At 43.5% G+C, this 144,179-nt stretch overlaps 2 protein-coding genes and 1 non-coding gene across 3 annotated transcripts; 2 read left to right on the top strand and 1 right to left on the bottom strand.

Moving 5' to 3' along the window:
• Positions 1 to 19,723: 19,723 nt before the first annotated feature.
• LOC127234773 (U6 spliceosomal RNA) lies at positions 19,724 to 19,830 on the top strand. The gene has a single exon (XR_007835597.1). It is a non-coding gene; the product is annotated as a U6 spliceosomal RNA (small nuclear RNA).
• Positions 19,831 to 86,981: 67,151 nt separating this feature from the next.
• Positions 86,982 to 118,746, bottom strand: Cmc2 (C-X9-C motif containing 2). The gene is made up of 4 exons (XM_051201549.1): positions 118,718 to 118,746; positions 100,448 to 100,558; positions 91,001 to 91,072; positions 86,982 to 87,334 (listed from the first exon to the last, which is right to left on the bottom strand). Exons 2-4 carry the CDS (start codon positions 100,526 to 100,528, stop codon positions 87,248 to 87,250), a joined length of 240 nt encoding a protein of 79 aa, XP_051057506.1. The 5' UTR covers positions 100,529 to 100,558; positions 118,718 to 118,746; the 3' UTR covers positions 86,982 to 87,247.
• A 5,606-nt stretch (positions 118,747 to 124,352) lies between these two features.
• Positions 124,353 to 141,594, top strand: Cenpn (centromere protein N). The gene is made up of 10 exons (XM_051201542.1): positions 124,353 to 124,528; positions 126,952 to 126,997; positions 131,469 to 131,528; positions 132,189 to 132,265; positions 134,179 to 134,355; positions 135,830 to 135,931; positions 136,751 to 136,814; positions 137,559 to 137,671; positions 141,105 to 141,231; positions 141,438 to 141,594. The coding sequence occupies exons 1-10, from the start codon at positions 124,358 to 124,360 to the stop codon at positions 141,518 to 141,520; spliced, it is 1,020 nt and encodes a 339-aa protein (XP_051057499.1). The 5' UTR covers positions 124,353 to 124,357; the 3' UTR covers positions 141,521 to 141,594.
• The last annotated feature ends 2,585 nt before the right edge of the window (positions 141,595 to 144,179 follow it).

The raw sequence follows: 144,179 nt of genomic DNA, 5'->3' as shown, positions 1-144,179 counted from the left end.
ATATAGAGATCCACAGCTAAGCACTGGGCTGAGCTCAGGGAGTCCATTTGAAGAGAGGGAGGAGGGATAATATGAGCAATGGGGGGGTCAAGATCATGACAGGGGAAACCCACAGAGACAGCTGATCTGAGCTTGTGGGAGCTCATGGACTCTGGACCAACAACTAGGGAGCCTGCATGGGACCTACCTAGGCCCTCTGCATCTGAGTGACCGCTGTGTAACTTGGTCTTTTGTGGGGCTCCTAGCAGTGGGACCAGGTCTTATGGTGGGACCTATTCCTTATGGTGGAATGCCTTGAGGATGCCTTGCCCAGCCTTGCTACAAGGGGGAGGAGCTTGGTTCTGCTTCAACTTGATATGCATGCTTTGTGGGCTCCCATGGAAGGTCTACCCCTTCTGAATGGAGACACAGGAGGAATGGATGGGGTGAGTGCCAGGGAAGTAGAAGGGAGGTGGGGGAAGGCAAGGGTAAACTGTGGTTGGTATGTAAGATTATTTCTTTAAAAAAAGAACAGTTTGGGACTGCGTAATGTAGTTCAATGGAAGGATTCTCACCTGGCATGTGCCTGGCCCTGGGTTTGAAGCCTAGCACCACACAAAAATTAAACACCTACAGGGTGCAGAGACTATGTCAAATAGACTAAGGATTACAATAAAATAGATCAGAATTCACAGTTTCAAACAAAATTTAAAAGGCTCAAAACAGCAACACACACACACACACACACACACACACACACACACACACACACACACGTGTATAGTAACTGCCCTGTCTCAACACAAGAAGGAAAACATGAATTATTCAACATTTTCTCTGAGGGCACTGACTAGTCATTTGTAAGAAGAAATAGGCTAATTCTATAAATCACACTACACACAAAAATGAATCCCAAGTGGATTAAAGAGTTTAGCTTCTTCCCACATTTAGCAATTATTTACAAAGGAAAACCTGCCATGTACACTCAGCACAGCAAGGCTGCAAAGACATGGCAATGAGGAGAAGCCCAGCTCCTCCGTTCTCAATGGGGCCCACAGTCAGCTGAGACATATAGAAACTTCACAGAAGCTGGAAATACATCCTAGTATGCCACAGCAGGGAGGGACAAGCGGGGTCTTCTCCCACATCTCTACCTTTACTAAAAGCTCAGTAAGTAAACTGAGCTCTTTCTGGGTAAGAAGCCTCAGCAGTCTCCTGCTCACCCTGGAGAAACATTTGACATGAAAGGGAATTGGGCTGAGAAAAGACAAAAGAAAACAAAAGGACAAACAAATAAAATGGTTTCTTTGGTATTCATGGGCATATGCTAAAGATGAAAAAGGCCAAAGGCTCATAAGATGACAAAGGGAGATGGGGAGATGGTCCAGCATCTAAAAGATGCTTTGCCACCAAGTTTGATGACCTGAACTTAATACCTAAAATCAGGGTGGGAAATGAATGAAAAACAACGCCATGTAAATTTTCCCCATATCTCTCTCTCTCTCTCTCTCTCTCTCTCTCTCTCTCTCTCTCTCTCTCTGTCTCTCTCTCTATCTCACACACACACACACACACACACACACAAACACTAAATGAATAAATAAACTAATTTTAGTTTGGTAAATACAGTAGAGAATGATCTCTCAGAACACAGGGCAAAGTTTGCTCTAATGAGTTCTTTTATCCTGCATCCCAATGACATTCTCTCCATCAGTGTCAGAATCAACTAGCAGGAACAAGAGAATCTCAGCCCTCCTCATCCCTCTTCCTCCCTCCCTCCTCCCCCCATCTCGCTCTCTCTCTCTCTCTCTCTCTCTCTCTCTCTCACACACACACACACACACACACACACACACACACACACATACCTCAGACTAGGATGTCACCCCTATACCTATGCAATGAGGTGTGGCAAGCAGACAAGAAAACTGCCTGCAATTCTAATTCTACCTCCCAACTGTTTCCACCTTAATTGACATGACAATCACAGCACAGAGACCAAAGGTTGATTGCACAACCCACCATTTAGCTATAACTGCCTCTGTCACCATGCCAGAGAAGTTCAGGGTGAAGACACACCAGGGGCTCTGACCTTACATCAGGGATGAGATGGAATTTCCCTGAGGGCATCTAAAAGCTCAGGAGGGGGAACAGGAATTAAACAGACTGTGCCCAAAGGACAGTGACAGAACTGAATGAGACTATATGCATGAAGAAGGTAGAGGATCCCTATGTAGGAAGAAATAAATGGAGAGGGAAAGGAAGAGGTAAAACAAAGACTTTGGGAGTTTGTCTTCTGTGGGCCTAAGGCCCTGACAATGGTACCAATGACTTAAGGACTGGCCAATGAAATAGTCTGTAGCTTGTCTGTATAATCACAAACACAGAAAAGGGTCCAAGTTCAGCACAAGGCCAGACAGAGAGACAGCAGGAAAGCCCAAGAAATTAAAAAAAAAATCTGTAAATGTGGTCTCTAGCCATAGGAAGACTCTAGAATGGGAAAGCAAATGTGGGGACATCCACTTATGAATGCCTTCTGAAGCCACTGAGGTGGACCAGGTGTCCCGGAAAGAAGACTGGGGAGGGAAAGAGGCTATACTTGAGTCTTGCAGAGCTCCAGTGCTTGAAGACAAGGTTAGAAAGAGAAGCACAAAAGGAGACCCAGAAGAAAATGTGTCCAGCAAAGGCAACAGGACACTTGATCTGACTGTCAGCTTGATGGGGTTTTGAATCACCACAGACTCACAGAAACACACACCTGAGTGTGTGTGAGGGCTTTTCCAGAGAGGTTTGACTGAAGAGGGGAGATCAACCTGGAACGTGCGCAGCACCATCCATGGGTTGGAGTCCTGGAGTGAATAAAAAGAAGAGTGAGTGAGCAGAGCACCAGAACTGATCTCTGTGTCTCCTGACTGCAGACGGAAGGTAAGCAGCTGCCTCTCACTCCTGCTGTCATGCCTTCCCTGCCATGATGCACTGTTCCCTTAAACTATGAGCTAAAACAGCAACGCATTCAGGTAGCAATAATAACCACAGAGTGGAGTCTGAGAGGCCAAGGCCAAAGCAAAGAGCCCAAGGCTGTCCAGTGTCACAAAGAGACCAGGGGTGCTAAAGACCAGTCAATGGGGTAAGAACATTTTAAATGGGGTGAATATTCTGCAACTTCTGTTACATACTTGTGTACTTGAGTGCATCTGCTTGTGTGCATATATGCATGTATGTATATGTGTGTATGTTGGTATGGGGGACAGGAAGAGAAAATCAGACTGGCAAAGATATGATATTTGTGGAAGCTTCCATGTATTTTTTTTACATTTATGTAATTTTGAAACACTCCATAATAATCAAAAGTATAACTATGGGACAAGAAAAAGCTGATACAATATTCAAAGAAATGAATGTTCCTTTTGACAGTTAAGCCAATTCTTGAAGAAAAATGTTACTTTATGGCTGACAAAGAAAAAAAATACTAGATGCAAAAAGGACTAAAAAAGGAAGCCACAAAAACACATTTAAAAAATAGGAAAGTGGTTGAACATACAAATAGGCTGGTATTATCATCAACAGATGAATATTTATTGAAAGAAGTTATGGGGCCATAAGGATGGCTCAGTGGGTAAAGGTGCTTGCCACAAAGCCTAACAACCTTAGCCCAATCCCCATGATCCACATGGCAAAAAGAAAGAGTTGTCTTTTGACGTCTACCTGTGCACCGTGATACGCTCATGTGCATGCATTCATATGCAGGTGCACTCATGTAAACAGTAATAAATATAATTTAAAATTTTTAATAGAAGTTGCTGTATTCCAGAAAAGCTAAGTGTTTCTCTCCTAACCAATCCCCAAATGTCCTTGTGTGATGATACATTTATACTTGAGTAGGTCTTGGGCAAACATCATTCCAGGGTATGTCATGAAAACATTTCTGGGAAAAGAATAGCATTTGAATTAATGGACTTGGTAGACATCTCTGTCCTACCTTAAATGCATGGGCACCCTCTAATCCTTCCATGTTACTGTTGTCAGCATGACAAAATCCAGAATCACAAGGATCTGGCTCTAGGCATGCCTGTGGTTGACTATCTTAACTGAGTTAATTGAAGTAGGAAGGCCCACTTCCTGTGGGCAGCTCCATTGCCTGGCCTGCATCCTAGCCATCATTCTCTGAACACATTGATTGTGGGTACCATGCCATCAGCTGTTTCAGCCTTGACTTATTTGTTACCTTCATTTCTCCACCATAGTGGATGATACCCTGAACTGTGAGCCAGAACAAACCCATTCTCTCTTAAATTGCATTTATTAAAGTATTTTATCACATCAATGGAAAAAGAAACTAAGGCAAGAGGACTGGATAGAACAGAGCAGCAGAAGCTGAATACACCCTGACTCTTTCCCAACTATTGCAGCTAAAACATCAGGCCTTCGGACATACAATTGACACTCTGCTACTGGTGTGGTGATATTTGTGATTTATAGAAGCTTGCCTGAGGATTCAGAAAGCAAAGTCAGCCACAAGCCACAGAAGCCAGACACACACCTTTAATCCCAGTAGCCAGAAGCTAGAAGGAGGTGGTACACACCTTTAATCCTAGGACTCAGAATTGAGAGGTAGATAGATCTCTGTGAGTCCCAGGCCACCAGATCTACACAAATATGATCTCAGTACCTGGAATCATACGTCTTTAATTCCAGCATTAGTGCCTCAGTATCAGGCACTAATTCTCCAGCCACACTGAGGATAGGAGGCATTCATTCTCCAGCCACATTGAGAACAGGAAGACATTCAGTCTCAGGATTCTCCAGCCACACTAAGGAGAGGCAGCAGGATCCGCCCATTCAGCCTGAGACAGTGATAAAAGCTTTAACCAGCTTCTTTGCTTTTCTGACCTTCAGCTTGAAGTTTGAACCCCAATATTATCAGTCATTATGGGAGAAGAACATTTAAGGTAGCCTCTCCACTATTGCTTAGATTCTTAGTTGGGGTCATCCTTGTAGATTCCTGGGAATTTTCCTACTGCCAGGTTTCTTATTAAGGCCATAATCACTCCCTCTATGTTCACTGCAGCATTATTTATAATAACCAGAACCTGTACACAACCTAGATGCCCCTCAATCAAAGAATGGATAAAGAAAATGTGATACATATACACAATAGAGTACTACTCAGTGGTTTAAAAAAAAAATGACATATTGAAATCTGCAGGCAAATGATGGAACTAGAAGAAACCATCCTAGGTGAGGTAACCCAGAAAAGAAAGACAAACATGGTATGTACTCACTCATCAGTAGATATTAGACATGGAGCAGTCTACAATCCACAACCATAGAGAAGCTAGGAAACAAGGAGGACCCTAAGAAAGACATACATATACCTCCAGAGAAGGGGAAAGGGACAAGAGTCCTGAGTAAATTGGGAACATGGGGGAGGGGAAGGAGTCAAGAGAAAGAGGAGGGGAAAAGGATAGGGGGGAGGAGAACATGAGGGATCAGGAAGGTCAAGTTGGGGGAAGAACAAAGGAGAGCAAGGAAAGAGATATCTTGATAGAGGGTATAAATGAATTTTAAATGCCAGTGGTGATATTGGCCATACCGTGGTACTCATGGAAAAACAGACTGAAAAGTGATTTGGCAAAATGAGCAGGGGTGTTAAAATAATCATAGTCGTGTACTCTATAGATCCTCCATGAGAAGTCTATGTCAAGCATGGAAGTATTAAATCTGCAACCCTGTATATTAGCCAGGGTTCTCTAGAGTAAAACACATAGAAACAGCAGGTCTGCAATGTGGCCAAGTAGTTAGGACCCTGAGTTACACAATCCCGCCATCATCTGTCTTACATGTTGAGTTGACTTAAGAGTAACATTTTTTTTAAGTTGTCAATCTACCCAGGCTGCAATGTAAGATCTATAAAGAGGGTTGGAGAGATGGCTCACTGCTTAAAAATACTTGCTGCTCTGCCAGAGGACCCGAGTCCAGTTTCCAGCACTCAAACTGAGTGTCTCACTACTGCCCGTAACTCCAGTTCCAATGGATCTGATACCTTCTTCTTGCCTCCTCCATCACTGCACCGTGTGTCATGCACATAAATTTACACAGATACACACACACACACACATTTTAAAAGATATGGGAGGAACATATCTAGGGGTCTCAAGGTCTCAAAGCTAAATAGAGTGTTTGGCTCATAGGCACTGTGTATCACAGACTTAAGTATGATTTCCTGGTAAAAATCTGGCTTGGGCCCCCTTCATTCATCTAGCCCTCTACCTAACAGTTTCTCACATGAGTTATTTACAGGAGTGAGTCATAACATCTGGCCTATGCATGTCTGTTTGCAGTAGTATTATGACAAACCTGTGTGCCTGTTCTAGGTTCATGTTGTTGCTGTGATAAAAACACTCTGACCAAAAGCAACTTGGGGCGGGAAAGGGTTTATTTGGCTTACAATTCCAGATCATGAGTCCGTTTCTGAGGGAAGTCAGAGCAGGAACCTGGAGGTGGGAACAGTGAAGCAACACTGCTTGCTTGCTGGACCACTTTCTGCCTTGCTGAGCCTCTCATGCTTATCCAGCATCCTTATGTGCCCAGGAACATGTGTCTAGGGAATGGTACCACCACCAGTGAGCTGGGCACTTCTGCATCATATAAATAATCAAGACAATCACCCTTCCCCAGAGATACCAAACAGCCAATCCTATCTAGGCAATTCCTCAATCAAGGCTCTCCTCTCAGATGGCATCTAGGCTGGGCCAAGTTGACACTGTACGTGAACTAGGACACATATGCATGTATGCTTCCAAGAGCCGGTCGCTGAACATTCACCAGCACTTTCACTGCCTAAAATATTTCTTTGGGTTACTAAAATAAGCATGATTTGCAAAAGTAACCACAGCTGAAGAAATCAAGCAGCTCCTGGGAAGGGGTCACTAGAGTGAAAATATGAAGGCAGACAGAAAAAGTCCCTCTTTCTAAGTAGGGCAAAGAGGAAGTAAGCACTTCTGTGTCTCGGCCTGGTGTGGAGGGAATCCGTGTGAGGCTGCTTCCTCATCTGTCAGGTTCCACCACATGGAGAAAAAGAAAGCCAGAAACCTGAGAGGAGAAAGTTCAAAAGACCAGCTCTATAATTAGCTTAATGAGAGATTTAAATTGCCTGGGCTCCCAGAGGCCACACAGAAAGCAATGAGATCCTGCAATGCCACCTGTCTGAACCTTCTGTGGGTCACCCAGTGCATTATGGTACCTCCCCTAATTACATTATGATTAAAAGTGGTAAGCCAGATTTTCCATGAATGGAAACAACTGCTTTATTATTTTCAAATATGATTATATGATCATCTGATTTGATCTTCACAAAAGTTTTAGAAAGAATAAATAGTTATATCTTAAAGCAGGGGAAAGTCCAGGGGAAATGTAAGGAATTTTGTGTGCCTCATTCAGTTCTAGTTTTAAAACAAAACTTAAGAAAAAAAATAATAAATATGGTCTGTGTGTGTGTGTGTGTGTGTGTGTGTGTGTGTGTGTGTGTGTATACATACCTATGAAGGATAGAAGGATAGAGTACAACCTTGGCTCTGGTGTCATCTACCTTGGCTCAGGTCAGGAACATCATCTACCCCTTTGGGACAGGGTCTCTCACTGGCCTGGGGCTCACTGATTAGGCTAGGCTGGATGGCCAGTGTGCCCTGGAAATCATATCTTTGACTCCCCAGAACTGTGATTACTAGCTCATGCCAACACGCATGGCACTTAGACTGAGTCCCCCAAATGCTTTTTACAAGCTGCTTGTGTTTATTTTTATTGCACTTGGGTCTGGTTCCTTAAACACATTGCCACAGCTTTACTTCCACAGTGTACATACATCCTTTATCATTCTTCCTGGGAAAGAGGACAGAACTACCTGGTTATTATTCAATAAAAGACAGCCTGGCTTTTCATTTGACTCTGGTCTCTCTGCCTTTATTCTGAAAACTTCAGAGAAGAAGTAGATGATCTCTTCACCTTCATGTCTTTCCTCACTATGGAAACTTACACATGGTACCTCTCCAAATACACTACCCAGAAATGGTTTCCTTGGGCTCCAAGTTCTAGTTGTCAGAAATATTTTCCTGTTGCTGAGGATTTTTTTCCTGGCTCTCAGTTTAAGGGGACACATGTTGTGAAATAAAAGTTTAAGATGTGTTGCATTTATTTATGTTGTGAAATATTTGTTTAATGATTCAACGATGTGTTGCATTCTCTCATGTTGCATTTGTTTGACCCCATTACTTTGCCTGCCTAAAACACCTGATTGGTGTAAAAAGCACTGAATGACCAATAGTAGGCAGGAGAGAGAAATAGGTGGGGCTGGTGGGCAGAGAGAATAAATAGAAGGAGAAAAAAGGAAAGACAGAGGAGTGAGAAAAGGAGGAAAGGAGGAGGAGTCCAGGGGCCAGCCACCCAGCCACCCATCGTGATATCGAGTAAGGAAGGAAGGAAGGAGGGAAGGAAGGAAGGAGGGAAGGAAAGAAGAAAGACAGAATAAAGAAAGGTAAAAGTCCAGGAGCAAAACATAAAGAACAACAGCATAATTTAAGTTAGAAGAGCTGGCTTGAAACAAGCCAAGGCTGGGCATTCATGAGTAAGAATAAGGCTCTGTGTATTAATTTTGGAGCTGGGTGGTGAACCCCCAAAAGAGTAAAAAAAAAAAAACCTACAGACACAGTCCCGTCATAGTGGGGAAGGAGGGCAATGAGTGACTCCACAGTGGCAGCAGTGTGCAACAGCTGGGTAGGTCAAGGGGCAGAGAAAGGGGACGACGACCAGACCCAGGCCAGCTTTCACCTCTCTCCTTTTCAGTGAATGTGGGGTGGTGGACACTGCTTTCTAGGCGGGCTTCCTCTCCTCAGTTAATCTTCTCTAGAAACAAGTTTGTAGACACCTACTAATGGCCTAAACACAGCATAATCTAACCCAAGTTAACACTCAAAATTAACCACCTCATGGCCCAGAGAGAAGGTTCAACAGTTGAAAAGCACTTACTAATCCTGCAGAGGACCAAGGTTAAACTCCTTCCTAGCACCCATATGATACCTCATAGCCAGTCGTAACTCCAATTCCAGGGGACTTGACACCCCCTTCTGGGCACCAGTCACGAAAATGATGCGCACACACATATGCAAGCAAAACATGTATGAACATCGGGTAAAATGAATAGATGTTTAATTAACCACCACAAGAGGAGGATCTCCAGTCTGCACACTGCTGTAAACTGCCCCAAGGAAAGCAGTTCTCTGTCACTGCAAAGAGAGTGTCTACAGTTCCTTCTCAGAGAGGCAGGGTGTGAAGGGAACAGGAATATCCCAGAACGTTCAGGGGCTGTATCTATTGATCTTCACTAATTAGACCAGATTGACCTTAAGTCTCGCTTTACAGGTGATTTTTCAAAACTGAGTTAACTTCTAGACTGATATCAATCCCATGGCAGTGGCTTAAATAAGTAATGCCCCCCCATAGGCTCATGTATTTAAATCAGTTGGTTCCCCATTGGTGAGGCTGTCTGCAGAGGCTGTAGAACCCTTTGGAGGTGGAGCCTTGCTGGAGAAAGTAGGTCAGTGGGGCAGGGTGTGGGAGTTTATAGCTTCAACCTGCTTCCTGGTTCCTCTCTTTGCTTCATGTTTGAGAGTGAATATGTGATCTCTCCACTTCCTTCTATAGCAAGCCAGTAAGCAGCATCCATCCACAGCCTCTGCATCAGCTCCTGCCTCCAGGTTCCTGACCTGCTTAAGTTCCTGACCTTAACTTCCTTTGATGATGAACTGTGATATGAAAATGTAAGTAAAATAAGCCCTTTCCTCCCCAAGTTGTGTTTTTGGTCATTGTGCTTTTTCACAGTAACAGAAATCCACTAACACATTCACTAAAGACATATCTATTACTTCAAACACCATGAAATACAGCGTACTGTGTAGCCCAGATCCTGGCCTCAAGCTCATTATATAGTCAAAGATATAACCTTGAACCTCTGATCATTCTGCCTCTACCTCCCATGCATGCTGGGATCACAGTCAGAGACCACCATAACCCATTTCTGAAGCATGTACACACATGTGAGTGAAGGTGCCCTTGAAGGCCAGAAGAGGGTGTTGGATGCTCTAGAGCTGGAGGTACAGTGTTTGTTAGCTGACAACACCCTCTTCCAGACGACACTGATACTGCACTCACATGCGCAGACACAAAGAGAGACAGGTACATATATGCACAAGTTTTAAAATATTAAAAACAAATGTTAAAGAATAACATGTAAGAGACACTCTAAATTCCCACTTCTATGAAAAATATGCCAATTTTTGGAGTTAAAAGTGCTTTGGAAAATAACATCAAGAATGCTTCAGTGCTCCTGAGTACCAGCTAGACTAAAACACCAGGAGATAAATTGTATGACCTCAAGTAACTGCTGTATGCATGAAAATCATTAGTGTTGGTCTGTTCCCCTTCTCTATAGGTTGCATGGTGGGAACAAAGTTCATTATTCCCTATAACACATTTTTCCAGTTGTATGTTTGACTGTGTGAAATATACTCCCAAGCACAGTGCATATAAGAAATAATCCCTTAAAGCCAGTTTCTAGTTTAACAAATAAGCCCCTTCAAGAATGACTTGTTCCCATAATGCTATACACACCAACTTCAAGCACAAGAGACTCCTCGGAGAGTATGGTCAATTTCAGAGTAAACTTTAAATATTTATTTTACTTTATTAGTGTGTGTATATGTCTGTTTGTGGGTATGCACCATATATATGCAGTGCCCTCAGAAACCAGAAAAGGGCATCATATCCCCTTGTGTTAGAACCACAGGTGACTAAGCAGTCTGAGGTGTGTGCAAGAACCCAGACTCTGGTTCTCTGCAAGAGCAGCAACCACTAAGCCATCTCTCCAACTCTTTAGAGGGGGGATTTTGTCCAAGAGAGACATTTTCATTAGGGAAGATTTTATACAATCTATTAAAGGAACTGCTACTTACATGGAATCCAAAAGCAGGAAACTGGTCGAGATAGAAAAGACACAGCAAATTAATCTCCTAATAGATACCAACTTCATACAGCAAAACAGGAAGAAAAAAAAAAAAGCAGGTTCTCAGCCAGAGGGGATGGCTCAGCAGATACAGGAGCTTGTGGCCACACTTGATGATCCAGTTTGATCCCCAGGATTCAAATACTGGGAGGAGGAAACAAAATCCCACAAGTTGCAATCTGATCTTCACACACACACACACACACACACACACACACACACACACACACACACACACACACACACGCACACAAACAAACAAACATAATTTTAAAGTAGAAGCCAGGTTCTGAAGCTGACCTCTCGGGGTTCAGCACCTGCTCTCCCACTCAAACAAGCTATCTAAACCTTGACAAATCACTCATCTCTGAGCCCCCAGGTGTCTCTCACAAGATGAATAGGAGTACAACAGAGAAGAGACAACAGATACAGATGCTGTGCTTGGTAGTCTTTTGTCAACTTGACACAAGCCAGAGGTATCTGGGAGGGAACCTCAATTGAAAAAATGCCTCCATAAGGTCCAGCTGTGAGGCATTTTTTTAATTAGTGATGGATGGGAGAGGAGTCAGCCCATTGTAGGTGGGGCCACCTCTAGACTGGTGGTCCTGGATTCTATAAGAAAGCAGGCTATGCAAGCCATGGGTAGCAAGAGTAAGCCGCATGCCTCCTTGGGCTCTGCATCAATTCCTACCTCCAGGTTCCTGCCCTGACTTCCTTTGAAGATGAACAGTGATATGGAAGTGTAAGCCAAATGAACCCTTTCCTCCACAACTTGCTTTTCTGGTCATGGTGTTCCATCACAGCAACAGAAACCCCAGCTAAGACAATGATGCAAACAAAATAGCTTAGGAGTCAGGTGAAGACTGGGGTGTGAGGCCCCTCTGTCTGTGGATTTGTGATGTACAGAAAGCAGGCTTGGCATACTTAGCTACCATCCCTATATCACTTGCACCCTTCCTTCCAAACAGAATAAACCCATGTACGCTTAAAGCTAAAATTCTCTAAATAGACACGGTATTAAATCAGCTCTTCACAGCTTACCCTCATACCCATAGTCTGGTGGCTCTCTCAAACCTTATCAGAGAAGTTTCTTCTTGCAGAAGAGGGAGATTAACACAGAGACCCACAACTGCTCAATGAGCAGAGACTGAGAGACTCCACAGTGCTACTCCCAAGGTTCACGGGTCACTGCAGAAGAGGAAACAGGCAGAGTTGGTGGAGGACTACAGAAAACAGTATTTTCCAGGCACAGTGGGACCACATGAACTCAAGGCAGCTGTGACAGCTTGCACGAGACCTGCAAAAGATCAAGCCAGACAAAAGCCCAGCATGGAGGAGGAGGACATCAGGAAATCCTGCCTCTAGGTGAGAAGATACTGCAATTAATGGCTGCCTGAACAGAAAGAGCCAATATTTTTCAGGGCTGCAGACTGGAAGAGGCTACCCATGCTCCAGCAGATGGTCCCATGCACACACTGGAAGCACTAAGTGGACTCCATAAGTTCACAAAAAAAAAAAAATGTGTTAGAGAACACATGAAATTTGGAGATAATAGTAGTGAATAAAATGGGGACATATTAGGGAAGAGGGAATTAAGACTAGACTTGATCAAAACATTATATACACGTATGAAATTCTCAGTCAAAACTAATTTTTAAAAAGCTTAAATGATGCCTCTTTTACAGTCATTCTAAATATAGCCCAAGATAACTTGGCTCTGGAAATACAACATTCCAATTCTCCACAATCAGGAAGTTCTCATTAGTCAGCCTTGTAGAAGTCACACCTTTAACATAGGTGTGGCTTTTTTTTTTTTTTCTGAGAACTTCGGTTTATAGCAGAGAGAGTCTGACAACCCAGTGATTAGATTCCATCTGTCATGAGGCCACTTAGGCACCTTGCACTTCCCTCTCCTGAGAACTAACTGCAATCACATCTGTAATTCAACAACTATATCTATAATTCTACCACCCTCTGTGGCATTAGAAGTTTTATTCCAAGATCTTCCTTATCTAGCTCCTGGATTCCTGAAATGATTTGAATGCCATCAATTAAGGTATGAGTAGGACCTTCTCTGAAGGTATGCTGGAACATAGCATTGAACTGTAATTGTGCATGTTCCCACAAGGCATGACTCTAGCCAAATGTTGCCTTGTGGCTCAGTCTTGTTGGCCTTGCAGGAATCACAAAAAAAGCAAAAGCAAAAAGCCCTGTGCTTGTAATGATCAATACTGGTTGTCCACTTGACTGCATCTGGAATTAACCAAAAGGCAGCCTGGACACTCTTGTGGGGGAATTTTCTTCATCATATTATTAGAGGGGAACACCCACCTGAATATGGGTGGCAACTTCCTGAGGTGGCCCAGACAAAAGGGAGAGCGAAAAGGAAAACTTTGGTTTTTGCCTATTTACCTTCATCATCATCATCATTATAGAGATTTATTTTATATGCATGGGTGTTTTGCCTGTTTGTGTGTCTTTGCACCACATTCATGTCTGGTGCCCTCATGCCCTTGGAATCCAGAAGAGAATACTGAATCCCCTTGGAACTGGAGTTAGAGTCCATGAAGGTGACAGGAATCGAACCTGGGTCCCTTGAAAGGGCAGTCAGTGCTCTTAACCTTGAGACATCTCTCCATCTCTGTTATGGGAAGTTCATCCATCCTGTTGCAGCTGTATACCTTCACTGGTATTAGAAGCAGATTCTTCTGGCTTCTAACATAGCCTGAATCCTAGCAGCTCTCCAGGAATCCCCCAGGCCATCAGTGCCAGATGGGGATTGAGAAGATATCCAAACTGAGCCAGAAGCATATTCTTGGCCTCTGCAGTGTGAGACAGCACTGTTAACCTACCCACACCACATTGTGTCAGCCAATTAAAAAAAAAGCTGTTTAATAGTTATCGATTCAGTTCCTCAAGAGAACTTGTGACTACTACTGCACCCCAACACAGACTGGGGGTGCTGGCATTCCAGTATGCAAACCAAGACAGAGAGGCTAGGGCTACAAATCAATGGTAAAATGTCTGCAGAGTAATATGCATGAAGTCTAGGGGATCAACCCACAGCATCCTAAAAAAAAAAAAATAAGAAAAGATCAAACCAATCAATAAAGATAAATAAATGAAACCAATATAGGATCCTTCCTAGAATGTTGAGAGGGGTGCCATCTTGACCTGGTGCATGGTTTCTCTGGAAAGGACCCTAGCAAAGGGAGGCAGATGGAGAGAAGTAAGACTCCTAAAACAACACACTTCCTGATGAGACTTCCTTAACTTCCCTAAAAGAGACCTTCGCCTGGCTCCTCCTCCCGCATGCTCTCTGCAGAGACACAGTCCACACTGAAGGACCCAGATGATGAAGAGCCATTCCATCTTTCAAGATTCAAAGCCACAGGTCAGGTCACAGCACGACACCTCCTTCTCCCCCACTGTGACAGGGCAGCAATGCAGCTTCCAAAGCAACTCTGACACCTTGTTTTACTGACACTGAAGAGAACCGGGTGCATGTACACGCATTACTAATGCTACAGAGAACTCAGGTGTGTGTACACAGGCAAATAAAAAAGGCACACCATCTAGTTCCCACCTGCAGTGGGAACATGGCCTCTTTTACAAAGAAAAGTCAATATATTTCTTACTATGGTCAGGTGAGGCAGCTTCCAAAGCTGTACCGAGCAGGTCTGTATTGCATCATTTCCTGTCTCTTACAGGAGCTTGAAAAGTGACCATCCAGCACTTTGTATACATGCATGGAGTCTGCTGGCCTTGCCCATCTGATATTGCCATGTTAGCTGCAAAGAACAAGAAGGGCATGGATTCTATACAGCATGAGATGCCTGCCCTCCTTCCTCTTAAGCTTTGGTTAGGGACTTGGAATAGACTCTCCATTTCCTGCCATCTCCCCTTCTCCTTTTCTTCCTTCCTCCTTAATCCCCAGTTCTCCCTGAATCTGCTTTCCAGAGAAGTTTGAATCCTGAAAGCCACTCAGGTAAGGACTTGGCTGGGCACCCTTTCCCCAGACTGGGCTTCTGTGAAGCCCCAGCTCCCACAGCCCACCCTCCACAGTCTCTTGTGCTAAGTCCTCAGCCCTCTCCCTAAAGAATCAAGCCAGGGCCTTAAGACCAGCTCAGTTCCATGTGTGAGAAGGCATTGAGCACCAAGGACTTCTTGGGGACTGTGGCATGGTTAGGAGCCTAGGGCTAATGAGAGGCATCCTGGCACCTTGCCCCTGCTTGTTCATCTTCAGACACTAGACAAGTTCTTGAATCTAATATTTCCTATGTTAGTATGTGGCTATGAGGTCATACAGTAAGCACTTAGCACCTGGCATACAATAGGAAGACACTGCCTACATAATTCACTGGAAATAACACAAGTGTAACTAAGTTTTCCAAAGTTTCTGGCTGCTCTGTTTGCATGTACATAAAATAGGAGGTGATGTTTTTCTTGTCTGCCTGCCCATAGCACAGGTTTTTAAGATTTTAAGTGTTTATTGGTGTGTGTGTGTGTGTGTGTGTGTGTTCATGCCATGTGCGTAAAGATGCCCAAAGAAGCTAGAAGAAGACATCAGATTCCTTGAAGATAGAGTTACAGGTGGTTGTTAGCTGCCCAACACTGGTACCAGGAACTGAATTAAGGTCTCTGGATGAGCAATGAACACTCTTAACCACAGAGTCAGCTCTACGGACATTGGTGCAGGTTTCTCAGGCATTTGTCCTCTAAGAAGCTAATTTTGGTGCCTGGAAATTGCAGTTTAGGAATGAGACTGACCTTGGAGGGTTCCATTTGGAGCTTTGCCTTCGGAATAAAAGACTGTCCACGAGTACACTGACTTAAGTATTGACTCTACAGAATCAGAATCAAAGCATAAACTCTTACACAGACGAGTGACGTGGATGCAATTAACTAGAATTCCCTCCACCCCTCACTAGAGTCTCATGTATTCCAGGCTAGCATCAAACTCCCTGCATAGTTGAGATTCTGAATATAGCTAAGGTTCTAATTCCCCTGCCTTTTCCTCTCAAATTCTGAGGCTACAGGACATTATCCATTTGCCTGTTTTTATGGGGTGCTAGGGATCAAAGCCAGGGCCTTGTGCATACTAGACAAGTACTTTACCAGCTTAGCTGTAGCCCATCCCTGGAATCCCATTTTAAGAGTCTGCTGATAATGAGGTATCATACCAAAGAAAGGAAAGGAAAGGCCAGTGGGCATGTCTTTCCTTCTCTCCTTGCGCCTGGTATCATCTACACAATGGGTCCTGACCTATGCCTCGATGACAGATACACATACTGGCTCAAGGTGACTATCAGTGCCACCATCACCTGGCCCTTCCTGCCTGTTTCAGCATTTTTGTAGCTTCTGCTTACAAGTATGTCGTCTGAAACTTCCCCTGGACTCCCAGGTCTACGTGGGAAGTTTCTGTGAGGTGTTGCTTCCCTATCAATGCATGAAGTACATTATTCACTTCTGACCCTGGGAGATCCCAAGGATGACAGGGCCAGATGCATTATTCCCTTAACACCCACTGGGGTCCCTAGCACACGGTAGGTCCACATACTTTTGTAATAAATGAATGACAGCGTTAAAGAGGATGGGTCAAAGTTTTAAGTGGTTTCTAGAAACATATGATCACTGCAATGTGTAAGTAAGAGGGAGCTCTTGGTCCAATTCACACCCTAATCTGGGCAATCAAACAAGCAGTCACTTGCATTCAAACATGAGGAAAGGAGGGGCAGGGGCTCTGGGATTTCTTAAACTGGGTACACAGGATCATAGATCAGACAAACCTATGTGCAAAAGGAATCCTGAATTCTAGTCAACACTCAACATTCCCACGGCCTGTGTCCATGGGACTGAGTATTCAGCACATGAATCCCAGCTGTCTATGAACAGCATTGACCATGAAATCCTTACACACTTGCCTTGGCCAGAGCACACAGAGAAGTCAGAACCAGAAGGCCAGATTAGGCCTGCTGCAGGGGGGCGGGAGGGAAGCCAGTGTGGAGTTAAGCCTCATGCCAACATTCAGAGCTATGATTGGCTGTTCTCTAGCTAAAACCCTATATCTGATAGGCTGAGGTTATTGCCCAGAGACCTGCGGGAGCCTGGGGCAGGAAGGCTCCTAGGAAGAGGCAGTCTCTCAGCAGAGATGGGAGGAAGTGGGAGGCCAATAAACAGGAGGAAGTTTAAACGGCCTCCTTCCCTAGGGTATTAGCCAGTTCTAGGTCAGGAAGAATAAACTGCTAGGAGATCAGAAACTTGGCTGGGCAAAGAGTCAACGAATGTTTTGGAAGTTGCAAAGTCAATCTTGTGACTTTAAATGTAGCCAGTTCCCGTATTAGGGTCTCCAAGTGGCAGCAGGAAGTTTCTGCATTACCTTCAGATCAGCAGGCTCAAGGCCAGGCTACTGGACCCTAGCTCATTCAAGATCTTACTGGAATGTTTTCAGACCATCAAGAAAGATTTGCGAGCACCCCAGTATGCTGAGGATACATACAGCTGCCAGGAAAGGGGCTTCACAACCAGTTGGCAGCTAAGGAATGTCCCAAGGAAATCTATTTGCACACCAAGTCACCTTGTGAGATTCTGTCGCTTGCTGGAGGTGTTCTCTTAGTCAAAGTACTCACTCACTTCCCTCCCCTTCCTTGGTTTCTCTTTTAAAAACCAATATGATGAGCTGGAGAAAGACCTAAGTTTGATCCCCAGAACCCAGGTAAAAACACCTGGTTTGATGGCATGCCTTGTAATCCTGGCATCCTCAAGACTATAATCCCAAGCTTTAAGAACATCCCAACGACTGCAGGCACATGCTTTCTGGGCAGCCAACCTAGTCTAATAGGTGAGCTTCCAGTCAATAAGAGAACTTGGCTCAATAGGTAAACACATTTAATGTCAAGCCTAATGGCCATCCTGTTATCATGCTTACCCACTAAAGAGGCTTGCATACGAATGACCCTCACCCCTGCCACCTCACCAGCTGTGGCACTCAGGAAAGTGGGCTCTGCACCATGCCTGAGCAGCACAGTAGAGCTGACTCTGATGTCTAGGGTACAGGTGAAACTACCTGAGAATGTGAGCTTGGAAGATGTGGCCCTACCTCTCGCCTGCTCTACGGTGATGTGGATGACACCCTCCCACACCTCCCACACCTCCCACTGCCCATGGCATTTTGGAGAGCTGGCCCTGCCCCTCACCAGCTGTAGCACTTGGCAGAACGGCCCCTGCACCTCAGCTGGGAAACACAGTAAAGCTAGCCCTGGAGGTGTGGATGTGAGGGCCAACCCTGAGGGCATGAAAGCAGGCAAACCAGCCCCAGCCCTTGCTCGTTGCTGCATGTGGTGAATTAGCTGCTGGTGAGCTGACCAAACCCTGGCAACCACCCAGGCCAGGACCACAGCCACCACCCCAACATCCATACCCAGGCCAGGACCACAGCCACCACCCCAATATCCACCCATCTATGATCTGCTAGAGCACATACATGAAGGGACTGGTCCTGCAGACGTAAAGCTGCCGGATCTCCACAACACAGGGCAACAACAGGATATCCAAGAGGAGTCCCGGTGAGGGCCCAGCATGAACAGTGCAGCAGAACCCAGAGGCCTCGAACCAGACCAATGACTCTTTACAATGAACACTTGCAAATAAAGCTATATTGACAAAAGGAAGTACTGTGTGGCCCACTGTATCACAATACAGCTTCCATGATGAGGCTTTTCCTTTTTTTAATTTTCTCTGGAACTTTTTTGGTTAATGTTTTTCGAGACAATTTCTCCATGAAGTTTTGGAGCCCATAGCACTCGCTATGTAGAGCAGGCTGGCCTCGAACTCACAGAGATCTGCCTGCCTCTGCCTCCCAAGTGCTAGGATCAAAGGCTTGTGCCACCACCACCAGTATTTTATTTTATTTTGTGGGGGAGACTGCAAGGGCAGAGGACAGATGGAAAGGGATGGAGAGATGAATGGGATCAAGGTGCATGATGTAAAAGACACAGAATAAAAAGAAATGTTTGAAAAAAAGATGTCCCCATAGGCTCATATATTAAAATGTTTAGTAACCAGGAAGTGGGATTCTTTGAAAAGATTAGAAGGATTAGGGTGTTGAGCCTTGTTGGAGAAAGTCTGATGCTGAGGATGAGCTTTGAAATTTCAAAAGCCCATGCCAGATCTAGATCTCTCTCTCTCTCTCTCTCTCTCTCTCTCTCTCTCTCTCTCTCTCTCTGCCTACAGATCAGGATATAGCTCTCAGCTACTACTCCAGTGCTTACCTGCACCCCCCATGCTCCCAGCTGCAATGATAATAGACTAGTTAAATGCCCCTAGTTAAATGCTGTCTTTCATAGATTTGACTTGGTCTTGGTGTCTCTTCACAGCAATAGAACATTGACTGAGACACCCACTCATGTTTTAACTGTTGAGTGTCACCACACATCACTGTCCCCCTACACTTGCTCATCCTTCCATGCCCGTCCTCACTATCATCCATCCTGATGCCTGAGCTGAGAAACTGGAACCATTCTCAGCTCCCTTTCTCTAACTCCAGGGAATCCAACACCCTCTTCTGGGCTGCAAGGGTATTGCACTCTAGAGCACTCGCGTGTGCGCGCGCGCGCACACACACACACACACACACACACACACACACACACACACTTTAAAATAAAATAATCTTTACAAAAGAAATCTCCAGTGCTCGCTTCGGCAGCACATATACTAAAATTGGAACGATACAGAGAAGATTGGCATGGCCCCTGCGCAAGGATGACACGCAAATTTGTGAAGCGTTCCATATTTTTAGCCTATAATTCACACCACCAGAGGAACTAGGATACAAGGTGTATTCTAAGAGATTCATATAAAGTCCCTCACAGAACTGGGAAGGGACAAGTCCCCCCAGAGCTCAGGGGAAGTGGGGGAGGACAGCGAATGGAGAGAGAAGTAGGAGAAAATGAGGGGGAGGAAAGGAAAACCTGTGCGACCAGGAAGATTAAGCCTGGTTAGGAATAGAAGATAGGAGAGAGAGAGAGAGAGAGAGAGAGAGAGAGAGAGAGAGAGAGAGAACATAAAAGAGGGAGCCAGTATTGGTTTGAAGATAAAATTGAACACAAAGAAAGGTCGAGAGAACTACAAGACTGCTCCCAACTAACAATCTCAGCTCCCGTGGAAAGGCTATCTATCATAAATGCCCTTCCCGGAGAGTGAGATCAACAACTAACTTCTCCATGGAGCCCTCAACTAATGCCTGTTGAAAATAGTAGCAAACACCCATACATAAACACTGAGTCGAACTAGAACCCAGAAGCAGATGGAGAGGACAAGACCATGCGGCAGAAGCACATAGAGACAGTTTACCTGAACAAGGAGGAGCTAACGGGCCACTGGACTGATAGCTGGGAAGCCAGCATGGGACTGACTCGGGCCCCCCTGAATATGGGTCTCAGCCAGAAGGACTGAGCAGTCTAAGGGACCTCAGACAGTGGAGCCAGGATGTATCCTTTGCGAACATATCCCCCATGGAGGGATAACTGCCTTAATCTAGAGACAGGAGAGAAGCCCTAGTCCCTACTTCACAGGACCTGTCAGATCTACATGACCTCAACTGGATGGCATTCCCCTACATATGGAATTGGGGTGGGGGGATGGGAGGGGAGGGTGTTTAGAGTGCATATGAGAGGGCAGAGAGGGTAAAAGGGAGGGAAGGAGGAAGGGAGGGCTGGAGGGAGGGAGGGAGAGGGAACTGGGATCGACATGTAAAATAATAAATTAAATTTAAAAAAATGCTTTGACTCCAAAATTTAAGTTGAAGGACAAGTTGCTGGGAAAAAGGATTTCTATTTTTGTTTCCACAGAAAATGAAAAGATGTGGATTCCTTCCAGACTAATGTGGTTTGATCACTCCAGACCGCCTGAAACAGAGTACCAGGTGATCCTACATTCAAAACAGCTGGACAAAACAGCCTTACAGACTACAGCCAGGATATCTGAATCTTCTTCAAATCCCCCAAGACAGCCCCTTACCAGCAGGAAGTAGTTTGGAAAGAACGACGCCCAAATTCCCAAATATTGTGTATAAATGTTTGTTTTCATTTAATTGGACTTTGTTATATAAAATTAAATAAAAAAATAAATAAAATAAAAAAAAAAAAGAAGCCCAGGCATTTTTCTAGGGTGCTTTCATTTCCTTATTGACTGACTTCAGAGATAGAGTTGGATAAGGGCCTTAACGTATCATCAATCAACTTGGTCACTCCAACCTGAACTCTATTCACATGGAAAGAAAGAAAATGCTCCAAGGCCACTTAAAAAGCAGGATCCCAGATTACTTTTACAACTGTAGCATATTATATGATGGGGCAAGTTTGGTTTCTTCTGTCACAAAACACATTTGAACAAACCTGGGCAATATTTCCTCCATGTGAAATTGAAAAGAAGGTAACTTCTTTGAGCCCTTAATCAAGCCTGGGAGAAGCTTAAGAGTTACCATTCTTTACTTCACTTAGGTGGCACAAAGTGGTGGCTTTCTCAGAAAGGGTCTGTCTTTCATCCCTTCATACTGGTCATGTGCAGCAGTGAGCCCAGAGCACATTTGTGATGGTGTCTGAATACAGCATAGATCTCCACAGCAACCAAATGCCAGCATCCTCTTCTGCCCCCTCAGCATCAACTTCCTCAGAAACCTTGCTGGAACCATGTCATCAATGGGCCAACTTTATTAGCCTGTTTCTCAGTGGTTGGACTGTGTATGTTTTCTGTTTTCCTTTGTTTCCCTTTTGACTCCTTTGGGTGTTCCTTATCTATCTATACTCCATCTCTACATATTTCTGCCACATCAGATAACTCACTACAGCCAGCAAAGCAATTTGGACTCCTGCTTTTTAAGATCCTGGGACATCAACAAGTGCCTCTGCTTGATTTGATCTCAGCCATGCCTCTTCCCAGAGTCTCTGGTGAAGAGTCCATCTTCCAATCTCCTCTCTTTGCCTCCAGCATGTTCTATGTCATGAATACTGAGGCTAGTGGATGAGAATTCCCCCTTTCTAGGCCAGCAAGATAGCTCATCGGATAAAGGTGCTTGCTACCAAGCCTAACAACCTGAGTTTGGTTCCTGGGACCCAAATAGATATGGAAGGCGAGAAGTGACACCCTCAAGTTTCCCTCTGATTTCCACATGTGAGCCCCACAATATACATGTGCTAAATAAATAAATAAATAAATCTAATTTTTTAGGGAGAGAGGGATTTATCTTGGCTTATGGTCCTGAAGGATTACAGTGCACAATGGTATGAAAGGCATGGTGAGAATGGATGGTGACAGGAGTATGAAGCCACCATAGCAGGCTGGATTCAGACTCAAGAAATGTAATATTTTTTTAATTAAAAAAAAAAGAATTCCTTCCTTCCTTCCTGAACTTTCTTCACCCATTGATAGGTTGTCTCTATTTTCCTCTAGAGAAGATGCCTAGTTCCAATCCTAGACACCCACACTACTGACACAACATTGAAATGACACCATGCTGTACACTGAGTCACAGACACAGAGCTAGAATATCAGGACAGTGTGCCTTATGTGACCAGAGAACAAGAAGAACAATGATGACACTCCCAATGTCACTTCCCCTCTGCTCTCCATCTCTAATGTCATCAACCTTGAAGACACAAATGGAAAGGCACAGATCCAAGTATGAGGCCTACAAGGGTGTCTCAGGCTAGCCGCAGTTATATGTTCTTCCTGTTCTGTTCTTCTGAATAAAGGGTACCATTGCCCCTGTGTTATTCAAGATTCTTGCTAACAAATGACACACATCTAATGAAAATCAACTTTGGAATAAGAGGATTTTATTGCCCCATAGTAAGAACTGTGGGGGAAGTACGCTTTAAGGAAGGGCACTTGGTTAAACACTTTACCCAGAAAAATACACAGCTACTTGTAAAGTGTGAATGTAACCTTATTCAGAAACAGGATGTTTGACTATGTAGTTAAATAAACATGGGGTGGTATTAGATGTGAGTGTGCTTTGAAGAGAGGGACATTTGTATAAAACCATGTACAGGTCTAGAGAGATGGCTCAATGGTTAAGACAGCTTGCTGCTTGTGAAAAGGACCAGAGTCCAATTCCCAGCATGACATCAGGCAACTCACAACTATATAAAACTTTAGCTGCAAGGAATCTAATGCTGTTTTCTGGCCTCTGCAGGCACCTGCACACAGGTACATGCATGTGCGTGCGTGCACACACACACACACACACACACACACACACACACACACACGTTTAAGAAAGAAAGCCATCTTCCCAGTGCACAAGAAATTAAAAGGTGATAGGGATGGCCATTGGCCATGAAGGAACTAGGAGAGATTTCTAGAACAGATTCTTCCATCCAACCACTGCTGATGCCTTGATTCAGGACTTCTAGTCTTTAGAACTGTGGGAGAATGAAGGCCTGTTATTCTTAAGCCATCTTAATTATAGTTATTTGTCATAGCCCCAGACACTAGTGCAAAAGATGAGAAAACATACACATCAATGTATGCAGTTGTTTGCCTGACATCACACTGCTATAAGAGGGTGCTAGCACAGCTTGAAACTGTTTATTGAGAGATAGTTCAGATACACACAAGACATCCATGTAAGTAATTACTCAATGACTTGGGTACAATCAGGTGTGTCTCTGTTGACATTAGAGTGAGGACTTGAACCCATGCAGCTTGACTCCCAGGCTATAACTTCAGTCTATGTGTTATGCTGCCACAAGTGAAAAATATAGACATCCTAGGTGGGTAAGAATTTATGACTGGAGGCCAGCAACGTAGATCAATGGTTAAAGACACTTGCTGCCAAATCCGATGATCTGAGTTCAATGCCTGGAACCCATGTGATGGAAAGAGAGAACCAATGTCTGCAGGCTGTCCTCTGACATCCGTGTACACACCACAGCATGAGTATTGTCTTAGTCAGTTCCTACTGCTGTAATAAAACACCATGACCAAAAGCAACTTGGTGGGGAGGTTTCTGAACTCAAACAGGGCAGGAGCTGGAAGCAGATGGCGCAGAGAGGCCATAGAGGAGTGCTGCTTACTGGCTTGCTCTCTGTGATCACCTGATGCCTTCAAAACCAATACCATCTGTGAAAACCATTCCCAGACTGGTCTGCCAGCATGCAGTATAGCTTTAGCCTTCTCTGGACCATAGCTTCTAGGTGTCAACCAGAAAAAAATTACTAGGAGATTTTGCTGCAATTATGAAATTATGTTGGTCTCTTTTTCATCATCACTAATTTCTCCCCTCTAGTATCAATTGTCCTAGGGGGAAAAGCCTTACTTTAATGGTTTGTAACTCAAAATATCACTTGGACTAACCTGTTAGAGTCTTCGATTCCCTCTGAAACGTCCCAAGGCAGATCTCCAGAGTCTGTACTTCTCTCAGCCTTATCTTCCAGCCTCCCACAGAACAATCTACTGAGCTCTGAGCATTCAATGACTCTTCCAGACAAAGGTTCAAATGCCACCACAATTCTCCTGAAAACGCATGGTCAGAATCTGTCACCCCACTCCTGTTACAATGTTCTGTCTTAGTTAGAGTTCCTATTGCTGTGATAAAATACCTTGGCCATAAGCAACTTTGGGAGGAAAGCATTTATTTTGTTTATACTTTCACATCACAGTCCATTGCCAAAGGAAGTCGGGGCAGTAACTTAAGCAGGGCAGGAACCTGAAGGCTCACTGGCTTGTTCCTTCATGGCTTGCTTTTGTTAGTGCCCAGGACCTGATATCAGCCCAGTGATGGCAACACTCACTGTGAGCTAGGCCCTCCCACATCACTCATCAGTCAAGAAAATTCAACACAAATTTGCCCACAGGCCAATCTGGTGTAGGTATTTTCTCAATGGATATTTGTTCTTCCCAAATGACACTGGTTTGTAAAACTAGCCATGCACATACACGAATAAATAAAAATCTAATTTCTAAAAGATAATTATAATAAATGTCTCAGTGGATTCTATTAGTAGTGCCTTGTGATAAACCCAGGACTCGTTTCTTTACTGCAGGCATTCCAGACTCCATTTGCAGGGGCAAGCATAGATATATGATTAGGACTGCTGCTTTGCTTTGTCTCTACTTTCTTAGCACCTCCTTTGTGTACTTAGCACATGGAAGAAGGAACTATAGGAAGAATCCCCAGTGGCAAGATAAATAGAAGTCTCAGTAAGTGTGGGATAAGAGTTCTTGAGTTTGTTTCCTAGCACCTATTGTTAGATAGCTCACAACCATTCAGGGGATCCAATGCCCTCTCCAAGAAAGTCCTAGGGTATTGCGTGTGTGTGTGTGCACACACACACACACACACACACACACACACATTTTAAGTTAAAAACAACTCTTAAAAAAAGAAAAGAAAAGAAAGGTTCACAAGGAACAAGTGGCTGGGGCCTATGGAAACTTTGGTGAGACCTGCCCTAACAACTGTGGTGTCCACACCAAGACTGAATTCCAACCACAGGGGCTGGAAAGACAGCTCAGCTATTGAGAGTGCTTGCTGCTCTTTCTGGACCTAAGTATAGTTCCCAACACCTACCTTAGGTGTTTCACAACAACATGTATCTCCAGGTCCAGGGAATCTGACACCCTCTTCTAGTCTCTGCTGAGACCCAAGTACATGATGTATATGCTAACATATAGACACAAACACATACATATATATTAAAATATTACTATTTTTAAAAAGAAAAATAATTAAGCCATAATCCCTTTTACAACTTTGGCATCCAGCAGAATTCAAAGTCTCCATGAGACTGTACCTGTTGATGTCTGCAGACCCCAGTGAGAACATTCATAGAACCCTAATTCACCTTTTCCTTATAGCCTTTCACACTGAGTTTCTGAGAATTGTGTCCCGGAGGGTCATCCTCTACACGGAGCAGCTGAAGTCTGGGAGTGAAGAGGATGGGAGGGGGAGTAAGTGACTCTATCCAAGGCAGCCAGAAGCACTAGGAAGTCACAGCTCTGACCTGCCTCCAGGGGCAGAGCAAGCATCCAGGCTATGTTACCACATTTCCCTGCCAGTCACAAGGAAGCAATTCTTCAGGCTATCAGTCAAAAGCCTCCTTGGAGATGAGAAATGAACCTGAACACCAGACTGTTTAAGAAGACTGTATTGTGAAATGTGGATCCAGGCACTCACTCGGCATAAATCATATCAGATAAGGTTGGAGAGGCAGCAGCCAGCACACCTGTGTATAAATGAGATCCAACCTCAAACACAGACTATAAACCCAGCCCCATGATGAAAGAGCATCCCAAAGAGGGCAAGGAGGAGCATGGGAGGGAACATGTGTGACCCTGAAGCTCAGAGCACACACAGCATTGCAAAGAGTGGGTGAGGAAAAGTGATAGACGCTGCATGACCACGTCAACGGAGAGCGACAGATGACAAGATTTGGAGCTGGATATTTTTCAGAACATTCAGGTAACAAAAGCATCGAGGGTGAGCAAAAGCTGAGACTGCCAAGATTCTGATCACAAGGAGGCTGAGAGGCACAGAGTACAGGCTTCATTCACCCTCGAGTCTTTCCTACTTCTGTGTACTCTTGAAAATTCACTATTTAAACACTTTTGAGGAAAGTAGGTCTTTGTCCATATTTGTGGATCATATCTCTGCAGATATATACTTTGGAGCATGAGCATTTTGAAGGTTGCATTTGAAACTGCAAAATTAGGAACCATAAAGATGATTCAACAGGTAAGGGAGCTTGCTTCAAAGACTAACTGCCTGAGTTCAGTGCCCAAGGACTCACACTGTGAAGGGAGGAAACAGATTCCCAGAATTTCATCTTAAAACCACACGTGCACTGTGGCACACACATACCCAGAGAGAGACAGAGACAAAGAGAGAAAGAATTTTTAATTGTAAATTTTTATAATTAAAATATAATTTGTAATTATATTTTGTATACACAGACACACTATGTATAAGCACAAATATCAATATTAAGTCACTACATGTATGCCATTTAGAGTTTCAGGTACAATAAACACCAGTTTTTGTTCCTTTTATTATTAAATTTTCACGGCAGGCACCTGAGGCAATGGATGTAAGTCAGCCAAGGTCGGAGAGCTAATAAATGCCAGCTCTGGGATTCAGGATCAACCCCTGTCCATTACAAGGCCAGGAACATCACTCCCATCTGTCAATCACTCAAGGTCAGGAGAGCCTCGGCTCAGCCTAGCTGGCTTTATTTGGGAGCACTGCCCATGTCCCACATTTCAGTTCTCACACTCAGTTCTGGGGTCCTACTGTGTAGCCCATGTGAATCAGTGAGAGTGGCAGCCAGACCATGATTCTGTGGGGAACCTGCCACTTGCAGACCCTGTTGGGCAACTTCCCCACATAGACTTGCCTGCAGGGAGGTAAGGAAGGGGTGGTGTTCACACACATGTAGAGATGAAACCACCATGGTGCTTCCTGATGTGTCCACACACTTCTCTTTCTTGTTACCAATGACATATCACACTAGCTCTACACTTTGGCTTTCCAAACTAACCAAATATCAGCCCTTAGGCTGCTGAGATGGCTCAAAGAGTAAAATCACTTGTTGCTTGGGCTTGGTGACCTGAGTTTGTTTCCTGGATCCCACGGTGGAAAAAGGGAATCCACACTCAAAAGTGGTGTTCTGACCTCTATGAATACATTGCAATACATCCACACACACTCACACATGTAACAATAATAAAGAAAATGTTTAAAGACACAAACGTTAGTTCTTGTCTGTCAGATACAATACATGACTATGACTCTACTGTTAATACACAGCTGTGTTATTTATGTCAATGTCAACATCTTTATAACAACAGTTCTGTAGACTAGACCATAAGCCCTGTGGCCTCCATGGTCACCGCTACATGACCACACCTAGCACACAGCCTGCTGCTGGAGAAACACCAATACATTTTAATGGGATGGATGAATTAATGCTTAGCAAATGCCTCAGCCTATGAATCTTTGACTACAATGTTTTCCATAAGGAGGATTTCTAGAAACAAAATTATTAGGTCATCTGACCAAGAATTTAAATACCCTGTTTATAGAAACATCATAATATGCTCACCTTCTTATTGTTGTTGTTGATTTTTTCATTACACTATTTATTTATGTATTTGGAATCAGAGCAGACAAACACGCTAAGGTACACATGTGGACATCAGAGAACAATTTGTAAAAGTAGGTTCTCTCCTTCCACAATGTAGGTCCTGGGAATTGAACTCTGGTCATCAGGTTTGGTGTCAAGTACCTTTACCCATTGAGCCATCTCACTGGCTCTATTTTTTTTTTTTTTTTTTTGATGTTTTGTTGATTGGCATTTTGTTGTGGTGGTGATGGTTGAGTTGGGGGTCTCACTATACATACAGCCCAGGATAACCTTAAACTCATACTCTCCCTAACTCAGTTTCTCAAGCACTAAGATTACAGAAGTATTCCAGCATCAAAATATTGTTTAAATCCTTACAGTCTTTGTTCCCTGCAAATAAGTTGTTTTGTGTTGTTAAAATAGTTACACATAATTTATTATAGGCTTATATATGGATTGAAAAAAAACAATGCATTTATTGCCCTTATTGTGAAAGCCATGGAAGAAATTATCTTGCTTATAGCTACAGCATGAAAATGGCAGAAGTCTTTTAAACCCTTTGACATAAAGCTATACAATTGGTAGCATCCTGGTTTGGTTTGGTCAGAAGAAAAGTCAATATCAAATGTGAAGTTGAGAGACTAAAGAGATGGCTCAGCAGTTAAAACATCTGCTACTCTTCCAGAGGACCTGAGTTCAGTTCCTAGCACCCACATCAAGTGGCTCACAACCACCTGTAACTCTAACTCTAAGAGATCTGGTGACCTCGGATGGCCTCTGAAGGCACTGACACAGATAAACACAAGTAAAATAAGTCTGTTTTTAAAAATTTAAACTAATCACCCATTCTATATAAAAATCTCTCTGAGTTTGATTTTTTTTTAAATTTGTATGTGTATCTTTCCAATTAAAAATCTTTTGTAGAGCAAGACAGAATATAAATAAAATTAAGCTAATAATTTCCCACTCTTCTAGTCAGGAGAATTCCCACTGGGTTTTACAGGGTCCAAAAAAGACTGGCTTTGTCCCCTGCTAGTAGACCTTCAGCTCTCAGCTCTTGAGAGAGGACACACAGAGTAATAAAAATATTGCCGCAGCAGACTCTTCAGAGGGCTAGGCCTAGCCCTCTGATGTCCACCTTTCTCAGCTCTGTGACAAGCCATTGCTGGACATGGCCTCAGGGCTCCTGCTTCCTTCGGTAGGCAGCAAAACAGTCCCCATGGGACTTCACAGAGACTTTTCCAGCTACATAGACATCTGCTTGGGTCAACTTCATAGAGCCTCCCACAGCCCAAATAACTCCTGAGCAAGCTGTGAGTCTCCAATCAGCAACACAAGTGCTCTTGTCTGGTCTTACAATGTGGTGAAACCACTATCATAATGACCAAAGCCAAGCTCACCAAAGAGTGAGCTACTCAGTTCTAAGTGACTCCTTGTTGACTCAGCACACACAGTAACCACCACACTCAAGAGATAAACAGAGGAGCACAGTGAGGCATGCCTTTAATCTCAGCACTTAGGAGGCAAAGGCAGCCAGTGTGAATCTCTGTGAGTCTGAGGCTAGCCTGATCTACATGAGAACACACACACACACACACACACACACACACACACACACACACACACAGAGGGGTGGGGGGAGACGGAGACAGAGATCCCAGTCTCATCTCCTGGCCATTGAGAGACAACTGCACCGGTGTGGGCCCTAGTAACAAACAGTCCAGGCGATCTTGGAACCAAGCAAAGCTAAGGAACATGACACAGCAGAACCGCAGGTCATAAGCATCAAGACATCTAAGTCCTGCAACAGCTGCTTACAGTATCCAGTTCCTATCTGGTCTAGATCAACTCATCCTCCCATTTATCCACACAGCTCACCCATCTGCTATTCCTATCAAGTTAGGCAGGGTTTCTCATGGTCTGATGATTTAAACATGTGTGTTCTTGGGGCTAGGGCTACCCTGAACACTATAGGAAATCACCAGGGTTTGGGATGTGAAATGTTTGACTGGCTCGTGTCTTTGAGTACTTGGCCCTCAGCTGGCAGTGCTTTTTTGGAAGGCTGTGGACCCTTGTGGAGACTCATTGGAAGAAGGGAGTCACTGAGTGGACAGTTAGTTTTATAGACAAGCTCTACTTCCTGCTTCTTAACTTTGGACACTGATCCATCTACCTAATATTCCTGTCATCTGTCACCGTGCCCTCCCTGCCACAGTGGGATATAATCTAATGAGCTATAAGTTAAAAATAAATCCTTCCTCAGGCCAAAGAGATAGCTCCACAGTTAAGAGTGTGCACTGCTCTTGTAGAGGACCAGAGTTCAGACCAGCAGTTAGACTGCTGACTAACAACCACCTATTACTCTAGCTCCAGAGAATCCAACACCCTCTTCTGGCCTCCTCAGGTACCTACACACATACGCTCATACCTGCATACAGACATACACATGCACATGAATAGATTTTTTTAAAAGGGGGGGCTTCTTTTTATAGCTTTGTAGACCAGGCTGACCTCGAACTCACAGAGATTCACCAGCCTCTGCCTCCCAAGTGCTGGAATTAAAGGCATATGCCACCACACCACCAACCGGCTCATAAATAGATAATTTAATGGTGGCAGGGGGGTGAGTCAGGGTTTCTCTGAATAACCCTGCTGTACACAAGGCTAGCCTGGAACTCAGAAATCTGCCTGCCTCTGCCTCCTGGGTTCTGGGATTCAGGGCATGTTGCCACCACCGTCTGGTTGACAATTTAATTTTGCTTCTTGTCAGGTATTTGTCCGCAGCAGTGAGGAAAGAGATTGGATGTGAATGGGGACATGTGTAGCTTAGTTGATAGAGTGTTCACTTAGCATGCAAGAGGCCTTGGGTTCTACACCCAGGACTGCTGAAATGGGCATGATAGCACGTGCCTGTAATCCCAGCATTCAGGAGGTAAAGGTAGGATGTTCAGAACTTCAAGATCATCTTCAGCTATATAGTGGACTATCGTGGGATATGTGAAGCTCTGTCCTGAAAGAGAAGCAGAAAGGAGAAAAGAGAGGAGAGAAAATATTTAGCAGCACTCTTGGCCTCCCCACTAGGTGTCAGAAGCATCCCTTCCACTCCACTCATGTCAATCAAACACATCTACAGCTATTACCACTGTTCCCTGGGGAGTAGACATGTGCAAAATCACCCCCTATGTTTCAAGCCACTGAACTGTGGAGATCAATCATTCTATCTAGTGCTTGAACTAAAAGTTTATAACTTCAAAGGCCTCTGAGTTTCTGAGCCCTGAAAAATATACTCACCCTAGATCACTAATTCCCTTTGGAGGATTCTGGGTAGCTCATATACCACTGCAAAGTCCAAAATTCCCTTGAGTTCTCAGGTCTAGATGGAGGCTAAGAAGAGGACCCTGAAGTGAAACTGTAATAAGTCACTGAGACATCCCATTCAAGGGGTCCAGGAAGCTGTGAGCACCCATCCTATCACAGTATGAACTCCCTGAGAGCAAGCTGATAATGCCTCAGTACCCAGCCTAGTGACATCCATAAGCAACTGCCAAGTGTGTGGTGGAGGTGGACAGATAATTCCATAGGTGAACAGACAGATAAGTGAACAAATGAACAAGCACAGGTAACACTCAAGGGACTACATACAGTAGAGTTACTCAACCTTGCAAAGTTTCAGCACAGGCACACTCAGAGCCCTCTGCACAGGGCTGCTGAGAAGATTAAATGGGAAAGTAAAGTACTGTGTATGGCTTCCAGCATGAAAATACTTAATAAAATGTCTGGCACAGAGTAAACGCTGGCTCCCTTCTGTCTTTTCCAGGGTCCAGAGAACAAATTAAATTTAATTAAATGGTTCTATGATATGGAGAAAGATGGGAAAGGTTCTCACAATGTTCCCAACACAGACAGGCAGGAGCAAGGAAGTGTAAACACTCACATCTTTCTGTCTATCTCACACTCATAACTTCACATTGTCCCTCAGATAATGGATGCAATAAATTGAGATGCCACAGTGCCTTGCCAAGCACTCTCTGTCTGTGTGACCTGGCACCTGACAACCTTTAGTAAGTAGTCCTTTGTACATTAGGCTCTTCTGCCTCTGAGCCATTTAGACTCCCGACAAAGTGGATCTCAGAGTGGCAATGCAAAAACCAGAGGAAGGGGAATACAGCAGGAGACAATCTCAGCTTTTGTCTGGCACTTTAAACCTGGAGAGTCTTTGCTTGACTCACCATGGGTGTCCCTGACCTTGAACAACATCGTCATATGTGGGTGCTGGGAACTGAACTCAGGTTCTTTGCAAGAGCAGCAAATGCTCTTAGCCACAGAGTCATTTCTCTAGCCGTACATATTGCATTAACTTCAACTGTCTACTCTTCCCAGGCCTGGCAGTCCACACCTATAGTCTCAATCCTGGAAGGGGAGGGAGAACTGAGGTAGAAGGATCATGAGTTGGAAGCCAGCCTGGGCTACAAAGCGCTTCTTTAAAACAAAGGGTCTATTTTCAATTTCAAGTGCACAATAAAGTATTATTAACTCTTAATTCACGACAACAAATTGTCATGATGTCATTAGAGCTCCTGAGTTGATCCTTCTACATGGATGAAACCTCACAGGCTTTGATCAACACCCCAGCCCAGAGTCCCCTTCCTCAGAGCAGAGAGGGAGGAGGAGACAGCCTCAGGAGAATATGTATGAAGCTGTCCAACACGAATTTAAAAAGAACTGTGATGAGTCTCAAATCTTAGGACTTAAGGAGATAGGACAAGGCTGTGTCCAGGTGGGTCATCTTCCATGAGAGGTTGGGACAATTTGAGTGGAAGCTTCCCTTCCCATGCATGCAATAGTGTAACCAGTACTTACTGGACAAATGAGTGAATGAGTGAATGAATGAATGTTCATCATTGGCTGATCCACCTCTTCCACACCTGGTTATTACATATTCCACACACCTTTTGCTATCAAGGGAATGTACAGAAATGACTTGTGTACTCCTATTCGGGATTTACTCTATTTTAATGAAAAAGAGGGGGGGAACCCACAAACCCTATGGCCTGCTCAAAGCCATCTGGTGAGATTTCCAAATTTAGACAGAGAAAGATACCTTGCCTTGGGTACCTGTTGCTAAAGGAGGTACTCCATATGTCTGCTCCATATGAATGGCCAGATTCTCTCCTGACATCAGAGTCGTATCCTCTTCTTCTGCCTATTCTTTAAGGTGGGTAGTCACGTGGTAAGGGGGTGGCTGCATACATATGCACATGCCTTGGAGATCAGGCTAAACTCTGGTGTTCTTCAGGAGACCTTGTCACTGCCTGGCATAGCTCACTGAGTAGGCTGCCTGGTGACAAAGCCCTGGGAATCCTCCTGTCTCTGCATCTTCAGGGCTGAGATGAATTTTTGTATGGTTTCTAGTGATCAAGCTCCACTTGCAATCGTTTTATGAACTGAGCCATCTCTCCAGCCCTAGCACCCATTCTTTTAGCACTTTATGAAAACACGTGTCCTTACCAAGGCTGGGGGAAAGGCCATTCAGGGACCGAGAATTCGGTAGCCACAGCACAGCTCTGCTCAGTTCTGTGTGAGAACAGCCAACTGGCATTCGGTGAGGTTGTGCTCACTTCTCTCAGATGCCTCCCCCAAGTGGTTGAGCACAGGCAGGGTAGACAACCAGCAGCCCCTTCCCATGGGCCTTTACTCTTCTACAGAGTGTCTTTAATTTGCAGACTGCTTACACAGCGTGATGTGCTCTGAGGTTTTTCCCTGCACCTTCCCCCCATTTCCCACTCTCCTTCAACAGGCATCAGACTCGTCTTTAAAAATCAGTCTTGTCCCTTCTCTTCCTTCTTTGCCCCCCCATGCCTGGTTTCTGAGGTCAAGTCTCCTAACATGTCATTTGCATGTCTGATCCTATCTGGGTGCCTGCTTCCTGAAGTCCTGACCTGACACAGACAACCCAGCTGTTTAATAAATCAGAAAGGCTGTTGATACTGAGGATCTGCTGTTTGTTTTTATGGGCATGTTAACAATGCAAGCAGGCTTTGGTTTTCTTGTTATTTTTATTTTTGTTGTTGTCAAAAAGAGAGTGGTGGGACTTAGAGTTTGGAAAGCAGAGAAAGCAGGCAGATGGAGTGTTGCCATGGTAACTATCTCCTTGACCAGCAGTAGGAGACAGTATGAAAGTTATATGGGAGATGGAATAATGACCAAAAGTTGAAAGAAGTGGATTCAAAAGAGACAATGTGAGAAATGTGAGAAGTTCTACATGACGGAATGTGACAGGAGAAAAGGTAGTCATCCTCATCACTGGCCACAGAAGCAGCTCTACCCTGTGAGAATCATCTTCTTCACTGGCAATTGTGCCAGTTAGCTACTGCTGTGTAACAAATTGCCTCAAACTCACTGGCCTAGAACATTCTCATTCATCACTGTTCATATGTCTACACATTAGCCTGGGTTTGGCTGGTGTAGGCTGACCTCTTCAGAGGCACCTTTGCTCCACACATCTCTCCCTTCTCTTTGGACCACCTAGTTCTCCTAGGAATGTTCATTTCCTGATGACAGCAGAATAGAGAGAAAAAAAAACAGAAATGTATGAAATCCAATATATATCACTGCCCAAAAGAAATCATATGCTCAAGGGTTAGATTAAAAATCCTCCACCCACAATGAGGCCTTGCAAAGATCATGGGGATGGGAGAAAAGGAAGGTTTTCTCTCTAGAGGAATAGCAATGACAATAAGTATCCATGAGGAAAAATCAACAAAGAGAAAGAACAGGAGCGATTCAATCCTCCACTGATGGGAAACCATGCCTCCCTCTCACTCTGAAGACTTGAGTGAGGACATTAGCTTGAACATAATCTCATAAAGTGGTAAGACTCCCTCTTCCTTGGTTTCTCCATAGTGCTCACTGTGATGCCTTCTTACAACATCAACTCTATCCTCTTGCTATCTTCATGGAGAAAAGATGGCGGCAGGCAGATCAGAAGACACCCCTCAACCATCCAATGAAGGCTTAACATTGCCTTCTGGAAAGACAAACCAAAGGGCCCTGAAGTTAAGAGCACTGGCTGCTCTTCTGGAAGAGCCAGGTTCAATTCCTGATACCCACATGGAAGCTCGCAACCTTCTGTGACTCCAGTTTGAGGATATCTGTCACCCACTTCTGACCTTCAAGGGCACTGCACACGTGGTGCTCAGATTCACATGCAGGCAAACAGTCATGCACATAAAATAAAACAAAAAACTTTTAAACCTCAAAATAAGATACCAACCATATACAGTCAGTCATACAGCATGCAACTGTATTCCACACAGTGCCAGGCCCTATAGCAAGAACAAGATGGCAATGTATCACTTCTGTGATCTACTGTTGGCTACACAACAGGGTGGAATTGATCTCACAAAGGAAAGTATGGCTGCTCTTAGGAAGGAAAGGGGGTGAAAAAATGGGGAAATCAGATAACCAGCATCCACCAGAAGCAGACGACACATGCATCTTCACCCTCATGCAAGGGAGAGAGGCAGGTTCGAGACTGCAGAAGCATGTCATTATACACTGCTATGTTCCACACAGAGAAGGAATAACAATGATGCTGACATGAATAAGTGGAGCTCCTGATACCTACAGAAGTGTGATTTGAAAGAATGGGCATGACAAATTAGGTGAAACGGGTTGTAGGTTGGGGATAGACAAGAGGTATGGTTAGCACATCCCAGGCAGGGGGATAGGCTCTAGAACCAAAGGAATAGCAACACAGGAAGAGTTGAAAAGGGACCAATGTGGCTAGAAGTCAAAGATGAGTAGGAGAGACATGAGTTCTAAGCCTACATAGAGGAAAGAAAAGAGACGCAAGCTATGCGTGGCACCCAGAGCTTTGCAAGGTGTTTGCTTTTTACTCCAAAATGGACGGGATTATTGGAAATTTCTGAGTGAGAATGGGAGTGTGGCTCAATGGTAGAACATTTGCCTAGCATGAACAGGCCTTGCGTTTGACATAGCATTGCCAAAAAGGAAGAGGGTGTGGGAGATAGAAATAAGGAAGGAGGAAGAGAAGACAGGAGGAGGAGGAAGAGGGATGTTAGATACAGGACAGGATCCAGTTTCTATTCACTGCTCCCACACACTGTGAAGAATTGCTGGAGGAACTGAGCATGTGGACCAGTAGCTGGAGAGCTTGTCTGATGTGCACAAAGCCCTGGGTTCTAGCCTCAGCACTGTGTGAGCCAGGTGTGGTAGCTACAAACCCAGCACTCATAGTGGGAGGCAGAAGGATGCTCATCTTTGGCTCTTTAGTGAGTTCAAGGCCACCCAGAGCTACATGAGACACTGTTCCCTCCTCCCTGAATAAATAATGAAAGAATGGATTGCAGTTGGGTAGAATGGCCGCAGAGAGACCTGAGAGGAGATGCCATCTGTGGTTCATGAAAACAAGGATGGGAGTTTGGAGATGAAACAAAAGAGGCAGACCTGGAGGAAAAGATGTAGAATCGACAAGGGTTGCTGAGCCATGAGGGAGAGAAAGTGGTTACCTTTAACTGTTGGCACCAACGTGCATTAAGGGGACTCTGATTTAACTATGGATCCTATTCAGGGGCCCTCAGATGCCCCAGGGATGACCTTGGTAGTGTATAGATTGGACTCTAAGCCAAAGTCCACCTAACATTACTACAAAGAGTCTCATCTGTGAGCATGGTGCCACCATGCTCCAGAGGGTTTTCAGTCACATAAACCCACCAGCTAATGCATGTTCATTTCCACGACATATCCATCTCCAGCTCCATAGAACAAGGGTGACACACACCTCTTATGATGGGCTAACCTGTGCTAATTCAACCACATGATCTGTAGGAAAACCTCATGTCTCCTCCGTGCTCTAGTCCTATTTGGCTGGAGCCTCATCTCTCTCCCTCATTTGGAGAATTGGGCGAAGGTGATAGCTCAGTTGGTGTAAAGTGCTTGCTTGAGTTTGAGTCCCAGAATCCATGTGAAAGTAGAAAGAAAAAAAAAAAGAAAAAACTACCAGCGGGGCATGTAGGTGTGTCAATTTCGCTTCTGTTTCTGTGAAGAAAAAAGAAAAAAAAATACCTGACAAAAGCTGCTTGAGAGAGTTTCCTTTGGCTCACAGTTGTGGAGGGATTCGGTCCATCCTGGTTAAAAGAGGGTGGGTAATCAAAACACCAACTAGTCACATTATATCAGCGACCAGGAGAAGACACAGAGAGAATAGGAGGTGGGCCGGACTATAAAGCCTCAGTCTCCACCCATTTTGCAAAGAGTGTGGATTCTGAAATGCTGATTAGTTTAGTATAACCCTAAGTGAACTCACTGTCTCACAAGCATATTTACCTAGCACGTGGGATTCTAGAAATGACTGTTTTTAGAATTGCTCACTCCTGCCCCCCCCCAAAAAAACAGAAAATTGTTTCACAGGTCTTTGTTTCAATGCTATGCCCCTACTCAGGGGCCAACACCTCTCATTGTGGCTTGACAATGAAGGATTTCAAATGGGAAAACACAAAGTGTGCTATTTTGGGCATAGCTCGGAAAACCTGTTGTCAGTGATCCGTCACCTGTGTCTAAAGTCCTCTTTGATAAATTACACAGGTGTTAAAGCCACAGGCAAGCAAATGTTCAAGGCACAATGGTGTCAAAGAGATCAAGCAAGGGGTTGGGTCAGTCTTCAGCAAAGACCTTAAATCACTTTAGTGAAAAGGGAAAAGAGCCCTTTAATATGAAACAGTAAAGCTCCCAGTCTGCAGCAGACCGAGAGATGATGAATTCTGGGACTTAACAACGCCAACAGCTGCTCTCCACCTCTCGGTTCTCTTGTATCACCTAGCCTTCCATCTTCCCCTTCAAATGTCCCCAGGTCCAAGTCCAACACAAAAAGAGAAATTTCCTCTTTGGTAGCTGTTGAGTAAGTCCTGGGTTTCCTCTGATTAGACCAACTTAAGTGACATTTTCATTCCTGGGGAAGGGAAGGCATGCACCTGCATCTGGGAATGTGAGCCTATGTGAGCACATGTGTGTACAAGATACCATTCCTCAAGTACCATCCACCTTACCTGTCCTTGGGGACAGAGTCTGTCACTGGCCTGGAACTTACAAGGCACACTAGGCTGGCTGGCCAGCAAGTTTCAGGGATCTGCCTGCCTCCATATCCCCATCACTGAGACTATGCACTTGCCCCGGTGCACTCCATGTTGTGGTTTGAAAGAAAATGTGCCCCCATCGACTCATGTTTGAGGAGTTGGTCCCCAGACGGTGGTGATGTTTGGGGAGACTATGGAACCTTTAAAAGGTGGAGGCCTGTTGGAGGAAGTATGTCACTAGAGTGGCTTTTGAGGTTTTGTAGCCTGTTCCCATTTCCTGCTCTAGCTCTCTCACCGTGACAGCTAATGTCTTATGACTAAGCTGGCTTCATGCTCATGCCACGATGCCTTCTCCACCATCACAATGGACTCTTCCCCTCTGGGCCTTTGAGCCAAAGGAAACATTTTATCCCTCCAGCTGCTTTTATCAGGAAATTGTATCACAGTGACAGAAATAAAATGAACACACCTGCATGTCTTTAACTTGGGTCCCTGGGAATCAGCCTCAAGCCAGCACTAGACACCAGCTGAGCCATTGCCGCCGCCCATGTGTTTATTCTCCAGAAGGAGAGAATGGTGCTCACTGGTTCAGAGTGAGCCTGAGTGTAGGGAGTGAGGGATGAGTCTCCAGCCAAAACCTGAGCATGGGAGACAAGGATGAGGCTGCAACAAAACCCAGAGACTACTGCAAGGGAATGATGTGCGAACGCCCATCTGAGATAGGCACGGGCCCCTCAAACAGCCTCACCCTAGCCTCTCCCGTCAGTTTCACTCCAGCTCTGGCCCCATGTCCTTGGACTATGACAAAATCAACTATATCCTGTAATGATAGTTTCACATGGCAGGGCTTCCCCCACCCAGAGCCCCTTTGCAATTAGGGAATGTGGCTTTCTAGAGAAATCTACCCCTGACCTCCGTATGCTAATGGCTGCTCTTATTCAAGACACCCCTCCACTTCATCCCCCATCCCTCAGTCTGGCCAGCCCTGCCCAGTGCACAGCACCCCAGGACTCTCAAGCTGAACCAGTGTCTGGGTGCACATCCTCTGTGGCCACAGCCCCTTTCTGAGTTCAGCAGCCCACTCCTTCCTCTTGACCTTTCAATCCCATGGATGACAATGGCTTCCAGCTGTTCCCTCCAGGATTCTCAAGAACCCTTGTGGGTCTTTTGAACCCTAGCCTTACTTCTAAGTTTGTTGTCCTAATTAAAATGCTTCAACCCATCTAAAGTGGATGTTTCCTGTAGGGCTCTAACTGAAACCCTTAAAACGCTGTTCCTCCAACACCACCCTTTCTCCCCCACATCCATCCTGTGTCTTCATCCCCTGACTCAACTTTCCCCAAACCCAAAGCAACCCTTCAGCCCTCAGGGTCCATCGAGTTTCCTCTCCCCTCCCCTCCCCTCCCCCTGCTCTTCTTCATTTAATAAGTAATCCGGCTGCAGGTGAGCAGGCACAGCTCTCCCACATGCTTGTCTCTTCTGATTGCTTTCTTCTTCCAGGCAGCTTGGGTAGCTCTCCCTCTGAAGGTCACTCAGGACATCTTGTTCCATGCTCCCCAGGTTTCTGTCTCTCTGTGGCTTCTCCTCTACTTCCTGAGTCAGAAATATAGAATTTCCCCTGCAGGTGTCCCATCCCTCTGTCTGTTCCTTGCACACTCAAGACCCATAATAGATGATCCTATTCTGCCTTCCACCTCATTACATCTCACCATCTGCCAATTCCCAACCCCATGAATCTCAAGACTCCTCTCTCCGCTCAGACAGGACCTCTTCACTTGGACAACCCACACGTCCCACCTGAAACCTGCGCTGGGCAGGAACCCCCACCTAAACAGAATTAATAATATCAGGATTATGGAGCTTTCTGCAGGCTGGAAAGCCAGGAAAAGTGGTGATATAATTAAATCTGAGGCCAAAGGCCTAAGAATCAAATGCAAGTTGAGCCTTGAAATCAAAGACCCGAGAACCAGGGCTTCTCACATCCAAGGCAGAGAGAGATGGATGTCCCAGCTCTAGAAGATAGAACTTGCCCTTCCCCTGCCTTTCTGTAGCATTCAGACCTCTGCAGAGTGAACAATGCCTGCCCAGACTGATGAGTGTTATCTGCACTCTGCCCATGGACACAAACTCTAACATTTCCTGGAAAGACCCTCACAAACACCCAAGAAACTTTTACTGTAAAGCTTTTTGGTATCTTTTGTCCAGTTACACGACAGAATTTCTGTCCACCAGCGCCCCATTCCCCTGTGCATGTTGCCAGCTTCCATCTGGGACACTCATGACATCTTATGGGTATGGTTCCATGAGGCCAATATCCAAGGTGACATGGCTTCCCTCTTGCCTTCTCTGCCTGCCCTATGGGTGCGCACTGCCCTGGTAGGGCCTGGACAAAGGGCACACATGTCATTTCCAAACCTAACAGGTCAAATTCACTGAATACTAACAATCACTAGGCCTCACCCAGGCACTGATACGTAGACTGTTCAGGAGTGAAACCTATACATTTGTATTGTTTGATCAATACAATTCTAAATGATGGGTATGCAAATCTACTTGGGAAACCTGTGACCCACAGAGACTGTGTGGATATACTGTTCCACTAAATTGTCTAGTCTATTAAATGAAAAAAAAATAAATTTATTAAAGCAAAGCAGTTTCAAATGTTGCTAAATTTTTTGAAGTATGGTTTTTTTAAGTTTTGTAATAAGTATTAATGGTGCATAATTATGGGTCTCATTAGCACCTTTCCATACACACACGGAACAAACTTTCATTGTATTCACCACCCCTCTCTTCTGTGTATTCCCTTTCTCCTCTCAGCTAACCCCCTTCAACTTCCACAGCTTTCACTTGGGGTTTGCGTTTTGGTTTTTGGTTGACCCAATAACTTTAATTAGGTTTGCTTACAACAGTTTGGGCAATGTACCAGGATATACATTGCTGAAGAAAATGCCTCCCTTTTCCCCAGCAATCACTAACTGACTGCAGATCTTGAGGGGAAAGTAGGGCCTCCCTGCTCCATAATGGAATTTGAACTGCCAGATGTTATGTAGGTAATCACACCCAGAAGACAGTGTTTTCTGGCACTGTTCCCATTCCTATGGCTCTGACATTCTTGCTATGCTTCCTTCTGTGATGGTCCCTGAGCCTTGGTGAAGTGATACAGATGTCCCATTTATGGCTGAGCATTCAACAGTCAGTGACTCATCATCTTGGCTGTGTTAAGAGTCTCCGCAACAACACCATCTAATGCACAAAGCTGCTCCTCTGAAGTTGACAGCACCAACAACCTTTGGGCATAAATATAAATATTTTGAAGGCAATTTGATAGGTATAGCATGTAAATGTAGCAAAACAATAACAGCCACTTCACTTTGAGAGCCCATGACCTCCCCAGCTGCTGACATTTGACCAGGTTTATCAGGGAAGATGAGCATTCTCTCCAATGGAATAGACCCCCATATCTAGCCAGAAAGTGGTTGGTTACCCCGAAACAGTCATGCCACTATTACACTGAAAGCACCTCTAACTTTAAGGCAGAGCTTACATGAGAACATATGTGAGCTACTATGGCATTCTTGACCAACTGCCTGGGTGACAGGAGCAACTTTAAGACTACAGAAAAAAAAAATACAAAGAGGTATGCTATGGGAGAAAAGAAAAAAAATAATGATCATGAAGGATTCACAATATAGAACACTAAACTACTCATTTTTAATCAGGACAAATAACCATAGCACTTGCTAAGATGAAGGGAATTGAAGCCAAGATGTCAAGATATATGAACAAGTTAGTCAGCCACCTCTCTAACTAGACTTTTGTGGCTTTCGATGCTTTTAGCCTACTTTTGTTTTTGTTTCCCCATGATTTACCAGATGTAATTTCCCCTTGTGAGCCACTCAAAGCTCAAAGAGTGTTCTCAGGCTTGCTTACAACAATCTTGGTGCTAACAATCCATCACCCGTTTATTTTTTTTTCTAAGCACTCAATCTAAACTGTTCCCTCTAAAAATAACTCAAGTGGACTTTGGTACCTTTCAGCCTCTCAAAAGGAATATTCCACTTTTCTTCCTAATTTCCATAATGATTCTTCCTTCAGAAAGACAAAGGAGAAGGGGACACCTAAGGCTATTTTACCTACACCCTCTGTTTTGAAATCTATGCAACCATATCCCCTCAGAATGGAAAGTGAGATCAGTGTCCCAAGCTGGTTAGTACATAAACTAGTCCTCCTTCCTCCAAGGCTCTGGACCATGGAAGAACTGTCTACCTATAACCCAAGGGCCCCTGGGCCTGGAAGCTCTGGAGTTTGATGTCTATGCAGTAGCATGCACCCAAGGCAAGAGCACATAAATCTGTATTGCTGTGGAACAATCTTTTTGTACACTATGAAGATGTGTCACTCATACTGGATTAATAAAAGGCTGAATGGCTAGTGGTGAGGCAGGATTTGGGGGCAGAGAGGATGCTGGGAAGAAGGGCAGAGTGGAGACATGGAAGAAGCAGGAAAGCAGAATGGGCAGTACATAGATGAGGTAAATGAACCTCAGAGCAGCGCATAGATTAATAGAAATGAGCTCGTGTGTTATAAGAGCTAGCTAAAAACAAGCCTGAGCTATTGGCCAAGCTCTCATAATTAGTAAGTCCCTGTGTCATGATGTGGGAGCTGGCTGACAGGACAGAGAAAAACCAGTTTATATGCATGTTTCTCAGAGCCTACACCTTCCTGCCCTAGTTGAGACCGGACCCGAAAAGAATTCTGGGTAAGTTGGAACATCTATATCCTCATCAAAGCCTGGGCAGCACCATGCTCCCAGCCAGCTTCCCTGTCATTTTGTTTGCCCTTTGCTTGCAATGGGTAAAAGGCACAGCTCTGTTGGAATCTGACCCATCTCACTAGTAACAGGTAGGAATTACTGCTCATTCAAGGAAGGCCTGCTACCCTGATAAAACCCAACCACTTTTCTCATCATGACTCCTCCCTTTCCATCTGGCACAAGCCAAGAAAGGCCAGTGAGTTTTAGAATTCCAGTATTGGATGGAGCCTTCAACAGAATCCCCAGAAAGGGGCAGAGGCAAGGCCAGAGCTCTCAACGCTCGCCCTAGTACGGAGCGTATTGTATTAGTCCAAGTTCTCCAGAGACTAGATGATGGATAAAATTAGTCATCACAATGGGTTTATCAGGAGTTCTGTTTAGGACAATGTTTCTGTAAAACAGCATCTGGAGAAGGTGCTGCTGACATAGCTGTAGATTCCAGAGCAAAGTTTAAAGGAGGCCTACCTACAAAGGCAGGGTGCCGAATGGGGGGAGAGGCTAGATATCACCTAAGAAGGTACATGCCTTTAATCCCAGTACTCAAGAGGCAGACACTCTACCAAGTGAGTTCCAGGACAGGCTTCAAAACTACACGGAGAAAGCCTGTCTCAAATAAATAAATGAATAAATAAATGATAACTAAAGATCACCCAAGAAGAAAGTACAAATAGAAGAGAGACCTGAGCAAGGAGAGCCTCCAGTACTACAGTGCTAAAGAATGAAAGAGTCCAAGAAGACTGATCCCCCAGAAATGGAAGGAGGCCCAGGGAGGTGGCTATCCCAGAAGCAAAGAAGAGAAAGTGACTGTCAAATACTACAGGCAGGACTTAGCCACAAAGAAGTCGTTGGAACCTGGGCAGGCACACTTGCAGAGGAGTGGGAGCACGGAAGCTTCATGAGGACAGGGTAAGAATAGAAGAGCAGATGAGAGACGTTAGGGACAGCCTGTCCGAACAAGCCTTCCAGACATCCCTCGAACCCATAAGGTTTTAATTTTTCAATAGGCTACTGTGAATTAACTTTCCTTTAATTTTTTCAGACTTTTTTATTTTATGTAAGTGTTTTGCCTAAATGCATAAACATGTACTATGTGCCTTCCTGGTGCCTGTGGGGATCAGAAGAGGACACCAGGTGCCCTGGAGCTAGAATTAAAAATAGTTGTGAGCCACCATGACGCTGGGAACTGAACTTGAGTCCTCTGCAAGATCAACCAGTGCTCTTAACTCCTGAGCTGTCCCTCCAGTCCCTGAATTAACATTATGATATTCACAACCTGACCCCTCACCCCAAGGTCCAGACTCAGCAGAGGAGGAAGGCAAGGGGATTAAGGATGCTACTCAGTATCTCCCGTGTGCCAGGGACTTCTTAAACACCGTCTCATTTAATTTTAGCTTAATTATAATCATGCTCCACAGCAGCTATGAACAATTTTTTTTTTAAACTTACATCCCAACTCAGAAGTAACTAAATTCTACAGCATAACCACCAAAAACTGAGTATGACTAAGAGAACCAGGGGGTCACCAGGCCCCTATTTCTATACAGACTCACAACAGCTACTCTCAAACCTCAAATACCTGGAGGGCTTGTAAAACACAGGCTGTGGCTGAGGAGATAGATCCAAAGTTGAAGTGCTTACCACATGACCTAGCTAGGGTCTCAATTGCTGCAATAAACACCATAACCAAAAGCAACTTGGGAATGTAAGGGCTTATTTCAGCTTACAGATCTTAAGTCATGCTCCATCACTGAGAGAAGTCAGGGCAGGAACCTGGAGGCAGGGACTAAAGCAGAACTACGGAAGAATGCTGCTTCCTGGCTTGCTCATCATAGCTATCTCAGCCTGCTCAGGGGTGGAGCCACCCATAGTGGGATGGACTGTTCATATTCATCATTACTCAAGCCAGTCTGGTGGGGGCGTTTCTCAATCGAAGCTCCCTCTTCTCAACTGTGTCAAGTCAACAAAAAGCTTAACAGGTCTTTACATAAGCTTGACTGCCAGAGTTTGGATTCCCTGAACCCATGTAAGTGGCAGGTGGGGTAGCTGCCCACCTGTGATTCTAGTCTTTGAAGGTGGAGCAGAAGAACCTCTGAGCAAGGTGGCCATTGAGATGAGGCCTATCAGTGAGCGCAGGGTTTGACTGAGAGTCACAGTGAAGTAGGTGGAAGAGAGGTTGAGGACCATTCCTGACTTCAACCTCAGGCCTCCATGTGCAAACCCACACAGTCAAACAACCAGCCAAAAACAGTAACTACTATTGCATTAGTCAATGTGAACTAAGGTTCTGGAGGGTTATAGGCTTGTCCTGGGGGCAATGTTGCACTTTTAGGTAGAAAGACCAGGGCAGGACTCACAAGGATGAGCAAAGACTGGAAGATGAGGAAGTAAACTGTGAAGACTCAAAGCAAGTGCCCTTGGGGCGGCAGCTACAGTGCGTGCAAAGTCCTGAAGGGAGGGCCTTTGAAGACTGGCAAAGCAGTCACAGGACTCAGTGAAGGAAAGACAGTTCACAGTGAAGTCAGAGCATGATTAAGTGGTTTTAATTCCTGGAAGTCAGAAGCCAAAGACAGGTCACAGATGCTATATTAGCTATTTTTCTGTTTCTGTGGTAAAACATCACCTCCAGAAGAGGTTGCAGAAGGAAGAGTTTAGTGCGGCCAGGGGGGGTCCAGAGAAATTAAAGGCCATCATGATGAGGAGGGTAGTAGCAATAGCGGGCACGGCAGGAACAGGAAGCTGAGAGCTCCCCGTCTCAACCATAGGGCGCAAAGCAGAGGTGTGGCTATAAGCCCCCAAAGCCCACTTTCTCGTGCCTCTCAAAAGGCCACCAACTGATGACCCAGTGTCCAAGTACCTGAGCCAAGGAGGGACACTTCTCATTTAAACCATCAACAGTGTTTAAGTCAATTTTCTTGAGAACAGCAACCAAGTCACAATCTTAATATTTGCAACATTTTTACATGATACAGAAATCTTGGCAAACATGGTTTCGTAGAGTCTGGCCCTCTGATTAATTAAAAAAAAAAGAGCAGCCTTCACCAATACCAGTCAAACCCAGACATCCAGAGGGAGAAAGAGAAAATAAGTCTCCATGAATCTACACAGACAGAAGGCCAGGCAGACTTCTGAACTCTGTCTCTACATGTGTTTTCTTTCTGGAAACCATCACAGCCACCAGCACACTGGTCACCAGAGGATGTTACTTCGCACTTAATGCCTTCCTGGCCTTGGAGAGAAGCTTGAAGAGAATTCGCGTCTCTCCATCCTACATGTCCCTGAGAACAGTTGGGCAGAGACTGGAGGGCGGGAACAAGCTGTCAAGTATATGGAGAGAGCAGAAGTGAATGGAGCTCAGGGACCTAAGGTTGCCTGGGCTCTGCTTTCAGCCAGCTTCTCTGAGATGGGCACTGGGGAAACTTCTTTATTTGTTCATCTAACTCATCCCTCCAATGTGGATGTCACATGCTAGGCAACAAGGATATGGACAGCCCTTCCTGTTAGCCATTCCTCTGAGAAAAACAACTAAAGGAAAATTTTCTTTCAGCTGACAGTTTCAGAGACTTCGGTCCATGGCTAGTGAGCATCACTGCTCTGGTTCACAGTAGGGCAAGACATCACGGAGGACACATGGTAGAACAAAGATGCTCATTATGAAGTACCTGGGATGTTGAGAAAGATGGGGATGGAGAACATAGACAAGATATACCCTTCAAACACACACCCTATCCACCTACCCCCTCCAGTCAGATTCTGTCTCCCAATAGCCCCTTCAACTATGAATCCATCTGTGGGTTAATTCACCAATCACTTCAGAGTCCTCATGATTCAGTCACACACACCCCACTTGTGAATACTGCTTACACCAGGAACCAAACCTTCAATACTTGAGCCTTTCATATAAGTAACAACTAAATTGGCAGATAAACCCAAAGTGGGATAAAGCAATAATGGAAATGAACATCCAAGCCATGGATGGTAATGATGAAAAGCCTCTGAAAGACTTGCCAAGATTAAAGGGACCCTTCCTCTGCCTTTCTCTGTTACTCTGTCAAGAGGGTGAGGTAGCAAAAGGCAAGGTAATGTGGACAGACTACCATAGCTGTTACAGTGTAGAGACTTAATTAAAGCAGAGTGGGTGGACTCAGGAGTGTGTTGGTGCCAACTTCTGTCAGACAACTCACAAGAGTGGTTTGCACTCATCTCTCAAATTCTGTGTTCAGCAACACCATGCTCATCATTTGAAACTGGCAAGGGCAAAAACAAATTTACAAGTGTTAGGGAAGTTGTCTCAAACTGAGATGAGTCGCTGAGACCCCAGGAGAGAAAAATGATTCTTTGGAACACCCTTCCTATACCTGGGATGTGAGAGGCCCTAGGCAAAGTGGGTCCCATGGGCACTCCCACATGTCTCTGAGGAAACCAGGAAGTTCAATTCTAACAGTGGCCTGTCTGAGGAACTGAACATCAACACTGAGATACTCGAAGTTAACAAGCAGAGAGCCTGTGTTATCAACTCATCTAAAAAGAAACAACCCCATTGAACTTTACATCTTTCTCACTGTGCGCATGCATCATAGCATCTTGGCCAGGTGAAATGCCACCTCTCATCTTCCCTTCTCAGTGGTGCAGCATCTCCGTGGTACCAAGTATCCAACCTTGCCTCTGGGAGAACATGTTTATTTTCAGCAACTTTTATTTCTGCCACTTGTAATTAAAACTCCATTAAAATCGAAAGCTTACAGCAAGCACGCTCTCGGGATTGTATCACACTCCCCAAGATGCCCCAAATTTGCTCCAAAGTGGCAAAAGATGGGATTCTGACTGTCAGCCACCTTATGAAAAGAAAATGAATAAACACAGATGACTGCATCTCTCAGGTTCTCTTGTCTGCAAAAGAAGTGGCTGCAAAAGGAAAAGATCAGATGACAGACACAAATATTTAAAACTAGAAAGGAGCTGTCACATGGTTAAAATTACAAGGCTTGAGGGGATGGCAACAGGCCATTATAACAGCCACATGATAACTTATGTCGCAATGAGGAAAACTCACAGCGCAGGGAGCAGAGAGTGGATCATACTCAGGTGATGCACTCGGAATCAAAATGCTGCCCATTTCCATTCCCAGGACATGCTTGGAAAGGGGAGACTATGAAGCAAAAGAACAGAGTTTTGGATGGCAGGGCCTGAGGTTGGAGGAAGTGGCTTTTGGGGAGACAGAATCAAGGAACATGGAGTACATTAAATAGTCCTTGGCTGTATTCGTGGTGACATGACTGTGTACATTTGTCAAGGCACTTTAAATCTGAGTTAGGATTATGGCAGTGACAAAAGGCCATAAAACTATGTCCTCTGAATATAATGATTAATACCATGCTAACCAGACCAATTCTAGCAGATCCTCTAGCAGTGGGAGAAAACTGACTCTAGAGAAATTTCCAGAGATCTACAAGGATGACCCCAACTAACAATCTGAGCAACAGTGGAAAGGCTACCTTAAATGTCCTTCCCTGATAATGAGATTGATGACTAACTTATCCACCGTCATAGAACCCTCATCTAGTAGCTGATGGAAGCAGAAGCAGACACCCACAGCTAAACACTGAGACAAACTGGAACCCAGATGCAGAGAGGAAGGAGTGATAAGAAAATGGGGACGAGACCAGGCTACAGAAACTCACAGAGACAGCTGACCTGAACAAGGGGGAGCTAATGGACCCCCAGACTGATAGCTGGGAAACCAGCATTGGACCGACTCAGACTCCCTAAACATGGCTCTCAGTTAGAAGGCCTGGGCAGTCTAAGAGACTTCTGACAGTAGAGCCAGGATGTATCCATGGTGCACAAAAGGACTTTGGGAGCACATTCCCCATGGAGGGGTACTCCCTTAGCCTAGAGGCAGGAGGGAGGGCCTAGTCCCTACTCCAAATGACTTGACAGATTTTGTTGATCCCTCTTGGAAGGCATCACCCTCCTTGTGGAGTGACAAGGGGGGAATGGGAAGGAGGGAAGAAAGGAGGGAAAGAGGAAGGGAGGGAGTTAGGGAGGGAGGGAGAGGGAATTGGGATCGATATGTAAAATAGGAAAAAAATAAAATAAATAAAATAAAAATAGAAGGTACAGTGGTAAGACCATAAGATCCTCTCCTGAGACTCCAGCCATGCCTTCCTGAACCCCTTCTGAGCTGTGTGTAACCCTGCCCCAGCTGCACATGGTCTTGGGGTATGCTACAGAGGAGGAAGAGGAGGGTTAACTAAAATGAAGGCCCCATCAGTGCAGTTACAGGGATATTGTCACTCATATGGAAAATTTCATTGACCCAGCTGTGTTAGGGGTCTGTCATATTCCTATAAGTAACCCCAATAAACTCATTAGTTCAGCAAGCTAGACGTGGATGGAACTGTCACTTTGACATGTCGTGGGTGCCCTATCTGGAGTGAGTAGACAGTTGCTCACCCAACAAAGATAGAGGAAAGTACGTAGATGAGATGTGTCAAGTTTTGAGGTAATTGAGAATTATATAAGCACTTTAAGACCCAATGCATAGCTAGGAAAAGGATATAAACAACTTATATGGACCAGTACGAATAGTTTAGAAAGGCTTAGGAGGAAATCTATGCTGTTGAATTGTAAATTTTTACTGCATGTGTTTATTGACCTCTGTGAGCACACACATGTCCTAGTATGTTTGTGGAGGTCAGAGGACAACTTACAGGACCGGTTCATTCCCACCTCCTGGATCCTGGCGACTGAACCCAGGTTGTCAGGCTTGGCAGCAAGCACCTTTCTTTACCCTCTGTCTCAGTAACTCTTCTATTGTTGTGACTAAATAGCCTGGCAAGGCGACTTATAAAGGAAAACATCTACTTGAGCATACCCTTTCAGGGTTAGGGTCCACGATGGTGGAATTCAGGCATGGCAGCAGGAACAGCTGAGTGCACAGCTTGATCCGTAACCATGAGGCTGAGAGAGTTCACTGACAATGTTGTCTTTTGAAGCCCCAAAGCCCACCCCCAGCAACACACCTCCCACAAGGCCACGCCTCCTAATCCTTGCCAAACAGTTCTACCAACTGGGCACCAAGTATTCAAACATACGAGCCTGTGGAGGCCATTTTCATTCAAACCATCACGTTGTGCTGACTGCGAGGTTATGAGACATTTAGAACACAGAGCCGTGCTACAGAAAGCATGTCATGGGAGGTGGGCTTTAAGAGCTATTACGCCCACCTCACTCCCAGTTCCCCCTCTTGGTTTCCTAGTGACAATGTCACCAACCAGCTTCTAGCTCCAGCTGCCTGCAGCTGTGCTTTCTCCATTATACACTGTAGCTGCCTGCAATAATAAGCCAAAATAAACTCTTCCTTAAGTTGCTCCTGTTCTTGGTGTTTTACACAGCCACAACAACAACAACAAATTAACTAATTTATACTCTCAGAGCAATCACCTGCTCCCTGTTAAATTTCAATGTGACGCAATGAAACCTTGACATGTCATTGGCAAACTTCCGGATATGGTAAAATTTCACAAAATAATCAATATGTATAATGGGTCAGGTGGTAATGAAAAGGAAGAGGGCCTACGTTTATTATGGGTATCAGTATAAGTAAAGATGACCTCTTTGGAAAACAATCATAAACATTTCCCATAATTTCAGCCTGGGAAATGTATTCAAAAAGAAGTAATTCAGCGAAAGCAAAATGTCATGCGCCACAAATATGCTTATTACATTGTCAGCTAATACAGAAAAATAACAATGACTAGAAATTGAATATCTAACACTAGGAAAATAGGATGATAAATTATAACATATCCAGTAAAAATGACATCTGAAAAGCTGAAGAGATTATAAAAATGCTAATGAGTATTTCTAGGTTTAAAAAATGATACAAATTTTCATGTGCAATAGCATTTCACTACAAAAAAAAGAACTAAATTTTATTGTCTGTAAACAAGAACAGCCTATATTTTAAGATAACAGAAGCCAGTAACATTTGAAAAAACAAGAATAGGGATTGTGTCCAATTCCACTTCTGGGCTCCCTCCCCTTGCCAGCTACATGGGACAATCACAACCCCTAAGTGGCTGCTTCTGGCTTATAAACTAAGGTAAATAACAAGTGTCAGGAAAGGGAGAGGGAGTAACAGAACACTTTCTGTCAGGGGTGAGGACTCAGGGACACAGACCCATGCTGTCATCTATAGCAGCTTAAGGAGTTGGCCCCCCACACCCTCACCCTGCCAATCTTTTAAGGACCTCAACTTCAGCAAACACAGATTTGTGACTTTAACACAGAAAAGAATTGCACCCTAGGCTGTATGAGGCAGAGTTAGATATTTTATTAAGGAGATTTTAATATAGACTGTAAGCCCAAGAGTTAGGAGAAAGAGGTGAGCTCAGAAAGAAAGATGGGCATACCCCAGGTTAGGGCACAGGCTTCCAGAAGAGCCAGGAAAGTAAGGCAAGAGTTGCAACTGTCTCAGGATTAGCCTTCTATGTCATCTCAGTAGTTCTCAAGTTACATTCAAAGATTCCTATGAAACCTTTAGTTTTCTTTCACTTTTTCTTGATGCGTGAGATTTTAGGCTCAGAAGGTACTTTGGGTGGAGTTATACTATGATAAGGTGAAACCAGGAGCCATAGAGATGTAAGAGGGGTTTCTGGTGAGATCCCTAGAAAATGGCAGGTTCACCCCTAACTGGGGAAATGCAAAAGCCTTAAGCAGTTAATGGTGCTGAGTTCTTGTTTGTCAGCTGGCCAGAGGCTTCATCCAGACTCTAAGATGAGGAGCTCCTTTTAATTCTCCAGTTTTCGTGTTGCTTATCTATAATGTACTATGTAAGAAGAGAGTTTAAATCACCAGGAAATGAAAAAAAAAAAAAATTCAACATGAAGTTGGAAGATAAACTGTAAAACTGATGACATTAAGTTCTAAAACCTTCAGGAGAGTCCTGGTGTGTGTCTCTGCATGTGCACACATGTATGTGTGTGGGTGTGCGTGCACATGTGTGTATACATATGTCTCTGTGTGTGCTCATATGTGCACATGTGTTCACAAGTGACTCTGGAGGTCAGAAGGCGGCATTGAATCAGGGTCCTAGAGCTGGAGACACGGGTGATTGTGTTGTGGGTGCTTTGAGCCAAACTCTGGTTCTCTGCAAGAGCAGCAAGCACTCTTGACCACTGGGTCATCTCTCCAGCCCCCTGAAGCCCTTTGCAATGGCTGAAAATAGTTCTTTAAAATTTCATCTCTTCTTGGAAATTCTTACCTATGAGAACAATCACAACTAGGTTAAACAGTTACAGTGAAAAGTAAAGACTAATTTTTTTTTTCCAGTGTGAGGAATTAAACTCTGCCTCAGACATGATGAATAAAAGCTAAGTCCCCAGCCCAAAGGTTTGCCTTAAATGGCAGTCAGATGCTAACTGAAGAATGTAACACCAGGATGTCCCTCCCCACCCCAGCCCCACCTACCCACTCAACTGACCCCGCCCCTCCCAGGCCCCAGCCCAGCCCAGCCCTATACAACCCCAGGAAGGAGAACAAATTCATCCAGTTTACTGAAGTACTCAGATGATTGAGGCGTAAGTCAGTCTTAGAGCAAAGACTGGAACAGCATTTTAACCTCTGACATCTACCTCTCTTTCCACCCACCATTCCCCCAGGCCACAGGCCAGTGACTGGAACACACACCTAACACCCAAAACACAACTGAATTTGGAAAGCATCCACAAAGTATCCGTAGTGATTGCAATGCTGGACCAGGGTTTCCAGAGAGAGTATGAGCAAGTGGAAGAGAAGTGTCATTAAAACCACCTAGACTTAGCATGGAAAAGGAAAGAAAGGAGTGAGGTAGAGAGAGGGAGGGAAGGAAGGAGAAAGAGGGGAGTAGGTGAGGGGGAAGGAAGGAGGGAGGAAGGCAAATGGGGGGGAAGGAGCAGAGGGAGGGAGTTTATACTACAGAATAACAAATACAATTTAAAATCTCAATTTTAAAGATTCAACAAAAAAATCGATAAAATAACACAATGTGATTTTTTTTTTTTTTTTAATGAGGTAGGATTTTGCTAAATAAGTTTTGACTGGCCTCAAACTTGTCATCTGCCTGCTTCAACCTCTTGGGTACTGGAATTTTAGAAATCTGTTTCAAGCCCAGCAAAGGTTTTTGTTTGTTTGTTTTGTTTTTTAATGGAAGCTTTAGGAAGCAAGTTGAGGACCCAAACATCAACACTAAAGAACTAATGAATTACAGAGGCAACAAAGAAAAATAATTTCATGATGAAAGCTGGAATTATTGAAATAAAAGATCTGTATTGCAATTAATGTGTTAGAACTACTAAAGAATTTAACAAAGCAGTAAACGTCTACTGTGTTTGAATAATTTTGTAGATAGACAATCCAACAAACAGAAGATATACCTAAAAATGTATGCATTGTTTTCCAAAAGTGAACACACACACACACACACACACACACACACACACAAAATATACTTGGATATTGATCACAATGGTATAAATGTTGGAAGGGGTTATTTTGAAAATATTATACCCAGCCCAAAATTCCTCCCTCAAGAAAAGCAAGATTCACAAACCATTATTGAACAATTTCAAATATAATCCATATATTAGGAGATGGAGAAGTGCAAACCAGGGGAAGCTGGGACCCTGCCGCACATCTGGAATCCCAGCACTCCAGAGGCAGAGGCAGGAGGATTACAAGTTCCAGGTCCTCCTCAGCTACATAGCAAATTTGAACCATCCTGGACTGCATGAGAATCTGTTTCAACAACAACAACAAAACCCACCACACAGAACAAAAACTTAAGAGTTAGCGATAAGGATTGTGTCTAAACATAGATCATGGCGCCCGTGTAATGCTGGGGTGGGTAAAGGCTCTTGCTAACAAGACTTTACAACCTGAACTTAATCCCTGAGCCTCACACAGTTGGGGTGGGGGGAGACAGCTTGTCTGCCCCCGCCCCAGCAAGCTGAAGTATGTGAGAGAGAGAAAACAGTGATCTGTAACTCCAGCTTCCGGGTCCAGTGCCCTCTTCTGACCTCTACAGGCCCAAGCAAACACATGGTGCATAGACATACACACATAAAATGAAAATAATAATAAAGAAAATTTTAAGTGGAGGCAAAAAAGACAGAAGTTTGAGTCCTGCCTGCCTTTTTAAAAATATCAGTAATCAACAGTGAGGACGGATGGGAAATATATTTATGTCATAAAGGTGAAAATCAAAAATAATCATGGTGTAACTTACAAATCAAGAAGCAAAAGGTGGTGGGGGAGGTAGATCTGTGCTAAATGCTTTCAGTTTCCCTAGCAGGAATTAATTAACTAGCTTAAATTGAAACACATAGTTTTTTAAAATCTCCAGCCACTTAATTCTTCCCCCTTCCCTCCCTGCTCCTTTCTCCATTTCTTTTTGAATCCTTCTTAAAGGAATAAGGAATATTTTATTGGACACCCTGTAGTAAAATACATTTACTTAAAAATTCAACAATTCTTTTCCATTTCGCTGTAGTTTCTTAGATCCAAATAAAATTACTAAAGTGATTTTTTTTCATTTTAAAAGCATCTATTTTAAGTCTCATTTTAATAATCTCTTTCCTGTAACCGCATATACCTATAAAATAAGAGTACACTTGAATAATGCCCATGCTCTGTATGGCTGGCTATTCCTCGGTAGTGATAATTTGGGGTTTCTCCTTTGTGAAGTTTATTGCATCCTTTGATTTACTTAAAACAAGAATGTTGCCTCTTAGGTGACTGTCTCAGGATGGTGGAGGGAAGGAAGCAAAGCGGGAGCAGTGAGTGGAGGAGACTTGGAAAGGGAGGGAGCCAGGGCTCAGGAAAGGCAGGAAACTCTCCAGGAGGCTGCTGGCCACAGGGTGACCTACTTTCTGAGCAGCCTTTTCAGCCAGCGCTACTGCGAAGCCTTGAGCTGAGTCTGAGCCCAGGAGGAAGCCAGACCATGCGCTGGGAGCCAGAGCTTTCTGCAGGCAGAGGCCAAAGGCTGTGGGTTCCTTCCAACCCGCTTCCTGGCGGGGCAACCCCAGAAGATGGAGGCCAGGCTTCTAGAAAGAGGTCTAATCGACTTCCTCCTGCCTACTGTGGTAGCATCTCTACCTCTTCTTTCACCCTGTAGAAGACTAGACCCTGGGGGTGGGGGCGGGGGTGTCTCTGAGATACTGGCCTCTTCAGTCCAGGTCCCCTCTGGCTCCCCTGGCCTAGCGACACCCCTGCAAGGCCACAAGCACAAACTTCCTGATCCAGGTGGCTCCAAGCACCTGCTAAAGACTAGAAATGAACTGGATTTGTCCGTACAGTGCTGCCTTTTTCCAGTCTGTTCTTGGAAAAGTCAGCTGCACCCGGGACAGTCTGTTGTCCTCATTTTTAAGATGAGGAAGATGCTGTCTTCACCTCCCTCTCAGAGTGGCGATTATAAAGAAAGTAACACAAGTAGGAGTGCCTGGCAGACACTTGGCACGTGGCATGGGCCCAGGGAAAAATGTGGGGTTAGAAAGAAACTGCTTGGTGGGACATCTCTGGTCCCTGCAGGCCAGGCTTTGACAGTGGACTGCTGGTCTCCAGGGATCTCTGCCATCCTAGTCACGAGTCCTGAGGAAATGCCTCCTTCCAGGAGTGTGCTCATCAGATACTTTGGCCTCGTGTCCAGTGCCTAAAGATCTATGTTGTGGGTTATTGGTATTTTTTTAAGAAGAAGAAAACTGAAAGAAACGAAAAAATAGGCCAGCTGGCAGATGGCTCAGATGCTGGCAACAACGCCTGGCAACCTGAGTTCCATCACCTGGACCGGCATGGTGGAAGGAGAGAACAGACTATGGCAAGTTGTCGTCTGACCTCCATGTGCCTTCTGTGACACATGAGCACCCACACGTGTACACACACACAATGAATAAGTATCACTTAAACGTTTAAAGTAATATCAATACATAATAAATCACTATGATGTACACAGAAAGTAGGAAAGCTCCCAGAAGAGTCGGCAGTGGACACGAGCCCAAAGTCTCTCATGAGGAATACCCCTGGAAGGGGGCGTTTCTTCAGGACTGTGACTAAGATGGCATAGATCACTGGAGACCAGCTGTCCACTGTGCAAAGCCTGGCCTGCAGGTAGAAGCAGGCGCCCTCACTGTGAAATCAACAGCCCCTGAAATAAGCCAAGAGTAACAAAAGGATTTGGAAGGTAGGAGTGGTCTGACATCATTTCCCTCTGTTATTAAGATTCTTTCCCTGGGGAAGATGTAAACAACATCCACCCCTCCTTCTGAAGTCCCAGTGACAAACCGAGGTACCATTCCACCAAAGTGCACTCTGGAGAGCCAATGAGCTTATTGGTCCAACCTGAGAGCATAGGTGAGAGGTATTGTAGGAGCACTCCCCTACTCTTCACCCACCCCTGCACCCACATACTTGCCCTACCATTCTGGCAAGAACTCTGCCTCCATTTCTGCCTACGTCAAGTGAACACAGAACCAACTTCCTGGAGTTCCCTGGACAGAGAGGTTAGGGATAGAAGTACAGTCCAAGGCAAACCCACCCAAGGTCTTCAGTGATCCTTGTAAATGGCAGCCCCATAGGGGAACCTCTGCCTCTTGAGCCTGGGGAAGGCTCATGTAGTGAGCACAGACCAGAGTCACAAAAGCTGCAAGAGGTGAGGGATGAGCAGCGGAATCTCCAGGCCCAATGGAGTTCTTCTCTCCATTCTATGCCCGTCCCTCATTACATCCTGGGGAGACAGACTCCACCAGTGTGACCAGGTGTGATAAACATCACCTCTGCCTTGAATTGCATTTATTCCTTACATTGGAACATGGAAGTAAGGCCCAGTGGGTAAAGGCGCTTAGTAGCCAAGCCCAATGCCCTGAGTTTCACCCCAGAGGCCAACATGGTGGAGGGAGAAAAACAGCTCCCACAAGTAGTCTTCTGATACACACACACAGACACACACACACACACTAAATAAATACAACTTTAACCTGTATTATTTTTATTTTATGTATATGGTATTTTAACCTCTTAAATGTGTGCACCACACATGTGCAGTGCCCACAGTGGCCAGAAGAGGGTGTCAGATGCCCTGGAACTGAAGAAGGTGTGGCTGGAAATGCAACCTGGATCCTCCCCAAGAACAGCAAGTCCTCGTAGCCAATGAGCTATCTCTCCAGCCCCCAGGGGTTTTTTGGTTTTTTGTTTGCTTGTTTGTTTTGTTTTGTTTTTAAGCTTATTTCTTGCACTCAAGTTAGCTGCATGGCTTCAAGTGCCTCTCACTTCGGGACTCGGGACTCACACTGGGGAACTTAACAGATCTTGTGGTAGGAGATGGGAAAGCAAGAAACAGGGAACCCAGCTCTGCAATCTCAGAGACGCTTCTGTCTAGCCTCAGAATAAATGACGTCCGCTCACATTCCAATGGCCGAGCCTACAGATGTACTCCACCTACTGGAACCACTCCTGAAAGAAATCCTTTCTGCTTGCTGCAGTGTTTTCTCGACTGGAACTGCTTCTGGAAGCCACACAGCAAAATGGGAGAGAAAAAGGAGAAAGAAAAGAGAGTAGCAAACAATAGCAGAGCCAGTCATACCAAGCCACAAATAGCATAATGGGACTTGGGAGAAGCCTAGCCACCATCAGAAAGTCTCGCCAGCATGGCTGGTGGAAAGAGAACAGAGGAGAGTCCCAGACCCCAAAATGGAGTCCTGGCTTTCGACAGGATAGGTTCTACCGGCAAAACAAGGTCTTGAGCACTAGAGATTTCAACATCTGGGGTCCACTGAGAACCTAACAAAACATCAGAATGCAATGACCCGATGATGACTGTCAGAATAACCATTGTCTCCAGCACTATTAATGAGTAATTTCCCCTTTGCTCTATTGTGCTACTTTCAGAGTTATTTTTTTTTTAAGCTGTGGGGGGGTTTTGATGTTGTTTTTAATCCACGTGTTCTTCCTGAAGCTCCAAACAACAAGAGCCAGCTAGTAGAGGTGCTGCTTTTTCCTCCAGTCCTTCCGGTTGGGAAGGCTTCCCCTTCAGATGATATAATGAAGCACCCATTTCAATCCCAAATGGTCATGCCCACCATACCTTACAAATGGGGTGATAGCCTTCTCCTTGGCTATTTTTGTTTGCTTGTTCATTTTGTTTCATTTGGTGTGTTTTTGTGCTGGTGTTTTTGGTAAACATAATTAGACTTCACTTCCTAAATTAAGAAGACATTCTTGGAATTTTCCACTTGCAGATTCTGTCTGAGGTTGAAGAAAGAGAAAGGCCACCATGAGTTCACTATTCAGGACATCCTGAATCTCTTCCTGGCCTAAGGGAGATTAGGTAACAGAGACTTAAGATGCCCTGGCTGGCAGGGAACCTGTAACAAACCAGCCCTGTGGCTTTGCAACAGTTAAGCATCAGCTGGAGTCAACTTAACTGATCAACATGAACAGAGACATGAGCTCTGGGCTTCTAGTTATGCAGGTCTTTGACACTTGGCCTTGTGTTTCATAGCTCAGCAACTTTGGGCAAATGATTTAACTTTTTGAGCCTCCATTTTCTCCTTTAAAACAGGATAACAAGGCTGAGGATATAGCTCAGTGGTAGAATGTCTACCTAGGAGGCATGAGGCCCTAGGTTCAATCGTGGGAATCAACAAGAGAAAGGGGAGTGGAAGGAAGAGGAGAGAAGGAAGGAGAGAAAGAAATTCTAGTGTCTACCACAATGAGATAGGTTTTTAGAATAAAATACAGACATACACTTAAGAAATAGAAATTTTTAATTCTAAGTCCTAATAGGGACAAAATTGATCAGTCTATCAATCTATGTATGTTTGTGGTGTTCCCTGGCCGTCCCTGCCACCCTTTACAAAATCTGGCATCGATTATACTTCCTTTCTTCCATATTTCCTCTCTCTCTCAGGGTCTTATTGGAGAAATTGGATGAACAATGGAAGAACCAGAGAAATAAGAATGGGGATTTACAATAGAATAAGCTAAGCTAAACAAAATGAAAATAAGAAGAGCTTATGGGGTCACAAGGGATGGTGCAGAACACAGATGAAGTGAAGGTGTGTTTGTGGAAGGTTTGAGAAGAACAAAGAGCAGGAAACAATGCTAGACTGAGAACATTTCAATACTGTGATGGCAGCTGCTCTAGACTGGTCCACACTGTGATGGCAGCTGCTCTAGACTGGTCCACAGTGTGATGGCAGCTGCTCTAGACTGTCCACAGTGTGATGGCAGCTGCTCTAGACTGTCCACAGTGTGATGGCAGCTGCTCTAGACTGGTTCACAGTGTGATGGCAGCTGCTCTAGACTGGTCCACAGTGTGATGGCAGCTGCTCTAGACTGGTCCACAGTGTGATGGCAGCTGCTCTAAATCAGGAAAAGCTACTCCAAGACTAAAAAAAAAAATTACTTACTCCTCTGTTTCTGCAAATCAGAAATTTGGGAGAAGCTAAGCTGGATTACTGTGGCTCAGGGTGTCTTCTAAGTCTGTAGTTTGGATGCCTTCAGATGGAGCTGAAGGCAATGGATAACTTGACTGACAGATCATCTCTGAAGGTGGCTTACCCAGGGCTACTAGCAGGAGGCTACACACACAGGGGTGTGTGAGGGTTAGAACAGTCATCGGTGGGCACTGGAAAGGTGGCTTGGTGGGTAAGAGCACTTGCTGTGCTCCTACAGAGAGCTGGGGTTTGGTTCTCAGAACCCACACTATGTGACCCACAAGGGCTTGGTGCTCCCGCACTAGCGGATCTGGTACCCTCTGCGGTCTGTGCGGGCACACATGAGCATACACACACCTACATATTAATTTGGGGGGAAGAGGGATGAGAGTCATTAAATCCACTCCACACTGAAAGAGAAGAAAAATACCTTCATCTTTGTGGGAACAGACATATTAGATGGACGATGGGCACCATTTATCATCATCTTAAGGATTTAGGGAGCATGGTTGCAGACTGTGAGCTTGACTCCCATGAGTAATTTTTAGGAGACCAATTAGTTTTGGTTTGGGTTATGTAGTTGCTGTTGCTACTTTGATGTGGTGCTAAGATCAGTCTACATTGTGCCCATAGATTCATCCTACAAATGTTAATAAGCTGCAATGTTACTGCTATAGACTAATGCACAGAAGGAAAGAACTCGGCACCTGGAAACTTGCAACAGAGAAGAAAGTGGCAGATTGTTCCTCCTCACGGGAAGTACTGCCAGAAACAATGGGGGGAAAGAAAAGAAGTTCCTCTGCAGGGCCTGGAGAGTGGCATCCAGTTCTCCACACCAGAGCAGCTTGCTACCTTCTCTCTTCTCACTCCTACAGACACTGTACCCTCTGCCTAGAATCCTCCTGCCTCCAACCTTTCCATAACTTCTTCTCATCATTCAGATCTCCAGTGCCACATTCTCTAAGAGGTGGTCTCTGAATGTCCTCTTGGATTAGAAGCTCACCCTCTCCGTTGTGTGTTTCTCTTTGTTTTACACTTTAATATCTTCCTTTATTCCTAGCACTTGGGAGGCAGAAACAGGTGGGTCTCTATGAGATCAAGGCCAGCTTTGCCTATATAGCATGCTTTGGATGATACAGGGCTACATGGTGAGACCCTGTCTCAAAAGCAGATTAAATCAAACAAAAACCTCAAAACTTTACCTTTTAAGAGTATATTTATTTGCTGGTTGTGGTAGTGAATACCTTTAAACACAGTTTGAGAGAGAGAGAGAGAGAGAGAGAGAGAGAGAGAGAGAGAGAGAGAGAGAGAGAGAAAGAGAGAGAGAGGAGAGTTTCTATAAGATCCAAACCAGCCTGTTCTACATAGTGAGTCCTAGGACAGCATGAGCTAACACCGTGAGACCCGGTCTCTGTGTTTAATCTATGTGTTCAGCTATGGGCATGTGTTGAATCTCTCCTTCTACCATGTGGGTCCCAGGGATCAAACTCAGGCGGTCAGGCTTGGCAGCAAGCACTATTACCCACTGACCCATCTTGCCAACCCAAAGAAACACCTTGCATAGAAATCTTAGTCCCATTTTTTGTGTGTGTGACAGATTCGTATATAGCCTAGACTGGCCTCCTACTCCCTATGTAGCTGAGGGTGCCCTTGAACTTCTGATCCTCCTGCCCTTGCTTCCAGGGTGTTGGGATTACAAATACATAACACTATGACTGCTTTATGAGATAATGGGGATGGAACCCAGGGCTTCATCCATGCTAAGCAAGCAGTCTACCAACTGAGTCACATTTTTAGCCCCACTCTCCTCTAGCCTTATTCACTTAATTTTAGGTTTTCTGGTACCCCTGTGTCTGGTGCCAGGATTCTTCACAATTGTTCTGGAACTTGTCTGGAGGTGAACATTAAATGTTTCAAAGGATACCAGGAATTTATATCTTCAAAAACATATTAGCTGGCCAAGCATTGGTGGCACACATCTTTAATCTCAGCACTCGGAAAGCAGAAGCAGGCAGATCTCTATGAGTTCAAGGCCAGCCTGATCTACAGAGCAAGTTCCAGGACAGGCTCCAAAGAAATACAGAGAAACTCTGCCTCAAAAAAACAAAAACAACAACAACAAAACATATTAGCCAACATCTATATCATACACCCTTATTGCCTCTGTTAAAACCTTTATTCAAAATTTTCCCTCAGAGGCCAGGTGGTAATACATACTTTTAATTTCAGCACTTGGGGGACAGACACAGGTGGGATCTCTTTGAGTTCAAAGCCAAATGTCTGTCTATATCAGTGTTTCTCAACCTGTGGGTCTCAATTCCTGTGAGTTGCATATCAGATATTTACAGTATAATTCATAATAGCAGCAAAATTACAGTTATGAAGTAGCAATGAAATAATTTTATGGTCGGGGGTCACCACATGTGAGGAACTGTATTAAAGGATTGCAGCACTGGAAAGGTTGAGATCTATACAGAGACTTACAAGCTAACCAGGGCTACATAGTGAGTCCCTGAGTCAAAAATAAGTAAATGGATTTCTCAGGTGCTACAGAGATAGCTAAGCAGTTAAAAGCACTTGCAGCTTTTCCCAGAACCCAAGTTGGACTCCCAGCACATGTGGAAGCTTGCAACCACTGCTAAATCGATCTCCAGACAATCCAACAGCCTTTACTGCCCCACACACGTGGCATTCACTCACTCAGACACATACATAATCACAATAAAGATAGCTTTTGAAAACCCTTCTCTCACGTGTTAGATACACAGTTATCCAGTCTGAGTAGGAGGACACTTAACACGATCAGGAAGCGGCACTAACCTGGTCCTAACCTAACCTGGTCTTATTTAATTAACTAGCGTTGAGGTCTGGATTTGAAACACCCATCATAGGCTCATATATTTGAACACTTGGTCCTTGGCTGATGACATCATGTTGGGATGTTGTGAGACCTATAAGAGGTGGTGAGTCTAGCTAGAGGAATTCTCTCCGTACAAGGCCAGGCTTGTAGGTTATAGCCTGTGCCCCCTTCAGTCCCTGATCTGTTTCTTGGAACACCAAGATGTGAGCAAGGCAATCAACTCACTCCTACTGCCATGAACTCGGCGAAGCCTCCCGCACCATGATGTACTGCACCTTCTCAAACTATGAGCCTCTTCTTCCTCCCTTGTTTGTCACAGGGATGAGGAAAGTAATTAATGCCCCAGAAGCCACCTGCTAGGTTGAAAACAGGACTGTAGTATCCATTGTCACTACAAAGGACTGCGCGGTTGGTTGACTGCTGACGTGAAGAGAAGATGCATCCGAGCCTGTATCTCTGGAAGCAGTGTACAAACTTGGGTATGTTTGGAGATCAGTGCTTGAAAACCAGGAGCAAAGTAAGGACCTTATCATCTCATCCTGGATTGCCTAGGTGGCTCTATATCCACAACATCCCCCAGAAGAAGGAAGACAGAGTGACAGAGAGACCAAGGGAAGCAGGGGTAGTGATACCAACAGCTCCCAGAAGCCAGAGAAGTCCAAGAACATGTTCCTGTTGGACTTCCAATATCCAAAGCGATGAGAGAATAAATTCTACTGGGCAAAGCCACCTGCTTTGTGATCATTTGTTGCAGCAGATACAAGTAAATGAAAAGGAAACTAATACCTGTTCTCAGAAGACAAGGAACTGACAGCCACATTGGTCTCTCTCACCAAGGTCTGATTTCCTGTGTTTGTGATAGCCAGAAATCAGCAAGTAACTCTTGCTAGTACTTGGAACCAGCCATCAGAGCAAGCTACTACTTAGGAGTTGCCTGCCCCGCCCCAGTCACATGCTAGAAGCATGGTTCACAGTGTGATGGTATTGAGAGGAGGTGAAGCTTGGCAGAAAGTGGTAGAAAGCTTGGCAGAAAGGTCACGGGAGCATTGTTCTCAGGAAGGATTAGTGCTGGTCTGGCAGAGGCAGGGGAGAGAACTAGCTGTCACAAAAGAGTAAGTTTGGGGACAGTTGGATGGCTCAGCAAGTAAAGGCACCTACAGCTAAGCCTGATGACCTGAGTTCGATCCCCAAAACCCACATGATGGAAGAAGCAAACTCCTACAATTGTAATCTGACTTCCACATGAGCATGTTTCAAACACTCACACGCACACACACATGCACACATACCCCACACACCACACACACACACATCCCACACACCCATACTTCACACACACACAGCACACACATACACACACCACCACACACACCACACACACATATATACACACACACCACAACCCCCACACACACATATACACACCACCACACACACACACACCACCACACACACCACACACACACACACATATATACACACACAACACACATATACACACACCCCACACACACACACATACACACATACCCCACACACCACACACACACACATCCCACACACACATACTTCACACACACACAGCACACACATACACACACACCACCACCACACACACCACACACACATATATACACACACCACAACCCACACACACACATATACACACCACCACACACACACACACCACCACACACACACCACACACACACATATACACACACACACCACAACACACACATATACACACCCCCACACACACACACATACACACATACCCCACACACCACACACACACCACATACACAGACACATCCCACACACACATACTTTACACACACACAGCACACACATACATGCACACACCACCACACACACCACACACACACATATATATACACACACACCACAACACACACACACACATATACACACCACGTAGAAAATAAATGAATAAGCTTGGGCTATGAGTACCTCTCTGACTTTGTCTTGCTAGGGTCTCTCCTCACACCCATTTTCATGTTGATATAACTTGCCATGTTGAGATGCCATCAAAGGAGCCCTTGCCGGAAGCCAACCAGATGGGACTACCTAATTTGGGGCTTTTGGAACTCTAAAAGTTAAACTAATTTATTTATTTTGTAAAGCACCTGGCCTCCAGTATTCTGTTATAGAAACAGAAAACAGACTAATACCAAGATAAACATTGAAGTAAAAATAGGAGGGGTAATTAAAAGTTGGATGGATTAAAAGAAACTTTTTGTTTTCCTGATTTGACCAGCTCAGATATTAAATAGCCCATAGTGAACAGGATAGAAGATAGGAAACTGTCTGGTCTAAAAAGTAGATAATACCCTTTCTGAACTCTGCCAACAGGGGGAGACCAAGGACATAGCCTGATGTCTTCACTGGTATGATTCCAGCCCTGCAACTGGGCCTTGGCAGGGAGTGGTTCCGTAAATGCTTGATGGAAGAAAGCAAAAAGAACAGAGTCCGTGTACGGGCTCTGGGAACTCGGGTGACTGCGGCACACATTGTGCGACAGAGGTGTTAGACATCAGCAAGAAACTGAAGGGGGAAAAAAACCCTGGAATTCCCTTTAGGTGTGGGGAAAATCGTTTGCTTTCTTTCCCTAGGAAGCTACTGAATGCTGTCCCGAAGCCTAATTAGAAATCTGAGGGGGCTGAAAATAGATGGGCGGTCAGAAACATGCAGCACCCAGATGCTCAAGGCAGCTCAGCCCTGTGTGCGAACCCTTTCTACTGAGGCTGACCACCACTGGCACAGCCAGACACATTTGCCAGAGCAGCTAGTAACTGGGGTGGGAAGGAGAAGGGGATGAATCGCATCCCACAAGACCACAAGGCAAGTGATTAACAGCTGGGCTCTCGGTCACGGCTCAGCTCTGACACCTAGTGGCCGACACTGACTTTATGTAAGTGGCTGGGCTTCTGCAAACCTCAGCTTCCTCATCTATAAAATGACAATGACATTTCCCTCAAGGGTAACAGGAAACAATGACACTTACTTCAAGGGTAACAGGAGGTTGAGCCAAGTCAAGGAGAGTATAATGCATGTTGCTTGGCCCTTAGTGAACATTATTAGCATCGCTGGTACATTGAACAGGAGCCTCAGACAAACCGCCAGTCATAAAGCCTGTGACCACCTCAGAACAGAACAGACACTTGGCCTTTTACCCCAAGGACACAAGCAGACCGGGAACATTATGTTCTTAAGAGACACAAATGAAATAATTTTATTCCACCTCTAAGTCACTTTGTTTCCTGGGTGAACAAGAGTGTTGTGACTCAGACTTTCCATTATAATTGTGTTTCTATATCCCTCTGGTGATAAATATTTCATTTTTAAGCCTCTTTTGCCAAAATGAAGGTCTTTCAGACAGCTAACTCTACATGCAGACTCCACAGATTCCCACGTCTCACCCCACTGCCCTCCCCCTCTCCCTGGCCTTTGTAGGCATCTTGCTTTCCCAAGGAGTGGGTTTGTGTTTTAGTCCAATGACTCTGAACATCCGCATTAATAGGGATGCTTGGCATCTGTTTCCTGTCGAAGTGGGGCTGCTTCGGAGCAGTATTTACAGATCCCACATCCCAACCCCTGCTCTTAGATTTGATGAAGTGACAAGAAAGCCTGGCATTCCACATCAGAGCTATAGACTGTTCCGGCTGGGTTGGGCAGACCCTTTACATTTTAAAATGGATGATTACACTGCTTAGGAAACATCACATGACCAGCTAAGGGAGCAAAGGCTCTCCTGTCTGCTTCCAATGCAGTGTTGTTCAGGTTCTCCTCCCTCAAACCTGGGCCCCTTCCACACAGGTTGGAGGTTGCAGGTGAGTCAACTGTTGGTTGGAGTGTGCACTGGAGCATGCTCATGAGTTGACCTTTTTGGAAGAATGATGTGACATTAAACAAATCAAGATAATTAACAGTAGGACCAGGGCCGGGAGCAACTCATATCCCATCCCCCCCTCTCTCTGATTAAATTCAGGTATCCATTCAGAATGCTGAGAAAATTCCTTCCCTGGCAGGCAGGCAGCAAGCTCTACACAAGCCTTTACTAGCAGCCCACTTCTGAGAAGTACTATTATTAAATGTGGCCAGCTGAGCAGGGGCTGTCAGAGATCAAATCCCTAGAACCTGTCTGTATGTGTTGCTTTAAGTGGAAAAAAGATCTCTGGAGGTGGGAGCTCAGGAGCTTAGGTTGCATGCCATTGCAAGGGAGGGGCTTCATATGAGAGAAGCAGAGGAAGAGAGGCAAAATCTGGGTAAGGAAAAAAGGTACGGGACACAGAGACTCCTGGAGGGACCAGGACCTAGACAGATCCCCAACAGGAAGTCAGATGGGAAAGGAGGAACATAGGTAACAAAAACGACAAACTTCCAACTTCTTCATCACTCCTGACCTGAAACAAAGGCCTAGAGGGCTTTTTCCCCAGCCAGCATGGCCTCTTCTTCCAGACACTAGACCAAGCTAGTTGGATGTGTTCTAGGCTAGACCTGAGCATGTTTACCTGAAGCTCCTCTTTCTTTGTTTAGTTGACCAACCCAAAATCAGAGGCGAAGGACCTGTCCTATGTCACCAAAAACATTTTAAAGACCTGGGCGCTCCCAGGAGATTTGAATTTTGGTTCCCTCTGTCCTGTGGGGCATCTTTCTCTGTGTGTGCACATGCACACAAGCACTTCTTCGCTTGTAATAAAGTTTCTTACCTGTTTTTACCTGCTGTGTCTGAGAACCCCCGCCCAAAGATTTAATTGGTGGATAAAATGAACCTTACCAAGATTCTACATGGTAACAGATGGATGTCCCATAAGCCAAGGAGCACCAGCTACCACCAGGACCAAAAGGAGGCCAGGGTGGATTTTTCCCCAGAGCCTCCAAAGAACACAGGTTCTTGAGACACTTTAGCCATTAAAATCCCCCTCAGAGCCAAAAAAGAAACTGCAGTTTCAAGGACAACCACGATTGTGGTAATGTTACCATAGTCACAGGAAACCAACACACCGTACAGGCACGATGTTTCACACCAGCAGCTTCCCTTTTGTGCAGATATCCCAGTCTTGAGCACACATCGAGCAACCCTTGCTTTGACCAATTGAAAGGTCCCTGTGACTGACTGGTTTTCTCTTCTCTCTCGTCCCTGGGGGAGGCTGAGACCAATCAAGTCTGAAGGGAGATGATACAAATACTTAGAACCACACATCTGAGTGGTCAGCTGCAGAAACAGAGGCCGTTTACACTCATTAGCTTCAGAGGAGTGACCCTCACACTAGGGAGGCCATGCATCTCAACTGGGGTGGACCTAAGGAAGGAGAGGGTGTGCGCCTCAGTGTGCTCATGTGTGTTCCTCTCTCTCTCTCTCTCTTACACACGCACACGCACACACACACACACACACACAATCACACACAGAGATACATAAATGCAATTTAAGATTTTTTAAAAATGAACATCTCTGGGGGAAAAAAAGAAATTTAGGTTCATTTAAAAAAAAAAATGGGGCCCTGGGGTGGAAAAAAAAGTCTTCCAAATTGTTTTGAGTGAGTTTTCTAGGTGGGAATACACATTCATATTTGACCATATTCTTTTTCCATGCCTGGCATTTCCATACCTAACATTTGTTTTGGTTTTGTTGGGAGGGGGGCTACTGTTTTTGAAAGGCTATTTTTATCTTTGTCTTTAGCAAAATACCCCAGAACTCTTCAGAGACAAAAAGACCAAAATAAATCCTAAGCATTTAAGAAGGGAAAAAAATGTTAGTTTAAATCTTTTTTTTTTTTTCCCTCAGAGAAGTGCCACATTTGTGACAAGTTATACTTCTAGATAAAATTGCTTCTTGACCTCCAAATCTTGGGTGCTAAAGATTTATTTTATTTTTATGTATATGGGTGTTTTCCTGAGTGTATATTTATGTGCATTGTGTGCATGGTCATGGTCACCAAAGGCCGTAAATATGCCTGGCTTCTTGGCTACCACCTGTGGCCATGTTGGTCTGAGGCATGTGCCACTGCTGAGGCCATGCAGATCCAAGTGGCCTGCAATGCCACCCATAACTATGGTGTCCACTGGGCCTGCGCTGCTGCTGAGGGCCATGTCTGAGTCTGTGACCCTGCTGCAGCCAGGGTCTGTCAGTGGCTCCTGTTACCACCAAAGGCAGGGCAGAAGCCCAGGGTCTGTGCCAACCTAAGGCTATGTTGATTCCCAAGGGTCATGCTGTTGCCAGGGCCATACAGATCAGGATGGCCTGTACTGCCACCTGGGGCCATGTGGATATCTGGCCCAAGCTATGGCTGGAGACCATGTCTGGGTTCCTAGCCTTATCCAGACAGGTGTCTTGAGGTCTGTGACTCCTGTTACCATCGAAAGTTGAGCAACTGCCCAAGGTCTGTGCCACCACCAGGGGCCATGTTGAAGTCTGGGAACCACACTGGTGCTCAGTTCATGCTGATCTGAGAGACCTGGGCTACTACCTGGGGTCATGGTGACATCCAGGTTCAAGCTGGCTGGCTGTTGCTGGCCATGTCTGGGTCCATGGTCCTGCAGCAGTACCACAGGAGCCCATGAAAACCACGTGTTTGAACCATATGTTGAAGTATAACGGCCAGCGCTGAGCTGACGCAGCCTCTCACTGGCCCTGGGATAATAGACCCTGATGACCCCAGCACTAGCACGGCAAGGGAAAACTGGCTCTAACCCCTAATAGGAAATCTGACTGTACCACTTACCTGAGGTGGGTGGTCCCAGTGGCTCAGTCAGAAAAACCAAGTTACCACCCAGACACACATCCGGAGCTTTGAGTGGGCACTTCCCAACATCTACCCCTGAGTGGGCACTTCCCAACATCTACCCCATCCCTGCTAGTGCAAGGGAAGGGACTGACCCCGTGGAACCATAGGCCTCTGCAGGGCCTCTGAGACTCGGGGCAACTGCAGGATATCTCAGAGGAGTTTCAGTGAGCATCCTGTACTGATGCTGTAGCAGAAGCCAGGGGCCATGAACCAGACCAACAACACATTAAACAATGAACATTTGCAGGTAAAGCTATGCAGACAAAAGGGTATACTGCATGATACACAGCAGCTCCCAAAGCATTATTTTTTAAATCTTGTTTTTTTTTTTTTTTTGTTTCTTTTTTAGCTTTCCTTTGGGGAAAAACACTACAAAAGTGAAGGGCAGATACAAAGGGACTGGGAAATGGTGGGATTGGGATGCATGTTGTGAAATTCCCAAAGAATCAATTAAAAAAAAATAAATTAAGCATTCCTTAAAGTGTAAAGCTTTCTCAGTCTTTTACAGTATTAATAGTCATCTACCTAAGGCTAGCCCTGTTTCCCCTAATCTCACTCCACCAACTTTGTTTGCTGGAACCACACACATTCATTTCCTGTGAATACTTTAGTGAATCCTCAGTGACAAGAACATTCTTCTGAACATAACAGAAAAGCCAGTATCACACTTAACAAAACTGTTGCCATTTCTTAACACCATCTGAAGCCCAACTGTGCTCAGACTTTTTCAACTGTCTCAAAAGTCAGTTTTTCCTTCTTGTCAGTTTGTTTGCATCAGAACCCATATTCATGTTTTTAAGAATTTAATTTTTTTAGCTGGGTGCTGGTTGACGCTTGCCTTTAATCCCAGCACTCTGTAGGCAGAGGCAGGCAAATCTTTGTGAGTTCAAGGCCAGCCTAGTCTACAAAATGAGTTCCAGGACAGCCAGAGTGGTACAAAGAGAGACTTTTTCTCGAAAAAAATAAAACAGAATTTTTTTAAAAATTAAATTTTAAAGTTATGAACAGTGTGGGTCAGTTTGGGTACCCACCAGGGGAGTCAGGGAGCAACTTAAGGGATCAGTTCTCTCTTCTCCTTGTGGGTCCCAGAGACCAAACTCAGGTAGTCAGATCTGCACAACAGGTGCCTGTACCTGTTGAGCCATCTCACTGACCCAAATTGCATTGTTTCCCTCATCCCTTAATCTAAAACAAGTCTCACCCTCTATCCCATTTACTTGCTAGAGTCACTGGGTGGTTTTCCCATAGCACATGCTACATGGAGACTCCTGCGACAGCTGTGGAGCTTGCTCCTCTGGCTCCCAGATTCCTATGTGGGAAGCTAAAACTAGAGGCTTGATTAAATTTCGGAAACCATGGCAGGCAATTCATTCTTTTAAAGGAGGCATGCCATGTGCATGGCTCATCTTACCTTTGGTGATTTACAGAATGCAGGATGGATCAGCATGTTTAGGGCCCATTGGTCTGATGCATTCATTTTCCACTTTGCCATCAACGTTTCTCTTTGACCTAACAGCTTCAATCAGACCTATTATAAATATCACTGATCCGTTATTATATTAGGGTGTTGCAAAGTGGTCCTTTTCCATCGGTCTTCCTGTGTCTATTAACTGAGATTCTTCAGGGAAAAAAAAAACTTTGTCATTATTCAGATTTTTTTTTTTTAAAAAAAGAGAATGAAGAGCTGCTAGCACATGGATGAACCTTGAAAATGTGCTAGGTGACAGAAACTCACAGAGAATACAGGCCATTCACTTTCACTTATGTAAAAGGTTTGGAAAAGGAAAATCCAGAGACAGAACAGAGATTAGTGGCTGCTCAGGCTGGAGAGATGGAGAATAAGGAATGGCTGTTTATATGTACAGAGCTTCTTCTAAGGCAGAAAATATTCTGTATTTGAGATATGGTAAATACTTGCACAACTTTATGAATAGAGCAAAAACATTAAATTAAGTGAGTGAGTTTTGTGCCACGTGCAGAATTATAGCCAAAGAAAGATATAAACAACTTTCCTTTGAGATCTGGGGCTCAGTGAAATAGCATTAACTTAGCATGCCTGAGTTCCTGGGTTCAATTCTCAATATACAGAACTTATTTTTCATTTTGAATATGGCTTAGCTGGTAAAGTTAATATAATTCTTCCCTTCTGAGCAATGAGCTGGATGTTCTAGTCAATATCTGTGATGACAATGCATTTTCAAGTATTTCCACAGCTCCATGATATTTATTCAATGTATTCAAGTCTCATGTCCATTATTGTTTGGGGTTCACATTGTCCATCCATGGTTGGTAGGACTTCTATGCCTGGTGACCCCAGTAATCTTTAACAGTGTCCTCACTTTCTAGTACAAGATAGCCTGATGTTGCTACCCAGTAGCTGGACTCAGTCTTCTCCAGGGGTCTCATGTCTTCTGGGGACAGACCTTGGAAATGCATCAGCTGAGCACTCCACACACCTCTTCAGTGGCTGAACTAGGGAAGCATGCTTTAGACAGAGAGAAATCTTGGAAGACCTATTTCCGATTCAAATGGGTGCCTAGTGTTCCGAGTTGCATTTTATTCTTATACATGATTTTTCTTTGGCTGAAAACCTTTGTTTCTATTGGTACTAGAATGGGCATTATTTTCTGATGTTTTATAGTAATTATATAAAATAACAGTATCCAAAAATCCAAGATCTTCACACTTTCGGATTTTATTAAGTATATGTATATGTATATGTATCACACTATGTATATATGGCATGCATATTCAGATGCATGCAGAGGCCTGAGGCTTTGGAGCTCCTGGAGCTGGACTTAAAGATGATTGTGAGCTATCTGACATGGATGCTGAGAACCAAACCTGGGTCCTCTGCAAGAACAACGCTTGCTCTTTGTAGCTGTGCCGGCGGCCCTCTAGCCCCGGGAGGATCATTGCTATAAACAATCTCAGATTTTGCTGAAGTTTTATCCTCAGAACATATCTCCTAGGGATGTATAGCCAAGACTGTTTGAACACCAACTATTCCTTTATGGTTACTTAGTTTCAAAATTCAGCATTTTTCTTTTTTCATACTTACTGCTATACAGTCACACAGGCACAAAAAAAAAAATGTCAATCCTTTTACAGATTTGCACCACACTTCTTTGTAAGTGTACTACTTGGGGCTTTTCTTTTGACACAGTCTCACTGTTTAGCACAGGGTAACCTCAAACTCTTGATCTTCCTGACTGTACCTCATGGATTAAAAGCATGGATCACCAGGCCTGGCTGAACACACCATTGTTCATTTAGTTCCCTTGCAGCAGACACAGGCAGCCCTTCTCATTTTGCAAAGAGCAAAAGCTTCCTTCTTCCACATCCATTATATATACTGCCAGCAGAAGGTCTGACCTCAAAAGATACAGGTTAAAGGTGGGTCTTCCCACTTCAAATGATTTAATTAAGAAAACTCCCTCAAAGGTGTACCTAGCTTTGTAGGTTTTAGTTAATTCAAGATATAGTTGACAACCAAGAATAGCCACCACCTTCTCTCTATGCTGATGGAGGCCCGTGGACAACCTTAGGTGCCATTCTTTAGGTGCTGCCCACCCTTTAAAATATTTACTCTTTTTTAGACAGGGTCTTCCATTGACATTGATCTTTCCAGGCAGGGTAGACTGGCTGGCCAGCAGGGAGCTCCTGAGATCCAACTCTCTGTGTTCTAGCACCGGGATTGTGTCCACAACACCTGTTTGTTTTAAGGAGTTTGGAGATTGAACTGAGGTCACAGCCCACCCTTTACCAATGGAGGCATATCCTCAACACCGTTTTTAAAGATTAAAAAATAAATTAAACGCATTTGTGCCTGTGTCTGAGAATGTGCATGTGGAGGCCAGAGGCATCGGAGCCCCTGAAATTAGAGAGTTGCCTGACACAGGTGCTGGGAATAAAACTTGGTCCCTCCTACGTATTGCTGAGCCATCTTCCTAGCTCAGGATTTTTTTCTTTTTAAGAAACAATATTTTGAAAATATGAGTAAAGCCTCCTGTGTCTCTTATTCCATATCTGTTCTTCTTATTGCCAGAGAGAACTGCTACACAGACTTAGATATAGTTCATTTCCATGCACGGTTACATGTGTGATTATCTATAAACTGGCATTAGAGCTACTGAAGACTTCTGCCAGCTGAGATATCCAGTGTCGTGGACTGAACAATTGCTGGATTCTTAGACTTTCCATTGGTAGAGTCATTGTTAGTCTAGCTGGACCGTAGCCTGTAAGCCATTCTAATAAATTCCCTTTATGCATACATATTTATAGAGATGCATAGATGAATGATAGATTCATTCATTCATTCTAGCAATTCTGTTCCTCTAGAGACCCCTAACTACTACATAAAATTAAAACAAGTATGATAAAATGCTGATACTAAGGAAGCTGGCTAGTGGCTAGCACTCACAGTCTGTATGCTTCTCTATAAAACAAAGCATTTCATCTTTAAAGCATATTATATAAAAAGGTCTCTCACTGATTCAGAGAGGATAGATGCACTGAGCCAGTTTCTACTGCTAGCCCTCTGCCTTCTCTTGTCTACTGCCCTCCTTTGTAGTCTCCGATCTTCCCCATGACCAACTAACTGCTGGTGAGATCAGACTTGTGCCCAAAGGAGGAAGAACCCTGGTCAGCGGCCCATGTCCATCCTTAGTGGCCCATGTCCATCCTTAGTACACCGAGGCAGACAATGGAGACAATGTATCAGTCTAAGCTAATTCCCTAGTGCTGTGATCGCTGTGATAAAGCACTACTTATAGAAGAAAGCTTATTTGGTGTAGTAGTTTGAATGTAACTGACCCCATAATCTCTCAGTGGTACTATTTGGAGGTGTGGCCTTGTTGGAATAGGTGTGATCTTATTGGAGGAAGTATGTCACTGTGGAGGCAGGCTTTGAGGGTTCACATATGCTCAAGATACCACCCAGTGTTTCCGACAACTTCTATTTCCTGTGCAAGATGTAGGACTCTCAGCTACTTCTCCAGCACCATGTCTGTCTGCCTGTTGCTGTGTCCCACTATGATGATAAAGGGCTGAACCTCTGAATTGTGAGCCACCTCATTTTTAAATGTTTTCCTTTATAGAGTTGCTGTGCTCATGGGGTCTCTTCACAGCAACAGAAACCCTAACTAAGACATTTGGGCTTACAGTTTCAGATGATTGGAGACCATGATGGTATAGAAGGAGCAACAGGCAGTAGGCATGGTGGCTGGAGCAGCAAGCTGAGGGCTGACAACTTAAATCACAAGTGTGAAGCAAGAGTGCAAACTAGAAATGGCAGAAGTCTTTAAAACTCTCAAAGCCCAGCCCCAGTGACACACTTCCTCCAACATAGCCACACCTCCTAATCCTCCCAAACAGCACCCTCAGCTGGGGATGAAGAATTCAAATGCCCAAGACTATGGGAAGCATCTCATTCTAAGCACCATAGCATTTCCCCTTCTTCCCATGGGTACTCAGAGCCTTGAGTGAACTCTCTCAGGCAAGCAGACAGACTTCAGATTGAGGATGGATTTGGGCAAATATAAGAATCTAAGGGATTGGAGACTTAACTCAGTGGTAGGGCACTTACCTAGCCAGCCTTGGATTTGTTCTCTGTCCCCAGCACTGCCAGAAAAGGGAGAAAAGGGGGCAGGGGAGACAAAAAAAAAAAAAAGTAAAATGGACAAATGTGGACCCCTGGGTACAATTATCCTGCGGGTTCCAACTTCAGTTTCATGCTGTGGTGGAAAAGGCGGGGCCTCTGTGCCTGAGACACGTTGTGTTTGTCTTTGCCAAGTACAAAATGATCTCTCTGTCCACCAGGCAAGTTGAGGGCAGAGTTTATTTGGTTTAGGCCAAGATTTTTCAGGAAAACTCTGTGCATTCATCTAAAACCTCTGGAGATTAACCCGACTTTAAACTCCATTTACAAAAGGTCAGACACAGCTCAGCTTTCTATCTTCACTCTTAAATAAAATTCTACTTCTTGCAATAAGCATTAGTAAATTTGTTGTGAGAAGAGCATCAGAGCTCAGTGTTCCACAAAATTAGATTTCTCAGCAAAACCTTGGCCTGAATCCTTCAACTTCCAAGACTGTACCTTATGACCTCAAGGCGCAGGAAGTTGGTGTATGTATTCATGTACTCAGCATCCAGCAGACCAAATGCCTCCCCAGTTCCCACAGAAGGAAAGCTGAGCCTCCGAAGCTAACTTAGGTTGCAGCTGCAGTCATGAGATCCTGCACCATCTCCCTGATCGTCACTTAGCTGCAGCACCCAGCAATGTGCTCTACAAAAGTGAGAAGGGAAGAGGGTTCTGCTCCTTTGCACCCAGAAAAAAAAGTCAAAACTATTCTTTGCTCTAGATAGAATAGCAGGGAGATTCCACCCTTGACTACAGCAAGGTGAAGAAAATCAGGGGAAGTACAGACAAGGTGTAAATCAGAGGTGGAATGATCATAGAAGGCAATAGTCAGCCTTTCCATCCATGAATGGGGCCAAGGAGCCAGGACAGTGGGTTAGGTTGGGGTATATGCTTTTTTTGTTTTTGTTTGTTTTACTTGACACAGCTTGAGTAATTAGATGTATTAATTACTTTTCAGTTGGTGTGATGAAACACCATGACTAAAGCAACTTCTAGGAGGGAGGGTTTATTTGGGGTTGTAGCTCCAGAGGGTTAGTATCCATAACGGCAGGGACAGCAGGCAGCAGATGTGGCTGTTGGTTCTGGAAGCTAAGAACTCACACCTCAAACCACAAACAGGAAACAGAGTAAACTAGGCAAGTCACATGGCTTTTGAGACCTTGAAGTCTACCCCCCATGACACAGTTGCTCCAACAAGGCCACGCCTCCTAAGGAATCTCCAACAGCACTACAACTGGAGACCAAGTTTTCAAATGAACAAGAATATGGCAGACAGCTCATTCAAATCACCACATTTGGTACGAAAGGAACCTCAGCTGACAGAACACCTCCATCAGATTGGCCTATAAGCAGATCTGTGGGCATTTAATTAGTTTGTGACAATGTGGGAAGAACCCATTATGAATGCTGCCATATTTGGGCTGGTGGTACTGAGTTGCAGGTGGTACTAAGAAAGCAGGCTGAGCAAGCTATGAAGAGCTGAACAGTAAGCAGCCTTATTCCATGGCTTCTGATTCAGCTCCTGCCTCCAAGTTCCTGCTCTGCATGACCAAAACCTGCAAAGTGAAATAAACCCTTTCCTCCTCAAGTTACATGGGTATCTTACCAAAGCAATAGAAAGCAAACCAGGACAGGGTGACTTCTATGGACCTGGCCCTCCTTCTAGCTTCTAGCTAGTCCTACACTCTGGCCCTCCCCCATCAGTGATCTCCGGCCCAAGAGGGATAGACCCAAGTGATGTGGTACATACTATGAAAATATAGGGGAACTGTCTCCAATATCCTGTGCAGTTATACTGACACAGCCTTTATTTTATGCCAGAGAATTTGCTCTTATATACATCTCAATGAATCCTCACTGCAACCCTGTATGACAGGCCTTGTCACTGGTTTGAATTAACTATCACTATTCTTTCCCAGAAGGCACAAAGATAAAATGTAAGGAATGGAGCTGGAGAGTTGGCATTTGTTGTAGGAAAGATGCAGACTGGGTGTGTGACCCGCCCAAGAGAGAGAAGTGTGTTGTGTCAACAAAGCTGAAAGGAGGTCTGAAGAGTGCTTTGGCATCAGATGTGGAGACTCAATTTGGAGTCTGCCCTGGTGAGTTTTGCTTTGTCCAGTATTTCCTTACTCCCTTATTCCCTTTCCTCCCTTTTGTAACAGTAATGTATACTCTGTCCCATTGTATGCCAGAAGTATGTGATCTGCTTTTTGATACTGATTTTGTCAGGAGTAGCAGTTAAGAGATTGCCCTGGGTCTCAGAAGAGACTTCGGACTTTGAAACAGTGTTGGGAACCATTATAGACTATGGGGTCTTTTGGAGTTGAACTGAAGGCATTTCTGAATTATGATATAGCTTCAAGGCTATGGGGGTCAGGGACTGGAGGAATGGTTTGAATAGGAATGGCCCCCATAGGCTCATAGATTTGAAAGCTTTGTCATTGGGGAATAGCACTATTTGAAAGAACTAGGTGTGGCCTTGTTGGAGGCAGTATGTCACTGGAGGTGGGCTTTAAGCTTTCAACAGGCGAAGCCAGACCCAGTGGCTCACTGTCTCTTCCCGTCGCCTGCAGATCCAAATGTAAAACTCTCAGCTACTTATCCAGCACCATTTCTACCTGTGTGCTCTTGTGCTCCTGCCATGTTAATGCACTAAACCTCTGAAAAGGAAAGCAAGCCCAATTTAAAAAAAAAAAAAAAGCACTTGTTCTTGTGGAGGACCAGGGTTTGATTCCCAGCACACACATGGAGGCTCACCGCTTTCTCAGACACCAGGCATACATGTGGTGCACAGACATATGTACAGGCAAAGCAGTTGAATGAATGAAACAAAAATCTGAAAAAATTATTTCAGAAAAAATTCAAGGAAGGTCATGACCAACCCCCTCTTGAAAGCATTCCATACAATATATAATAAATAGTAACTATTTGCATGCTATGATTCCCAAGGCCCGGGCAACATGGACCCTCCCAGCTCCCCCTCTTTCCCACTCTGCCTTGTTCATGTTGCTCAGCTCCACAGTGTTTCCTGACCCTTAAGCTCTAAGGCAGACAGAGCTTAAGTTGCCAGAGCTTTGAGTGTGTACTTCACGGGGACTGAGAATGGCTGGTGCTCAGTACAGGGCTTCCCAGGCAGGAATGCAGATAGCCCAGATGGAAGCCAGACTAGAGCAAGAGAATCACCCTGCACAGAATCTCACCGTTACTACTAAGTATGATAAATTCCGATTAGGAAAGTGGCTCCCGCAGGGATGAGAAATGTCATCACAGGAAGCTGAGGCCTAGATCCAATGGGAAACAAGACAAAACAAACAGAACTGTGACCAAACTGCTCCTGAGTACAACATTCATTAAAGCAAAAGCATGTTATCTCAGCTGGAGATGAAACCCAGTGAAGAGTTCTTGGCTTTCATGTGTGCTGCCCTGGATACATGGGCACATACAGGCTAGCTCCTATTTATTTCTAATGATTACTCAGCATCCAGGCTTGAGGTGCTTTGAACTCTGCCAATCTCTAGTCTCTACATGCAAACACACACACACACACACATACACATACACATACACACACACACCTACACATGAGTGAATTGTATAAACACATGCATATATACCATTAAAAAACATCAATATTAGAGTTGAACCAGAGGCCGAAGTGGCACAATTAATGAACTTAGTGATAGCCCATGACCATTTGTAGGATTCAGCTGGAGCTGGTTGCTAATCTAATGAGTTAGGCTTAGGCCTTTGAGACCCTAAACTCTGCTTCTGAGCCACAAGCCTATGCAGGTCTCAGTCCCTTCCTCAACCCACTTAGCATGCGGTCATTCAATCATCAACTTGAGCAAGACTGACTTGCTCCAGGAGCCTTTTAGGACTGAAACATAGGGCAACTCAGCCATCCTTGGGGGCTCTGGGAAGGCGTGTTACCCAGTTAGTGCTACCAGCAAGTTCTGTTAGGTCTTGTCACCGGCACTGCTCTGATGTCCATTTTCCTGTAAACAAGCAGATACTGGGAACAGGGCTAGCTGCTCCAGTTAGCACAACTGGATCCTGCTTTGCTTTTCTGGCTGCCTTGAACAAAAGAACTGATTTTTTTCCCCAAAACTACAATCAGAAAAATCTCATTAAAATACAGTCTGAAACAGCTCATTCATCAACTCTCTCCACTACAAACTAAAATCAGTACTGCAGAAGGAATCACAAAACTCAGAGCTTTGTAGGCTCTCTCCACTCTGCCATCAGCTTCACCTTCCAGTCCCACTGATGCCCTGCTAGTATATTGACAGTATCCCAGTTTATCTTGGCAAAGGTCACCTTCACCAAAAAGCTTTCCTGAAATGACTCCAAGAACACTGGGCACAAGTGCCCTTGCCACATTTTCTTAACACCTCAGTAACCATGGGGCTTTTGTAACTGTAACTGACTATGATTAACAGTCAGTTTATCGGTTTGCTGTAAGGTTCTATCCATATCAGCTTTCACAGAAGGGACTTCAAGAATTCTGGTCCCACCTTAATTTCCACCTGCTTGGTCTCTGACCCCGCCTCCAGTCCTCTGCTGGAGTCCCGGGCCCCTCCCAGAGATCCGCCTATCTCTGCGGGTCCACTCGGTGTTCCTGCGGGCAAGATCCTTGACCCCCAAATCCGGGCCCCTGCCAAAGAAAGAGGTCTCAGCTGGAGAGTTTCCAGTGAGATCCCACTACCCTGCAAAACCTTCTCAAGTTCAAGCTCAGCCCTCGTCCTCTTCTGTCAGTCATTGGCCAGAGCTATTGGCCAGAGCTATTGGCCAGAGGACCACTGTGAGTACCTGCTGGCATCTTCTTCTGGATCCTCATACTTGATCCCATCCCTGGATCCCTGTCTGCAGAGAAACCTCCTAGAGAGCTTGGACCACACAGAACTACAGACATTGAATCTTTGATCCACATAAGCCAATCGGGGAAGGACCATAGAGAGAGGGAAGAGACACCACCAACACCTACTGGAAGAAACTATGGGAAGAAGGCAATACAAGAGAACACCTAACAACAGAAAGACAAACATGACACCACCAGAATCTAGGGAATCTACACCAACTACAATGGAACACAACAACAAAGCAGAGGAAGCAGAAGGGTACGACTTAAAAATCACCATCATAAAAATGATAGAGGCCCTCAAAGAAGATATGAGAAAATCCCTTAAAGAAATGGAGGAAAAAACAAACAAAAAAGTGGAAGAAATGAACAAATTCCTTAAGGAAAGTACAGAAAGCCAAGAAAAAACAATTAACCAGGTGAAGGAAACGGTTCAAGACTTGAAAACCGAAATTGAGAAAATAAAGGCAACACAAATGGAAGGAAAGCTGGAAATTGAAAAGCTGGGCAAAAAATCGGAAACCACGGACACAAGCATAACCAATAGAATTCAAGAGATGGAAGAGAGAATCTCAGGCACAGAAGATAAACTAGAAGAAATAGATTCATCAACCAAAGAAAACCATAAACCCAACAAATCCTTAACACACAACATCCAGGAAATGTGGGACACCATGAAAAGGCCAAACCTAAGAATAATAGGCATAGAGGAAGGTGAGGAAGCCCAGCTCAAAGGTGCTGAAAACATATTCAACAAAATCATCGAGGAAAACTTTCCAAATCTGAAGAAGGACATGCCCATAAAAGTACAAGAAGCATACCGAACCCCAAATAGGCTGGACAAAGAAAAAAGACCCCTCGACATATAATAATCAAAACACCTAGCATACAGAATAAAGAAAGAATATTAAGAGCAGCGAAGGAAAAAGGACAGGTAACATATAAAGGCAGACCTATAAAAATTACACCTGACTTCCCAATGGAAACCCTCAAGGCCAGAAGGTCCTGGATAGATGTTCTAAAAGTATTAAGAGAACATGGATGCCAGCCTAGGCTACTATATCCAGCAAAACTCTCAGTCAATATAGATGGAGAGAACAAGATATTCAATGACAAAACCAGATTTTCCCAATATGTATCTACAAATCCAGCCCTACAGAAAGTATTGGAAGGAAAATTCCAACCCAAGGAAGGTAACTACGCCCACAAAAATGTAGGCAACAGATAATCCAACTACACCAGGAACCTAGGGTGAAGCAGAACAAATATATTCACAATACCACTGCCAACAACAAACCTAAACCAAACAAGCATCAACAATCAATGGACCTTACTCACCCTCAACATTAATGGTCTTAACTCACCTATAAAAAGACACAGATTAACAGAATGGATACGAAGACAGAATCCATCCTTCTGCTGCATACAAGAAACACATCTTAGCTCCAAAGATAGACATTACCTCAGGGTAAAGGGTTGGGAAAAGATTTTCCAATCAAATGGAAATAAGAAGCAAGCAGGCGTAGTTATCCTAATATCTAACAAGCTAGACTTCAAACCAAAACTAGTCAAAAGAGATGAAGACGGTCATTTCATATTCATCTCAGGAGAAATCCATCAACACAAAGTCTCAATTCTGAACATCTATGCCCCTAATACAAAGTCACCCACATTCGTAAAAGAAACACTACTAAAACTCAAAGCTCATATAAAACCTCACACACTTATAGTGGGAGACTTCAATACACCACTCTCAACACTAGACAGGACCACAAATCAGAAACTCAACAAAGAAACAAAAGAATTAACAAAAGTTATGTCTCAACTGGGGCTAACAGACATCTATAGAACATTCCATCCAAAGACAAAAGAATATACCTTCTTCTCTGCTCCACATGGAACCTTCTCTAAAATTGACCACATACTAGGTGACATAACAAACCTCAACAGATACAAGAGAATAGGAATAGTCCCCTGTATCTTATCGGACGACCATGCTTTAAAATTGGAATTCAACAACAACACAAATAGCAGAAAACCTGCAAACTCATGGAAACTGAACAATGTGCAATTGCACCACTCCTGGGTCAAAGAAGAAATAAAGAAAGAAATTAAAGACTTTCTAATATTCAACGAGAATGAGGATACAACATACCCGAACTTATGGGACACCTTGAAAGCAGTGCTACGAGGGAAGTTCATTGCACTAAGTGCCCATATGAAGAAAACAGAGGATAGTCACATAAATGAATTAACAGCCCAACTGAAAACCTTAGAACAGAGAGAAGCGAATTCACCCCGCAGGAGCAGACGCCAGGAAATAATCAACTTGAGGGCTGAAATCAACAAAATAGAAACCAGGAAAACAATACAAAAAATCAATGCAACAAAGAATTGGTTTTTTGAGAAAATCAACAAGATAGATAAACCTTTATCCAAATTAACGAAAAAGCAGAGACAGAACATGCAAATTAACAAAATCAGAAACGAAATGGGGAACATAACAACAGACACAGAGGAAATCCAGACAATTTTCAGGTCATACTTTGAAAATCTGTATTCCACAAAAATTGAAAATTCAAAGGAAATGGACAAGTTTCTGGATAACTATCACTTACCAAAATTAAATCAAGAACAGACAAACAACTTAAATAGACCTATAACCCGAAATGAAATAGAAGCAGTCATCGAAAGCCTTCCAACGAAAAAAAAGTCCAGGGCCAGATGGATTCAGTGCAGAATTCTACCAGACATTCAAGGAAGAACTAATACCACTACTCCTCAAACTGTTCCACAAGATAGAAACAGAAGGTTTATTGCCAAACACTTTTTATGAGGCCACAATAACTTTGGTACCCAAACCTCACAAAGACACAACTAAGAAAGAAAACTACAGACCAATATCCCTGATGAACATCGATGCAAAAATACTCAATAAAATAATGGCAAACCGAATTAAAAAATACATCAGAGAAATCATCCACCATGATCAAGTAGGCTTCATACCTGGATTGCAGGGATGGTTTAACATACGAAAATCTATCAACGTGATCCACCATATAAACAAACTGAAAAAGAAAAACCATATGATTATCTCCCTAGATGCGGAAAAAGCCTTCGATAAAATTCAACACCCTTCCATGATAAAGGTATTAGAGAGGTCAGGGATAACAGGAACATACCTAAACATAATAAGAGCAATATACAGCAAACCAACTGCCAACATCAAACTGAATGGAGAGAAACTTAAGCCAATTCCTCTAAAATCAGGAACAAGACAAGGCTGTCCTCTCTCTCCATATCTCTTCAATATTGTACTAGAAGTTCTAGCTAATGCTATAAGACAACAAAAGGAGATCAAGGGCATCCAAATTGGAAAGGAAGAAGTCAAACTGTCTCTATTTGCAGATGATATGATAGTTTACATAAGCGACCCAATAAACTCTACCAGGGAACTCCTACAGCTGATAAACACCTTCAGCAAACTAGCAGGATACAAGATAAACTCAAAAAAAAAATCAGTAGCCCTATTTTTTTCAGACGACAAAGAGGCAGAGAAAGAAATCAGAGAAACATCACCCTTTACAATAGCCACAAGCAACATAAAGTATCTTGGTGTAACGCTTACCAAACAAGTAAAAGATCTATATAATAAGAACTTTGTGACTCTAAAGAAAGAAATTAAAGAAGATACCAGAAAATGGAAAGACCTCCCATGCTCTTGGTTAGGTAGGATAAACATAGTAAAAATGGCAATCTTACCAAAAGCAGTCTACAGATTCAATGCAATCCCCATTAAAATCCCACCACAATTCTTCACCGACCTTGAAAGGATAATAATCAACTTTATATGGAAAAACAAAAGACCCAGGATAGCCAAAACAACCCTATACAATAAAAGAACTTCAGGAGGCATCACCATTCCTGACTTTAATCTCTACTACAGAGCTATAGTTCTGAAAACAGCCTGGTATTGGCATAAAAATAGACAGGTAGACCAATGGAATCGAATTGAAAATCCTGATATTAATCCACGCACCTATGAACACCTGATTTTCGACAAAACAGCTAAAATTATACAATGGGGCGAGGACAGCATCTTCAACAAATGGTGCTGGCACAATTGGATGAGGGTGTGTAGAAGAGTGCAGATAGACCCATGTCTGTCGCCATGCACAAAACTCAAGTCCAAATGGATCAAAGACCAGCCACATTGAACCTCTTAGAAGAGAAAGTAGGAGGTACCCTTGAACAAATTGGTATAGGAGACCGCTTCTTGAACATAACTCCAGGGGCACAGACACTGAAAGAAACAATTAATAAATGGGACCTCTTCAAACTTAGAAGCTTCTGTAAGGCAAAGGACACAGTGGACAAGACCAAACAGCAGCCCACTGACTGGGAAAAGATTTTCACTAATCCTATATCCGACAAAGGGCTGATCTCCAAAATATACAAAGAACTCAAGAAACTAGTCAACAAAACACCAAATAACCCTATTAAAAAATGGGGTACAGAACTGAAGAAAGAATTCTCAATGGAGGAAATCAAAAAGGCTGAAAGACACTTAAGAAAATGCTCCACATCCTTAGCTATCAGGGAAATGCAAATCAAAACAACTTTGAGATACCATCTTACCCCTGCCAGAATGGCTAAAATTAGAAACACCAGTGATGACTTAGGTTGGAGAGGATGTGGAGAAAGTGGAACACTCCTCCACTGCTGGTGGGAGTGCAAACTCATACAGCCACTTTGGAGATCAGTATGGCGGTTCCTCAGGAAAATGGGAATTAGTTTACCACAGGACCCGGCAATCCCCCTCTTAGGCATATACCCAAAGGATTCACATCCATGCAACAAAGACATCTGTTCAACTATGTTCATAGCAGCACTATTTGTAATAGCAAGAACCTGGAAGCAACCTAGATGCCCCTCAATTGAAGAATGGTTAATGAAGATGTGGCACATCTACACAATGGAATACTACTCTGCAGAAAAAAATAATGGTATCTTGAAATTCGCAGGCAAGTGGATGGCACTTGAAGAAACCATCCTGAATGAGGTAACCCAGTCACAAAAAGAGAAACACAGTATGTACTCACTCATATATGGATTTTAGAACTAGATCAAATGATCACCAGCCTATAATTCACATCACCAGAGGAACTTAGATACAAGTTGTATTCTAAGAGATTCATATAAAGTCCCTCACCGAACTGGGAAGGGACAAGTCCTCCAGACCTCAGGTAAAGTGGGGGAGGACAGCTAATGGAGAGAGAAGTAGGAGAAAATGAGAGGGAGGAGAGGAAGGCATGTGCGACCAGGAGGATTGAGCCTGGTTAGGAATGGAAAATAGGAAAGAGAGAGAGAGAGAGACAGAGACAGAGAGAGAGAACATAAAAGAGGGAGCCAATATTGGTTTGAAGATAAAGTTGAACACAAAGAAAGGTCGAGGGAACTACAAGACTGCTCCCAACTAACAATCTCAGCTCCCGTGGAAAGGCTATCATAAATGCTCTTCCCGGAGAGTGAGATCAACAACTAACTTCTCCATGGAGCCCTCAACTAATGCCTGTTGAAAACAGGATCAAACACCCATACATAAACACTGAGTCGAACTAGAACCCAGAAGCAGATGGAGAGGACAAGACCATGCGGTAGAAGTACATAGAGACAGCTTACCTGAACAAGGAGGAGCTAAGGGCCACAAGACTGATAGCTGGGAAGCCAACAGGGGACTGACTCGGACCCCCCTGAATATGGGTCTCTGCCAGAAGGTCTGAGCAGTCTAAGAGACCTCAGACAGTGGAGCCAGGATGTATCCCTGGTGCACAAAAGGACTTTGCAAACATATCCCCCATGGAGGGATAACTGCCTTATTCTAGAGATAGGAGAGAAGCCCTAGTCCCTACTTCATAGGACCCATCAGATCTACATGACCCCAACTGGATGGCATTCCCCTACATATGGTATTGTGGTGGGGGGTTGGGAGGGGAGGGTGTTTAGAGTGCATGGGAGAGGGCAGAGAGGGCAAAAGGGAGGGAAGGAGGGAGGGAGGGCTGGAGGGGAGGGAGGGAGGGAGAGGGAACTGGGATCGACATGTAAAATAATAAATTAAAAAAAAAAACGCTTTGACTCCAAAATTTAAGTTGAAGAACAAGTTACTGGGGAAAAGTATTTCTACTTTTGTTTCCACAGAAAATGAAAAGATGTGGATTCCTTCCAGACTAATGTGGTTTGATCACACCAGACCGCCTGAAACAGAGTACAAGCTGATCCTACATTCAAAACAGCTGGACAAAACAGCCCTGCAGACTACAGCTAGGATATCTGAATCTTCTTCGAATCCCCCAAGACAGCGCCCCTAACCAGCAGGAAGTAGTTTGGAAAGAACGACGCCCAAATTCCCAAATATTGTGTATAAATGTTTGTTTTCATTTAATTGGACTTTGTTATATAAAATTAAATAAAAATAAATAAAAAAAAAAAAAGAATTCTGGTCCCCACTCCTTTCATCGGCTATGTTATCCTGTTTAGCCACTCTGCAAATTGAAATGTCCAACTTCTCCTGCAACAGGAAAATCATTTATTAAAACCCAAGTCTCACATAAGCACTACACACCGGACACAACCAGAAGCTTATAGCTTCTGCATAGCCCCGAGAAGCCCTGCTGGAGCTGTGGCTGAAACTGCTGGCTCCCAAACTGTCAAAGGTCTCAGGAACCAGTAGAAGTAGTACCCGTGAACTAGGAGCCAAGAGTGAACACATGAAGAGCTCTGAGTTTCTAAAGCTAAAGCCCAGGATCAAATGGTACCAAATGAAGAGTCCCATGGGTCACTAACTGGATGCAATGTTATCCACGTAAGTCATCACCCCAAAGGTTTGGGCAGAAATGTTCCTAGGACCATCCACTACTCAAATCTGCAGATGCTCAAATCCCTTAAGGGCAAAGTATTTACATAAAACCTATACATTTTCACCTGTGGCCACACCAGCTCTAGCTTCCTATATGCCTAATATGAAGACTGTGTATGCTGTAATATTTAAAGAGTGGCAAGAAACATGTACAGGTCCAATTTTTTTCAAGTTTTTCCCATCCATAATTGGAAAGCTAATTAAAAATATATGAGTTTTCAGAAAATCTCTTCCCCAGAATTCCCATGTTAGCTTTTGTCTTCAGAGCCTAATCTTCAACTACCATGTTCTCAAGTAGCAGAACCTACTGGCATCCCTTTCTCTCTTGTCCTGAGAGGGTTAAAGGAAAAGGAGGACAACTGTCCAATTTCTTTATTGTGGGAGGTGAGTCAGTACTAGGTGGATGAAAGCTCGGGGCAGTAGCAGCTGAAACTGTCCTGCAGACAGCCCATGGCACTAAAGGCTTTTGTTCAACAAGTCCTGAGAATCCGCATTCTCATGTTTCTCCACAGTTCAGCTCTTCATGGGTCACTTTTCATTCAAAGGACTGTAGAGACCAAAAAGAAGGGATTCTTCCAGCTACCAGCCTTCTTCAGGTCTCCTAGTCAGGGCATCCAGTAAACCTATTTTCCACCTTCCTCTGGATGATGGGAAAGCCTCCTTCGCATGGCAATACCTTGCTCCTTGCTCCTGGCCCTCCTCTCTGCATACTGGAAGGAAAAGGGAGAGAAGCAGAGACAAGTTACACCACCATCAGTTAATGATGAATGTTTTTACTGACGAGACTCTGTCTTTCATTCATGGAATCTGCCATTAGAGGTAGTGATCCCTTATTCAACACAGACTCGTCAACAGCAGCATGGACGGCCACTTCACCAAGGTCCTCCCAAAGGAGTCAAGGGGCATTTTGGACAGATGCATTCTGCTCTTGCCCCAGCAGCTCCTGTCTAATTACTGGTGCCACTACCTTGAGAGCAGCCTGTTCAGCTGCTGGATGGTAAACTCCCCTCCTGCCTTCCATTACCCTTGCCTCTTTAATCTTCAAGTAACTGATGGCCAACGATGACTCTCTTTTCCTCTTGTCTAGGCCAAATGTTACTCCAAGTGTTTACAGGGAGTGGCCTTTTTCTTCTGTTGCCTACAAAATGGCTTATCCTATAGGGCACTTCAATAGCAACACTCTATTAAAAATTCAGAACTAGACTTGAACACAATACTCAAGTGACTGGCAGAGAGGGGTGAGGGAGCCTACTTCTGATATGTTTCTCTAAACACCATGAGAAGGAAACAGCTCTCAGCATTCACAACCTCCCACTGATTCCCAGGGTAATTTCAGCAGGTGAACATTCCAGTATTTCTCCATCATCAACTGTCACATTTGATCCTCCACAAACCCTAAGCTTGTGCAAATGGCTTGCTCTCAATGCAGTTTTCACCTCGGAGGTTTGCAGCTGCAGTACCTGTGTGGACATATGGCCAGTGGCCATTGTAGGTTACAGGTAATAGAGCACGCAGCCGCTCTTTTGGAAGAACACTTTGATTTTCTCACATGCTTATTAAACTACATTCAAAACAGAATGCTTTAATAAACATGTGTTTATATGCTACAAATAGATAGATATGTATTTTTAAAAATTAATTATTCCTCCCTAGGGAAGGGGAAAGAGAGAAAATGAATTAAAATGTGAGCATATATCAACAATGGAACATCTTTCAGGAGCCAGAGACAAGGAAAGAAAGAAGATCGAAGTAAGGACCTGACTGAATTCCTCTCCTATCCCCAAGAAGAAAAAATATGAAAATTTTCAACTTTTAAACTCCTCTACTTATCTAGGGCAGAAGCCACAAACACAAAAAGCCAGGCCATAAAATCATTAAAAAGTTTCAATCAATACAATTTCAAACTTCAGATTTTGATTGAAAAACTGTATAAACCCTTTTGAAGGGCAGTTTTTAAAAATTGCATTTATTACTAGACATAATGGCACGTGCTTTTAATCCTAGCACTTAGAGGCAGAAGTAGCTAGGTCTATGAATTTCAGGCCAGCCTGGTCTACAAAATGAATTCCAAGACACCCAGAGCTAAATAGTGGGACCCTGTCTCAATAAACAAGCAAACAAACAAACAAAAATTATTTTCTCTCTGTTTATGTATGTGAGTGCACATATGTCATTGCTCAAGTGTAGAGGCCAGAGGAAAATTGTTGGTTCATTCTCCCCTTCCACCATGCATGTCCCAGCGATGGAATTTAGGTGGTCTACTAGACCACAAGCACCCACCCAATGAGCCATGTTCTCATCCCTTGAATGATAGCTTTTCAAACTGTTTTCTTCACCCAAAGGCTACTCCAGGCTAGATATAGCAGGTCATACTGGTAATTCTGGCTGAGTTCAAAGAACTGGGTTCTTGGACAAATGGGCTACGAAACAAAATCCTATATTAAAAAAAGAAAAAAAATCAGTACCAGGGAAGTGGTAAGGGAGGACCTTACCAGGGACTCTTTAACCAAACTTGTAGGTGCAGGAGGCCAAGGCAGTGTGGGCTCTATGAGACCCCATCTCAAAAACAAAACATAACAATAGGACTATTTGGGAGAAAACAATACAAAACACTATTCTAGAACACAGACAACATGTACTCTAGGAAAAAAGATTTTGACACTGGACTCTCTGCAGCAACCAGGAGAGAAGAGAATCTAAAGGTAAGTGTTCAGAAGGTGACACATGGAGTAAGCCATTAAAAGGAATTATAGAGCAAACTGAAGTCAAGTTTATACTAATGTAGTTAATAAGCCTATGCTAATGTAGGAAGTCAAGATGGCCTTTGAACAAAAAGGGGGGAAGGGTGAATGTAAAGTCACTCACAAGACACCATCAAAAGACAGGATAAACAGGACATTAACAATGAAGCAACAGGAACAAAGGAGGTGCAAATGCAGTGACAACCAAGGAAAAGGCCAGAGAGAGAGGAAGAAACAGGCAGACCCTTTCAAAGGGGCATCAGATACTCCAGCACACTGGTTTGGAGCCTGTGCAGCTCTGCAGAGGAACCAATCTTAGTGCTCAGCACCCATACCAGGCAGTTCATAGCCACCTTAAGTAACCTCCAGCTCTGGTGACCCAACACCTGTAGCTTCTGAGCATGTGCACATACCCACACACATATACTTACTTTTTTTAAAAGGTCCAAACTTTTTTTGTTTGTTTATTTTTGTTTTTCAAGACAAGGTTTCTCTGTTATAACAGCCCTGGCTGTCCTGGAACTTGCTTTGTAGACCAGGATGGCCTTAAACTCACAGACATCCACCTGCTTCTGTGCTGGGATTAAAGGTGTTTGCCACCACTGCCACCAGGTGGAGCCACTCTTAAGAACACAGGAACTAAAGGAGTAAAGCAGACTAGGGAATAGAGAACAAAGATTGGACAGGACAACATTCATAAGCTGCAGAATGAAGCAACATTAAATACAGGGCAGTTGTACTGACTAGTTTTAAGTCATCTAGACACAAGCTAGAGTCATCAGAGAGGAGACCCTCAATTGAGAAAATGTCTCCATAAAGATGGGGCTATTGGCAAACCAGTGTCCGGAGATGATCACACTAAATCCCTGTGTCTTGTTCACAGCACACAGAATCCAAGATTCTCACGAAAGATGGAAAGAGCCTATGATTAGCATCCTCACTTTACTTAAGGAAATTGAGGGCCAAAGACTCTTAGTTACCTACAAACCAACTAATCACTGTCACTGAAGTAACTCCTTGATTTCTTGAAGCTTGAGTTCATCCACCTTGAATTTTTCAATGAAAGCAAAGACGCCTTCTCCACTTGTGTGCATGCAAGAAAGGGGGTGTGGTGGTTTGAGAGAAAATGACCCCCAAAGAGAGTGGCACTAATGGCAGGTGTAGCCTTGTTGGAATAGATGTGGTCTTGTTGGAGGAAGTGTATCACTATAGAGGCCAGCTTTGAGGTCTCATATATTCTCAAGCAGTACCCTGTGAATAAGACCATTTCCTGCTGCTTGTGAGTCAAAATGTAAGAACTTTCAGCTACTTATCCAGTACCACATCTGCCTGCCACCATGCACCCTGTCATAATGATAATGGACTGAACCTCCAAAACTGTAAGCGAGCCACTCCAGTTAAATGTTTTCCTTTCTAAGAGTGGCCATGGTCATGGTGTTTCTTCGTAGCAATAGAAACCCTAAGATAGGGGACAATGTTCTAAAACTGTACCCAAAGCAGGAGTCAGTCCTCTTGGTTTTAAAGAGAATGCTCTACAAATAAAGTTGATTTTCTGTCAAGACTAAAATTATAGGAAATGTAATAATGGCAACAATATAATATTCAAAATTGTTATGCTGTTTACACGGTTCTTACCTCATTCTTCAAGCACTTTCTCATTTCCCGATCAAGATCATTACAATGGCCAAAAAATTTCAGAATGTTGTGCTAAAGGGGAGAAAGAAGTAAAATATTTCATCTCATAATATGCTAACGTCTCTGAAACACAGATCATAAACAGATGCTCTATGGATATGAGGTCTATTGTGTGGCTCTGTTAGTAAGCAATTAAGAGTTAAACAAAATACCTAGGGACATTACTGCTACCCATCCTCCCTCCAAGGCAGGAATGAGTGCTTTCAGGGGAAAAACAACAACAAATGTGAATTATGGTTGACTTGGTGGGTGGAATGCTTGTAAGCACAAGGACATGAGTTACAACCCCAGCACCCATACAAAATTCGAGCAGCCCAGGAAGGTGGGGACAGGAAGAACCTGGGGGGAGGTCACTGGTCAGCCACCTAGCTGAATCCATGAGCTCCAGATTAGCGAGAGACTTTGTCTCAAAAGTGATAAAGACATCAGACATTGGTCTCCACACTCATGCACGTGCACGCACGCACGCACACACACACACACACACACACACATACACACACACACACACACACACACACGCACTTTTCTTAGTTTAAACAAAAAGTTCTCTTAACCCATTAAAATCCTACAAAACACAGAAGAGTGGAAAAGTTTAATCACAGAGCAGGAGAGATGACTCAACAGTTAAAAGCACTTGCTACTTTTCCAGGACCCAGGTTCAGCTTCTAGCACCCACAATGGGCAGCTCACAAGAACTTATAACTCCATCTCCACAGGAATCTAATGCCTCTGGCCTCCAAAGGTAGCCACATGCACATGCTCTTACAGAAAAACACATACACATAATTAAAAAATTAAGAAGTTTTTAATATGAATAAAGGAGTCAAGACCACACTGGAGAAACCCACAAAATCATCTGACCAGAGCTAGTAAGAGATCACTGACTCTACACTGTCAACTGGGGAACCAGCATTGGACTGAATTATGAACCCTGAATACAGGTGACAATGGTGTGGTTTGGGCAGTATATGAGGCCACTGGCAGTGGGACCAAGATCTAACAATAATGTATAAATTGACCTTGTGGAGCCCATTCTCTACGGAAAGAAACCTTGCTCAGCTTAGACATGGGGGCTGGGGGCATTTGGTCCTGCCTCAACAAGGTGATGGGACAGACTTAGTTGGCATCCCAGAGGAGGCTGTACTTTCTCTAAGGAGCAGATGAGAGGTGGGATGGTGGGAGGGGGAAGAGGAGATCAGAAGGAAAGGAGGGAGAACTGGGATTGGAATGTAAAATATAAATAAATTCATAAAAAAAGTATAATTTCCTAAACTATTTCCTTAACTAGCACATACCATCTGATCCCTATTAGAGAGATGTGACTGCAGTGTAGCCTCAGTGACATGAAAACTGACTTCACTAGCAAACATTGATCAATGAAAGTTATTTAAGGGGCTGCAGAGATAAGTCTAAGAGTGCTTGCTGCTCTTGTAGAGAACTCAGATCCAATTCTCAGGACCCACACTAGGTATAATTCCAGTTTCAGGGGATCCCATGCTCTTCTGGCCTCTATTGGCACCTGTACTGCATGCATGCACTCCGTGTGTGTGTGTGTGTGTGTGTGTGTTGATGTAAAATCTTTTTTTTTTTTTTAACACGTTAATAGAGCTTGGCAGTGGTGATGCGTGCCTTTAGTCTCAGCACTTGGGAGGCAGAGGCAAGTGAATCTCTGAGTTCGAGGCCAGCCTGGTCTACAAATCTAAACAGAGAAACACTGTCTCGGGGGAGGGGGGAGTTATTTAATAAAATGCTTGCTGCCAAAGCTACTTTCTCATGTGCCTCTATCCCAAATGTCATCGAAATACATCAGACATATACTGTATCATTAGATGAGCTATATAAGCCACATAAAGAAGCCACAAGTTTATAAGAAAAACCTGTGTTCAGGCTGGAGCCATGGCTCAGCCCCTGCTCTTAACAGAGGACCCTGGTCTATTCTAAGGCTAACAAGGGGTTGTAACTCCAGCTCCAATGGATATGACGCCCTCTTCTGGCCTCCATGGTCTCTGTATGCATATGGTGCACAGATGTACATACAGGCAAAACACCCATACACATAAAAAATAAATAAATTCCAAAAAAAAATTTTAAAAATCTGTCTACAATTCAAAGTCTGCTTTGTTGGAAGAGAAAAACTAAAAATCTAATGTATGTTTCAAACCCTGTTGTCAAAACCATGAATGCTGCATGGCAGATGCTGAGCTGGTGCTAAGGACCCGGGCTTCAGTAAAGTCATGGGTGTTTGCACTGCACAACATTTAAGGCGGGGTGGGCAGCACAGTGATCTGCAATAATGATCTGCTGTAAATGCTGAACTTGTGCCTGTAATAAGTAGGTTTTTCTTTTTCTCCTAATTATGGCTTTCAAGGGAACCAGACAACACATAATTAGTAAGGGATGCCTTGTGTTATTTCTCTTTCCTCCTCCACTACCATAGAAGCACTTCTCAGGTTGACACTGAATAAAACAGTTCAGGATTTCCTCTTTGTTACCCAATGGCCTTTTCAGAACAAGCATTTCCTGTGTCTTCCCTAAATGACTTCGATGACAACAAATAAATAGAGAAAATATGTTTTTACCCTTTCTAATAAAAGAAATGACACTTCATAGCATAGTACTTAGTGTCTACAGCACCCCGTGTGTGTGTGTGTGTGTGTATACACACACATACATACATATGTATATATGTATGTATATCTCCCCACCTCAATGCATATACATGTGTGACCATGAACCTGTATGCACATGTGTGGAGGCCAGAGGCTGATGGTGATTTCTTCAATCTCTCTCCACCTTATTTTCTGAGTCAGGGTCTCTCCTGTACCTGGAGTTTTCCAATTGGGCTACACTGGCTGGCTAGCAAGCCTCAGGGATCCTCTTGTCTGAGCCTGCCCAGGCCAATAACAGGCCCCCATTGCTGTGCCCAGCTTTTACACAGGTGCTTGCCTCAGAACTCAGCCCTCACACTTGAAGTCAGCATTTACCAACCAAGCATCTCTCCAGCTGTCCTGTATACACACACCTTATTTTTAAAATCTAAGATAAAAGCTAACTTTTGTCCTTTCATATTAGCTAAGCCCAAATGAGAATTACACTTTGTGGAGTGGAAATGTCAAGCCCAAATACCCAAGGGTAACTGGTACAAAGTATCTGTGGATTGAAGTTTCCTTGTACCTGCTAGTACTGGGTGTGTATTCTAGAAACCAACCCAAAGGAGTAACTGATGAGTTGGTATCTGAGCATCTTTTATATAGAGAAAGTGTACCAGGCACCAAGGTATTAGCAGTGAATGAAGTGAACCCTAACCCTGTTCTCATTGCAGAGTGAAGACAAAATGAAGCCATTTCCATACAACAACAGTTCAGGGATACCTTGGTCCCAAGAATATTTTTGTCTCCAGGACGTGCACATGGGTGGTCTTGGTTAAAAATCAGTGGTGATAAAACAAAACAAAAAAGCATGAATGGGGGGGGGGGAGAGAGGTCGGTGAAGAGGGGCACTAGAGGTATGGAAGAGAGGTACAGAGGATGAGGAGTAAGAATAAATAGAAAATGCTGTAAAATATACAAAACTGTCAAAGAACTCAATAAATTAGACATAGAATTTTTATATAAATTTAAATACTTGAAGCTGGGTGGTGGTGGCACATGCCTTTAATCCTAGCACTTGGAAGGCAAAAGTAGGCAGATCTCTGTGAGTTTGAGGCCAGCCTGGTCTGCAAAGCGAGTTCCAGGACAGCCAGGGCTGTTACACAGGGAAACCATGTCTCGTAAAACAACAATAATAATACTAAATTTAAATACTTGAAAACTTCCCCAATAATCCAAGTACTTATCTGTTCTGCTCACTCTCACCCTTCCATAAGAGTGACAGCAGACATCCCCAGGGGCTGAGAAGTGATGGAATTAGAGACAGCACTGGCTGGCTTTGACAAGTAGATGTCACGAAGAAAGGAGGGGACAGTTTAAAAGGAGCTGAGTCTGTCTGGACAAGTTGAATTTGTTTGTGGAACAGCTAATCCATGGAGTTAATGTACAGTAGAGGTAAACAGAATTTAGAAAAAAATAAAATGTTTGAGCTAGAGATTTCAGTTGCCCTAATCACAGAAAAATTTCTCAAGAGGTATAGCCGAGAAACAGGCTTAAGGCAGAGGTAAGACTGCCAAGGAGACAAGCATAGTCAAGGCTAAGTAAAACCAGGGAAGAGACAAGGTTGCAAAAGGGATCAAATGCTGGCCTGGAGAGGGAGGTGGCTGAAGATACCCACTGAGTTTAACCCTGCACTGGCCAGTGCCCTCCCGAGGAGCAGAAAACCAACTAAAAGAGGAAAAAGCAAACACTCCCTCCTTCCAGTCTACCCTGAAGTCTGAGATTACTGGAAGGTTTATGTGTTTATGTTCTCAGCAAGAGAAAGAGGTGAGTCTTTTAAAATGTTAATAGGAAGACTCCTGCAAAGGGGGTGGGGGGGAGAACACAGAGATAAGAAAAAATGCTTGGTAAAGCCTATTCTTAGTGACTTATTTTTGGGTGGCAAAGGAATGGTAGCATCTGTTTCCTTGATGCTTTCTTGGGTTTTTTAGACTGTCTACAAAGACATGCATTTCTTAAATATCGCCTTTATAAATCAGGAAAAAAAAAAAAAAAAAAAAAAAAAAAACCCACCAAGGACTTCCAAGCAGCTTTGAGGGAAGCAGCTGCTTTACATTCTGTACTTAAGTGTAGATGATTTGAGTCTTGCTGACAAATGTAGGCAAAATAGGCCAGTCGATCAGAGGCAGCCTGTGGCTAGTGACAGCCATGGAAATGACATGTGGCTGCAAAGACCACAAGAAAAACCATGAAACATGGGGAAAATGACGAAAGCAAAGCAAGGCAGGCTCTGTGGAGATGAAGGGGCCTGAACTTCAAGAGGACCACAGGGCACTGCAGAATCCCTGCATGGGAAGAGACATCCACAGTGATAGCCTCATAACAGAGAAAGATTAAAACAGCTACACATATTGGGGCCAGAAGCTAGACAACTTAGTCTACCATCCTATCAATTCAACCACTGAGGCAGTGTGTGGTACATACCCAGCATCCTCAGAGAGTCCAGCAAAAGGCAGAAGGTTGCAGCTTTAACACAAATTCTATCAAAGTGCACATATGGCAAGTCCTGGTCACATCAGATGCAAAGCCGGGGGCTCAGCCCTACTGTGAACACCAGGGACTGTCAGGCTCCAGGGATGCTGCTCCAGTGTGGTGCGATTCTGAGAGCAGTCTCTTACTGCTCAACTCTGGGATTCACAGAACACATGGAAAGCACCTCTCAAACTGCTGGCCACTGCCAAAGCCACACTCAACCAACAGCACCTCCATCCTTAGCCTTTGTTCAAATTATCTGACTTCAGTCACCCTTCCTTTTGGTGTGACTCATCTGGAATAAATGTATAAGTATCTGGTTCTACTCATGGCACATTTCTGAATACAGCAATGAAAGGTATGTGTTACCATGCCCAGCTAAAGGTTGGGGCTGGCCTTGAACTCCTGATCTTTCTGCCTCTGCCTCTGCCTCTTGAGCCTACCGTATCCTACCTGAGTAAGGGCCTGAGCTACCACTAGCTTCTCTGTATTTTAACTACTGCACACAGCACATTGAGAGACACCTAGTGCCCAAAGCTGAAATAGCCTGAACAACAAAATCAAACTAGATTACAAACCTTGTATGCATGAGTCCACATGATAGCAGTAAATAAGTAGGACAAATGTATAACACAGATTTTAAAAATATATAACTACATAGATACTGTGCTATCAAAGGGGGAGAATTTAATTCACTAGTCTATAAATGCACACAGTAACTTACTTTCAAAGAACCATAGAAAGAAGAAAAGAATAACTTCATTTTTTTTTTTTTTTATTCGTTTGAGACAGGATTTCTCTGTATAATAGAGCCTTGCTGTTCTTGAACTCACAGAGATCCATCTGCCTTTGGCTCCTGAGTACTGGGATCAAAGGTGTTCATCACCACACCCAAATAAAAACAACTTTATAAACAGACTCTAGACTAACGACTGGCAAGGCAGTCTTTCCCCACACTCAGGATACACACTGGTGTTTTCTTAGAATTTGTGTGATTTTATTTTTGACATTTAAACCCCTGACCCTCTAGATTAGATTCATGGGTCTGGTATAAAGTAAAAATCTAATTTTAACTTTTCCCAATTGGCTATGTAATTGTTCCAGTATCATCTATTTAAAAATCCATTTGAACAGGCTATGGAGTTGAACTGAATGCCTTTAATCCCAGCACTTGGGAGGCAGAGGCAGTTGAATCTCTTTGAAGCCAGCCAGGTCTATACAGAGAACCCGAGGAAAAAACAAACAAATCCATTTGAAATCCTCCAATTCTGAGAGTAAATGGGAGAGAAGTGGTCTTGCAAAAACCAGAAATCTGGCCAGACGAAGGAGGAAAACTATTTTAGAAGGTGCAAGTCTGCAACACCTGTAAGGCCTGTGTTTCCCTGGCTTCCCATCAACCACACAGCTCTGGCTGCTTGGCTTTGTCAACGAGGGTACCACACCAGACTGCAACACCTGTTGCTGACATAGCACAGGACTGCAGTAAATACAAAGAACTACTTAAAGAACTAAAGGCTGACAGCAAAGAATCCACAGAGTTCTTACAAGTCAGACCAACACTCAAGCATTAAAGAACCTAGGATCATGCTTAATTAAGCTACTCCAGACACGTCCTAAAAGGCCTCAACATACCTATCCAGCAGATGACTTCAATCATAAATAAGTTGACTACCAAAAAAGAAAAGAGCTAAAAACCCCAAGTGTTCAGCATCAAATGGAAAACACTTAGTAAAAAACTGTTCAAGTGATAGGGTAATTCTAAAACTTCTAAGGAAGTGAAAGGTTCTAACCCAGATGGTGGTGGTGGCACATACCTATAATCCCAGCACTCTGGAGACAGAGGCAGGTGGATCTCTGTGAGTTTGATCAAGGCCAGCCTGGTCTACAGAGTGAGTTCCAAGACACCCAGAACTTTCACACAGAGAAACCCTATCTCGAAAATCCAAATGAGAAAAAAAAAAAAAAAAAAAAGTTCTACAATAGCCAAAGCCAGCTCTTTAAAAAGACATAATTGAGCTTCAGGCCAGACAGTGAGACCCTATCTCTAAAAAGAAAGGACACTATTGGAATATGGGTTGGAGACAACACAAGGCAAACAGCATTCAAGGCTGTGATACTGGTATTAAAAACAGACATCTATGGCCAAGGAGAGATCAGCAGAAAAAAGTGCTTGCCTTATAAACCTGACAACCTGAGTTTTGTGCCTCAAAACCATGTAAAAAGCTGGGTCTGTAATCCCAGTACTACTAGGGCAATGTGGGAAGAAGAGACACAATGGGCCAGAAGCTCACTCACCCAGCACAATGGTAGAAGTGAGAGAGACCCTGTCTCAAAGTGAAAGAACCAACTCCTTCAGTTGTCATCTGCCTCTACACACACACACACACACACACACACACACACACACACACACACACACACGGCACTTGTACCCACATACATACAATATTCATACATACATACATACATACAATATTTTTTAAAATAGAGGAGGTTATTGTAGTGGTGTGAAAGAAGATGGCCCCCAAAGGGAGTGGCACTATTAGGAGGTGTGGCATGTTGGAGGAAGTGTGTCACTGTGGGGGAGGGCTCTGAGGTCTGTTTTGCTCAAACTTCTCTCAATGTGAGTCAGTCGACTTCCTATTGCCTGCAAGATGTAGGACTCTCAGCTCCAGCATCACGCCTGCCTGCTGCCATGCTTCCCACCACGATAATGGACTGAACCTCTGAAACTGTAAGAGAGTCCCCCCCCAATTAAATGCCTTCCTTATAGGAGCTGCCGTGGTTATGCTGTCTCTTCACAGCAATAAAAGCCATAACTAAGACAGTTATTTTGTTTATTTATTGTGATGAGAATCTTGGGTAACTCAGGCTGGTCTTGAACTTATATTGTGAGGATATTGGAAATTCTGATCCTCCTGTCTTCACATCTCCCACAGGGGTTGAATATCAAATATTTACATTAACAATTCATAACAACATCAAAATTACAGTTATGAAGTAGCAAGGAAATACTCTTATGGTTAGGGGTCATCACATGAGGAACTGTATTAAAGGGTCACAGCACTAGGAAGGTTAAGAATCACTGCTCTAAATGCAGTGATTATAGACATGTACCAGTTTATGCAGTACTGAATACTAAACTCAGAGCACTCTGGCAAAGAGCTACATCCTCAGCCCTTTAAAAAGCTGAAAAAGAGAAACAATTTTATTTGTTTACTTATTTTCCAGACAGATTTTTCTCTGTGTAGTTTTGGAACCCATCCTCGAACTCACTCTGTAGTCCAGAGATCCACTTGCCTCTGCGTCCCCAGTGCTGGGATTAAAGATGTGAGCCACCATCTCCCAGCATAAGAGCACCTAATTCTTGACCCACATATATACTGTGTGAACTGTTTGCCCAAAGCTTGTCATCATCAATAGCATTCTTTGACCCAATAAAACATCTGCCTGCAAAGACTGTAGGCATAACTTATTGTTATGAGCAGTTCTTCCCGACAGCCTGGTCCCCAAATAACACAGAGACACTATATTAGATATAAAGCTGTTGGCCTGTTACTAGTGTTTCTTATTGGCTAGCTCTGCTTAAATATTAATCCATTTCTATTAATCTAAGTGTTTCCATGTGGTGTTATCTTACAGGAGAGAGGGTCCAGACTTATCTCAAGTCCCTACATTTTGACTCTCCTCTACTACATTTCCCTAATCCTCCTTGTCTCCTAGTCCCACCTATCTTGCTTTCCTACTAGCCAACAGGGCTTTATTCATTAACCAATAAGAGAAACATATTTACAGAATGTTATCTCCCATCAACTTATTACCATTTTTTGAGTCCTGATCTTATCCTCTGAATGGCAGTCACCACTACTAAATGTAATATGTCCACAGTTTACAGCATCATGCGATAAATAAAAGCACAGAGTTAAAGGAAAACTCTAATCCTTGATAAAACTTAAAGATAAACCAAACATTCAACATCTACCAAAAAAAAAAGTCCCCTTGATTTAATGATGGCACATGATCAGGAACTGAAGGTGCACTAACCGTCCCATCCTTCGTGAGGGAAGTGACACACCTCACTGTAAAGACATGCACTCCAACTACCGCACAGCACTGAACAGGCACTCTACACAGCACGTCATAAAGAGCAAGGAATCACACAAACTCCAAGCAGCTCACACCTGTTACTGCCCCATTGTGCTAAGAGAACACATTAGTGTTCACAAGTTTCACTTGTGTTTTACGGTCACTCCTGGATTCTTACATTTTTGTGACATTCCTTAAGCAAGTTAATCAAGATGTTGCATTCCTCGGTGTGTAAGTGCGGAGACAAGTCAGGATGCATCTTTAGGAGGACGAACAAATGCAGGGAGACCTGTAAACACAAGAATGCTTGAGTAGGCATGAATACACTTGTATTTTCAATGACAGCCAGCAATGACCTTTATCAGAATAAAGTGTCAACTGTGAACCAACTGTGTTGCCTGAGCCAAGTATGCAAATCGAGCCTTAGCTCCTTTACAGTGATGGAAACAGCCAGCTCGTTACCAGCTTTAGAGAGCCTGCAGGTCCAGAAGAGGAAAAGCAGCTCTTTCTCAGGAACACTTGTACACCAATGCTGGACTTTTAAAGATTTTGCTCTCACTCCTGGAATTGGTTACTACTCACCTTGTTCAGATGAGAGTTTACCAACGGTAAGAATTGGCTTATTCTTTTAAATTGAATGTTCCTCTTCGTGAGTTATAAAATGCCATAAGTCCATCTCACATTAGTGTGAATAAATGCAGACTGCTTTTTAAACATCTGGCTGAGAAAGCTAAATGAAGTGAAACAATGAGCAGTTTTCAAAATTAACAGATCTGTATACAAAAGTAATTACTGTACTGCAAACAAATCCAAAAGCCCAGAAATTAGTTTAAGGGGTCGACCACAAAAGAGATAATTAGCAACTAAGGTTAAGGAAATGCATTATTTTAAAGTGTCTGCTATAGTTATATAGTGTTACTCTATTTTTAACTACACTTTCTAATCAGAAAAATGACGAAAAGACCATTTAATTATTTTAATCTTAAAAACTCCCAAAAAAGAAAACCTAAGAACTACCCCCAAATCTATTAAGAAAGCCACTGTTAGCCAGGTGCGGTGGCCCATGCCTTTAATCCACTCAGGAGGCAGTGGGAAGTGAATCTCCATGAGTCTGTAGCCAGCCTGGTCCATGATGGAGTGAGTTCTAGGATAGCCAGAGCTGTTACACAGAGAAACCTTCTCTTGAAAAACCAAAAGGACGAAAAGGAGGAGGTGAGGGAAGGGGAGATGGGAGGGGAGAGGGGAAGGTAGGAGAGGGAAGAGGGGACAGGAGAAAAAGAAAAGAAAGAAAGCTGTGGTCACCAAGCATAATTGTGCACGCCATTAATCCCAGCACTTGGGAAGCAGAGGCAGGTGGTTCTCTGAGTTCCTAGCCAGCCTGACCTACCAAGAGAATTCTAGGACAGCCAGAGCTATACAGAGAAACTCTGTCTCTCTCAAACCAACCAAACATACATACAAAAAGAAAGCTGAGGGAAAAAAGGGGGGTGGGTGGGTGCTGAGAGATGGCTCAGTAGGTAGGAGGTGTGAGCTTGCTGTCCTTACAGAACTGGGTTCCATTCCCAGCACCCACATCGGGCAGATCACAACCCCCTATAACTACAGCTCCTGGGAATCCAATACCTTTTTCTGTCCTCCAAGAGCACATGCATGAACATGGTATGTCACACACTCACTCACACACACACACACACACACACACACACTAATAATAGTTTTTTAAATAAAGGAAAATAAGTGCTGGAGAAGCTGCAAAGAAACTGGAGAAACTGTAACCTTTATACACTGCTGTTGTGACATAAAATGGTGTGGCTACTGAGAGCCATCTAAACATTCAAAATATTTTACAGGGGACCCACACCTGCAATTTTAGCACTCAGGAGGCAGAGGCTAACAAGCATAAGGCCAATTTGATACAGTTGCACAGCAAATCTCCAGACAGCCTAGGTTACATAGCAAGACTGTCTCAAAAAGGAAAAGAAAAGAACCAGAGTCTCATCCGTGAAGGGTGCTTCCTGCTCTTGAGGAGGACATGGGTCCAGGTTCGGTTCCCAGAACCCACGTGGCAGCTCACCAGTGTCTTAACTCTAGTTCTGGGGGTGCCACTGCCCTCTTCTGGTCTCTGCCAGCACTGCCCATACATTATGCCAAGAAATCCATCATACACAGGAAGTAAATTTTTTTTTTTTTCAAAAAAGGGGGAATTGAAAATAGAATTACTATAGGGCCTAGAAATTCCACTCCACGAAATACCCTCAAAGAATTGCAGGCACCATCTTAAGAGATGCCAAGACATCCACATGTACAGCAGATTATTCCCAACCTCAAAGTGAGCAACCCCAATGTCCACACCAGTAAGCAAGCACAACCTCGGCCACACACAATGGAATTCTATTGAGCCTTAAAAGGAAAGTAACTGCATGCTGCAACATAGGTGAAGTTGAGGATATGCTGAAGAAAATATTCCCATCTCAAAAGAAAAAAAAAAAAAAAAAAACAGGCACAGCCAATAGCATTGCCTGAAATACTTAGTCCATATGTCAAAAGTATGAAGTAGGCAACTGTTAGGCACTGAGATAGATAAACATGGAAGTTTGTGGAAGGGAAATTTTCCCTTCCACAAGGAAAAAATGTTGCCATGAAAGATGGTGGTAGTTGCTGTGCAACATTAACCTGTTTGATACTGTGCCTGGAAATGGTTAAGAAGGTATATTTTTTTGGTTAGGAATTTCACTATAACCAAAAGAAAAAAACAAACAAACAAACAAAGCATGTCATGTTAGACAAAGAGTTCTTAGATCAATCAGGGGTCATCCATAAAATAAAAATTTGGTTATCTTACCAAAATTAAAATCTATTGTACTTTAGAAAACACAGTTAAGAAAATGAAAAGTCCCAGGCTGGCGAGATGGCTCAGTTGATAGTTACTTGCTGCCAAGCCTGATGACTAGAGTTCAATCCCCAGGACCCACTTGGTGAGAACTAACTCTCAAACACTGTCCTGTGACTGCTACACAAGCACCACAACACACATGTGTTGTTTCCCGCCCCTCCCCACACATACTGTAGGGTGCAAAGGAAGCTCTAAGTGAGTTAAGTCCCGAGCGAATGTGTATTGTTGGCATAGTCACAGCCATGTCAAGGACTCTATAGCCTCAGACCCAGGGAGAAAATGACAAAGCCTTCTCCTTGAGGGAAAAGCTCAAAGGGAAATGGCAAAGCTGTCCCTCTGGTCTGGTCTGTGTGTAGATACTGGAAGAGTGTACAGAAATGCCCACCATAGCTTTCTCTCCACCCCCCCCCCAGATAATTCAGGGCCAAAAGACTGCTCCCCTACACATAATGCTCCTACAGAAATTAGCTACACCTGTCTCCTTGGTCCAGCTGATACCATAAACTCTGTCTCCTTGTTTATCTGCATGTATCACTCACTGTCCTCCTTGATCTAGCTGTATACAGTAACCTCACCTCCCTGTTCAACTCCATATAATAAACATGCTGAGTTGCCGTTTCTCCTGCCAAGAGCCCAGACCACAGGATCCCAGCTTTTCTGTCTCTGTGTCTGTCTTCTTCATTCACTCATCTCCCCAATCAGGTCTGTCCCTGGAGTCAAACTGGATGTGGCAACATACAAAAATAAGAAATGTAATTTTAAAAATCAATCTTAATTTTTTTAAAAAAAAAAGGAAATGGTAGTCCCATTGGGATGACAATGATGTAACGATGTCATCAACTATAACATCCATACAACCCTAGTTTCAGGGTTCTGACAGCTCTGCACAGGTTGAGGAAAGGTGGGTATGGGTGAGATCTCTATAATTTCTGACCAGTTTTACTACAAACCTAAAACTACTCTAAAAACTTCAATCTATTAAAACAAACAAAAGAAATCACAAAAAGTGATTGTAGACTTATCTAAGAATGTAAAAAAGAAGGCCTACTACTCAGTAAAACAACCCAATTTTTAAGAACCAAAAGATGGGCAAAATAATTAGAGATACTTTTAAGATATAAGAATAATTCAGCTATGAAGCATATAAACAGATACTCAACATCCTAAGTTCTTAGGGAAATGCAAATAAAAACTAGGAGATTCCAAGATGCCTACCAACTTAGTTAAGCAGATGCCCCTGGATAGTGGAGGTATGTCCAGATGCACCCATTACAAGCTGAAGATGTTGTAGCTCAGTAGGTAAGAGCATGTACTCTTCCAGAGGACCTGAGCTTAGTTCCCAGTAGCTATGTCAGGTGACTCTCAACCACCAGGAAACTCCAGCTCCTGCTATTACACTCAAACATGCACACACCCACACTCAGATACACAGATTTCCATAAAATTAAAAACTCCAAAAAGTACATCAAGCCAAAAATATATCTGGTATTTGCGACAAATTTTCTTTTATAATGAAGTATTGGTCACCCCAAATATGGTTAAATGTTGTACTGAAAGTGAAAAATTGAAAGGCTGTATGTGGGCACACACTTAGAAGCATGCTGAGCCTCGGGGATGTGTGAGGCACTAAACTAGAGTTAGTGGCTGAGGCATGGATGCTGGAGCTGTTAATACAGTCATCAATGGCCTCTTCTGAGGAGGCTAGGATAAAGCTGAGGAAGACACAGCTAGTGACACTTGCTGGTTTAGTAAACACTGTGTTCTCCAGGAAAAATGCCAACTTTTGACTTCCCACTTTTGTTTCCTGGGATGCATTTCTCTATAGCAAGCAAGAGCATCCCTTATTTGCCTGTCAGCACTCACAGATCTCCCACAATGGCCATCTCCTAGCATCAGCATGCCCCAGGATAACAGCACATGCTTCTGCCAGTTTCTTGGCTGTGAACTTTCTTGGTGCCTTGTGCGTAACTTCCTCCTCAGCTTCTACTGCTTTCTCCCCTCCTGCAGCTCTGTCAGCCCTTCACTGAGTGCTTCAGCCTTGATGCCAACAGTCTCATGAATGCCTTCCTCATCCATGTCCTACTCCAGCTGTTTCTAGAGCTAACATCTTGTTACTGAGCACATCAACAGCATCTTGATCAAAGCTCTTGAATGAACACACGTACATCTTCAGAATTCTCTTCTAGATGCAGTTCATACACTGCTGGGTGACTTCTCCCCATGCAGCAGCCATAGTCTGGAGAGCACTTAGGATAGAACCTTTCTAAAACCCTAGTAGTGTTTGGAAAGACTCAGTGTTCCTCAGCCTGTGCAAGTGCCTGACATAAATAATGTGCTTCGATGGCAGATATGTTACCATGACCCACTCACTATAAAAGCATGGTGTTCGGCATCAAGTACAACACTTTCTCATCAGGATGAATGTTTTGGAGCATCATCAAGGATCAGAAAAATCTTGAATGGGATGCTGCTTTGCCTACAGTATCTCTGGCCTGTGAAATAAAGCAGTTCAGAAACCAGTCTTCAAACAAGGCTGATGTCATCCAGACTTTCTTGTTATGGTGATAGTAAACAGGAAGTGTATGCTTGCTCACATTCTTGAATGTTCTAGGATTCTCCAAATGGTAGATTAGACAAGGCTTTAATTTGAACCCTGAAACACTTCTTCCCAAAGGCAGAGTCACATGGTCTCTAAATCCCAGTATTATCTTGGACTCTTGATGAGCATATGCACACTCTGGCAATCGCTTCCAGAACAAACCTGTTTCATCAACATTAAATATTAATCCTGGTAAGTATTCCAGATCCACAATTACTCAATGCAATTCTTCCTTAAAAGCTTCAGCACATTCAATGCCAGCAGCCACTGCCCCACTGCTAACCTTAACAGTATGAAAAGTATGACGCCTTTGAAGCACAGGAACAACCCAGGGCTTTCTGTAAACATCTGTGTACAGGTAGGGTCAGCATGCTCTTTGAACATGTTGAAAATCCTTCTTGGCTGAGCCTAGATCATCAGCAGGCCAAGTGGCACTCACTTCTGCACTTGCTCTTCTATCCACCCCACTAGTAAGACCTCCAAATCAATGATCAGCCCAGCTCTCTTCTCAGTGATGGCAGTGGACTTAGTGAATGCTTAGTTTCCCTTCCTCACTGATTTGCTTATCCTTCAAGATGGTTCAGATTGTGGACTGGGAACGTCCTGACTCTGTGAGATGACCACCACTGGCTGGCCACCTTTGTGCTAGGCAGTTACTTTGAATTTCATCTACAAAGTAATCTCTCTCCTCTTCTTTACACCAGCAGGATACACTGATGGGCATTTAGCAGACATGATGGGATGCAAAACCACAATATTCAAAAGCACTGGCAACACAGACACTGCAACATTTTCCCTTGTGACCCTGAGGCTGACTGGGAGCTGTGGCTGGCCACATGCTGTGACCTGCCATCGAGACATCACATCATCAGGGTAAAGACCAAATGCAACATTTGACACAGGTTTCTACTGACTGTGCATTGCTTTTGCAGTACTGTTAAGTCGAACCACCTTTATATCAGAGACATTTATAATCAGAAAGTCAGATAATACCAAGCAGGGTTAGGGTGAGGAGAAATGAACTCCCGCACCACTATAGAGGACATATGCAGATACCTAGAGAGACAAAGTAGAAGACACATTCTTACTATAGCTCAGCAGCTGCATGCCTACCCAAGCAAGGAAAGCCAAAGTCACACTAACACATGTATGAACATATGCAGAAACACTTTTATTATTATAATCTTAGTTTGGGGGTTTTGTTTTTGTTTTCTTAAATAGAGTCTTACCAGGTAGCCCTGGTTGGTCTGGAACTCATGATCTCAGATATCCGCATGCCTCAGGCTCCCAAAGACTGGGATTAATAGTGTATACACCTGGCTAGGAGCATTAGTCTTAAGAGTTGAGTCTGGGAATTTTAATAAAGCCATCCAATGTCTAATAACCAGGTAAATCTATAAACAAATGTGGCTTAACTATACAATAGAATATTCATTAGCTACATGCTCTAATCCTGATGAAAAGCTGGATACAATTGGATATCAAGACTACATATTGAATGGCTCTACTTTCATTCAACATTTACAAAGGTTACATTCATGTTCATAGAAACAAAAAACAAGCCACTGGACCCTCATCCTTGGCCCCATCCCTGGATCCCTGTCTGCGGAGAAACCTCCTAGAGAGCTTGGACCACACAGAGCTACAGATATTAAATCTCAGACCCACATAAGCCCATCGGGGAAGAACCATAGAGAGAGGGGGAGACCACACCAACACCTACTGGAAGAAGCTATGGGAAGAAGGCAATACAAGAGAACACCTAACAACAGAAAGACAAGCATGACACCACCAGAATCTAGGGAATCTACACCAACTACAATGGAACACAACAACAAAGCAGAGGAAGCAGAAGGGTACAACTTAAAAATTACCATCATAAAAATGATAGAGGCCCTCAAAGAAGATGTGAGAAAATCCCTTAAAGAAATGGAGGAAAAAACAAACAAAAAAGTGGAAGAAATGAACAAATTCCTTAAGGAAAGTACAGAAAGCCAAGAAAAAACAATTAAGCAGGTGAAGGAAACAGTTCAAGACTTGAAAACTGAAATAGAGAAAATAAAGGCAACACAAACTGAAGGAATTCTGGAAATAGAAAAGCTGGGCAAAAAATCGGCAACTACGGACACAAGCATAACCAACAGAATTCAAGAGATGGAAGAGAGAATCTCAGGAGCAGAAGATAAACTAGAAGAAATAGATTCATCGACCAAAGAAAATCATAAATCCAATAAATCCTTAACACAAAACATCCAGGAAATGTGGGACACCATGAAAAGGCCAAACTTAAGAATAATAGGCATAGAGGAAGGTGAGGAAGCCCAGCTCAAAGGTGCTGAAAACATATTCAACAAAATCATCCAGGAAAACTTTCCAAATCTGAAGAAGGACATGCCCATAAAAGTACAAGAAGCATACCGAACCCCAAATAGGCTGGACAAAGAAAAAAGACCCCTCGACATATAATAATCAAAACACCTAGCATACAGAATAAAGAAAGAATATTAAGAGCAGCAAAGGAAAAAAGGACAGGTAACAAATAAAGGCACACCTATAAAAATTACACCTGACTTCCCAATGGAAACCCTCAAGGCCAGAAGGTCCTGGATAGATGTTCTAAAAAAGTATTAAGAGACCACGGATGCCAGCCTAGGCTACTATATCCAGCAAAACTCTCAATCACTATAGATAGAGACAACAAGATATTTAATGACAAAACTAGATTTTCCCAATACGTATCTACAAATCCAGCCCTACAGAAAGTATTGGAAGGAAAACTCCAACCCAAGGAAGGTAACTACGCCCACAAAAATGTAGGCAACAGATAATCCAACTACACCAGAAACCAAGGGTGAAGCAGAACCAATATATTCACAATACCACTGTCAACAACAAACCTAAATCAAACAAGCATCAACAATCAATGGTTCTTACTCACCCTCAACATTAATGGTCTTAACTCACCTATAAAAAGACACAGGCTAACAGAATGGATACGAAGACAGAATCCATCCTTCTGCTGCATACAAGAAACACATCTAAGCTTCAAAGATAGACATTACCTCAGGGTAAAGGGTTGGGAAAAGATTTTCCAATCAAATGGAAATAAGAAGCAAGCAGGCGTAGTTATCCTAATATCTAACAAGTTAGACTTCAAACCAAAATTAGTCAAAAGAGATGAAGACAGTCATTTCATATTCATAGCAGGAGAAATCCATCAACACAAAGTCTCAGTTCTGAACATCTATGCCCCTAATACAAAGTCACCCACATTCGTAAAAGAAACACTACCAAAACTCAAAGTTCATGTAAAACCTCACACACTTATAGTGGGAGACTTCAATACACCACTCTCAACACTAGACAGGACCACAAATCAGAAACTCAACAAAGAAACAAAAGAATTAACAAAAGTTATGTCTCAACTGGGGTTAACAGACATCTATAGAACATTCCATCCAAAGACAAAAGAATATACTTTCTTCTCTGCTCCACATGGAACCTTCTCTAAAATTGACCACATACTAGGTGACATAACAAACCTCAACAGATACAAGAGAATAGAAATAGTCCCCTGTATCTTATCGGACCACCATGCTTTAAAATTGGAATTCAACAACAACACAAATAGCAGAAAACCTGCAAACTCATGGAAACTGAACAATGTGCAATTGCACCACTCCTGGGTCAGAGAAAAAAATAAAGAAAGAAATTAAGGACTTTCTAATACTCAACGAGAATGAGGATACAACATACCCGAACTTATGGGACACCTTGAAAGCAGTGCTACGAAGGAAGTTCATTGCACTAAGTGCCCATATGAAGAAAACAGAGGATAGTCACATAAATGAATTAACAGCCCAACTGAAAGCCTTAGAACAGAGAGAAGCGAATTCACCCCGCAGGAGTAGACGCCAGGAAATAATCAACTTGAGGGCTGAAATCAACAAAATAGAAACCAGGAAAACAATACAAAAAAAAAAAAAATCAATGCAACGAAGAGTGGGTTTTTTGAGAAAATCAACAAGATAGACAAACTTTTATCCAAATTAACAAAAAAGCAGAGACAGAACTTGCAAATTAACAAAATCAGAAACGAAACAGGGAACATAACAACAGACACAGAGGAAATCCAGACAATTTTCAGGTCATACTTTGAAAATCTGTATTCCACAAAAATTGAAAATTCAAAGGAAATGGACAAGTTTTTGGATAACTATCACTTACCAAAATTAAATCAAGAACAGACAAACAACTTAAATAGACCTATAACCCGCAATGTAATAGAAGCAGTCATCGAAAGCCTTCCAACCAAAAAAAGTCCAGGGCCAGATGGATTCAGCGCAGAATTCTACCAGACATTCAAGGAAGAACTAATACCACTACTCCTCAAACTGTTCCACAAGATAGAAACAGAAGGTTCATTGCCAAACTCTTTTTATGAGGCCACAATAACTTTGGTACCCAAACCTCACAAAGACACAACTAAGAAAGAAAACTACAGACCAATATCCCTGATGAACATCGATGCAAAAATACTCAATAAAAACTGGCAAACCGAATTCAAGAATACATCAGAGAAATCATCCACCATGACCAAGTAGGCTTCATACCTGGAATGCAGGGATGGTTTAACATACGAAAATCTATCAACGTGATCCACCATATAAACAAACTGAAAAAGAAAAACCATATGATTATCTCCCTAGATGCGGAAAAAGCCTTCGACAAAATTCAACACCCTTTCATGATAAAGGTCTTGGAGAGGTCAGGGATAACAGGAACATACCTAAACATAATAGAGCAATATACAGCAAACCAACCGCCAACATCAAACTGAATGGAGAGAAACTTAAGCCAATTCCTCTAAAATCAGGAACAAGACAAGGCTGCCCTCTCTCTCCATATCTCTTCAATATCGTACTAGAAGTTCTAGCTAATGCAATAAGACAACAAAAGGAGATCAAGGGGATACAAATTGGAAAGGAAGAAGTCAAACTGTCTCTATTTGCAGATGATATGATAGTTTATATAAGCGACCCAATAAACTCTACCAGGGAACTCCTACAGCTGATAAACACCTTCAGCAAACTAGCAGGATACAGATAAACTCAAAAAAATCAGTAGCCCAACTTTTTTCAGACGACAAAGAGACAGAGAAAGAAATCAGAGAAACATCACCCTTTACAATAGCCACAAGCAACATAAAGTATCTTGGTGTAACGCTTACCAAACAAGTAAAAGACCTATATAATAATAACTTTGTGGCTCTAAAGAAAGAAATTAAAGAAGATACCAGAAAATGGAAAGCTCTCCCATGCTCTTGGATAGGTAGGATAAACATAGTAAAAATGGCAATCTTGCCAAAAGCAATCTACAAATTCAATGCAATCCCCATTAAAATCCCACCACAATTCTTCACCGACCGTGAAAGGATAATAATCAACTTTATATGGAAAAACAAAAGACCCAGGATAGCCAAAACAACCCTATACAATAAAAGAACTTCAGGAGGCATCACCATTCCTGACTTTAATCTCTACTACAGAGCTATAGTTCTGAAAACAGCCTGGTATTGGCATAAAAATAGACAGGTAGACCAATGGAATCGAATTGAAAATCCTGACATTAACCCATGCACCTATGAACACCTGATTTTCGACAAAACAGCTAAAATTATACAATGGGGCGAGGACAGCATCTTCAACAAATGGTGCTGGCACAATTGGATGAGGGTGTGTAGAAGAGTGCAGATAGACCCATGTCTGTCGCCATGCACAAAACTCAAGTCCAAATGGATCAAAGACCTCAACATCAGACCAGCCACATTGAACCTCTTAGAAGAGAAAGTAGGAGGTACCCTTGAACAAATTGGTATAGGAGACCACTTCTTGAACATAACTCCAGGGGCACAGATACTGAAAGAAACAATTAATAGATGGGACCTCTTCAAACTTAGAAGCTTCTGTAAGGCAAAGGACACAGTGGACAAGACCAAACGGCAGCCCACAGACTGGGAAAAGATTTTCACCAATTCTATATCCAACAAAGGGCTGATCTCCAAAATATACAAAGAACTCAAGAAACTAGTCAACAAAACACCAAATAACCCTATTAAAAAATGGGGTACAGAACTGAAGAAAGAATTCTCAATAGAGGAAATCAAAAAGGCTGAAAGATACTTAAGAAAATGCTCCACATTCTTAGCTATCAGGGAAATGCAAATCAAAACAACTTTGAGATACCATCTTACCCCTGCCAGAATGGCTAAAATTAGAAACACCAGTGATGACTTAGGTTGGAGAGGATGTGGAGAAAGTGGAACACTCCTCCACTGCTGGTGGGAGTACAAACTCCTACAGCCATTTTGGAGATCAGTATGGCGGTTCCTCAGGAAAATGGGAATTAGTTTACCACAGGACCCGGCAATCCCCCTCTTAGGCATATACCCAAAGGATTCACATCCATGCAACAAAGACATCTGTTCAACTATGTTCATAGCAGCACTATTTGTAATAGCAAGAACCTGGAAGCAACCTAGATGCAACCTCAATTGAAGAATGGATAATGAAGATGTGGCACATCTACACAATGGAATACTACTCTGCAGAAAAAAATAATGGTATCTTGAAATTCGCAGGCAAGTGGATGGCACTTGAAGAAACCATCCTGAATGAGGTAACCCCATCACAAAAAGAGGAACACAGTATGTACTCACTCATATATGGATTTTAGACCTAGAGCAAAGGATCACCAGCCTATAATTCATATCACCAGAGGAACTAGGATACAAGGTGTATTCTAAGAGATTCATATTAAGTCCCTCACAGAACTGGGAAGGGACAAGTCCCCCAGAGCTCAGGTGAAATTTGGGGGGGGCTGCGAAGTAGGAGAAAATGAGGGGGAGGAAAGGAAAACATGTGCGACCAGGAATTGAGCCTGGTTAGGAATAGAAGATAGGAGAGAGAGAGAGACAGAGACAGAGAGAACATAAAAGAGGGAGCCAATATTGGTTTGAAGATAAAATTGAACACAAAGAAAGGTCTAGAGAACTACAAGACTGCTCCCAACTAACAATTTGAGCTTCCGTGGAAAGGCTATCATAAATGCCCTTCCCGGAGAGTGAAATCAATAATTAACTTCTCCATGGAGCCCTCAACTAATGCCTGTTGAAAACAGGATCAAACACCCATACATAAACACTGAGTTGAACTAGAACCCAGATGCAGATGGAGAGGACAAGACCATGCGGCAGAAACACATACAGACAGCTTACCTGAACAAGGAGGAGCTAACGGCCACTAGACTGATAGCTGGGAAGCCAGCATGGGACTGACTCAGGCCCCCTGAATATGGGTCTCAGCCAGAAGGACTGAGCAGTCTAAGAGACCTCAGACAGTGGAGCCAGGATGTATCCCTGGTACACAAAAGGACTTTGCGAACATATCCCCCATGGAGGGATAACTGCCTTAATCTAGAGACAGGAGAGAAGCCCTAGTCCCTGCTTCACATGACCTGTCAGATCTACATGACCCCAACTGGATGGCATTCCCCTACATATGGAATTGGGATGAGGGGATGGGAGGGGAGGGTGGTTAGAGTGCATGTGAGAGGGCAGAGAGGGTAAAAGGGAGGGAAGAAGGGAGGGAGGGTTGGGGGGGAGGGAGCAAGGGAGGGTGGGAGAGGGAACTGGGATCTACATGTAAAATAATAATTTAAATTAAAAAAAAAATGCTTTGACTCCAAAATTTAAGTTCAAGGACAAGTTACTGGGGAAAAGGATTTCTATTTTTGTTTCCACAGAAAATGAAAAGATGTGGATTCCTTCCAGACTAATGTGGTTTGATCAAGCCAGACTGCCTGAAACAGAGTACCAGGTGATCCTACATTCAAAACAGCTGGACAAAGCAGCCTTACAGACTACAGCCAGGATTTCTGAATCTTCTTCGAATCCCCCATGATAGCGCCCTTACCAGCAGGAAGTAGTTTGGAAAGAACAACGCCCAAATTCCCAAATATTGTGTATAAATGTTTGTTTTCATTTAATTGGACTTTGTTATATAAAATAAATTTAAAAAAAACAAAAACAAAAAAAACAAGCCACTGGTTGTACAGGACTAAAAGTAGAAATGAGGTTTAATTTGTAAATGGCTACAAACTAACCTCCTATAGAGCAGTGGTTCTCAACTGGTAGGCCCCTCTGAAACCTCCCATATTAGATATTCTGAGTATCAGATATTTATTTTATGATTCTGTAAATATGTTTCTCATACTGGTTAATGAATAAAGCACTGTTGGCCAATAGGAAAGCAAGATAGGTGTGACTAGGAGACAAGGAGGAAAGACGAAGTAGGAAGGAGGAGTCAAGATGGAAGACGGAGAGAGCAGACTGCCAGCAGGCTCTCTCTCCGGTAAGATAAGACCACGTGGAGATTAATAGAAATGGGTTAATACTTAAGACAGCTAGCCGATAAGAAACAAGTAATTGGCCAACAGCATTATATCTAATACAGAGTCTCGGTGTGTTATTTGGGGCTGGCCCGGTGGAGGGACAAGACAGTGGTGGTAGGAAAAACCATACTCGTTACAATGAAGTAGTAACAAAATAATTTTATGGCTGGTGGGTCACAACATGAGGGACAGTACTAAAGGGTTGCAGCATTAGGAAGGTTGAGAACCACTGCCTTAGAGTGATAAAAATGTTCTAAAGTTGGGTCCTGATAATGACTGCACAATTCTACAAACTTAATAATATCACCAAATTTGCTTGCAATGGGCAAATTTTATGGTATGCACATTTTATAGCTCAATTTTTTTTATTAAAAAATCTAAGAAATGTGTATGTGTATATATAAAATTCTCAAATTGCCCACACATACAATTCTTATTCCCAACACATACAAAAGAAAACCTAAATAAATAATTCCCAAGGGCTAGAGCACATCCACTATCTTAAATTGCATTTTTATCTGCTTACTGTTCAATACAGTAACTACTGAACACACATACACACCACAGCTAAAGAACACAAATCAGGCAGTCCCACCCAGCTAAGTATTTGGAATGGAAAATGAAACTGCAACCAAGTTCAGATTTTGTTTCCTCTGCGCTGACTACGTGTCGTTTTAATGGCACAAATGATATACCTCGGAAGCATGAAGTTTGATATAGTTCAGCAATGCAAGTCATCAACTACTGTTATGGTGTTAATCACCGGAATTTATCATGTATAATAATGTAATAGAAACGTAATAGAATGTAGAATGGAGCTAATCTTGTTTTCATCTCATTTATTTTTTCCCAAAGTACACTAATTTGCCACCTAGAAAATGACTTGAATGTTTTGTTTAAAAAATGTACATGTCAAAATATTTTTGCACATTTTGATCAAGCAGCCCTCAAACGTGTTCCCTTATGGATCAAATACAAAAATAGCTCCTTTAATTAGCAAAGCAGACACATGGTGTCCAACTTTTGATGGCACACCTTATGGTTTCTCAGCTTATCATGGAAACCTGTTGTTCAAATTTTAAGCTTTCCATAAACTAGCAATATACAGGTCAGCACTGGCCTGTCTCATGGTGCTTGGAAGTGAGAACAAGTCCTAGCTCCCAGTGAGTCACACAATGTAGAGAAACCACCTATGTACTGAAGTATACTAGATGGCTATTATTATTATTATTATTATTATTATTATTATTGGTTTTTCGAAACGGTTTCTCTCTGTAGCCCTGGCTACAGTTCTGGAACTTGCTTTGTTGACTAGGCTGGCCTTGAACTCGCAGAAATCCACCTGCCTCTGACTCCAAAGTGGTGGGATTAAAGGTGTGCACCAACACCACCCCGTTTGGAAGGCTATTATTTTTTGAAACACTGTGTTCTCTGTTTTCATATGCATTTCATGTTTGGAAAATGTGTATAAGTATATACATAAGATAAACATTTAATATTTTATTTTAAATCAGGCTTTGTGTTAGAAGATACTGTTCCACTGTAAGCATTCTGGGTATGCTGACATAGACCAAGGTAAGCTATGGTGTTCAGTCTATTAGGAATACCAAATGCATTATTTTTTCAGAGCCAAGGGTCAAATCACAATAACCAAGCATTCACCGTTACATTGCATCACCTTGCTCTTTAAATAAATCTTTGACTTAAAGTATTTAACTTACATTGAATTTATCCAAACATAAGAACTTAAGAAGTTTCTGTACTCAAGAAGGGACTTGCCTGCTAATCTACGTGTGCATGTTATATACTCACATGATTGTAAGGAGTATGGACATCTCCCATCACATGATTCTATGTATTTTCTTCCTACAATAACCAATGTTTATATAAAATATGTATTCTACTATAGTGCCAGCCAGAAACAAATTGTTTTCATTTTATTTATAACTGAGAAATAAAAATGGGCTCTTCTCATTGTTTACCCAAATAGCTATTTCAAGGTATAAAATGTTAACTTTATTTTCTTCTACTCTTGGCAAAAAGAATGCTATTTAACCTAAACCCTAAACACTCAACCTTATCTAACAAATTCCTTGCTTTAGTACCAGATGGCACATTTTTTTTTTTAATAAAGAGACTCTAGTACAAGGAAAAACATGCTAACACCACAGAGGACATTATAATAGGCAAGCACCCTAAATTTTAATGATGTTTCTTTTAGAACAGTGGTTCTTAACCTGTGGGTCATGACCCTATCACATCAGATATTTATATTACAATTAAAAACAGTAGCAAAATTACAGTTATGAAGTAGCAATGAAATAATTTTATGTTTGGGGGGGGTCACCACAATATCAGTGTGTTAAACGGAATTAGGAAGGTTGAGAACCACTGTTTTTACAAAGATTTTGCTCCTGTGTGACTACTTACGAAAGAAATTTACACTTCAGTTGCCGTCTCTAATAGCTTAAAATAAGCAAGGGGCTGGGAGTTGCTCAGTGGGTAATGCCCAAAACCCTTAATGAGGAGGCAGAGACAGACAAGGCCCCAAAGGGGTGCTCAATGGCCAGTCAACCTAGTCAAAACAGCTGGCTTACACGGGTCAATGAAAGACCAAGTCTCAAATTAGTACTGCAGAGAGTGTCAGACCAGACTTAACTGGACTGAGGTCAGCCCCAGCCTGACCCGAAACACACAAATACAAACACACACAAACAATTTAAAATTAATTAAGGCCAGCAAATTGGCTCAGTGCATGATGACAAGTTCAGTCTTCAGAACTCACATGGTGGAAGGAGAAAACTGACTCCAACAAGCATTCTCTAACCTACCTACCTACCTACCTACCTACACACACACACACACACACACACACACACACACACACACACACATCACAGTGGCAGGCACAAAATACAAGTTAAAAACATAAGTCATGACTCTGAGATTTGAAAAACTAATAAATGGAAAAAAAAAAAAGCCAAGGAGGTATATTGGTATCTTTAAGCTCGAAGATTTGTTGTCTAGCAAAAACTGAAAATTTACTTTTCATGCATTTTAAATGTGTGTGTGTGTGTGTGTGTGTGTGTGTGTGTGTGTGTTTTTAAGACAGGGTTTCGGGTAGACCTTGAACTCTACTTCCAGAATGCTGGGGTTATTGGTGTGTGCTTGCCATCTGCTCTAGTTTTGTGTGATGTAAGGAATCAACCCAAGGACTACTTACACACTAGGCAAAGCACTCTACCAACTAAGCCACGCTCCCTGCCCCCTAAAATATATCCTTTAAAAGCCTGTATGTTTGGCTCATGAGATAGCTCAGCAGAAAAAGGCACTTACTGCTAAGCATGTGGACCTGGGTTTGGTCCCTGGGACCTTTATGGTAGAACAGACTCCTACAAGCTGTACCTCTGACTTCTACACGTACTTCACAGCACCCACTTGCCCCCTCCTCCCCACACACATACATATACACCACAAACTCAAATGATCACATCTCAATTATCAACCTTAGAAAAATAACAGTCACATTGCCTACTACTTTTGAATTCCATCAAACTGTTTCTCAAGAAATAGACCTCCTCGGCATCATTCTGAAACAATCTCTTACCAGTACCGGGCAGGCAGGTAAGCATTCTGCCAAGTCAAGGGAGGAAAAATAAACAGTCCACAGACTCGTGACAGAACAGAAGCTTTCGAGGGAATAGTCTAGTAAGTGCATACAGTAAATGCCCAATAAATGTTTGCTGAATGTTCAAAATTACCACTGAAGGGGATGAAAAGAGGCTCATTTTCACTTTGATCAACCAAATAACAGAACGGATGTCACAAGCGAATCCCTTTTGGGTTTTGTTATCAACACAGTCTCATGTAGAAAAGCTTGGCTCAAACTCCCTATGTACCTGAGGCCTTTCTTGAACTCCTAATTCCTGCTTCCACCTCCCCGGTGTAGGGATTAAGGCACGAGACACCATACCATGCTTGTTTCAGTTTTTGTGTAATTTCGTAAAGTTTTAGCAGAGGTTTCTAATATTTCGACTCCACATACACAAACACAGTCGTCTTCGAAGCCTATAAAACGGACACGAAACGCTACCTTCCTTGCCAAGTGTGCCGTGGGAATCTTTGTAAAAACATCGCTAGCCAGTCAAGTGACAGAGGCTAAAACGCACTCTACCAGATGCCTGTTTCTGCAGGCAATTCTCTAGTAACCATCCAAAACAGTTTACTGAGCTCTCAGTGACATGCATCTCCAAAGCGCTGACCCAGGGTACGCGCACTCTATAAGGCGTGTGCTCAAGATAGCAAGGCCAAGAACGGCGGGGAGACCTCCGCTGAGGGTGATAACTCACGCCCGCTGCTCACCAACCGAGTGTCCCTAGCAAAGGTCCAAGGGCAAGGACATGGATGCACCCCAGCCGCCTCAGCAGCCCGCCTAGCGCGGCGTGGGAAGCCGAAGAGCCACAGGCTGCCAGAAGCCCGGAGACTGAGGGCCACCCGACACTCACCGCCGCTTAGCCCCCACGGGAAACACTGATTCGAAAGTCACGGACATAGAGCCCGCAGCTCCGCCCAAATGAGGAGCCCGCCTCTCCGCGCATGCGCCACCCTGCGTGCACCGCCCCGCCTGGACTGGTCCACTATCCGAGGCTAAGGGGGACAAAGGGCTAGTTTACCGTGGCCCAGAGGGGATAGCAAACAACGAAGATTACAAGAAAGAATTTTATGTAGAGTTTAAATTTATTTTCCTGTTCTTGTCCCTGATAAGAGCAATGATTGGAGGCTCGACGCGTTTCCCATTGGGCGCGCCCACAGACGCGACCCCCATAACCCTGGAGCAGTGCAGAGGCCTTGCCCGGTGGGCGGGGCCTGAGCAGCGATTGGCGGCTTCGAAAGCGCCTCGGCGGGAGCAGCTGCAGACGTGGCGAGCGTTGTGGAGCAGCGGTAAGGAAGGCTTCAGCTGTATAGATTGGGACCCGCAGAATGGTGGGAGTATTAAGAGAACCAGCCCCCAGTCCTCTACGGGGGTCTTGTCACGGCGCGGTACCGTCACGGTATCTTGGTCTAGAGGTGAGACTCAGTGAGCATTGAGTCCGGAACAAGAGTGCAGTGATGCTCGTCCGTGGCGTCATATCCGCCCGGAGTGGGGCGGGACTTAATGTGCCTTCTGAAGTCTGGACTACAACAGCTTGGATAGGTCCTGTGAAGGGTGGCTCTACTTTGAGCCCTAGATTCCGGCTGCGCATTTAGTCTTGCCAGGCGTCTTTATTGTCAGTGCATCCTGTTGCTTTACTCGTTGTGCCCCCTCGCTTCTACGAGATTGTTTTCACGAGGCATCTTTTCTGTCACATGTTCATTCAAGAACTGTGTCTTAGCACCCACTGTGGTGAAGCGCTAGAAAATAGAAATTGAAATAGTTACAGGCGAAATGTTCATTCAAGGGCTTGCTAATTTTACTGATACTGTACGCCCTCTCTGTCATTTCTTCTAGGAATGACATTCTGCAAGCCACTCAGAATTAAGAATCTTCAGAAGTCCCAGGGAATGTTGTATCTCATCTTTAGGCACCCCACTCCGAGGCCTCTGGCCTCGCTTGGTTTAGCAGGGTCAAGGCTGGTTAGTACTGCGATGGCAGTAATCAATGCCTGCTATGCATATACCCTCCCCGTTTACCATATGTTCTTCAAGGATGAAGTGTTTGTTTGATAGCTGGCCAACTGTTAAACCCAAATCCTTCTCACATGCACACTGCTTAGGGACAGTATCCAGTCCTTTGTCTGTCAGGTATTTACAAGTGCTTATGAAATGGTTCTTGACTGGACTCCCTGGATGACTTGATTGACAGTCTCTGAAATTAAGAGTCAGAGCCTGGGCCCTGACAACCCTAGCAAGCTAGGCTCAGTCACCATACTATCCTCACTAGACCAATTAAAAGGATAAGTCATAGTGAAAAGTATAGAAAAGAGGTTTATTCAGAGTGACCACACAGGGAAGAACAAAGAGGTGACCCACCACCAGGAAGTTCATGTTTGATGCTCATACCTGAGACAGAAGTTTAAATAGACAACAGAAGGCATTCACAACTAAGCAGTCCTGGTCACGGTGTGGTCCTGCCCATCTCTGAGCCATCATCCTGGTTTCAGTCTCTCTCAAAGGAGGTACTGACAAGTTGGCAAAAAACTTCCTCTGACCGACACCAGGTGTCAGCCTTTCCTTCTGCCAAGTTGCATCTTCTTGGTGTCTTTAGTCTCAAAAGGGAGGCACACAAGTGATTCTCCTTAGAATGACCTTACTCTTGCCAGGACAGTAATAGGGCTATAGATTTTAGAATCATAGTAATGATAAGACCAACATAGTCCCTGTCCTGAGCCTGTGTGTGTGCACACGGGTGCACGCGTACACACACACACACACACACACACACATACAGAGAGAGAGAGAGAGAGAGAAATTATTGTAGCTGTGGTAAAATAATAAAGCTGATGGCAGGTGGTTCTGTAAAGACAATAAGCACTGGAATATTGTAAAATAACTTTTTATTGGATGGGTGAAGTAAGTTTCCAGGAAGGAATCAAACTGAGAACTGAATTACAACAAGAACCTTCTAGTCAATGGTTGCTGCAAGTACAATGCTCCATCCCCACCTCAAGGGATCCTTAATCTTACAGGAACTAAGACACAGTGGAGCTGAAGAGGTGGGCCTGGAGAAGCAGCTAAAAGCCCTAAAATCCTTCCTCTAATACAGATGCACAAACAAAGAAGAAGAAGGAAATGGAGGGGTGGGGGTGGCAGCAAGAAGGAAACAAGGGCCAGGTAATAATGGTCTTATGGACCATGCTGAAGGTTTTGGTTTTGACTGTTAAGGAAGAATGGTCCTATAACTGAACAGTACAAGCAAATGGCAGTCCTTTTTCACAACCTTAATTCAGCTGGGTTTTTGTTGTTGTTGTTGTTGCTGTTGTTGTTTGTTTGTTTGTTTGAGACAGAGTTTCCCTGTGTAACAGCCCTGGCTGTCCTGAAACTCACTCTGTAGACCATGCTGGCCTTGAACTCACAGAGATCCACCTATCTCTGCCTCCTGAGTGCTAGGATTAAAGGTGTTGCCACTCCCTCCTGGCCGTGAATTGTCAACTATTTTTTCATCTAAAACCATGCTATAGTTTATAGTGCCTTTTTAAAATACAGTCAATGGAGTGGGGATGGAGTTGCTAGAATTCTTCCCAGACATGCATTAAGCCCTGGGTTCATCTCTCAAACCACATGAAACCTAACATGGTAGCCCACACCTGTAATACCAGTACCCAGGAGATGTAGGCAGGAAGATCAGAAGTTTATAGCTACCCTAGGATACATGAAACTCTGTCTCAAAAGATAAAAATAAGATATAGAGAGTATCTCCTTGCTGCTCTTTCAGACTGCCTGAGTGAGAGTTCCCAGCAGCCACATGAAGGGCTCACAACTGCCTATAACTCCAGCTCCAGGGCCCTTGACACCTTGTCTAGCACACCCATGGCATAACTATATAAATACATAATAATGTATGGTCAGTTGCATATCTTTTAGCCAGCAGTCAATGTCAGTAAGTTACATGCAGTATTTAAGAAGTTCTTATAATGTTAGATGTCAGTCACAGCCAGGCCTCCTGTGGAGAATAGTCCTCTATTTATTCTTAGTAATCCTGGAATTGTGGGGGACTCATGAGAATGGCAGGCCTGTTTTCATCTTAAACATGGATACCAAAGTCTTTGTGTCCCGTTCTAGAAAGACAAGCTGTTCAAGGAAATTAAAGTCTATACAGGCTTTGTTTATTCTTCACTTTGAAATTATGCTTGTTTGCTTGCTATAGTGGCACAGGTCTTTAATATCAGACTTGGGAGACAAGTGTATCTCATTAGTTTGAGGCCAGCCTGGTCTACATAGTGAGTTCCAGGACAGCTAGAGTTACATAGTGAGACCCTGGGGGTGGAAGGTGGGGTGCTTGCTTGCATTTTACCTCCTGTTCAGCATCCCAATTCAGGTAACAGTAGACTTAGCTGTACCATTTAAAGGCTCTGAAGAAAGTAATAAAGGCTTGGGATCTCCCTTCCCTGAACCACAGCTTTAATGCTCCTGATGGTCACCTGTTGTCGAGGGAGCTATCCCTGTTCAGGGCTCAGGACTGAGTAGGCAATGGAAGACTCTTTACCTGCAGACACAGCAGACAGTAAGATACAATTGGTACTGAAGCATGAAAACAAGACACTACAATTGTCCACACTTACTTCTAGTTTCACATTTCATAGGAAAGCTGCCATTGGGTAAAATATTCCATGAAAAATTCCAGAAATAAGTTTTTTGGATTTTTTTGTTTTTGTTTGGTTGGTTTTTTGTTTTTGTTTTTTGGTGTTTTTTTGTTTGTTTGTTTGTTTTGTTTTTTGTTTTGGGTTTGGTTTTTTATTTTTTGAGACAGGGTTTCTCTGTGTAGCTTTGGCTGGAACTTGCTTTGTAATGGCCCCAAACTCATAAAGAGCTACCAGCCTCTCCAGAATGCTGGGATTAAAGGCATGAACTGCCACCACCCAGCTCAGAAATAAGTTCCTAAGTAACTGGCATTGTATTAGCAGCATTGTAGTATGGCAGAGGGCTTTATTACAGGGCCATGTGTGAGGAGCAAGCTATATAGACAAAAGAATAGAGGAAACCAGAAAGCTAGTGAGGAAAGCCACCATACACACACAGACAATGCAGCACTAGATAGCCCTAGTATTTGTCCTTCTGAATGCTAAATTTATAGTCCTAGATCTACATGACTAGATTAACACACCCTGCCCACCCTGTGAGTGTGTGTGTGTGGTTATGTGAGTTCCTGGGTGTGCAAGTAAGTGTTTATGTATATTTTTGCTTGTGAATATATGTGGGTGTGAGTGTGTGTCTGTTTTAGAGATAGACATTCAGTATCTTCCACCTTATTTTCTGAGGCAGTCTCTCACTTAATCTTCAGCTCACCAATTCTGCTAAACTGACTGGCCAGCAAGCCTGCCTACTCAAGCCTTCTGCCCTCATCCCCACACCCCAGCATCAGATTTTTACAAGGGAACTGTAAGCAACTTATGCAGCAAACTCTTTACTGACTGAATCATCTCCCCAGCTAGCTTAAAAAATACAACAGTCTTGAGGAAACTAACCTGACTTCCTATGAGAGTGCATTAATCACGATGAGTGTTGTACCCGTCACCTACCTAATCACCTTCTACTAGGCTTCTTAAAGCATTAAATTGGTATTTAAAAAAAAACAAAACAAAACAAACAAAAAAAAAACCCTTTTGTACAGACCGTATTCAAATCATAACAGCACTTTATTTATTTATTTTTTAGTTCTAAAGCATCCTGGCTATAGTGACTCACACTTCTAATTACACCTCTTAGGAGGCTGAGGCAGGAAGATTGCTACCATTTTGAAGCCAGACTTGGCTATATAGTAGATTCCAGGCTTGCCTGAGCTACAGAGTAAGACTTTTTCCAGACGTACAGCTCAGTTGGTAGGGTATGGCCTGGCATCTGGGTTTTGGGATGTAGGTACAGCTCAGTTGGTAGGGTATGGCCTGGCACACAGGAAGCCCAGGCTTTAACCCACTGCTGACTAGAACCCAGCACAGTGACTCACTCACTCCATAATCCCACACTTGGGAAGTAGAGGCAAGAGGTCAAAAGTTGAAGGTCAGGCAGGAGAGGTACCTTAGCAGTTAAGAGCACTTGCTGTCTTCTGGAAGACCCAAATACAATTCCCAACACCCACATTGGTGGCTCATAACCAGCTATAACTTCAGTTCCAGGGATCTGACACCTCTAGACTCCTCAGACACCCACATTCATGTACAAAGACACATATTAAAAACAAAATAAATATCTATACCTTTTAGGGATTCAGGGTCATGCTCAGCCACATACTGAGTGTGAGCCAGCCTAAGGTACATGAGACCATGCACTAGTGCAGCTTAAAGAGTAAAGTCTGTGTTCTCAAACAATGCATACTGTTAGAAAGGGTAAACATCGGGTGTCTGACCTAACAAATCCTGAGTTAAATAAGATCCTGAACAATTCACACTCAACTTTCTGCACTGGGTTAATGCATTACTGTGCTCTTCTTGTTGTATCCAAGGGCCAAAGAAATGGATGAGAATGTTGCCGAGTTTCTCCGGAGGAGTATCTTGAAAATCCCCTTGTGTGAGATTAAGACCATCCTAAAAGCCTGGAACTTTTTGTCTGAAGACCAACTGCAGACCATAAACTGGCGGCAGAGAAAGGAATTTCTAGCCCAGGAAGTAATTCTGATGTGTGAGGTAAAGTTGTTCAAAATTATCAGCCGAGTAAATTAATGCAATAGAATAATAAAGTTAGACCAATATGTACACATGATTAATGGATTTTTTAAAAGCAAGGTACAAAAAAACAATTCTGGGAAGGATGGGCTAAAATAGTTGGATACTTATATGCCAAAACACCTTTGCTGGTCCAGGTGCTGTATCTGTTCAGTTCCAGAACTGTGTAAGCCAGGGCAGGGATAGCTAGAGTTCAGGTAAAGCCTGGGCTACACAGTGAATTCAGGGTCAGCTGCATAAGAAGACTGTCTCAGGAAGAAGAAAGACTACTAGTGCAGTCCATCCCCCCTACTGTTTAAAAAAAAAAAAAAAAAAAAAACTCAAACGAGATCCAAGACCCAAATGTAATACTTAAACCATAAACTGTGTAGGAACAACAAAATCTTTGTATCTTTGGACTAGGCAAGGTTTCTTAGATCACCAAAAAGGTGGTTTATAAAAGAAAAAACAATTGATTAACTAGTTGAATTAATATTTTTTTTTCTTTGAAAAATTAAGAAAAGCCACAGACTGATGGAAACTATTTCCAAACCCTGATCTGTAAGGAGCCTGCAGCTCAAATGTGTTAGAAAGTCGAAAGAGTCGGTAATAAGAGAAAAGATCATAGATGGCTCCGTGAATAAGAACACCAGCTGCTTTTCCAGAACACCTGATTCCATTCCCAGCACCAACGCAGCAGCTCATAACCATCTATAACTCCACTTCCAGGAGATCTTACACCCTCTTCTAGCCTCCAGGGCATCAGGCACACTCATGGTGCACAGACATACATGCAGGCAAAACACATACCCACGTTAAAAATATTTTTTTAACAGGTAAAAGGTTTGGTTAGACACTTTCCCATAGAAAACATACAGGTGGAAAATTCACATATGAAGAAGTAGTGTTCAGAATCACTAGTCATCACGTAAATGAAAATAAAAGCCACAAAATATGGTCATTAGGATGGCTAGGATTGGGAAGACTAATCATACCTATTTGGAATAGATGGTTTTTGGTTTTTTTTTTGGGGGGGGGTTGTTTGTTTTTTTTCTGGTGCTAGACTTTGGACCTAGGGCCTGGTGCATGCTGAGCAAAGGTATCTGCTGAGTTGTTTATACCTCAAGCCCAGCATATATTTTGTGTTTTGTGTTTGGAATTGAAGCCAGGGTCTCATTTTCCAGCACTTGACAGTTTGTCTAAAAATTTGCCACCATAGATTTAGCCTATGGTGGGCATTCGCTCAAGAGAAACGAAAACAGATGCATATCTGCAGAAAGACACTAATATTAGTATAGTGTTCATCATAGCTAAAACCTAGGAACAACTCAAGTCCATCCACCGGTAAGCAACAAACTGTGTCATATTCACAAAACAGAAAATTACTAGCAGTAAAAAAGAATTGAACTATAGATGCAAAAATGTGGCTCAGTGTCAAAATAATTATGCTGGGTAAAGGAAGCCAGATCAAAAAAGAATCCAACCTTATGTTAGCATTCATATAAAACTAGAAACTATAAATGTTGTGACAGAAGGAGGATCTGTAGTTGCCTGAGCACCAAGGACTGAGTGGAAAAGAAGTGGGAACAGAAAAGGATATGAGAGAGAGAGAGGCACAAGGAAATTGTGCATGGAGATTGCTGGGCGTGTTTGCCACATTGACATACCTGGTTTCATGAGTATATTTATGACCACATCTGAAATTTTTAAATATATTGTCTTACTTGTGGCTGTGATAAAATGCCCCAACAAAAGCAATGTCAGCAAGAAAGGGTTTGTTTTGGCTCACATTCCTGGAGATTCAGTCCATCAGCTCACTGGCTGGTCAGGTTGCATGGACACTCATTAAACAGGAAGTATAGGAAGTATGGCCAGCCCCCAAGAGCCAAATCATACAATTCCTGTGATCTTCCTCCAGTGAGGCTCCACCCTCCACCAAACAGCACCACCTACTGGTGGGGAACTGCTCACCATGTAGGACATGCAAACCACAGTATGTGTGCAGTTTAATGTATGCTCAAGAGTAGTGGGTTTTTTGTTTTGTTTTGTTTTTTAAGACAGAGTCTCACTCTGTAGTCGTGTCTGTCCTCAAGCTCATTTGCAATCCTTCTGCCTTTGCTTCCCAAGTACTAGGATTACAGTTGTGAACCGTCATACCTGGCTTTTTAATGTTTTAAAAATCTAAGTTAAGTGATAATGTGAGATGAGTTTCAGGAGAATATGGACTGAGGCAAGAAGTGGAGATGTAACTGTTGGCTAACAGGAGAGTGTAGTTTGGAAATGGATTGTCAAAACATTACTTCAGGCATACTAATAGAATGCTCTGACCAGCCCTAAAATAGGCTTGAGAGGACTAGCAGCAGACCTACTGCCTCATTTCCTAATCTGTTCACCCTCTCTTTCAGGGGAAGTGTGCAAGTCTTGATGACATGGCCCTTTTAGACATCGTGTGTAAGTTTTGGGGATTTGTCTTTATGCATTGGAGTTTTGTTTCATCATTAGGAATTTCCTGTGTTAATGCAGATTCTAGGGTCTAGAGAGATGGTTCAGCAGTTAAGAGCACTGGCTGCTCTTGCAGAGGACCTGAGTACAGTTCCCAGCAACCACATGATGACTCAGAACCACCAGGAATTCTAGTTCCAGGAATCTGATTCTCTCTTCTGGCCTCTGTGAGCTATTGCATGCACATGGTGCATACAAACAGCCAAAACACTTACACTCATAAAAATAAAATGAATCTTTAAAGACGCAGACTTTAGATTTGAGAAGCATGGCCCCTGCTATTTCCCTGGCAAGTCTAATGCCTCTTGCTGAGTTGTATCTCCTCTTTGACCCTCAGACTTTACCTAAATCTGTGGACATGAAATAGTCCATTCCTGCTTTCAGGACTGTGGGAACTCAGGACCTTTAGAGATAAGAACTGACTCATCATGAGCATATATCATTTGTTGGACTTTACTTTGTGCATATTTGAAAATGTGTCCCTGGGAAGCTGCTATATAATGCAGCTTCACATGCCTTGTTACGTCTTGGATTTTTCTCTTCTTCAGTATTCACATTTTAAAATTTAAGAACACAGATTGCTTTGGTTGGTTTCATGGCTCCATCATTGCTTCCCTGAATTGCTTCCCTGGGAGCAGTGGCTCACATCACTTGCCTTGGTGTTTCCTTTTGGCAGATCTGTATGATGATGATGATGATGATGATGATGATGATGATGATGATGATGATGATGGGGGTGATGGAGTAAGGTTGTGGTAGGGTCAAATGAAAGTGCAAGTCAAGCACTTGGAACAGGAGTGGTCTCTCTGGGTTGGGGGTTCTTTCTAGCATACCCCCACAACATACATACAAGTGCTACAGCACATGGGTAGTGGGTGGCCAAGTAGTCAGTTCTCTCCTACCTTGAAGGCTCCAGGGATCAAACTCAGGTTGCCAGGCTTGTCAGCGGGTACCTTTACCAGCTGAGCTGTCTTTCTGGACCAGAGCCTGGTTTTTATTAATTTGTTGTCATTATATTTTGCCCAGTTTTCTTTATGTTTCTGGGATGAAAACCATGATGAAAAGCAACTTGGGGAGGAAAGGGTCACATTATTTCAGGTTATAGTTTATAGCCCCTCATAAAGTGGAAAGTCAGGGCAGAAACTCAAACATGGCAGGAACCTGGAAGTAAGGACGGAAGCAAAGACCATGGAAGAATGCTACTTACTGGCTTGCTCCTCCTGGCTTACTCAGTTTGCTTTCTTATAGTACCAGAGGACACCTGCCTAGAGGTGGCACCACCCACAGTGGACTGGGCCTTCCCATATCAATCATCAGTTTAAAAAAATACACCAACCTAATGCAGGCATTTTCTAAATTAAGGTTCCCTCTTCTCACGTGTCCCTAGCTTTTATCAAGCTGACAGAAAACTAAATGGCACATACATTAACTGCCTGTATGACAGGAAGTGTATCTAAAAAAAAAAAAAAAAAAAAAAAAAAATCATCTCTATCAATTTTTTCCAGCTATGCTATGGCTGAATCCTCCTGTGATTTAGTTTGCCTCATTTTCTGTCATTAGATTCCAACTGAGCAGCTATTAGGTGGATCCAGGGCTGGAGAGACAGATCAGCAGAGAGTGCTTGTTACCAAGCATCCATATAGCAGTTCACAACTGTCTCTAACACCAGTTACAGAGGCTCCAACACCCTTTTCTTACCTCTACATTGTATAATTACATGCCTGTAGACATACACTCATATATACAAAATAAAAATAAATAATTCCTTAACAATAAAAAAAAAAAAAAAAGTAGACAGAATCAGCTGACCTGAACAAGAGGGAACTCATGGCCCCCAGTCTGATAGCTGGGAAACCAGCATAGGACCAACCCAGACCCCTGAACGTGGGTGTAGTTAGGAGGACCGGGCATCTATGGAGCCTTTAGTAATGGATCAGTATTTATCCCTAGTATACGAATGGACTTTGGTAGCCAATCCCACAAAGTGGGAAACTCTCTCTGCCTAGATACATGAGGGAGGGCCTGGGCCCTATCCCAAATGATATGATAGACTTTGAAGGTGAGGCCTTCCATGGGGAGCAGAAACGGGATAGGCTGGGGTTGGGTGGAGGAGTGATAGGGGAGGAGAGGGGGTGAGGGAACTGGGATTGATATGCAAAACAGCCTTATTTCAGACTTAAATTTAAAAAAGGAAAAAATTAAAAAAAAAAAAAAAAAGGTGGACCCATACAGCACTGGTGAGCAGAGCCCATAATTCACGATTTTGTGGATACTGAGGTCTAGCTGAGGATAGTGATAGTGATAGTGAGCGTGTGAAGGAGAATTAAGAGCTTATGAAAGCACAGAGCACATGATCTTTTTCAGTGGTCAACTTCCTTGAGGAGATAGATCATGTTCAACTTGAGAGCCAAAGAATGAGCTAGCCAGGCAGTAGAGAGAGAAGTTGAGGAGGAAACTGATGGGCTTGGGGCGGGAGAAGAGTGCCAGAGATGCAAGAGAAGATACAAGCTGGCCTCCAGTAGAAGGGAATGTTGAGATAATGCAGAGACTTGGAAGCCACTAGAATGGTGTCAGCCTCCATCCTAAGAATTATGTCAGCCCTTGACAGGTTATGAGCCAAAAGAATTAGGTACTTGTTTTTGAGAGATCATTCTGGTTACAGCACAAGAGAGACCAGAGGGGAAGAGAATGCAGACACCTGCAGGATCATCTGGAGAGGTATAAGCAAAAGAGGGTGGTAGTCAGAATAGAGGGAGGACAGAGGGTCAAGAAATGGGAGGAGCTTACACCTAGCCCAGGGAAAAGACAAGTGGATTGAGTTTGCAAGACTCTCTCATGTCTACACATGAGCTGGGAGCCCTCCCCACTACGAAGTGGAAGCTGTAGGTGCAGGTATATCATGATCATCTTTCACAGGTAGGGGTAGGCTAGCATGTGTCTGTTTTAGGTAAAGCTGTCCATTAGTATCTAAGTCTTGATGTTCACCTTTTAGGTGATGTGTAATGGAGCTTTTGACAAAAGTTCTAACTTTCTGTCATGCCAGTCTTATTCAGAGACAAATTAACAAGTCTAATCAATTTTAAACACAGAACCAGATGAAAAAGTGTAAGAAGAAAACCACTTTAGGGACTGGCATCACACTTGCCTTTTGACATCTGCTACAGATAAAACCAATCAATCAGTGATCTGCTGCCAGGCCCATTGCCATGAAGAAAAGTAGAGGCCTGTTACAGGGACATGCAGATCCAGGAAAGGAAAAGATGCTGAACCTAGGGAGAGATGCTGAAGTTGACAGTACCCTGAGAGCTGGGTCCATATCCCCTTCAGAGTTTAGAAAGCCTAATCTGAGGTGAAGACCCAGATGGAGTTCAGATGGAGGTCAGCACAGGAACATCCCTTGAGTCCAGGATGAAGGGAAAGAGTTGAGTTTGCTGACCCCCTAGTTCCCATTCCTCCTTCAGATACTCTTCACATCTCGTGAAGGGCATCTTCTGAGTCACACACTTACCCTTGCCTTTACTCCATATGCATGTATTGGGTGCTTTATACAGGCAGGGTTAGCCTGGGCGACAGCAGTGAACAAGTCCCTCATCTTCACAAGTGCCTTGGAGAGATCAGGGCCAGTTTGGGTGTAATCGGGGTAGGTCATTGAGTAGATGCTGCTGAGGAAAGAGCAGGCTTGAGAGGGGAATGAATTGTCTAAAGAACTGGAGAAGAGGTCTTGGGCCTCAAGACCTGCCTGCCATAACACCGTTGTCAGAGTCATTCCATCTTGTAGGTGCATGCTGTGTTTTGTGTAACAGATGTATGTAAAAATGACAAATGAGAGATAAAGAGATGGCTCAGCTATTAAAACTTGGTATTCTTCCTGGAGATCCAGGTTTTATTCCCAGCACCCATATGGCACCTGCCAGCCATCTGTAACTCCAATCCAAGGGCGCCTACACCCTCTTCTAGCTTCCATGGGCACCAGCCACTCTTATGGTGTATAGATATAAATTCAGGAAAAACTTCCATATACAGAAATTACCTCTGCCTGTTTAAAAAACTAAATTAAAATAGCAAAAGACCTGGCAAAAAATGATAAACATCAAAACTGAACTATTATCTATATTGAATTGAGTAATTGGAATTTGTCTGCAATAAATTTACTCCATTTAAATTTTATGGTTTGGGTATTTTAAATTTCATTTTAATTTCAAAGCTCTGTCACCTTGTTCATGGGTTACTATTATTTTATAGTATTATAAGTATGTATTTGTGAGAGGATGGGAAAGAAGACCACAAAAACACATTTTGTTCAAATTGTCAGTGTCATCTTACACATTTGTGCTGGTTTAAAAAAAATGAATGTATATTTGTTAGCACATACTTCAAAGTCCTAATATACACCACTAAGCTGTAAGTCCTTCTCTCGCAGATACTCAAGTTTATCAGCACCAGAAGCTTTGGAATGTCTTTCAGATGAGTAAAGAACCAGGTAATGTTTTCCACATTAAATTGAACATCTGAATTTTGTATTGTGGCAATTTAAAAATGAGCAAATGTGGTCTTTTTGTGTGTGGGAGGTGGGGGGGGACGGTTTGTTTCTGAGTCATTGTATCCCTGTGTAGCAGAGGCTAGCCTTGAACTCACTATGTAACCTAGCCTGGCCTTGAATTCACTGTGTAGACAAAGCTGGTCTTGAACTTAGATGGTTTTCCTGCCTTTGCCTCCAAAATAGTGGTTCTCAACCTGTGAGTCAAGACCATTTGGTGGGGTCAAATGACCCTTTCCCAAGGGTTGTTTAAGACCATTGGGAAACACCGATATTTACATTATGATTTATAACTGCAGCAAAGAAACAGTTATGAAGTAGCAATAAAATAATTTTATGGCTGGGGCCACCACAGCATGAAGAACTGTGCTAAAGGGCCTTAGCATCGGGAAGGATGAGAACCACTGATCTAGGGTGATGGGGTGACACGGATGTGCCTAGCAGTCTGCTCTCTCAGGCTTCTTTTGAAAGATATGACTGTTGCTCGTTATATTCCCTAGCACCAAGGGGCATGTGTGGTGTGGCTATTACTGCTCTGGGATACACAGTCAAAGACATTGTAGCTCCCTTAACCTCTTTTGATATCTCTTTGCACTTTGACAGGTGAAGATGTTGACCTTTTTGACATGAAACGGTTCCAAAGTTCCTTTAAGAAAATTCTTCAGAGAGCATTAAAAAATGTAAGAAAACGGTCCTCTTGGCTTTCTACAAAATTCAATTTAGTGATACCTAGGGAGGGAGAGAGGATAATATGCCATTACCTTAACAGACTGAAAAAATATAAAAACTTGCATCTCTCACCTGCCCATCCCACACAGTACTTTTTAGGAGTAGTGGTGTCCACTGGAACTCTGCCCTGGCAGAAGCGTCCTCTGCTGACAATGTCCAGTTGCCACGTGAGGGCTTGATAGGTGGCTGATGTCACTGAGCAAATGAATCTTTAAACTTACTTAATGAATTCCCATTAGATGGTCCACATGTGACTAGTGGCTCTGCTATTGGTCAGCTGTCACTTTTGCTTTTGCAATGGGAAGTAAAGAGATCCAGAGTAAGACCCTCAGCTGTTCAACCAGTAGGGGCCACTGAGCCCCAGAGGAGAGCAAGCTCTACTGCTTACCATTCTGCAAACCCACAGCCCAGACAGGGAAAGTCCTTCCTCATTGTACCAGGGGTCAGGACAAGCAGCTGAGTGCAGAGTTGCTCTGAGCCAGCAGACAGTATAACCACCTGCTTTTCCTGGAGTAAGATCCCAGAGGGAGGAAACAGCAAGCCAACTGGCCCTCTCTTTAGGTTCTCCTTTCTTGGGTCAGGGCCCAAAGGGAAGGTGGACTGGAGCTAGCTGATGACCTAGCAGTGGCTATTAAATTCCAGAGCAAGTGCAGTCATAGCTGCAGGTTTAGAAAGACTGATGGCTGTTTGTGACATGGATACCACACAGAACCTCATGTGCTGCCACATCCCCAAGTGGCTCTAGCAGCTGAGTGGTGCGGAAGAATATCGGGATCAGTTGACACATAGAAATCCTGCTGTCAGCTTCGGTGCGAAGCAAGTGTGCTAGCTAGCAATACTAGAAAGGCTTCATAGAAAAAAACACTGCTCCCTTTTTTTTTTTTTTTTTTTGGTTGGGTTTATTTTATTGTATTTTATTGTGTTATATTTGAGATAGACTCTACTACGTAGCCCTAGCTGGCTAGAACTCACAAAGACCTGCCTGTCTCTGTCTCCCAAGACTGGGGAAAAAGCTGTATCCAGCCAGATAGATCATTTTATTTTATTACTCTATGTGTGTTAATGTTTACATGTATATCTGTGCACTGAGTGCCTGTCTGTCTGGTGTCTGCAGAAGTCAGAAGAGGGCACCAGATCCCCTAGAACTGTAGTTATGGATAGTTGTGAGCCACCCCATTGGTGGTGCTAGGAACCAAATCATGGTCTTCCTCAAAAGCAGCAAGTGCTCTTAACCTGTGAGCTGTCTCTCTGGCCCAATTCTAAGTTGTTTTAAGGGATTTTTTTTCCTTAAAAAAAAAAAAAAAAACTTTGTAAGCTGGAAATATATCTTTCCACCCCCCACCCCCTTTGGTTTTGTTTTGTTTTGTTTTTTTTTTTTTGTTGTTTTGTTTTGTTTTCAAGACAGGGTTTCTCTGTGTAGCTTTGGAGACAGAGATCCACCTGCCCCTGCCTCCCAAGTGCTAGGATTAAAGGCATGTGCCACCACCACCCAACTATATCTTTATAAAATAATCATAAAATGTTATTCCAAAGAGTCCAAAAACCATGTCATAAAAGTCAAAAGAGCCAATGTGATTGATGGGTCAGCCAGTAGTTACTTGCTGCCTAGCCTGATGGACCGAGTTGGCTCCCGGGGACACATGTGTCAGAAGGAGAGAACTGGCTCCTGCAGATTGTCCTCTGACCTCCATATGTGTTCTGTGTGTGGCAAGTGTGTGCCCTCACATATACTTACAAATAAATATAACTTAAGTAGAAAACAAAACTGTCAGGTATCCACGCGCATGAAAAACTACAGTAACATTGCTTGTGTCTCAGGTACCATGATGATATAACCAGGACGCTTACATCTTTTCTTTACAAGGTTACGGTCAGCTTCAAAGTCGACGGGAACAATGCCGTGTGGATTAGGGTTGCCTGGGGAACACAGTATTCACAGCCAAACCAGTACAAACCCACTTTTGTGGTGTATTATCCCCAGACTCCATATGCCTTCATTTCCACCTGCCATCTGAAGAGCACTGTACCCCTTCTCCATCAGGTAGGAAACAGATTACAGCAGCCACAAAGGTCCACATAGGTATAAATGCCAATAATATTTAGTGTAAAGAAACCTAGTTCCTGCTCTTCTAAGGTAAGGATCAAAGAGCTTTCTTCTTCTCCTCCTTCTCCTTCTTCTTCGTCTTCTTCTGTTTGTTTTTTGTTTTGTTTTTGGAGACAGGGTTTCTCTGTAGCTTTGTAGACCAGGCTGGCCTTGAACTAACAGAGATCTGCCTACCTCTGCCTCCCTGAGTGCTGGGATTAAAGATATGCACCACCATCACCCAGCAGAGAGCTTTCTTACCTGCAGTGGAATGTAACAAAAGTATTAACTTAACTTGGTCTAGTCTTTTTTTGTTGTTGTTGTTAAATATAAAAATAATGCATGCTTAATATAAAAACAAATGGAACCAGTTCAAAAGGTAAAAGATGAGTCATCAAAGCTCTGCCCTTCTTTCTACTCCCTATTGTCATCTTGCTGTCTCCTTCTAAGGCTGTTTGGTCAGTATCACCAATAATGCTTTTTGTATTTCTATATTCTGCTTACTAGCAATTTGCCATTGTGACCACTTTCCATACATAGTGTATGCAAAAATATTACCTGTGTCAGAGGTAGCCCCTCTCCTTTTTAATGGGTCTGCCTTTGTGTCTTAGTCAGTGTTGTATTGTTGTGGAGAGACACTATGATCAAGACAATTCTTATAAAAGGAAGTATTTCATTGGGGGCTGGCTTACAGTTTCAGAGATAAAATGCATTATCACCATGCTGGGAGTATGGCTGCACACAAGGCACTGGAGTAGTAGCTGAGAGGGAGCAACATCCTGATCTACAGGCAAAGGGGCTGAGGGGGAAAACTGGGACATGGGCTTTTAAAACCGCACACTCATCCCCAGTGACACGCTTGCTACACCTACTGCAACCAGGCCACACTTTCTAATCCTTTCACACATTTCTTTCCCTGGACAAAGCATTCAAATATATGAGCCTGTGGAAACCCTTCATATTCAAACCACACTTTGGTATCACAGGTGTCCTGGCTTCTTTCCATAAGACAATTCCTCCCAAATTTGGCCTAGTCATTACTACTCCCCCTGTTAGCATCTTCTGTCCTTCCAGAACTCAAGCTTGAGCTGGGTGCCATGAGCAGCTCTCTGGTTGGCTGCCTGGTTCCCACACACCTATCTGCTAAAGCACCTCACAGTCCATTGTCAGTAGCAGGCCCCAGGATCCCAAAAGTGAGTAACAGGTCATAGGATTAAATTTCTTAAACTTCTTTTCTTCTTGGGGTTGTTGTCGTTTTCAGCTGGGGCTCCCCCCCACCAACCCTCACCACCCACCCCCAGCCTCCTCAGGGCTGGGATCCTGAGCTTCCACACAGTGTTCTTTTCATTCTTAGTTGTAATGCCTGCATTTAACTTAGCAAGGTGTGCAGACCCAGCTGCAGTCCTAACAGTCTTGCTCCTTTCCCTCCAAGGCCCTGAAAATTGCTAGCAAACACCATCAGATCGTGCAAATGGATCTGAGAAGCCGGCACCTGGACTCGCTCAAGGCTATTGTTTTTAAAGAGTATGACCAGGTGAGCCAGTGAGCAACTCTTTACAGTTGAGTTTTCCTTTACTCTTGTGCACACTGAACAGGTGGAGGGCCACTCCCAGCCTGTCCCTGGAGGTAAGTAGATGAGGCTTTCAGTCACTTCACTTTGTTCATGTTTGCTTGTTTTATTCTTTCACAATTTCATACTTATATAATGTACTTGGATCATATTGTTCCCATCATCCTCCTATCCGCTTCCCTGTCACACCAAACCCCTTCTTCCCAACAAGTCCCCTTCCTACTGTCATGGGGCTGGTGTTGATTCTTTTAAGCCTTCTGCATTTAATTAGGGCTGCTGGCATGAATATGGATATGGGGTTATTTCCTAGCAAGAGCACTATGAATTGGCTACACTGAGCAATTCAACTTCTTTCCCCTAACCATTAACCGCCTAGAGCTCCTCAGAAAGGGGTGGGGCCTCATGAGCCCTCCTCCATCCAGGATAAAATGATGGAATGTTTGGATGTGGTATTTCATCGGGTCCTAAAACAACCATGCTGCACAGCTTGCTGTCCTAAGACCTAGGCTCAGCATATACAATATAAGACCTCTTTTTCAAAAAATAAGATTTTCCAGGCACTAGTAGTATACATATTTAATTCTAGCACTTGGGAGGCAGAGGCAAGCGGATCTCTGAGTTCAAGGCTAGCCTAGTCTAACAAGCAAATTCCAGGACAGCCACAGCTACACAAAGAAACCTCATCTCAAAAAAACAAAGATAACGATTTAACACATTTTACATCTTAGAACCCAATTAATATCTATATAGCATAACATGTTCACCTTTTCTTTCTCCTCCTAGACCTTTGAAAGTCACAACTCTGCAGTGCCTCTACAAGAAGGAAGCCTTGGACTAGACATGAATTGTATGTGTGCGTTAAGACAGTTGAGGTTGGGAAGGGCATCTTTGCCTTTCAGATGGCTGCTATACAATAAAGCAGTTGTGCTTAGGATCTCATTGCAGAGCTAGTTCATACTTCAGAAAAATCAAGAAATGAGCCTTTGGAGGCAGAAAGTCAAGCTAGCACAGGTGTTCTACAGAGTTCACAAGAATGACAGTCACTGAGAGTGCCTTTCATGCCCACTGGATACCAGAATATTTGCATGAGATGTCACTTCAGTGTTCACAGCTGTTCTGTGAAGTGGCACTACTGGGAAACTGAGTTTCAAGAAAGCTTGAATGGAGTCACCGAGCTAGGTCTGTCCAAGGTGGAGCCCATGCTCTTAGTGAGCTGGGTACGCTGGTTCTAGAATAATATGGTGGTTGCATTGCTATTCACTCACAGAGAACCTGAGTGTCTCCCTAGAAACTGAAGGTAAAAGTGGAAGAAAAGAGAACCCATATTAGGAACAAAGCACAGACTCCAGAGGCATAAGGCCTGCTGTGGGTCCCATGTTAACCAAAGAAACTTGATACAGAATTACTCATAGTAACTATAGAAAGTGTATTAGAACTTAGACAGTGTACTGGCACCATAGGTATTTCTTACTCCCTTTTGTTAGCCTGTGCTTTCCAACTCTTCTGGGTAATAACTTTTATAATGATGAAAAGAAGGGATAGGAAATATCTGAGCTACACAAATCATCTCAATCCAAACTCTCATTCACAGTGGATTCAAACATCATTCATGAAAACATGGAAGAAAAAGAAAGAATCCAAAGAATCACTCAAAAGACATTTGGAGCCTATCCACAGCCACAGCTGGAATTTGCACAGTATAAGGTAGGATGGTGCAGTGAACATCACATGTAAGTTAGTGTTTTGGTTTGTTTTTTTTTTTTTTTTTTTTTTTGTTTTTTTTTTTTTGGGGTACAGAAACCTTAACTGGAAAACATGTCCAAAAACTATTCCTTTTTCATTTATTACTTCAGCTTTATGTAACAAATTTGTAAGTTACATATCTTTTTATTGTATTTGTAAGTTCTCTTTTTAGCAAAGGAGACACCCTGAATTTTGAATTTGCTTTTGCATTTTGTCTTTGTAGTAATTTGGTTGTATATTGCTAGTTGGGGGGATGGAGGAGGACTGTACCATACTAGCCTATGCACACCTAGAACAGTATTTGGCATATAGTAAATGCTCATAAGTACTTGCATGAAAGAGCTGGGTATGGTGGCACACACCTGTAGTCCCAGCACTTAGGAAGTTGAGACAAGAAGATCTCAAGTCCAAGATACTTAGCAAGTTGGTGGCAAACCTGCCCTGGCTGACTTAGAAGCACAAAAACAAGAAAGCATATACACTGCTTAGCTCCACCGGCACCAAATGAAATGTCAGTAGTACAAATGTACTGCAAATTAAACTTGTTACAAAGTGGTGTTGCTGCCCACCACATGCCTGAGGAGTACAGGAGTTCAAGGCCATGGCCACCATTAGAAGAACTCAATTTATGTCATAGTCACCCTCACATCTGCCATTAGGCTCATTTAGGCCCAAAGGCTGTTTGGTTGATTTGTTCTTAAAGGAAGATGTTGGTGTTTTTCATGTTGTTTTTGGAGATTTTATGTTTGTTAATGTGTGTGTACACACAGCTTTGTTCACTTGTACTCACAGTTATGGATGCCAAAGATCTGTGTCGGATATCTTTTGACCTTATTCTTTGAGACAGGATCTGTCACCTTGCCTAGAGCTCCTTTTTTGCTGGACTGGGTGCAGGGAGCCCCAGCTTCTTCCTGCCTCTTCCTTTCTCCCAAGTGCTGGGGTTATACATACATGCCACCACACCTGGCTTTTACATGGGTGCTAGGGACCCAGACTCTGGTCCTAATGCCCAAGCAACAAGCACTTTACCCACTGAGCCATCTTTCCAGCCTGCTTATTTGTTTTTCAGACAAGGTCTTGTAGCCGAGGCCAGCCTCAAATTCACTTTGTGGACAAGGCTTGCCTAAACTTCTGAACCTCCCACTTCCTCCCTGTCATACTTATTTGTGTTGTATTGACTGAATGCCTTTAAAGAGATCCTAAAGTAGGACAGTAGCTCTCAGGGTGTGGTCTCTGAACTGGTAGAACCAGTCATGTGAGAATGGGGGGGTGGAGCATAGATCCTGAGTCAGGGTGGGGTGTGTCCATTCACCTCCATCTGCTGTCTGCCTGCACTGGGCTCCACACAAGCTGGAGAGCCACTGGTTCAGGAGATAGTTTGCCTGTGTACCATCTTAGAATTGTTGTGTTCTGATAGTCTAGGTGTGCACTCACTCACTCACACCTGATTTTCTCCAGCCTCAGGAAATGGCCAGAATATGATACTGCATGCCACTTGTGCACATTAACTAGCCGATGGCTACATTTGCCATGTCCTCTTTCTCTTCTAAGTATAATTTGAACTCATTGCAGACATCAAGTATCACTTAGATACTTCAGCATAGTGCCTCAAAGTTTTAAAAATCACTCGCATTTTTTGTTTTTAAAACGTGAGCATATAGGAGACACAGACAGAAGAATCACTCCAAGTTCAAGCGGCTGGTCTACCCAGGGTCCCAGGGCAGCCAGGCCACAGTGAGGCACTGCTTCCAAACAGAAAAGGAAAACCTAGGGTCGTGTACTATGCTTAGGTATCTGATGATGTTAAAGAATTGTTTGTGTTTTAAGGTGATAGCTCAGAAGTAGAGTGCTATCCTAGTCACTGTTCTGTTGCTGTGAGGAAAACCATGACCAAGGAAACTTGTAGAAAGACATTTAATTGGAGGCTTGCTTATAGTTTCAGAAGTTTAACCCATTATCCTCATAGTGGTGAATATAGCAGCACGTAGGCAGGTACTGAAGCAGTAGCTGGGAGCTACAACTTTATCCACAAGCAAAGAGAAAGACTTTTGAAACCCCCAAGCCCACCCCTGGTGACACACTTCCTTCAACAAGACCATACTTCTTAATCCTTCTAATCCTTTCAAATAGTACCACTCCTTGGTGAGCAGTGGTGGCACAGGCCTTTAATTCCAGCACTTGGGAGGCAGAGGCAGGTGGATCTCTCCTAGTTTGAGGCCTCCTCTGGTCTACCCAGCTAGTCCCAGGACAGGCTTCAAAGCTACACAGAGAAACCTTGTCTTGGAAAAAGAAAAAAAGCATCACTCCCTAATGACTAAGTTTTCAATATATGAGCCTTTGTGGGCCATTCTTATTCAGAACATCACCAGTGTTTGCATACATTACACCCAACACCTGAAAAATTAAAAATAAGCATTCCAAAACATTGGCTGTAATTTGCACATTCGGAGGCTGATGTTAGAGAGCAGGTTCAAGACCTAGTCTACATAGCAATGATGTGTGACGGTAACATAGAGATTCCTTTTGGGCCTCTTTTAGATACATACTGAAATATTTACAGGTCAGATACTACGTTGTTTTAGATTTGCTCCAGTCTGGGGGGGGGGGTGAGGGGGAGCACTAACATGAATCCAGAGTTGTTGATAACTGGTTCAGCTGGAATGTGCTACTTCTGTGTGATAGGGTTGGCTTGGGAAGGGTCCTTGGGGTCAGTTGGCTGTTGAGATGATGTCTGGTCTCAAACTTGGAATCCTTGACTTGGCTCCCTGGAGCTAGGATTGATTATAAGCATGTGCTACTACACATCCAGCTTCTAGATATGTTGAGTCTTCTGTAATAGAATTTAAAGTTTTTTTTTTTTTTCTATGTGTGTGTTTTTGCCTGAATGTGTATAATGTACCAGATGTGTGCCCAATGCCTGCGGAGGCTAGAGGCAGTGTAGAATCCTCTGGAACTGGAGTTATGGACAGATGGTTGTAAGCTGCTATGTGGGTAATAGGAACCTAACCCAGGTCCTCTTAACCACTGAGCCATCTCTCCAGCCCTGAGATTTACAGCTTTTTTGTTGACTGCAAAATGTATTGGGCACATGAGGGCAGCACAGACTCTTGTCTCCTACAGGTCAGGAACTATCCTGGGATAGTGCTGACACTCAGCCTCACCTGTAGATCAGTACCCTGCTGAGGACTCTGCTAGTACTCCCTGTGTTGGATGCCTTTCCTATACCAAATGCTTTCTCTCTTTGCAGTTAGCAAGTTAAATGGGCTCTGCTTGTATTAACCCTTGTATTTCTCGAAGGCAGGGATTAATGGAATACATAAATTGTTCATTATCTCTCACCATCCTAGCCGATTCCAGGTCTTAACCATAATTTATAAGCATTTTTGTTTGACAGCTGGAGACCAAATTCAAGAGTGACATAAGTGGGGGCATCTTGGCTGACAGGAAAGAACCTCTACGGTGCCTTGTAAAATTCTCAAGCCCACACCTTTTAGAAGCTTTGAAATCCTTAGCACCAGCCGGTGAGTGGTCAGCGAGTCTTACTTGCCAGACAGCTGCTTTTGATTCTCAGTAGATGACTAGCTTGTGACCTCTGGGCGTTCCTGCCTCTGCAGTCTCCTTCTGCGCTTAGTAGAAGGCGACCATAATTTGCTTCTGGTCATAACCAGTTTTAAACTGATGGTTCCCATGTTCATTCTGATGTGTTTTTTTCTTTTTCATTCTCCAGGTATAGCAGATGCACCACTTTCTCCACTGCTCACCTGCATACCAAGCAAGAAAATGAATTATTTTAAAATTAGAGATAAATGAGATAGATGTGGCTTTGCTTATATTGTATGTGCAGTTCCAGTTGTGGCTGGCTGGCTTCTGTGTATACTCTTATATTTCAGAAATCAGTCCTTGGCATTGGAAATTCAATGCTGTTAATGTAAGTATTAGGACTAAATATGTCCTCCCTATATGCTCTAGCTCCTCTCTCCTACTAAGTACAGCAGCTGTGAGTACTTGGGAAGTAACATCACACGCACACTCAAGTGCACACACACATACACACACACACTTACACATGAGAGGCTTCCAGTTGACCTTAACACTGGGATGCTCAGAAGCCAAGCGTATGACACAGTGGCTGATCTTGCTAGCATCACACCAAGTATCCTTTATCCCACTCCTTCTGGTCCTAGGAGGTCTAGTCTCAGGTGCGGTTTTCTGTGAAATTTCTGAAACTATGCAACCCAAAACTTATACAAGAGTCAGAGGGGAGAGCTGGGTGTATTAAGTTACCACACCTGGGCTGCATATCTGGTGGCTTGTTTCTATAAAATAGCTGTTCTATTGTACATATGTGAAATATTCAAATGAACTTCACTGTTATATTGATTTGTGAATAAAGATATTGGCAAACTGGCATATCAGTTGCTTTGGATGAAATCAAACAGACTGAGTAGAATGTATAAATACAGCGTGAAAGAACTAAATAATGCTATATAAGACTGGGTCATCCAGTATGATAAACTGTATGTTTTTATATGTAAAGTGATCAGATGTGTCAAGCACTGCCCTTGCCCCTGAGTAATGAGAAGATATTGTGCTGGCTAGTTCTGTCAATGTGGCAGCTAGCTAGAGTTATCTGAAGAGGGGACCTCAGTTGAGAAATATCTCCATAAGATCTGCCTGTCGGGCATTTTCTTAATTAGTGATTGATAAGGGAAGGCCCAGCCCACTGTGGGTAGTGCCATCCTGGGGTAGTGGGTTTTGTAAGAAAACAGATGGAGCAAGTCAGGGGAAGCAAACCAGTAAGCAGCACCCCTCCAAGGCCTCTGCATCAGCTCCTTCCTCCAAGATCCTGCCCTTGTTTGAATTGCTGTCCTGATTTCCTTCAATGTTGAACTACAATGTGGAAGTATAAGCCAGAGAAACCCTATTCTCCCCAACTTTTTGGTCACGGTGTTTCATCACAGCAATAGAAACCCTGACTAAGACAGTCTCAAAGATGCTAACACCCTCTATACATACTTTTTTTTTTTTTCCTTTATAAAGATTTTAGCATTCAGTCAGTGGTGGCACATGCCTTTAATCCCAGTGCTTGGGAAGCAGGGACCAGCCTGGCCTACAAAGTGAGTTCCAGTACAGCCAGGACACAGAGAAACCCTGTCTGGGAGAGAATAAAAAGATTTTAGGATTTTATTTTATGTATATGTATTTTGCTTGCATCTGTATATGTGAGCCACATTCATGACCAGTGCCCTCAGAGATAAGAGAGCATTGGATCACCTGGACCTGGGGATATAGATGGTTGTAAGCCCATGTTGGTATAAGAAATCAACCTGTCCTTTGCAGGGACAGTAAGGGCTCTACGATGCCCTTTAACCATTGCCATGACCAGTCACATACTGAGAAGACATTCTGCCCACAAGGTGCCTGAATGACCAAATGGGTACTGCAGAAGTCCTGTAGCTTCCTGGAGTATTTTACTGCTTCAGAGCTCTCTGGTATGGCAGGAATGATGATCTGGAACCTGAACAAGTCTCATCATATCTATTATCTTCCTCTAACAGTATCATAGCCTGCATCCTGTGGATCTCCCAAAGTGAGACTCCTACTTAAAATTTGGGGCTTCTCAGACTTAACCTACTAGATACCTGATGGATATCTGCAAATGCTTGGGCACAGATACTGCAGCAAATGCAAAGCCAAAGACCTTGACAGTTAGGAGAACTGACTCAGTCCCTGTCTTAGTTACTTTCATATTTTAACAGAACACTATGACCAAAGCAACTTGTAAAAGAAAGCATTGGCCAGGTGAGGTGGCACACACCTTTAATCTCAGCACTTGGGAGGTAGAATCCAGTCTCTGAGTTCGAGGCTGGCCTGGTCTACAAAGTAAGCTCCAGGACAGGCAGGGCTATTACAAAGAGAAATCCTCTCCCAAAAACAAACAAACAAAAAAACATTTAATTGGGGGCTCACAGTTCCAGAAGAATAGATTTCATGTCCATCATCGGAGGGAATATGGCAACAGGCAGGCAGGCTGGGAGCAGTAGCTGAGAGCTTACATCTCCACAAACTTGTGGCAAAGAGGAAACTGGGAATGGCTTGGGCTTTTGAAACCTCAGAGCATACCCTGTGACACACCTCCTCCAACAAGGCCATATTACCTAATCCTTCCTAAACTTTCACTGAGACCCAGATTTTCAAACATGAACTTATGGCAGCCATTCTCACTCAAACCACCAGTCCCCAAAGTAATAGCTGTACACTGAACACTCCACATGTGGCAAGCACTGTGGTATTCAGTTACCTCATATGCATTAACTCAAGTCCAAGCTCATGAGTGTGCAGTAGTTTAACCTTTGTATTAGTGAACAGTGTTGAGGACAGTTTTGCCTTGTAACCTAGCTATCTTGAGCCTGTCCTACTGCTTTCTGAGTGACAGGTGAGCCACCATCTCCAACAGCATTACTAACCT

The sequence above is a fragment of the Phodopus roborovskii genome, unplaced genomic scaffold (genome assembly GCF_943737965.1).
Source record: "Phodopus roborovskii unplaced genomic scaffold, PHOROB, whole genome shotgun sequence".
NCBI lineage: Eukaryota > Metazoa > Chordata > Mammalia > Rodentia > Cricetidae > Phodopus > Phodopus roborovskii.
This window is presented reverse-complemented; position numbering and strand designations above follow the sequence as displayed.

Coding starts and splice junctions, on each gene's coding strand:
- Cenpn (XM_051201542.1), top strand. CDS start 124,358: ATGGATGAGAATGTTGCCGAGTTTCTCCGGAGGAGTATCTTGAAAATC. Junction 124,529..126,951: donor AAGTAATTCTGATGTGTGAG/GTAAAGTTGTTC, acceptor CCTCTCTTTCAG/GGGAAGTGTGCAAGTCTTGA. Junction 141,232..141,437: donor GAAATCCTTAGCACCAGCCG/GTGAGTGGTCAG, acceptor TTCATTCTCCAG/GTATAGCAGATGCACCACTT.
- Cmc2 (XM_051201549.1), bottom strand. CDS start 100,528: ATGCATCCTGACTTGTCTCCGCACTTACACACCGAGGAATGCAACATC. Junction 91,073..100,447: donor TTAAGGAATGTCACAAAAAT/GTAAGAATCCAG, acceptor TCTCCCCTTTAG/CACAACATTCTGAAATTTTT. Junction 87,335..91,000: donor GAAAGTGCTTGAAGAATGAG/GTAAGAACCGTG, acceptor TTTTCCTTCCAG/TATGCAGAGAGGAGGGCCAG.